General features: G+C 41.1%; 1 protein-coding gene across 1 annotated transcript; it reads right to left on the bottom strand.

Annotated features, from left to right (window-relative positions):
• Window positions 1-15926: 15926 nt before the first annotated feature.
• ARIH1 (ariadne RBR E3 ubiquitin protein ligase 1) lies at window positions 15927-89709 on the bottom strand. Its single transcript, XM_056128824.1, has 14 exons — window positions 89263-89709; window positions 68555-68622; window positions 53309-53453; window positions 43006-43098; window positions 42312-42367; window positions 40460-40526; window positions 39229-39335; window positions 36656-36698; window positions 36172-36243; window positions 32530-32660; window positions 28727-28784; window positions 20681-20941; window positions 18882-18994; window positions 15927-16735 (listed from the first exon to the last, which is right to left on the bottom strand). Exons 1-14 carry the CDS (start codon window positions 89650-89652, stop codon window positions 16651-16653), a joined length of 1689 nt encoding a protein of 562 aa, XP_055984799.1. The 5' UTR covers window positions 89653-89709; the 3' UTR covers window positions 15927-16650.
• Window positions 89710-118270: the final 28561 nt, after the last annotated feature.

Consider the following 118270-nt stretch of genomic DNA (forward strand, 5'->3'; position numbering starts at 1 on the left):
ATTATTTACAGACAATATAGAAGAATTGCCAACGTGCATTATTAACGAAGTATATGTGTACATACATGTGTGTGTGCGTGCACCAACTGTGGAACCTTGAGCCTCACATATGCAAGTGCTTTACTGCTTTATCTACATTCTGGCCAAAGTGGATGGAAATGTGAATTGAGGAGTATTATGTATATAATTGCCTTTAACTCACAAATATCCTGTAGGGATATTCAAAATGCTGCTATTATTAACAGGAGAACTCGGTAGCAGAAGAACAAGGAAATACCTGTCTTATGTGCAATTTAAATATTGTATTACGTAGAAGTATTACTAATTCTAATAATAAAGAAAAATAAGCACACAATAGTAAGAACAAATAATGGGGACATCCTACCTAGGCTTATTTGCCCAGGGAAATTTTCCTAGGTAAGAGATCATTAAACTGAGGCCTAGTGACCAGAGAGATGCAAGGTGCTTGCCTTATATGCACCTGACCCAGGTTTGATCAATCCCTGCATCTCATATGGCCCTTTGAGCACTTCCAAGAGTGATCACTTAGCACAAAGCTAGGAGGAAGCCCTAAAAACTGCTGGATGTGATTCAAACCCAATCCCTAATTGATGACTGAAGGAGGTAATTCAAAGGTCTGGATAGGTCCTGCATGCAGGATCCCATGCCTGACTCCCACCAATACACCTCTCTAGCCTCTATTTTTGACTTTAAAAACCAGCTAAGGAGGCGCTAGCCTTGGCATGTGGCTGACCTGGATTCGATCCCCAGAACCCCACAGGGTGCCCCAAGCCCTGCCAGGAGTGACCTCTGAGCACGGAGCCAGGAATTAATCCTGAGCACTGGCAGATATGCCCCCTCCCCACCAAAAAACTAAAACAGTTAAGGATTGGGGATACCAAATGATGCAAAGCATGTACAAGGCCCTGAGTTTTATCTTCAACAGCATATGGCTGTCCAGCACTATTTGAGTGGCCTCTTGCAGTGCCCAGTATGGCCCCCAAATCAATCAAAAAACCAATGAGGGGCTAAAGAGATAGTACAGTGGGTAGGGCATTTGCCTTGCCAGTGGCCAACTCTGGTTTGATCCCCAGCATCCCATATGGTCCACCAGGCACCACCAGGAGTAATTTCTTAGCACAGTTAGAAGTAACCCCTGAACATCACTATATGTGTCCCCAAAAGAAAAATGAATAAAATTTTGAAAATGAAATCACTTTTAAAATTTCCATTCCTGAGTGTTTTTTTTTTCTTTCTGCTTTTTGGGTCACACCCAGCAATGCTCAGGGATTACTCCTGGCTCTGCACTCAGGAATTATTCCTGGCGGTGCTCGAGGGACCATATGGGAATTGCCAGGATTGAACCCGGGTTGGCCACATGCAAGGCAAACACTGTACTATGGCTCCAACCTCCTTACTTTTGTTTTGAAGGTGGAAAATCATGAAAGAACCTAATTGCTATGCTAGCAAATAAAAAGTCCCAATTATCTAGAAAGTCAAGAGCTGGAGAGATAATTCAGTAGGTAAGTTACTTGCCTTGCATAAGGCTGACCCCGGTTTGAGTCCTGGCACCCAATATGGTTCCCTGAGCCCAACCAGGTTATACTACCAGGTGTGACCCAAAAACAAAAACCCAGAAAATCAAAACTACTTTTAAGTCATCATAAATCTGAGAGGCCAGAGAGAGAATACAGAGCCAGGAGTAAACCCTAAGCACAGCCAGGATTTAGAGCTAAGTTTTTTGTTTTGTTTCTGGGTGTAGTTAAAAAACTAAAAACAAAAAATAGAAGAGATAAGAGGTCAGGGAGGGGGCTGGAGCGATGGCACAGCGGGTAGGGCATTTGCCTTGCACACGGCCAACATCCCAGCATCCCATATGGTCCCCCGAGCACCATCAAGAGTAATTCCTGAGTTATGAGCCGGGTGTGACCCAAAAAGAAAAAAAAAAAAGAGGCCAGGGAGATAGCAGTAAGAGAATGCTGAGAAATCCTTTAGAGAGATACTTGAAGGCTAAGAGTAGGGCATTGTGAGTTTAAAGACTCGCAGTCTCAGTTTCTGTGGGCATCCTCAAAGGAGTAAAGAGTAGGGTGGGCACACATAAGAACCCATAGAAATGTTTCCCATCCTCCTATGCCAGTGATTGAAAAACAAATAAAATGGGCAGAGCCATAGTACAGTGGGTGAGGTGCTTGCTTTGCTAATCCAGATTTGAGTTCTGGCACCCCATGTTCCGGGTCCTGCCAAGCAGGAGTAACCCCATGAGCACAGAGCCAGGAGGAAGCCCGGTGCACTTCCGGGCCTGGCCCCAGAATTAAACTAAGAAAATAAAAGTGCAAATAAGACTACAAAGCAAGGAGAAATCACCCACATTTCCTGAAGCTCCATTACTTGGCTATGAAGCAATATTCAATTCTTAAACTCTTGTCAATAGCCCAAATCAGACCCTAATAAAAATAAAGTTCTAATTCTTCCTTCAAAATACTTGGAGTAGTGAACCAAATCAAAAAAGTTGTGAGATATATATATATATATATATATATATATATATATATATAGCACAGAGGTAAGGCCTTGCGCACAGCCAGCCCAGCTGACCCGGGTTCGATTACTCCGCCCCTCTCCGAGAGCCCAGCAAGCTACCAAGAGTATCTCACCTGCACAGCAAAGCCTGGCAAGCTACCCGTGACGTATTCAATATGCCAAACACAGTAACAAGTCTCAAAATGGAGACGTTACTGAGCTCGCTCGAGCAAAATCGATGAACAACGGGAGGACAGTGTTCATTCATATATATGCATATATGTGTATGTGTGCAATAAGGTCAAATACATATATATATATAATAATAATAAAGACGAATATGCATCTGATTTACTGAGCCACTTCCCAAATTCTGGAAAGAAAAATGAACACGTCACATTTTGTTCTTTTACATTCTGGGTGCATATTTGTTGTTTCTTTCTTCCATAACTTTATTTGACAATCAGCGATTAGTTCTCATCCACATTAACTGTTTACTTTTTAAAAGTGGTAACAGGTACATAGGTTACCAGAGTATAAAACTTGTTTGATAAATCTTCATCCTTGTTACATTTTCTGGACACATAGATACAGTATGAGATAATCTTTATTTCTTTGACCTAGATAGAGTTCTTGAGTACACATTTTCAGTGCTCATCACCTCCGCAAAGCATGCCCCACTTTGATGACAGATAATATTTATTCTTAGCATCTCCTATTCTTTTGTACAAAATGTCCAGTATATCTCCAAATATATAAAATATGTGCAAATGCAACATAATTAGATTCATGATAGCAGAGGAAGGCATCAATAGAAGCAGAACAAGAGATGACCTAGATGTTGAAATATCAATTGGAATCTTCAACTGATTTAAATGATAATTAAAAATACTGGAAGCCAAAATGCTGAAATACACAAGTGTTTGAGTTAACTATGATGAATATCTAAAAAACAGTCCGGATGAAATTTGTGGACTAGTACATAAAGAAACGGAAAAATTTTAACAGACTTGTGGTGACTATATGATCATAATAAGAGGCTGCAAATGAAAAACACTTTATATGAAATTAAGAATTCAGTATCTGGCTTTAACAAAAACAACGTGTCAGGAAATTTAAGGAAAGCTAAATGGGAAGTACTTAAAAAATAAGGGTTAGGGAAAGTCACTCAAAGGGCTGAAGCACATGTTTTCTTTGTTTTCTTGTTTGTGATTTGAGGACCACACCAGCTGTGTCCTGGCTCTGTGCTCAGGGATCACTTCTGGCAGGGGTGCAGGGCAACCATATGGGGTGCCAGAGAGAACCTGGTCAGCCTTGTGTAAGGCAAGTGGTGTACTATCTCACTGCACCTGGAATATAGATTTTGCATGCAGGAGCTGCAGGTTCTATCCCTGGCACTTTATGCTTACCACCACCACATAGAGTAGTGCCTGCACATCTCCCGGTGTGGTCCATCTCCAAACAATTTTTAAAAACCTTAAAAATGAAAAGAATGGAGAGAATTCACCTGAAACCTATAGGTAAGAAGTCAAAACATCTAAATACATATAACTGGAGTCTCAGAAGAAGAGGAGAAGCAAGAAAATAAGAACAAAAGAAATACTTGGAGAATGTTCAAGAAGGATTAGTGAAACACATCTACAGGGATCCAAAAATTCAGCAAACCCAAAGATTCAGTAAACACTAAAGAACAAACCTAGACATATCCTAGCCAATTTGCTGAAAACAGCAAATGTAACCATAGAGGTGGGGGAGAAAGACATCATAGAACTGAAAACAAATGGAAATCATGGATGATTTCTTACGCAAAGTAAACGAGACCTGAGAACAAACAAGAAACTGAGCAAGAAATAAAAAATCAAGCTAGAATTTCATATCCAACAATGAAATACTCCTCCATACCCCTCAAATGTGACAGATTAAAAAAAAAAAACCCTTTCAAACATGACAGATAAAAGCTGAATTAATCTGTAGAAAAACTGCAGTAAAAAAGATGGCAAAGGAAGTTCAGGTTTTGAAAAGAATGTTCTGGGGCTAGAGAGAGAGTGCAAAGGTTAAGACTTGCCTGCCATATGGTTGCAGCCACAATTCTGGTTTAAATCCTATCATCATTTAAATCCCTGACCACAGCCAATTGTGGCCCCTGAGTGCAGAGCTGGGTATTGTCCCTGAGTACCGCCAATTGTGGCCCAAAACAAAACATAACTTTAGATTAAGCATTCATGAGACAAACTGGGCTGGAGTGATAGCACAGCGGTAGGGCGTTTGCCTTGCACGCAGCCAACATGGCCCTTCCAAGTTCGATTCCTCCGCCCCTCTCTGAGAGCCCAGCAAGCTACCGAGAGGATCTCGCCCACACGGCAGAACCTGGCAAGCTCCCCGTGACGTATTCGATATGCCAAACACAGTAACAACAAAGTCTCCAATGGAGACGTTACTGGGCCTGCTCGAGCAAATCGATGAACAGCGGGAGGATAGTGACAGTGAGACAGAAACTGAAAATCTGTTGTAAAATATAAAAAGCATTAAAAGGGCTGGAGAAATACTATAGTGAGTAAAGTGCTTGCCTTTTATGCAGCTGATCGGGATTCAACTCCCAGCATTCCCATAGAATCCACTAAACTCTGACAGGAGTGATCCCTGAGGGCAAAGCCAGGGAGAATTGTAAGTGTGGCCCCCATAACACACAAAACTAGAAGAGATCCTGTAAGAAAGTGAATAGACCAGTTACAATCACCTCCTTAAACTACAATATTCATCTGTTGGAGGATTTGCTTTTTGTTTATGTTGGTAGGTTTGGGGGCTGCAGTAGGCAATGCTCAGGACGTATTCCTGGCTATGTGCTCAAGATCATTCCTGGAGGTGCTTGGGGACCATATAGGGTGCCAGGGATTGAACCCTATCAGTCACGTTCAAAGCAAGCACACTACCTACTGTACTATCACTCCAGTCCCTATTGGAGGACTTGAATCTAGAATTCACAGAATAATAACCACAATTTAAAGCCCAATTTTAAAAAAATTCAATTTTAAAATGGAGAAAGAATTGGAAGACACATCGTAAAAGATACACAAGCATACAAAAAGTGCAACATTGTTAATTGTCATTGATTTGATTATTAATAATCAGTTATGGAATCATTTCATAGTCACTGAAATGGCAAACATAATAAATATTAAAAACAGTAAACTTTGGTAAATATATAGAGCAACTGGAACTCTTTTGTTAAGGGAGTTAGAGATGTAAGACCACTTCAGAGAACAAGAAGACATATTTTCCCCTTTTCATTTTTTTTTTTTCTTTCTGTGAGGGAAGCATACCCAGCAGTGCTCAAGGGCTCCCAGCATGATGCTTGGGGCATGTGTGGTGGCAGGGATCCAAACGTGGTCAGCCCTTTGAGATAGGATGCCAGCCCCAGAAGACACACACACACACACACACACACACTCACACAAAATAAACCAGCAATTTGCTAATCCAAGGGAATAATAACACATATCCAGGGAACTAAAGCGATAGTATAGCAGGTTAACCTGGGTTCAATCTCAGGCACCCCATCTAGTCCCCAGAGCCCTGGCAGTAGTGATTCCTGAGTGCAGAGCCTGGAGTAACCCCTGGGCATCACAGGGTGTGGCCCAAAAACCAACCAACCAACCAACCAAAAATAGAACAAAGCAAAAACTCTTGCACAAAACATACACAGCAGCCTTATTCATAATTGCCACAAACTGGTAATAAACTAAAAGTTCATCATAGGAGAATGAGTAAGACAATTGTGATATTTATAGAAATATTATTCAGCAATAAGAACTAAATAATATGTACATGATATGAGTCTCTTTCAAGCATTGTAGGTGGAAAGAAGCAAGATGCCAAAAAGTTTATTAGTGCATTATAAAACTCAAAAGCAGGGGAAAAAATTTTGACAGCAAATAATTATTGGAGTGGGAAGGGTAGCAGGAAAGATTTGAAAGTTTCAAAAGAACTTTCTGAATTAGTGAGCTGAAAAGATAGCACAGGGGTTAAGGTGCTTGCCTTGCATGCGGCTGATCTGTTTGGATGCCAATTCAATTTCCAGGACCACATATGGTTCCCAGGAGTGATTCTGAGCACAGAGCCAGGAGGAAATACTGAGCACAGCCAGGTATGGCTCCCAAGGCAAAATCAAATCAAAACCAAAACAAGCCAAGAACTCTTGAGCTAATGTGAGTTTATGGTAGTGTATAGTTTTTAAATTGTACAATTGCCAAAACTTCAAATGTAATATGTATGCAGTATTTAATAATGTTAATTTCTGTAACTCAATTTTAAGGTGAGTGGAGAGATCCTATGCAGGAGACCTGGGTCCCCAGCCCTTTATACTGTATCTATGCTCCTTAGAGATACTTGGGTTCTAAAATTATGGGCTCTTGGTATGGAATTTATCTTCAAGGACACACAATCCAGTTTCCCCAAATTATCTTCTAGGATGTGACGCAGTCTAGTTCATTTACATTGGTTACCGAGGAAGGCAACAGCTTGTACTAATGTGATTTTTTACTGGGGTTTTGGGATCACACCAGTGGTGTTCGGGGTCTATTTCTGACTCTGAGCTCAGGAATGACATCTGGCAATACTCGGGACCGTATGCGGTGCCAGAGATTGGGCTGTAGTAAGCAAAGACAAGGCAAATGCATTTGCTCCTGCTAACCATGATTTCACTTTTTTTTTGGGGGGGGCCACACCTAGCTTACTCCTGGCTCTGCACTCAGGTGTCGGTCATTCCTGGCGGTGCTCAGGGGACATACGGTGTGCCGGGGATTGAATCTGGGTCAGCTGCATGCAAGGCAAGTGGCCTGTCTGCTGTACTATCTCTTTGGCCCCTGCTAATAGTGATTTTTAACATAAATAGTTGGTACAACACTTAATCTACTTTATATAAGCTTGCCAGTTTAGTGGAGGAGCAGTTGATTTTTCAAAGGCATCTAGTATACTATAACTCAATAAGCACCTTCCCTGGATTTTGTTGCCATGGTGACTACAAAACTCCAAAGCAGCTGCAAAAATTGGGGATATAAAACAATTTCCTACCCAGAGTAGGTGAACACTGGTCATGCTTCCTCCCTTGTTAGAAAATGCTCTAGTTATATAGAAATAAACCACAAGTTAGGGTCATATGGTAGGAATTTATTAACAAGCAAACAATTCTGTTCATACCAGGAAGACTTGTGATTAGGTTATAAATAACGAGAGCAAGTGCAAGAACTTACAATTCTTTAAACATTCCATTAGAATGTCTACTGTCCAAGTAGGCCCACAAAAGATGCTCCAAAAATACTGCTTATGCAGCTCTTCCTCTGAAAAAATGATGTGCAGAGGAGGGAGTCTGACAGAGCACTTGGAAATTCAGCATGTAGTGGTTGTTTCTAAATAGAATTCCCAAGAACACAAGATGAAACCCCTCTGTTTGCACCCTCCTCTGGAACTTCAATATGGCCAGTTGATTCTAGAACGCATACCAGACATTTACCGTTCAACAAGGCAACTGCCAGGCTACTAGCAGCATATAGAGAAGAACTGAGCATACAGAAACCAAAATTTCAGTCATCAGAACTAAATTTAAAATCTAGAGAGGCCAATTTCCAGCCGAGAGAGCTTTCTGGAGAATGTTATCGTTTTGTACTTCTATAAGCACTTTCCAAATTCCCTTATCTGGTTAGAACACTCCATGGCAAAGGCAAGTAGCTTGGAAAGTAAATGCCTGAGTTCTCAGGCATTGTCAGTGAAGGAACACGAAGATGAAAAGTAAGATACTAAGTCAGACACCAGTTACTTAGTGACTAGGAGGTCATCATTTTAATAAGGTAATGACCTTGGAGATCATTGGATTTGCTGATTGTGGGGGAGAGGATGGGGATTTCTCAGAGGTCCTTCCTGAGTCTGAGCTCAGGAGTGACCCTTGACAGTGCTGGGGGATCTTATGCAGAGCTGGAAACTTCAACCACACATGCAAGGCAAGGATCTTACCTCCCTCTCCCACCGTTTTTTTTTTTTCCTGGCAGAGGGTAGGAGGTGGGCTCACAGCAGCAGCCTCAGGACTGTTCTTGGCTCTGTGCTCAGCAGTCACTTCAATCAGTGCTCAGGGATAATATGTGGTGTTGGGGATTCAAACCAATCATGGCTACCATAGCTGCTTGCAAAACGAGGGTCTTACCTACTATACTATCTCTGCAGCTCTGGCACACCCCACCGTACTCAAGAGGCTCTTCCTGGCCCAGAGCTCGGGAATGACCCCGGGAAATTCTCTGGGGAACATATAGGGTGCTGGGAATTCAATGATGTCAACTGCATGCAAGGCAAGTGCTTTAACCCTGGAGTGCTCTGCCTGCCTGCTTTATAACTCTCATTAAAATGTTAGGGTACCTCCCAAGTGTAAAGGAGAAAAGTGTATTTTGGGATCTTTTTAGTAAAGGTTAACAACATGTTTTGGCCAAATAACACTGAACAAAGAACAATCAATGAAATAATAAAGTCAGTAAATCTTGAAGCCAATCTAAGGCCAATCTCCCCTAAGCAGGCTATGTAATTTTAGTAGGTGCCTTTGGCAAAGTTGCTTCAAAAACAACTAGTGTAATGATAATAGTGTAGTGGTCAAAATATAATTGGGGGGGAGGTGGCTTGGAGAGGGGAAAGCAACACCAGCTCTGTCACTGATTGGCTGAATGACCTTGGGCAATTCATTTTTGAATCTATGTGGATTCAGAAGCCAGAGCTTCAACTAACAGACTGTCCACTGCTGTAACTTCCAACATTAATAGATGCAAGACCTCATGGTTAATGACTGAAGATAGTTAAGTTCGACTCTTCATCCTGTCACAAAATGACACCAGGGACCAAGAGATAGTACAGTAGATAAGGTGCATTGCCTTGCATATGGCTGACTTGGGTTTAATCCTCAGCACCAATTAGGATCCCCTGATCATATGTGATTCCTGAACACAGAGCTAGTGGCCCTGAGTACCATCAGGTGCAACCCTCAGACTAAGCAAACAAAAATCAACAGTAACACTGAGGGTAATTTCCCACCTATTTTGAACATCTTACTTATAAGATGGAGACATGAAACACCTAGTAAACATTAAATTAGCCATAATTATAGTTTCTACATCTTACCAAAGGGGAGGGGGGAATTTCTTTGTCAATATCATCTGCACTGTGAAGCCAGAGAACCAGGATTTTCAAGATCTGCCTCATAAATCACAGGGCTAAGTGCCCAGGAGCTGCCATTTGTACTTATAATGCTGTCCCATGGCTGTTTGGATGTCTGTGTGTCTAGAGAGTGAAAATATGTAGCACCTGAAAGTATAGCAGATAGGAAAAGCAGCTGAAGAAGGCTGTGGATATATAGATGGTGGAAGATGCCAGGATGAGTCCCAAATGGTTTTCTGGCTCTTAGATCTAATCTCATAGTGCCTTTGGGAATCTGAGACAGCACCAAATCTTTTTTTTAAAATTAAGTCAGCATGCTTATAATTTGTAATTAGGCTTTGTTTTCATTAGTTTATTTTGATCCTCTATTTTCATAAAATGAATATAACATGATAGAATGGAGATCAGACACCCATGGCTCTGCTATGAAATCAGTATTCTTTTGGAGGAGGGCACACCTGCCCTGTGTGTGTGTGTGTGTGTGTGTGTGTGTGTGTGTGTGTGTGTCTCTGTTCACTCCTGGTGGGTTCGGGGGACCATATGGAGTGCGGGGGATCAAACCCATATGCAAAGCAAACGCCCTGTCTGTTATACTATCTCTCCTACCCCAAACTCATTGACTTTAGGATAAGATTCTGAGCCTCATTTACTTTGAAAACACTGCCTATTTTCAGGGTTGCTTAGAAAATAAAAATTAAGTAAGGCATCCATTCAGTACTCAATAAATTACAGCTTTTATTAGTAGACCCTTTTTTACAAAAGGTAAAACGTATGGCTGGGAAACTACTGATGCACTACTATACCACACTGAGTAAACAACAAAAGCTAGTGTCAACATACCAGATGGTTGGAAGAATGAAAGCGAGAAACTTGTAAACTCTGTGAGTGCACCCTAATAAGGGATGGGGATGGTGACAGAACTTTGAAACTTGAGCTCAGAGCACTACCCAAAGCAAATTTTTTTTAACCTATGAGGTGGAACCTTGAAGAATTTCTTCTTCAAGGCCAAGGAGTGAGGGCAAGGACTCTACAGCTGTACTGTTCCTCCCGGTCCCAATTTATTGTTCAGAAAGATGGTGGATTGAAGTAACCTACACTGGAAAATATGGCCCACATGCAGGTCTTCTGACTTAAATTTAGAAATAATGTGAACCAACTGTAGACACTTAAAAATTGAGAGGATTGTAATAAAGTGGACCTCACAATCTCAATAGTCAACCCAGTCCAGGGTGATGTATTAAAATATTTTACCTTAGACTTAACAATTATGACTGGTTATATATAGGCTCCTAAAACAAAACATGGTTTCATCAGTCTGAAAATTTCTCAAAAGAATTGTTTCCTACAAGCTGCTGCCTAGAAAAAATTAGAAAAAAAAAAGTTGTCTTACTGCTGCACCTACAGCAGACACCAATTATTTAAAATAAACCAAGATGGCCTTTATCCCCAGAGGGACCGAAAAATCTTTTGTTTTTTGAGGCTCACCCAGAAGTGTTCAGGAATCATTCCTGCTAGGGACTAAACCCAGGCCTACCGCATGCAATGCAAGCCCCCTACACACAGTTCTGTATCTATCCCCAGAAATCGAAGTTTTGAGCAGTCCACTTTTCTGTTTTTGAAGGAGTTACGATTCGTCCAAAATGCTCACTGCGTATCTTCTTAAAGCCCTAAAGTTCATTTTAGTTCTAGGAAGAACTGAGAACAAATGGTTTTCAACTCCTGTTTTACAGTTAGGACATATTCTCTGACACATTCCAGTAGATTACCCCATGTTGGAAATCCATTTGACTAACTAGACTGTCTGGGCACTGTTTCAAATGATGCTGAACCTTTTACTCTCACATAATAGGTATCATAGTTAGATCCCCACAATCCCATATGGTCCCCCATGCACCATCAGGTTCAATTCCTGAGTGCAGAACCAGAAGTAACCCATGAGCATTGCTGGGTGTAACTCAAAAAGCCAAAACAAAAAAACTGAAAACCATTAACCAGTGACCACGATTACTTTCCATTTGGGGTATATAATCCAGCAGTGCTCAGGAGCTACTCCTAGTGGTGCTCAAGGGACCATGCAGCACCAAGGGAAGGAATTCAGTCTTCCCACAGGCAAAGCCCCTACTGCAATTATTTTTAATTCCTAGTAAGAGGACCAGTGCTCAGATTAGTCCTCAGGTCCAAAAACGGCTGAAAAACTTCGACTTGCAGTATTCCTATCAAAACCGATACTTTTCAGTCTTTTTCTGACCATGGGTCCCTTTTCTGTCGTCCACTGTACTACTGGCTGGGTGGCTCTCTGCACCCCATGTATGCAATTTTCTCCTGTGGCTTCCTAACTTGAGGCCTACGAGATGCCTGGTTGAGTAACACTACTGTAAACTAGAGATGGGGTATTTTTTCGTTACATTAGTTTTTTGGCCACACCCAGGGGCACTCAGGAATCACTCCTGATGGGCTCAGAGCACCACATACGTTGCCAAGGATCAAAGCCAAGTCGGCTGCTTGCAAGGCAAGTGCCCTAACCGCTGTACTGTATCACTCCGGCCCATGGACATAGATAGTGCCACACCTGGCAGTGCTCGTGGGACCACTTGTTGTACCTGGGATTGAACTGGGTTTGGTCACATGCAAGGCAAGTACCATATCCCCTGTACTATTTCTCCAATCATGCCACAGTATATTTATAGCATCACTCTCAGGTCACACAATACAAGCAGAAGGGTCACAGGCAGCAGACCAGACCCATAGATGGTGTCGTTCCTGTCATGTTACCAGGGCCAGATCACAAGATTTCACTGTACATGACCCACAGGTGCACCATTCTTCACTTATTAGTCTTAAATAGTAGCAGTGAGAGACATTAATAGTCTTTGATGTGGTTTGAAGTACGTAAGTTTAAAGTTTCTAAGCCACCTCTCCTGGTATAAATGCTAGGTCATTCTGAGACCAGATTAAGAAAATACTAATACAAAGAGGTAGTACTATGTTGGTAGAGTTTCAGAAGTTAAATCCCATATAAAAGAAATGAAGGATCTAGAGCAAGTTACTTAACCTTGCTAAGCCTTGTCATTAGTAGAACAGAGCAATTTCTAAGACACTTATTTAGATGGAAACTTAAGTTAAAACGCTGAAAATTGTGATCAATGACTCCTTAAAACTATAGGTTCAAGAAAAGACTAAAGTATCTTAGAAAACCTGGACTTGCTTAGAAAATCACTAACAAAGATCTCAAACTTTAGGGCCTTCTTTAAGACAAATCTCATTCCATAAAAAATGGGAGATACAGGCGTCTGAGAGAGAGCTAAATGGAAATAATGTGAAGGAGCTTGGGAGACTTTTTAAATAGTTTTTAAAAACCTAGAATGATCTGAGGATCTATCACTGTTATAAGACAAAACAGCAATCTCAATTTAAAGCTCAAAACAGATATTGAAGAGCTTCAGAAAATGCCCTGAAGGCTTCATTAACCAAGTTAAGTGTTGGGAATGGTCTCATTCACAGTTCCCTGCAAAAAAAAAAAAAAAAAAAAAACCCCACAAAAAAAACTAAACCGAATCTTGACATTATATTAAATAGGAACAGTGAATAAGGCACAAAATATAGGTGACTGTTAGGCCACCAGTGTCATTTTTTTGTTTTTTTTTTTTGTTTTTAACTATAAAAATAAACTAAGTAACTAATGAAATAACAAAATAAAAGTTTATTTTATTAGAATTAGGAATGTTCTTTCCCTCTGGGCAACCTGAACAGTCCAGTTACAATGAAAATCTATGAACAGTTATTTCCACAGCACAGGGTGCTCTATGCACAAAATTACAGGGTTAGGAGCATTTAATCAATTACCAATCTGATTGTCTCACCAACCCACCCCCTCCCATCCCCAAGTGCTCTATAGCAGGATTTGTAGCTAAAAGAATTTGTTACATCAAGTTCTTTTTACCCCCTCTTTTGTACTAAATTCCAGTTCCTAACCAAGGCTGATCTACATTTTACACTGCAGAGTCAACCAATTCAAATCAAGTCAGTCAATTTTGGAACTGTTATATATGTGTGTATGTATACACATGTGCATTTAATATATTTATTTAAACACACATAAAACACATACAATCTGGGTTGCAGCAAATTATACAGAATTTAGTCTGATACTGTATGCTACTTAATTTTACCACTGTAGTATATCCTGAGCTTTGGATCAAAATTTTATTGTAAATCAGTGAAAGTCCCTCTACTGCTTAATGAATTGTTCAAATGAAGCATGCACTTTTCAAAAGACAATGTATCTGCCTTCAAGAAGACAGAATAGACCCCGGTGCTTACTGAGAAGAAAGCCCTCTGATAGAAAGACATAGGTAAGTGAAACAGGGAAGCTATGGTATGGCTTGCCAATACCAAGTTTGGGTCACTGAGACTTTTAACAAAGGAATTCAGTCAAATATGGAGATAGCTATTAAAAGCATAAAGAGGTCAGTTTACCTTAACTCGTTTGAATTAGGGAATGCACCTGCAATGGCAATCCATTCAGGTAATGTGCCAACACTAAAACTAAAAAGCACTAAAAAGCACTGTTTCTCTACAGGTAGGGCTGATACTATGAAATGCACACACTGTTTTTGGATATCTGTCACAAGGGGAGAGTGTAAAGAGGATCTGTGACACTCAAATCTAGATACGGCAAAGTTAACTGGTAAGGTATTTTAAAAACACCACACATACACGGAACATCTTAAGGGAGCCACATAATATAGAGATAGCAACTCTGGCTGTTTTCAAGATTACCAGGGAAAGGAACTTATTTATGCTTTCTTAAAAAAAAAAGTTTTATTAAATGTCTTTTAAGTTTGATACAATCACTTAAAATAAAGTCAAAAGGATGAAAAGGTTGGGAAGAGAAAAGAAAATGGAAGAAGCAGACACTGAGTTCAGATTTGCACCTGAGGTAAAAAGGGAAGGAAGAAAAGGTACAGATAAAAGTTGATCCTAAAGCAATAAGTGGTTTAAGGAAGCAGCATAATATACTCAGCAAACACTCACTGATTCCAGATGGGAAAAGTATAGTTGCAAGTACATCTCATGTAACAACCTTTTCTAAAAGGAAAAGTAGGGTTGATTCAGCAAAGCCTAACTTAGGCAAAAGGCCAGAGGAAAGTGAATCTACTTCCCAATGGAGTAATAAGATGTACAATGCAAGAGCAGACGAAGCTGCTTCATAAATGGTAAACACTTCCTAGGCACAAGACATTTAAAGGAAGACAAAGAGGTCCTCAGTCAAAGCCGGTATTGATTATTAAGAACTCAATCTAGTTGCCTAGTTCTTTTTTGCGCTCCTGTATAAAACTGACAGATTTAGGGATGCTGACCCGTTGAAAAATGCCACGACCAGAATGGCCTAAACAGACATATGATTAATAAAACCACCACCATCCTTTACTTTTAACATAGCTCTTAGTAGAAATTTCATAAAAATGGACATCACAGCTAAAATGCATTAACTCTATCTGCTGACAATATAAAAGAAGCAAACTCAGTGCTTTTACTTTAAATGCACTAGATGAGAATGTCGCGCTCTAGGGGTGTTTGCCTCCAAATTGAACCCACAGTAACACACACAAGCAATTTCAATAACCGCCATTTGAAACTCACAGTCTGGAACTAAGTGAATGGCTATTTATTTATAGTTAAAGCAAAAACATTCTATTGGACACCCTCACATAAAGAAGGGGTGAGAGAAGAGCCATAAACTAAAACCTCGAAGGCTCAAAAGCAGCAATTAAGGGGAGGGACAAAAACTGGGAAAGTTTTCGCTGATGTGATAGGGATCTTAGGATCCTTCTGTCCCTGCACATGACGTGGGAACAAAAAAACAAAAAGGCTTCAAGAGATTTGTGAGGCCATGGAGCGGGTGAGACTGGGGACTAGGTCGTTCTTGAACTGTATGTAGCAACCAAGCTCCCTGTTGCAGCAATTCCTATCAGGCCACGGGATTCAGCCAAAGCTTGTCCTCCTTGTCCCCGATTAAGAGCTGGGATTTCAAGGCATGAGGCTCATAGCCAACAACAAACATATCAAAACCAAAAAGGGCAAAATAATCTCAGGAAAGGGAAATCAAAGAGCTTGAATTAAGTCTTCCAGAGGTGCTAAACCAACACGCCTCTTATTCCAACCCTCAACCCTGGAAAGATAAAGCAAACTGAAAGAAAATGCACAGCAAATAGACATAATCTTGAAGATTTTTAAAGAATAAATATTTTTTTTGTAATTAAACATTATGCAAACACGTGCCACGCTTGCTTTGTCCATGCATATGCGCTATATACAATTTTGAAAAATACTGTGTTGTCTTCTTGTTTAAAAGTCATATACAAAGAATTTTTGTTTGTTTAATCCTCTTACTGTCTACCCCACTTCCCACCCCAAGAATTTTCTTTACAAGGAACTATCATCATTCACTCATGACCATGGGGTATGAGAGAAAGTGTCAGTTTGTATGTAGGGGTGGATTTGTATGTGTAGGGAAGGAAGGGGAAGAGATTTTTACCAAAGTACAACAAAATGGCTGGTTTGGACATGAAAAGCAGTGTCAAGGAGCTGTTTCAAATCTTAACTGTACTACATTCAGGAAACAGAAAAAGAAAAAAGGAGTCAGCTTTGAGAATGAAGCTACGTTACAAGTTAAAGTTGGAGGGCTTTTAAGTGTGTCTGTCACACTTCTGTTGGCGGCCTAGAATACTGTTGTACAATGGTTTATCTACCTTTTTTTTTTATTACAATATAATTTACTTAAACTTTCCGTTAACAAAACAGAATTCTGGTACTACAGACCAGCGGTGTCAGAATAGGCTTAGGGCCTCCTGTTTGTGTTTGTTTTGTTTTGTTTGCTTTAATTGCATGAGCACTCTAGATGGTAAAGGTTTCAGAGTTCATTTTATGCAGGGGCCATTCTCAGTCCTCAATGTACTCCCACAGATCTTTTTCATAGCCTTCATGCACATGCTGTAACAAAACCCTTCGTCGACTCTCACAGTATCTGTAAAAAGAGAGAGAGAGAGAAGAGAGAGAAAGGGATTCACTTATTTTTATTTATTTATTCTTTGGCATTTGGTGGGGGTCACACCTGGCTGTTACTCAGGATTATTCGTGGCTAGTTGCTGAGGGGTTACTCAGTGCTGGGGGGATCAAACCTGGGGACTTTGCATGGACTTATCTTCCTGTAATATCTAACCAACCTATCATTTATTTTCATTTTGAAAATTTAGAGAACCACATGTGATCAGGGGGACTGAACCAGAGTCAGCCACGTACACAGCAGTGCCTTAACCAGCATACTTTCTCTCTGGCTCCCGCCATCACTACTCTTTAAAGGCTTCCCTACAATCTCTTCATACTTGGAAAAAAGCACCTGCACTATTTCTGCAGGCTCCAAGCACTTGTTTTTTAATAAGAACCTTCTCTTATCTAAACAACATTCTAATTATATGTGAAAAATATGAAAGTCATCATTCCCAGTTTTGAGAATTCTAAGGCAATTAAGCATTAGTAATTTCTAAGGACCGTAGAAATCACCTGATTCAACCCTGTTATTTTACATATAGGCCAACAGTTTCAGAAAAAGGAAGTCTCAAGCAGGGGTCATTTATTCTGTAGCACTACAGCACTGTCCTCCCATGGTTCACTGATTTGCTCGAGCAATTAACGTCTCCACTGTGAGATTTGTTTTTACTGTTTTTGTCATACTGAATATGCCACGGGGAGCTTGCCAGGCTCTGCCGTACTAGAGGGATACTCTCAGTAGCTGGCTGGGTTCTCCAAGGAGAGAGGAATCGAACCCGGATCGGCCGCATGCAAGGCAAACGCACTACCCACTGTACTATCGCTCCAGCCCGATTTATTCTAATTTATAAAACATAAATACATAGGTATTTATCGTAAGTACAATTCGTTGGTGTCAATTGTCTAAGAGAAATGGAACTTCTTTTGATAAGTAAATCTTCTGGATTTTTAGATTCCTGAAATTTTTTAACTGTTAAAAAGATAACAGGATGAAATGGCATAGTGGGTAGGATGTTTGCCTTGCATATCACTGACCTGGGTTCAATGATCTGAATCCCATATGGTCCCATGAGCATGGTCAGGAGTGATCTCTGAGTGCAGAGGCAAGAATAAGCCCTGAGCATAGCTAGGTGTAGCCTCCAAACCAAAACAAGATAATAGCAGCTGACAAGAAAAAACTTTGGAGGAAAATGAGAACTCTTGAGTATTTGCTTTCGGTTCAGAAAACAATTATTTTGCATCCTTAGCTTAGGAGGTAAGGTGGATCTATAAATACATGAATCTTCATGACAGAGGAAATCTCTAACGAAAAAAAGTGGTGGTGGGGGGGGGGAGCAGCAGAGAGTAAAGCAGGCAGTCTTGTACATGGGTAACCTGGATTCTAATTTAGACACACATGATCCTCTAAGCACAGCAAGGAGTGATCCCACCCAAGAAGGGAGGGGGTAAGAGAGGGCATGGAGATATGGTTTATGAAGAGCATGCCATGGGGAATAGTCAAGTGGGTAAGAGTTTGCCTTGCAATGCATGCTACTGGGTTCGATCCCCATCACTGAAATATGGTCCCCTGAACCCTGTCAGGAGTGATCCCTGAGTGCAGCAAGAATTAAGTCCTGAGCACAGGCATGTATGACGCGCCCCCCCCCCCCCCCCCGCCAAAATAAAGTGTGTGCAATCTGAGATTGGCCTCTGACACCACTAAGAATAAAACAAAGTAAAAGAAAAGCTAACACAATCTGATTTCTACAAGTTTGGGGAGCTTACTTGACAATAGCCTTGATGCCAGGACAGGACCGGCATTCTATTCTCACCCTTATCCTAATGGTCACTTGTCCTTTTATGGCCCTTTTCATCTTGCAGGCAGCTAAAGCAAAATCAGCCAGTGGGATAAATGGCTGATTCCTTTGCTATGCATACTTAGGATACTTATCTGCAACTTTTTGCCCAAAAGAAGGAAGTAAACACATATGAAACATAGCAGACGTTCATTTACTGAACACACTAAACCCAAGGTTCTCTATCACCTAACTATACTCTCTGCTAGTACAGACTTGATCAGTACCAGAAGAAATTTTGTTCAGTTCCCTGTAAGGAAAACAACACAAAACCCCCAAAAAACTTACCTGTACTTATCTTGTACTTTCTGTTTTATATCCTGCAGAGAATCTTGGGATATATCTCGTTCAAGGTAGCCCGAAAGCACCTCTGTGGCATTCTCTAGATCTGCTTGGTTATTCTGCAAGAGGAAGAATACATAGTAAATTCTTGCTGCAAAGGAGAGAGAAAAGAAAAACCACCTCATCCATATGCTTGCTTCCAGAGATTGCCAAAATTGAGTCTGTAATTTTCACAAGTGGTGTAATTGTGCCAATTAAAAACTCTTCATTGCTTTCATTTCTAGCAACTTCCTCTCAAATATTAAGAATAACACAAATATTTACTCATTCCTCCAGGTCAGTTTTAGAGTACTTAAGACTTTAAAAATAAAGTATTTTGGAGTTGTCTTATTGAGACTTGCTATCTACTAAAGCTCAAAAGAAAATGAGGGGGAAAATACAATGCCATTCTAGTTTATATTTGTCATACTATTTCTTATAAGAAAATCCCATATGAAGTATTAAAATTTTCCTCTTTATTAATATGGCTAGTTCTGTTCATCTGAACAACCACCTGATACACTGTTACTATTTCATCACCTATGAAAATCAATGAAAGCATGGAAGCATTAATTCTATTTTCGTTTTTAAGAACTGGAGGTCAAATGCAGGGCCTCACATATGCAAGGCATGCACTCGACCATAAAGCTAAATCCCTCAGACAATGGAACAACTTCATTTATTTTCTGGATTCCTCACAGCAGTGTGAGTGCTGGGGATCAGAACTGGACCTCCTGCACAGAAAGCATAGCTTCAGCCCTCTGAGACATCTCCCTAACCCACCATGCATCAAATTTAAATGAACACCTTGAGAAACCTTTACTACTAAAATCCCCCTTTAGTCATTAATATTCTACTCTAGGAAACCATATTATTGTCTACAGGCTTTGTCTGGATAAAAGGTTTTACTGAGAATTTCAAATGTACCACATGCACGGTACATGGATACTCTCCCTTAAACCTAACATGCTCAAAAGATATTAACTTCATTTACAAAATGATACAAGGGCTGGAGCAATAGTACAAGCAGACAGGGTGCTCGCCTTGCACGTGGCCAACTAGGTTCAATCCCGAGTATCCTATATGGTCCTAAGCCCACGAGGACCTGAGCAAAGAGCCGGAAATAAGCCCTGAGCACCGGCAGGTATGGATTCCAAATATATAAAAATACATTTAATATAAAGTCTAAATATATAATATAAAGTTACAACAATATAAAGAAACAGAGGGCTGGAGCAATAGCACAGCTGGTAGGACGTTTGCCTTGTGCACGGCCAACCCGGGTTCGATTCCCAGCATCCTATATGGTCCCCTGAGCACCGCCAGGAGTGATTCCTGAGTGCAGAGCCAGGAGTAACCCCTGTGCATCGCCAGGTGTGACCGAAAAAGCCAAAAAATAAAAAAAAATTAAAAAAAAAAAGAAATAGATATACACTGCTACTACAGCAGACAGGGTGCTGGCGTGGGTTCAATCCTTGGCATCTCATATGATCCCCTGAACCCTACCAGGAGTGATCCCTGAGTACAACGGTAGGAATAAGCCCTGAGGCACCATGGGGTAGGATCCCCTCACCCCCCTCCACCTGCACAAAGAGAGAGAAAGAGAGAGAGCATGCGTATGCGCTAAATAATCTGCTAAAATCAACAGAGCTAAAAGAGATCAAGTCAAGATTCACATTCAAGGCTAACTCGGAGCCTTCAGTACATATTTACCAAAGACCTAGAAGTCCTACAATACAAAGGTAGCATCAGTCGACTATTCCTACCTCAAAGATAATGGACTGGTTATTCTTTTTGAGGTAGAAAGCGAAGACATAAGTGTACATGAGTGTGGCACGACACTGGCAGAGTACATCCACTGCTTTCTTCAGAAACTGCACCTCAATCCAGGACATGTTGTGCTGCTGCATCTCCTCCATTTTCTGCTTCACCTGAGCATACAGTTTGTGCTCAAAGCGTAGACTCTGCATGTGGTTCATATAGCGATTACAGTAGAACAGGTATCTCTGCAGGGCTGCCCTAGACCGCTGTCCATTGAGAAAAAGGAAGATCATAATATAAGAATGAATATACTATGTAAACACATTCTGAAGACAATCAGCTTAGCAACTCATCTCCCAACAATCAAGTGTTGTCAAATTCCCTATCAAAACTTGCCAAATTTCCACAAGAAGAAAAGTCAAAGTCATCACGATACTAAAAGGCTTGATTTAATATAAACAGCAATTTGGAAAAGTGTCTTATTAAAAGCACTCTCAAATTCAACATGAAATAAAACCCATTATCACCATCACTTTCTAATCAAATGCCAGAATCTGAACTGAGAAGTATGGACACACCCACTTTGAGGAAAGAAAAGTCTTAACCAAATCCGACTGCTAGGATAAAAACTCTGACCTGCAAGTCAAATCCAGCCTGTTTCAGTAAACAACTTTACTTGCAACACTCTTACTCATTTAAAGTGTATGGCTGATTTAACATTTTAAGAGGAAAGGCAGAATTGAGTGGCAGTAAGCTTAAAGTATGTAATAATTAGTCCTTCAGGGATAAAGTGCTAATTTCTAGTTTACAAAATAAAAAAAAAAATTCAAATGTTTCCCAACTGATATGCCTGAGATGGTTATCTCTCTGCATCATCATCTTTCCAAGGCTAAAAGTTAGTTTTTCTGGACTGTATGTCAATCTTGTAGTACTTTCAATTTAATTAATTTTTTGTTCTTCAGGCTACACACTGCAGAGCTCAGGAATTATTCCTGATGGGGCTCGGAGGAACATAGGTAGTTCTGGGGGTAGAACCTGGGTGAGCCGCATGCAAGGCAAGTACCCTCCCTGCTATACTATTGCTCCAGCCCCTCTTGTAGTACCTTTTAATATTGCAATTCCCTTCTTATGAAGGGTGTAGTATTGGAACACTATATGCATGAAATCCTATCATTAAGATAAATCATGGTACCTCAAACAAAAATTTTAAAGAGAATACCTACTTTGGTAAATGGTAAGCCAGAGTTAAAAAGTAGGAGAAATGAGAAAGAAAAAAGACACCAGAAGGAAATGTGAAGATGAGCCCCATTCTGTGAGGAATGACTCCCATCAACAAACTCAAGTGGGGATTTCAAACTGAGTTAATTAAACCACATTCTAGTGTGAACCATCAGTAGTACAATCCTGTGACAATATGTTACAAAAGAGAAATCTGTTCCTGTATACACGCACCCAGAGGCTTATAAGGCTAGTTTAATTAATTTTTTTTTCTCTTTTTGGGTCACACTCGGCAATGCACAGGGGGTTACTCCTGGCTCTGCACTCAGAAATTACTCCTGGCAGTGCTTGTGGGACCATATGGGATGCTGGGAATCGAACCTGGGAAGGCCGCATGCAAGGCAAACGCCCTACCCACTGTGCTATTGCTCCAGCCCTGCTAGTTTAATTACTTTTAAAAAAATACCATACCCAGCAGTGCTACTCAAGCATTACTTCTGACTCTGCACATAGGAATTACTCATGGTGCGCTCCAGGGAATTATATGGGATGCTGGAGATCAAATCCAGGTTAGCTGCACGCAAAGCAAGCACCCTATCTGCTGTACCAATATAGAGCAATGGTATACTATAGTGTTGTTGGAGATTGAAGAGTATACCAATGCCCTATCTCCAAGCCCATAAAACTAGTTTAGTGCAGTAGTTGTGGGCCACAAAATGATGTATTACAGGATCTCAACTCTAGATAGTAGAAACTGGCATAGAAGCTATATAAAATAACCCACCCCCGGCTGTGGATTCCAGAAAGTGATTCTACCAGCACCCAAACAATAAACAGGTGAGTCCAAGAATAACTAAAATAATTTATCTGGCTAGTCATAGCTGACTATTTCCCCCCATCCCCCAAACCCCCGGTCACTTTTTGTTCTTTACTTTTTTACTGAATCACTGAGACATACCCTTACAAAGCTGTTTATGATTGGACTGTAGTCATAGAATATTCCAACACCCATCATTCCACCCATGCACATTTCTCAGCACCAGTGTCTCCAGATTCCTCCTATCATCCCCTATCCCCCACTCCCTGCCTGCCTCTATGGCAGGCATGCTCATGGTCTCTTGCTCTCACTCTCTCTGCCTGCCCCTCACCCTTCCTCCCTCCGCTTTTGGGCATTGTGGTTTGCAATATTGATACTGACAGGTTAACAAGAATATCCCCTCACCTTTTAACACTCAGATCTTGTTCAGTGTGATCATGCTACTTTTAAAATTTTTATTTTTCATTCAGGATAAATGAAAATGTAAAATCCAGTGTAGAAGTTAGAAAAAAAACAATATAGCTTAAGAGGAAAAGGAATCTTTCTCTTTTGACTAAGAAACACGATCAAATAGTACAAAGGATAGTAACAGTACAGAGGATAGTACAAAGTCCAGCGTGCGACAGTGACCGATTCAAGTCCCTGGCACAATGTATGAACACAGTCAGGATTACTCCTGAGCATGGAGTCAGGATAGTACCTGAGCACTTCTGGGTTTGGCCCAAAAGTAAAATAACAAAAGAACCCCCCCCCCAAAAAAGAAAAGTTTCTGGGGAGTGGTGACACCAGCAAGTCAACCGGTACCCGCAGGGTGAGTACATCAGCAGCCTGAAGATGCCTTCAGGCTTCCTGAGATGGCAAAATTGCTGCTGTGCCTCTCACCAGACCCCAACAACTTGGGAACAAGTCAAAAGTACGTGGGAGTCATGCCCACAAACCACCTTCAGCTCAGCTTTACAAGCTCATTAATCGGCTTCAGAGTGCTTCAGAGACACATGAATAAATCTCAAAAAAGATCAAAAGCCGAGTTAATCTTGGACCCAAGCATGGCTGAACAGACCAGATCAGATGGGGACAGGTCAGCGTGGTGCCTGCCCAGTGAGATCCCCTGGCAGCCATTGCTCCCACAATCCAAAATCACTGCCATCGCCCTGGCCAGAATCCACTGACTCAGGTCGGATCTCATGGAGATATTATCTATTGAAAATTCAGATATGCAGGTTTTTTTGACTGAAAATCCCCAGGCTTTCTCGGAGTAGAAATGGGCTACTCCCCCCACTTCCCTATACTGGAACAATGGCAGTCTACCCCATGAACCAACCCCAGCGCCACCATGTAAGCTCCTCAACAGGCTTTGCTTCAGAGACCCATATATAAATCTCAAAAGAGATCAAAAGCTGCAGTTATTCTTGCACCTGTGCAAGGCTGAGGTAAATCAGAAGTAAATAAATCCCAGACTGAGGTAAATCAGAGGGGTGGTGGTGGGTGAGGGTCAGCCTGGTGCCTGCCCAAGCAGAGCCCCCTGAAGCGACTTGCTTCTACAATCCCAAATCGCTGCCACGCTCCTAAGCCAAACTCCATCTCTCAGGATGAATCTCACTGAGATATAATCTTATGATATAAACTGAAAATCTGGGTATGTGGGTTTTGTAACTGAAATCTCCAGGCTCTCTTGAGGGGGGAGGGGGGTGTCACGATGGGCTACCTTCCCACACCTCCCTGTACTTCTGGAAGCCTCAGCAGTCACGCTCACACCCCAAACATGCCACCCAGTTAAAAAGCTACTCCAGCCTTACTGTCCCGATAAACAGACTGGATGCCCTGAACAAACACCATGACCTCTTAGCGCCTGCAATGCGAACCATAATGTTCAAAAGGAGAGCAAGAAAGGGCAGCAGCTGCCACGGAGGCAAGCTGGGCCGGGAGCTGGCAGACGTGGGAGGAAAAAGGGAGATACTGGTGGTAGGAAATGTACAGTGGTGGAGGGATGGGTGTTGGACCATTGTATGACTGAAACCCAATCGTGAACGGCTTTGTAGTAGTCTATTGAATAAACAAACAAACAAAAACACCTCTTTTTTTTAAACATTTTCGGTTTTTGTTTTGGTCATACCTGGAGGTCTCTGTAGACCATGTGGTACTAGGGACTGTGGCCTGCAGCATGTGCAGAATGCTCTCAGACCTTTGAGTTAGCTCTCCCTGATCCCAAAAAAGTATAATGAATTTTTAAAAAATTATAGTTTCTCTTCAGTGGAATTTAAGACAATCATGACTGCTTAAAACAGAAGACGACCATAGAAAGAAAGGACAAAAATTAAAGAAACAATGGAAGGAGAGTCAGCGAGAAGCTAAGATAAATAAAAAAACCTGGTAGTACAGTCGAGTTCAAATGGGAAGTTGGAGAACACATGACTGTCACTGCAGAACTTCTAAAAGACAATCACATGATAGAGAGGGTATGCATGTGAAGATACAAGGGATACGGAACTTGTATGGCGTGGGGCCAACCCCAGCTTGAATCTTCAGTACCAAATAATGAGTCACTCCTATGAACTTACCAGGAACATTGCCGATACCTCAAAAGCAAACAGAGGGCATCTGAATGCCAGGCATGTGCTCTGGTTCTTTGAGCTATCTCCTGGTTTTAGATCACAAAATTTTAAAGCATTTAAATATAGTAGGAAAATCTAGAGGGAAAAAAGTGAAGTCTGGATTGCCAGAAAGCAACTTAACTAAAAACTGAATTCTTATTTTAGGTACTTCATTTTTGAAATGGCACCAAGCAATATTTAACTATGCCAATATAACTGGAAAAACAAATGATCAAAACATACTAATAATAAATTTCAGTCAAACTAAGATGTATAGTAGAAATGATAGAAAATTGATGGGAAAACGTGGCATGATGTATCTGTAAAATTCCAACTTTGAGTTTCAGTGATTCTGTACTTTTCTTGCCTTGGTCATTTGGTTGTTAAAGCGTTTACAGTTTACAATGAGAGAGACTGTACAGAGGGTAGGGTGCTTGCTTGCACGTGGTCAACATGGATTTGATCCCTGTCATCCCTTATTTGAACCCCAAGCCCACTAGGAGTAATTCTTTAGTGCAGAACTAGGAGTAACCTCTAAGTACTATGGAGTGTGAAACCTCCCCAGAAAAATATTTTAAAAAGGAAAAAACAGAGTTTAGTTAGCACTGCACTGTCTTCCCGTTGTTTATCGATTTGCTCAAGCAGGCACCAGTGAAACTTGTTACTGATTTTGGCATACAGAATATGTCACGGGGAGCTTGCCAGGCTTTTGCTGTGTGGGTGAGATACTCTCGATAGCTTGCCGGCCTCTCCAAGAGGGGCTGAGCAATCAAACCCAGGTCAGCCGTGTGCAAGACATGCCCTACCCGCTGTGCTATCTTTCCAGCCCTTAGCTTTATCATTTATATATTTGTTACACTGCAGTTAATGCAACTTATTTACTTCTAAGTCACACTGAGCTATCTGTTCTCAGGATTCATGTGCTTGGTGCTCTATCTACAGTGCCAAGTATTGAACCAGGGTCAGCCACAGGTCAGGCAAATGCATTCTCCTCTGTGCTATCTTTCTGGTTTAAAACTAATGTAAAATTCACATTAATAATTTGTTCTTTCCCTTAAAAAAAACAATCCCCAAAAATGGAAAGTTTGTAAAATATCATGTATCATTTAAAACAACAAAATATAAGATTCAATTTTTAATAATAATTTAAAAAACAATAAAACATTAAATTATGTAGTATTTTGTTGATGGCTATTTCTTTTTAAAATTTGTCTGGGGACCACACCTGGTGGTTGGTGATCAGGGGACCACATGGGGTGCCAGGGATCTATAGCCTGGCTTGGCCATGCATGAGGCACAAGCACCCTACCCACTGTACTGTCGTTCTGGCCCTGTATATAGTTATTTCTAATTAGTAGCAATTCTATAAAGTATGCTTAAATAAATGAAGTGCATTTTATAAAGTAAGCTCAAGTGGATGGAGCTCATGCTTTGCATGGGGAATACCAGATTGCCTTTTTTTCCTTTTTGGGGGGGTTTTGTATCAAACTCTGGCATAGCACACCAAGACTGATTCCTGGCAACAAATGGACCCTAGTACATCTCCCCCAACCAGGCACAAGCATGCCCACGCACAAGGGCATACACAAAGAAACAAGTTTCAAAGGTGTTAACAATACCTCAGTATCATGGATGGCCCAGGGCCACAGGGCCCAAACAACACTGCATCCTCAGATGCCTGAAAGTGCAGTTTGGCCCCCAGGAAGGCATACCTTAAAAAACAGGTATGTCCCTAGCAAGAACATCTAAAAAGATGTGGGAGAACTATGACTAGAAGCATCATTGTAACCCCTGGGCAAGCACGAGACCAAAAATGCATGTACGCAACACAACTAAAATGAGTATGGGGCCTGCAGAGACCTCACGGTCAACGTTGCACTCCTGGGACCCTGAGTTCAATCCTGGCACTGTAAGGCCCACACCAGTTCACTTCCAGGACTCTAGGGGTCCGTGTTGATTCTGCGCAATGATGTATCAGTGGTCCCTAGCATTGGGCTGTCAAGCACGGTAAGCTGAGATTTGCCCTGAAAGCTGCCCCCAGAGCTTCTAAGCAATGCTTAGTAAGTAATCACCCTCTACAAAAACCAAAACCCAAACCCCCAAATGAGAATAATCCTGAGTAAATTTTGTATAAGCACCACAACCGAGAATGTGTGACTCCTGGTTATCACCGTAGCAGAAAGGAAGAAAAGAGAAAAAGCGTTTAAGTATCAAAGAAACTTGACTGCAACCTGGGAAGCAAAAATATTCAAAAAGTATTTGGGGGGTAAGATTAACAGAAGTTAAGGCATTTAGCTTGCATGCAGCTGACTCCAGTTTGAACTCTGACACCACATACGATCCTCTGAGCACTAACAAGAGTGAGTGCAGAGATTCAGGAATAGCCCTTGGGCATCCATGGGGATGGCCCCAAAGACAAAAGGCAAAAATAGTGGAAGAAAGAAGATTTCTGGGATAAAACTGGAGGATTTCAGTACAGGATTACTGAATGTAAGATATCTTTAGATTACAGAGTTACAGGCTGAAAGTGTTGATGGGTATAATCCAAACCTACAGTTTAAATACCCACTAGATAAATGAGTTACTTTCCTAGCCAGCAACAGTGAATTCCCCTCCTCCTGAAACAAATCCATTTAAAATCAGCTTATCTGTACTTATCAGAGCTTCCCAATGAACAATGACATAAAAAAGTTAAATTTTTAAAAATATTACACTACCATGGGGCTGGAGTGATAGCACGGAGGGTAGGGCGTTTGCCTTGGATGCAGCCGACCTGGGTTCGATTCCCAGCATCCCATATGGTCCCCTGAGCATCGCCAGGAGTAATTCCTGAGCGCAGAGCCAGGAGTAACCCCTGTGCATTGCCAGGTGTGACCCAAAAAGGGAAAAAAAAACAAACTACACTACCAATAAATTCCAATAGAGTTACCTATTTAATAAATACCACTTACCAAACACAGTAACAACAAAGTCTCCAATGGAGACGTTACTGGGCCCGCTCGGCAAATACTTAACAAACGCTATTCTTTCCTGGGGAGAGAAAATCTTGACCAAGACTAGCAAAATCTGTAATTGTTGTGTTCAGTGATTAGATTTTATTTATTCTTGGTTTGGGGGTCACAACAGCAGGCTGAGGGACCATGTGGGGTGCCGAGGATCAAACACAACACAGTTTGGCCACATGCAGGGCAAGGATCCTATCCATTGCACTCTCTCTGGCACCGAAGTGATCAGATTTTAAAAAACAAACTTACATTAGGAAAGCTCCTGGCAGGCATTTTCAACGAATCCCTTCATACATGTAGTATGTAGATATCCAGCACAGACTGAAAAGCTTTTCTACGAACCTCTTAGAATTGAAAACGTCAGCTAAGTCTTCCCCTAAGGATCACATGCGGCGCCTCCCTGAAAATCAATGTACATACCTCTTGTGCATCTCGTGCTGCCTTTGCATCATCCTCATTATAGCGATTACAGTTGTACCTTAAAGCAAATGAAAAGAATTCCATAAAGCCATAAACAAGAGCAAAAACCAAAACCAAACCACAAGTGGAGATTTTTGCCTGGTTTTAGAGAGTTATCCAGACTAATTTTCTCCTTTACAGAGATAAATTAAGATGTTAAAATACCCAGAGTTTTACCACTGAAAGGACAGAATTACCACCCTGAAAGGAACCAAAATTGTTATTGAACCACCTATAATAACCAGTTTTCTATTCAAGAATTCCCCTCCTTCTGAGGCATTCTATCCCAAATCAGTCCACCTATAATCACTGAGAAACAGTCATTCTAGAACATGTATTCACTGACTACAGTGTGAGTTTGTAACCCAATTTATGAAGAAAGATGTTATCTCATCTAGTAGGCTACGTGTGACCGAGTGGGTCAAAGTAGTGTTTTGTTGTTATTGTTGCTGCTGTTGTTACACTTCAGCTCTGTGCTTGGAGGTCACTCCCAGCAGTGCTGCGGAACCATATGGTGTTGAGAATTCAACGCAGACCTGCTGCATGGGAAGCAGGAGCTCAGTCTGCTGAGCCCTCTCTCCAGCCACAAAATATCGCCAATTTTTCCAATATTACTCACCTTCTCTTATTATAAACCAAAGGGACAATCATAACAGTATGCAGGAAATGCTGTGTGCTTTACATGCTTATGTTTTATGAGACTCACTGTAAATTGAATATGTAAACAGAAGAAGGAAGGGGGAAATCTACTCAGTGAAGTCAACTCAGAGTAAACATGAATTAGTTTTTCCTTTCCAAATTATTCTATCTCTTCGTTTATGTCAACGTACAATGATGTTAATATATAATAAAGGAATCGTTAATAATTGTTGAGTGATCTTTTACAAACCCATCCACTTAGTAGGGACTTAAAACTTTATTATTGAAATTTGACCTCCTAATATCCCCAAGAAATATGTATTATTCTCACTTAGCAGATGAGGAATTAGGTTCAGAGAAGATAAGCAATATAATATTATGGTCACATAAATAGTTTTAGAGCTAAAAATTAAATATATGCTTATCTGTCAAGTGGCCCCTGTGCCCTTTAACCAGTGAATAAATAATTCACATGTGTCATCATGTCTTCAACGTCTTTAGCCATCCTTTTAGAAAAATAAACTGAATTTAATTTTAATCTTGCTAAATTACCCATTTTTTATTCCAGTCAAGTTATTCATTCACGATTTACACTATCTATATATTCAATTTCCTCCCCCTTTGGTGTTATTCTAAAACATATACAAAATTCTTAGTTCACAAGTAAGTCATTGATGAAACTGGTCAGAAAGCAGTATATACCACTGTCCCTGTGGTGTCAGGGATCAAGCTTGGTCTCATGCATGAAAGTCATACACTTTACCAAAGAGCCACATCCCTGGTCTTTAACAGAAGCATACACTTTACATGAATAAACAAACCAAAAACGGTAAGGACAAAACCTTTCAGCAAATCTTTAATGCATTCCAGTAGGAAGACTCTTCTCTCATATTCCAAGAAACAGTCAATTAACTCTTCTCTACATTTAAAGACTAGGCCTCAAACTTCTATACTGACAACCTTAATAAAATGTATAAAAACATTTTATAAACTGTCACCCTAATGATATATCATTTGGTTCTGTGATTTCACATAGTTATGTGTTTCGTATCATTGGTAGACTCAATCACACATTCTGGAAAATCAGGGATCACATTTAATCTCTCTTCAATCTTGGTACCTCTCTATTAGCTAAAATTACTCAGATAAAAACAATGGCTCACAGGCTTCTTCTTTTACCAGTGCTGATTAGACTGAATTTAATTCAAAGAATGCCTTCCTCCCCTCTACTGGTTCACTATAAAAAAAGCACCTATCTTTTCCATACAATCCCTAAAAACTTTCCTCCTTTTGATATAGGTATTTATAGTCATATATTAAACAATATTATCAAGGATTTTATAGACGAAAAAGCAAACAGGATACCTTTGTTGTGGTTTTGGGCCTCATGCAGATGTGCTTAGGGGTTACTCTTAGCTTTGTGTGCAGGGATCACTCCTGGTGGTACTTGCTGGACTATATGGGATGCTGAGAATCATACCTGGGTTGGCCCGTGCAAAACACCCTACTGGCTGTACTATTTCTTTGGCTCCAAGATTTATGTATATTTCTAACTCAAATGGAACAATTAGTGCTTCTTGGAATGCTATTTTGGGATCAGAACATAAAACGTTTCTTCCCATTTGTAATGTCCACCATTAGTAACGGTAGGACAAAGACAACACTATGTCATTCCTGCCTTGGACAATTAGTCATTCTTCTATATTAATTTATTTTATATCCTTTACAGTTTCTAATATTGTTCATTTAAAAGGTAAATTGAGATCAAGGATATTTATCATGTACATACACATGTATGTACACACACACACACACACACACACACACGTGCTCACATGCCACAAACATACATCATCTTCAGTAACTCCTCTATTGTACTGCTGCTCCTCTTCATTAGTCTTGTTTAAATTCACCATGGTGAACTTCAATTATGAGAACACATTAATCTTCCGTGTCACTCCTTATAATACAGAACTAATAAACTCAAATCCATTATTCGACTGACAGTGCTAAGTCATGTCTTATTTTTACTTTCACTTAACCAATTAATCTTTACCTGGCTCAGAATTTCAGCACAATAACACTTCTTTTTATTCCTTCAGTGAATCTAATAAAAATTTAATAAACCTAAAAAGACCTGTCTTTTAAAAAGTTTAGATTCTTTTTTTATCTAATTTCTTCCTGTCCTATTCACTCTACAAAGCAACTATTAGTAATGTATATGAAACACATAATACAAGGCTTTATAATTATAGCTCTAGCCTTATCACTGACTCAAAAGCTTTCTGATAATGCAAACAGAGGTCCAGTCTACTTCCTCTTTTCCTATTCCATATCATTTAGGAAGAGTCACAAACTTAAATGCCAAAAGGAGAAAAGCAGGTAACACAAATTAGTGAAATGGTACATATATGTATCATTACACCAGATATTTTCTATTTTGGTGCGAGATGTGTTAAGTTCCAATTTTCTCAACATTCAAGGCAGCCACAATCTAAAATTTACTTGAAGGAACATGTGATTTTAGGAATTGAATCCAGTGCACATACAAAGCAAATACTCTGCTATTTTATCCCTGGCCCCAATTTGATTTTTGAAGCCAAAAAACAGGTATATGTTTCAAAAAGAAACCAAAAATCTCAACGTTATGTTAAGCAATTTTCTACCTTTTTTAAGTTTTGAACAAGTTTTTTTTCCCCAAGGCTGTATAGTAAGTAAAATATATGCATGCGGAGTTTTTCTCAAGTTTCTTGGTTGAGACAAATTAGACAATACACCCCTTTCACATCACTTTACCCTTATGATGTTCCTTTTAGGCTACATGTTTTTCCTACTACTTTAATTCTATCACTTATCTACAGATTCCTGAACCTTTCCTAACACTGTTTCAACTCTTGGTCCTTCTTTAAGATCTATCCTAATTGTTAGGCCCCCTGTGAAATATGCCTAATGAATCCTCCTTTCTGTAGATATTCATATACCTCTTATAACACTAACCACACCCTGCGTTCATTTATTTAGGTCCCAAGTTACGTGATTTCCATGAGGTAGAACCTTAATCGTAATACGCGGCACATATCACATACTTATGTGAACATAATCTTCCCTTCATTTCCCCAACCTACCAGGCAGATCCATGTGGTTCCCAAGGGCCAAGACACACCCAGCAAAACTCTGCTTTACAGTTCTGGTTACGACAGACCATGTGATTACAACCGCCATCCTTCTCAATTGTGACATGGCATTTGGGACATTCCTATGAAGAGAAACTATAAAGTTGGTGTCAATGCTACACTAGGTTGTATTACTACCACTGAGGAGAAGCCAATTCTAGATTTGGTTTATTTTAAATATCATCTTTACTGTGATTAATACATGCAAAGCACTTAGAACAGTGTTAAACACTTATATTCCATTGGAAACAAGCTTATCATTATTATTGGCTTTTATAATGCGCAGTAATTTAAGGATTTAGTGGGGTTGGCAGAAAAAAATCATTTAAGTACTTTAACCATGCATATAGTACAGAAACCTTTTATGGGAGATAAAACTTTTGATTTGGGGCCATACCTGGCAGTACCTGGGGGGAAGGATCATGTGATGACAGGGTTCAAATACCCAGAACTCCCGCATGCAAAGCATGCTCTCCAGCTCTTTGAGATATCTCTCCGAGGCCAAGGGAAAACTTTTTAAATGTAAATACACCCTCTAATATAATCTAGAAATCATCGAGAACTTCCTGTACCCCACACACTGTTCTCAGTGTTTTACAAGCATTAACTCATAATCCTTGTCATAGTGCTATTCCTATTTCAATGTGTCAAATGAATAAACTAAGGGAGAGGGAAATAATGAAGAAAGCTCGTCCAAGGTGACACAGGCAGCAAATAACAGAGCCAGGAGGCAAACCCAAGCGATGTGGCCTTGAGAGTTAGGAAAGGGGGATAAGATTAGTGAATCCTTTGGAGGTCACTGAACTCTGTTGTCACCACTACTTTTTTGGGTCAAATACAATGTCTTATTTCTTTTTTACTGTGATCTGTTTACAACTATTCTATAGTGGACAGATTCCCCCCACCCCCTTCACTTTATCTTCTACTTGGTTGCTAGGGAATTAAAGTCACTGCCCTACAAACTTACTGTTTTTTCCCGTTCAGAAATTAAAAAAGAAAACATACTCATTCTTAACATAACTGTGTAAGAAATTAAAGCTTGCATTTGACGTTGGAAACTCCTACAGGAAGCACAATCACTATCATTACATTATATGCATAATTCAGCCTTTATGAAGCAGAATATTAATTTTATTACCAGTTTTTGGCTTGAGGGCTCAGCACTGATTCGTGGCTCTGCACTCAGGGATCACCCTTAGTGCTGCCAGGAACCAGTTGCAATGAGGAAGCTCAAACTGAGGTCTCGTGTGTAAGGCAAACACTTTAACTTCTGTATTATCTCTCCATATCTAAATAACAGTAATTTTAAATAATCCAAAGAGAGACACCACAACACTCTCCAATTTTTTTTTTTAAAGCAAAGCCTGCAAAGAAGTTCTCAGGGGGCACTCTGATAACTGGCCAACTGGGCCTATGACATCAACACTTGGGTCCAACAATGTGTACTGCCTGGGTCTGCAAGGAGGCCCTGGTTGGTGTCAGGGTGATGTTTTAGGACAGGAGAAGACCACTAGTGGTGCGTGGGGCCACCAGGCTAAACCCTGCTGTTCTGGGGAGGTGGGCCATAAAGTGCCGGAAATTCAGCTCAGGTCCTATCCCCTCTGACCACTGAGTCATCTCCCTGGGCCTGACAACGTCCAACTATATATTTTTAATAAAAAATTTAAATTACTCATAAGAAATTTTACATTTTTCCAAATTCAAAGCCTCAAGTACATTTTATTTTATGTTTGTTATAATTAATCACATAATACTATTATAATTAACCACATGACATTAATCTCTAAATAAGTTAGGATACCACTAAAAATCTTAAGGCAGTAATAGTAATAAAACTTTTAAATCTCTAAGGAGAATAAACTTTCAGTTTTGCTCAGAACTACCAAGTTGATAAATTTCTTACTACCAATTACCATTTTTCCTGTATAATTTAAATTAAGTCTACCATATTCAGTCCTGTACTTCCTATTTTATGCATTCTGGAAATTTAAAGTATTTGGAAATTTCTCTAACTGTAGAATTAGAGCAACAGTCTAATCACTCTTCTCAGTGAAAATATAACTCTCACATATTCTATTGTTTTCAAAAAACATCCAAAGATTTGGGGACTTTAATGAATATATGTATTATTTTTATATATGTATATGCAATATGTTTTCTATATATATCCTCTATTTTCAATAGAACAATGGTTGGCTAGAAAACAGGTTTTGTTTTTTGTTTTTGGCTAAGCTCAGGACTTACACCTGGCTCTGCACTAAGGAATTGCTCCTGATAGTGTTTGGGGGACCATATGGGATGTTAGGACTTGAACCTGGGTGAGCAATATGCAAAGGAAACACCCTCCCCATTATTATACTATCTATACTATCATTCTGGCCCCAGGAAAATTTTACAATTACAAGAGTAATTGTTATTTTCTGGCATTACACAATGTATTTTATAATGTTTGCTTGTGTGACATTATTTATCATAACAGTTTTAGAGAGCACACAAATATTTAAATTATACATTCCTCAAAGATGTGGCTTTTTTTTAATATGAAAGAACTTACTGCTGCACTGCTAATGCTTTCTAGAAGATCAAAATATATACTTAAGTGATCATTTTTTGGGGTAGCAGATATATAATGGTATGAAATTTGATTCATTAATTTTATAATTTAAGCACTCCTTCCTACTGTTGTCCTGTGACTGAGTGATGAAATAGTGCAAACCCATACTTAATACTGGTCAAACAATTCAGTATTCTTTAAAGCATTATCTTCAAAGGTGGGAAACAATCGTATATAAAAATGAACAGTACATGAATACCCTTATCATGAATACCCAAGTAATTTCCTATAAAGACAGAATGAATATTCAATTAAAGATTATATACTTATAAACTTTTCTTATTGAGAATTTGGGCACACAGTTGTGATTCAAATTTTTGGCTATTATTTGGTGATAGAAAAGAAGAAGAGTAATTGCATTTTTGAGACATTTTAGAGGTCTGAAAGAAGTTCAACGTATCAGAAAACAAGAAGTAAAAAACAAAAAAACCAAAGGACAGTTACTGAAAAATTTGTTTTTCAGGAGAAATCTCTTAATAAATCATATTTAGTACATTGAACATGAAATAGATTAGTTAAGGTCAGTTCCGTTGCATAATAAAAGTTTACTCCTGTTTTAAAGAATGATTCCTTCAAGATTAAAGAATGGAAATTTTTGTAAGCATAAATGTAACAGAAAAAGAAACAAATTAATAAAACTGAGTTAATACCAATCCATTTCTACTAACAGGAAGCCAAGAACAATATGAGAAGGCATTATAAAAGCCCTAGATGAAAGAAAGTGTCGCTTTGTTGTTTAAAAAATAAAATTATTTTCCAATTAAAATCCTCTAAAGCAAAGCACTACACTTACAAGCATTACAGAATTCAAACCCAAAAACTTAACACTCAAAAAACTAAATAAAATTAATCAAGGGGAGTATAAGTGAGATAAATATAAATCAAGACTAATGACTAGGAGTCTTATTGATTCCGCTATAATTTAATCTAATCATTATCAGGTTCATTAGTGGCAGAATTTAATAAAGAAAAATACCAACCTTTGTGTTGGCTGCAATCCAATTGGAGGTTTCACTGTCATCATCACACTTTTTAATCCACTTCTTCAACCACTGTGTAAAAACAACAACTGTTATGGCACAACAAAAGACTTAGGCTGAAGATTTAAAAAAAATCACCTTAACAAATAACACTTCAAACATAAAATCCAAACTGATTACCTATAAGTTTATTTCCATTTACTTATTTATTTTGGTGTTCTGGGCTTACTCCTGGCTCTATATTTAGAGATCACTCTTAGTGGACTCAGGGCAGCAAATGTGGTCCTAGGGATCAACCCCAGGGTGACTGCATGCAAAACAAGCGCCTTATCCACAGTACAACTGCTCAGGTCCAAGAAATGATCAACTTAAGTAAAGACCACAAAATAAAATTTATCTGCTACTGTGTAAGTAACAAATTGTGAGCAATTTGTCGAAGCATCACATGTGTTATGCTGCTTAAAAACGAAAACGCAAAACTCACCTTACATTTAACAGGATCATGCCAATTTTCTCCACAGTTAAAGCTGTTAAGTAACACAAGAGTTAAAATAATTAAGTCCCACCTACTAAGGAAGGTAAACATACTATGTCATGATTTATAGTTCCCTAGTAACTAAGCAAAACAAGGAGAGGAACCATGTCTGCTTTATTTCACAGTAAGTTGTTTAGAATTTAGTGCGAGGACAAGTATGTACTGAGTACTCAATACATGTATAAGAATGATTAAAGTATGAAGGGATATTTTGTTATAATTCTATCTTAATTAAAAGCTACCAAACTGATAAGACAAAAATCGGTTTAGTTAGATCTGTACTTTCCTGAGTTTTTTAATATAGTTTCTTGCTGCAACCATTCTTTAACTGAAACTGAACAAATAATTTTTATTAATTTGAGTTTAATTTCAACAAATCAGTATACATTATCTTTTTTCTAAAGCTTTGAAATGACTTTACATGTCTTAGTATGAATTACTACTTACTTGGATATAATTTATTATGCCTAATACACAGTAAACAATATGTGGTACGCAAACAAGCCACATCTTTGCACAATCCAAACAAATGAATCTCAACATAATCGATAACTGTACTGAACAAGGTGCAAAACAAGAAAACGCAGGGCTGTAGAGATACACCCTGAGTTGAGTGCTTGCCTTATACAATGTTGACCTAGATTTGATCCCTGGCATGCCACAAGGTCCAGGAATGATTCCTGAGTGCAGAGGCAGGCGAAAACCCTGAGCGCTGCTAGGTGTGGCCAAAACAACCTCTCAAAAAAAAAAAAAAAACACAAAACAAAAACAAACCACCTTCAACAACATTTCAGTTACTAAGTACTCTTAATTATTCTGTCTTAAATCTAAGATTCAAATGCTTTAAATTTAAATTATATTAAAAAGTAGGTTAAGACTCTGCTGTATAACTGAATGAACTTTCAATGCATATTTTATACATACTTTGAATTAATTTGCCTGCTTTTTGGAGAAGTTTTTGGTTTGGGGGCCACACCCAGTAGTACTCAGGGCTTACTCCTGGATCTGTGCTCAGAGATCACTCCTGGCAGTGCTCAGAGGGGACCATATGGAATATCTGGGATCAAACCTGGGTTGGCCATGTGCAATGCAAGTGCCCTACTGGCTGTATTACTTATTGCATTGGCCCCTGGAGTATGAAGGAAATGAATATCAAATTCTATAGATGTCTGGAGAAAAAAATAGAATGGTATGAGATACTAATTAAGTGCCTATATGCTAGCTCCAGAGCCCCATAGATTGGCTTCTTATTCTTGGTTTTTGGTTCCTACCCAGAGATGCTCAGGGGTTGCTCCAACAGTGCTGGTACCCAATGTCATAACTGAATCTGAGGCACCAGGATAAGCAAAATATGAGCACTGGCACTTTCAGCCAACTCCTGACTGGACCTCTCTTTTGTTGTTGGTGGTGGTGTTCAGGAGCTACACCCAACGTGGTGCTCTTGGGATTGCTTCTGGCAGTGCTTGAGGGACAATGTGATGCCAGGAATTGAACCTGGACTTTCTGCAAGCAAAATTACATTCTCAACCTGTTAAGCTTTTCTCTACTGTATCTTTTTTGTGTGCTTTGTTTTGGGGTCAAACCCAGTGGTCATCAGAAGTTATCCCTGGTGGACTTGGGGGATTGTGTAGGATGCTAGGAACAAATCTGGGTGGACCCTATGCAAGGCAAGTGCCCTGCCTACTGTCTTATTGCTCCAGCACCCTATGATACTGCATTCTTCAAAGACTCACAAAAAAGGTCATGACACAGTTATGACACAGTTTTGTGAATTTCTGGTAAGTCAAATCTAGAATTCGAGTTGAAGAGTTTTCGAAAAACCCAGGTTACTATGAAAGTCAGGGCCAACGGAGCCAGAGAAGAACATATTTTACTTTAAAAAAACACAACTAAATCAGTTTCATCTTTTCAAATTTAACTACATATATAATTTTAGAAGCATTATTAAACTTTTAAAAATAATTTTATTCATTTATTTTTGCATTTGGGGTCAGAGGTTAGTCCTGGCTTTGCACTCAGGAATCACTCCTGGCGGTGCTCGGGGGACCGCATGGGATGCCGAGGATTGAACCCAAGTCGGCCACGTGAAGGCAAAGGCCCTCCCCACTGTACTATCGCTCCGGTCCCATGATTAAACTTTTAGAGAAAACATCATTTGACAGAATAATCAACCAGAAAGGAGAACTGAGTTCTTGTCTTGTCCCAGGTCTGTAAGCTATTTCACTACCATACACGTTCTAAAGAAGCATACAAAAAATTTATTATAGTTGTATTTTCCCCATTAGAAAAATACAGAACTCGAACAACAACCAAAAAAAAAACTCACTTAAGACTTAGCTTTCTATGTGTATTTTAAAAGGATGAGGCATTTTAATCTAATTCATACCACCCCCAACAAAATTAAAAAGTAAAGAGTAACATCACCCACCTGAAGTAAACAAATTTTCTACTGTTTTCTACAGAGAACAGAGAGAGCAGAAAACTTAAGGGCACCATTTCGACTTAGGAAATCACCTGCTTACCAAAACTGACGCCCACATTTGCAGCGAACAGGTTTAGCATCAGGGTATTGGACTTTAACAACATGGTGGCAATCTGGGGCAGGACACCACTTTAACAGTCGATTGCACTGAAATACAAGTTACACAGTTAAAAACTGACAGTAAATTAAGCCACAATGAAAGATATCCTAGCACAACAAAGAGTTATTTTTACGGTTTCCCTAATGCAAGGGGTAAAGGACATGGTGACAAATACTGTTCCTACATCTGGTCCTATGCTTCTGGATGCACATTTTCAGATTACAGATCCTTTGAACTCTTTCATAAAATAGCTTCTGTTTCATCCTAAAAATTCCTCTGAGAACAAAAGTAAACAAAACCAATTCCTAACCACAGCCAAGATAGAATTTAATATTCTCAAAAGGTTTTAAGTTGTCTTTTGTGGAATGCCTAGTGGTGTTCGGGTGCTACTCCCAGCTCTGTGCTCAGAACTTATTCCTAACTCTGTGTTCAGGGATCACTCCTGGCAGGGATCCGGGGACTATATGGGAAGCTGAAGAATGAAGCCAGATTGGCTGTTTGCAAGGCATTCATCATGCCATAACCCACCATACATCCCTCTGACACATAATTAGTTTTACAAACGAAAAACAAGAATTTCCATGATTAAACAAAATTCCTTTTACTGAAAGCAGGAAGGCCTTGAGAAACAGCACAGAGGTCATGAGTTAAAATCCACAGTATCCCATGCGACAAACATAATCCTGACAATTTTGCTATTTTAGCCAGTAGCTCTGTTGTGTGTGACTGCCAGTATTATAAGCAATTTCTTTCTTTTCTTTTGTTTTTGGGGCCATTTCTGGCAGTGCTCAGGGGTCACTCCTGCCCCTACACTTTGGAAATACTCCTGATGGTTCTCAGTAGACCACAGACCACATGGGATGCCAGATCAAACCTGGATCATCGCTGTGTAAGGCAAGCCCTCTGCAACTGATTTCTGAGCACACCAGTGCCAGCATCACAACAAAAAAGTGGAGACCCCAGTGAACATTGGTGGCTGTTCAGCTTGGTGTAGACCCCAACCAAATAAAATTAAAATTTTTAAAAATAATAAAATTAAAATGTGCAAGCAACACAGCCAAGCATGTAGAGCAAAACTTCAGTCTTTAAAGCAATAATATCTACAATGAAGGGGGAGGAGAATTGGAAAAGAAAGAAAATAAAAAAAAAAAGAAAAACCTAAACCACTTACCTCTACAAAGCTATTTGTTATTAAGTGTTGATACTTTAACTTAACTTTTGAATCTGTGATCAGGCGCCTGAAAAAACAACAAAAAGATTTATTTTTAGTTAAGGGCTTAAATATTTCAACAAAACAAAACAAAACAAACAATAACAACAACAACAAAAAAAAAACTGCCACAATTTGAAATTTCTACTGGGGGGCATGGCATGAAGGCTGATGATATTTGGTGGCTACCACCAGTGGTGCTCTGGGTACCATGTGCAACCAGGGATAAAAGCAGGCCTCAAACCCACAAAACATGCATTCCTGGCTTCTCTCGTCAATCTAGACGATTCTGTAATTCACAACAATTTCGAGGCATCAATGAAAACAATGAATCTTGAAATTTAAGTTTCAATAGTATAAATGGTAAACATTTCTGCCAGTTTTAAGAATACTATTAAAGAGAAAGAGCAACCACTGACAAAGTCAGAAAAAAATACATCGGAATCCAACCTCATTAAAACCTTTAATAAAGGCTATGTTTTGCACACTCTGACCTCTTCTAATACCTGATTTAATTCTTTTGCTCTCCTTCCTCAAGAGTTCATGTCCTATGACACTTTTAGTTTACTCCTGTTACATATATATTCTTTAAAAAAAAAAAAATGTGGAAGGGGGGGTGTTTGAGCCAGACCCCGTGGTACCAGGGGTGTTACTCCTGTCTCTGTACATAGGAATCACTCCTGATTTGGTTTGGGGGACCATATGGGATGCTGGGGATCAACCCCAGGGGATTATGTGGTGTTGGGGATCAAATCTGGGCTTCTTTTGAATAAAGTATGTGCTTCAATTTGTTGAACTTGCCCTCTAACCTGTATAACTGTAAGAATTCATAAGTTATGTTACTGTCAGGAAAATAAAAGTATCTAAGTGCTGATGTATATAATAGACTATGAAAAGAGTTCTGAAAGCACCTTGGATGACAACAAACCTTGGAAAAAGACAACGAGTTAAGTATTAAAACTATGAATTTATGTAGGAGTGACCATAAGACAGGCAGATCACAGCATACAAGAACCAGGACATACCTGGATAATACAAACTCTACTAAAAGACCATGGTCCCTGTTTTTTATTCAAAATAACCAGGGTTCACATACAGATTCGGTGGCTATGCACCCACAATTGAGTTTCAGTGTCCAATAGCGACACCCCCTTGTTTTGCTCACATACATTCTAGCTTTAGTATTCATCTCTAGGGGCACATTCCAGGCCCCTGATGCTTGCATGTTCAAGTAGTGTTTAGGATCTGAAGCAATGTTCCAATTAAGGCCACATTTCTGCCGCATAGCTCACAGCTAATGACTGAGAAGGTTGAGGATATTGAGGCTTGGGCATTTCTACTTTTTAAGGCATTCCTCTGTGGGCAGTCTACGTACTGGGGTCATCCACGAGACTGTGAGAGATGGCTGCAAATCCATCCCTACTGAATTCTCCTTCCTTCTTTCTCTTAATGGTTTCAGATGTACAACAAGATCTGGTGTACTTATCATTCTTTTTACCTGTTTCAAAGCTGTCAAGAGACAATCTCCTTATCTTATTTTAATACTACGCAGCATGATTCCCTGAGAACTTCAACAGACTAAGCTCCAATTTCAAGGTTTATGGAAACTATTATGTATTGCCAGGTTTACCAGAGTAGTCACAGGGAATTTAACCAATTACAAATAGACTTTAGATCACACAAATGAGAATCTGCAAAGACTCCAGACTAAAATTTTCACTCCTTTGAGATAAAAAACATTTTTAAAGTTCTAAGTAAAAATTAGTCTGGCTTAACTAATATTCAACAGGCAGAAGATAAAAGAAATACTTACATAACTGTGTTGTCATCCACTAAGATATCACAACCATGAGCAGGGCATGAGATAGTCTGAAAGAGAAATTTAAACTGTCTTCATTCAACAAACACTCACTGAACCTTTACCATTGTTACACTGAAGGAAAGCAGCAATACTGGCAGGTTCTTGACAACTTTGTATTAAAGGAAATATATGGGCTATTTATGTGAAATTATTTATAACCACAAGATTCCAGCATTATTGACCTGATTAACTGGTTTCTGGCAAAAGCAAGTAACCTGACGAAACTGTTGAAATATACAAAAGTAGATGTTTGCTGAGAATTACTGGAATGGATCTTAATACTAAAATGCCCCATATCAAATAGAAAAAAAGACCTCATTTATTTATTTATCTTTGCTTTTTGGGTCACACCCATCGATGCTCAGAGGTTACTCCTATCACTGCACTCAGGAATTACTCCTGGCAGTGCTTGGGGGACCATATGGGATGCTGGGAATTGTACCTGGGTCGGCCGTGTGCAAGGCAAACGCCCTACCCACTGTGCTATTACTCCAGCCCCTCAACTATATTTTAGTTATCTTAATCTTTAAAAAATAAGCTCCCCTATGTAATTCATAATCCATTAAAACTTACCTGTTTATATTTATGCAACGACCCAGACACCGTAGAAGTTGAATACAAACTAAAATCAAATTGGCATCTTTACCTGTCCCATGCCTTCCTCCATAATTTTGGTAGTTAAATATTCGCTCCAGCACTGCATACAAAACTTATGTCCACATTCAAGGCCAGTGAAATACTGCAACAAAAATAAAACAAAGACTTAAAAAAAAAAACAACAACAACAAATAAAAATGTTGCATTACCAGAAAAATCACCGTAAGGTTATTTTAGGTCACATTCTTCATGGTACCTACAATACCTATTTGATAACAGATGGTTAATAAAATTAAGTTCTAGGTAGTGAAATCTAGACGGACATATGCAGTGAACAGAAAACACCAATGAGAATGAAAAGTGAATCTATAGGATTATTAATTTTAGGAATGGCAGACATTATTAACTGTATAAATTTTGTTCTGGGCTACATCCAGTTACACTGAGGGGATACTCCTAGCTCTGCACTCAGAGGAACTGCTCCAAGTGGTGCTGACGGTACCATATGCTATACCAGGGATTGAACCAGGGTCAGCTGCCTGCAGGGCCACCACCCTACCCACTGCACTATCTCTTCAGACCCTGTATTAAATTAGAAATGTTATATACCAATAAGCATATGACAGATGTGAATCTCTGAGCTCAATCCCAAGCATTATATATATAAAAAAAAAGCTCAAACAAAATAGGGGGTTAAAAGATATTTTAGGAGATAAGACACTTTCCCTGCACATAGCTAACTCTAGTTTGGTTCCAAGCACCACAAGGAATCACTCCCGAGCAGAGAGCTTGCCTGAGCAGGAGAGTGTGATCTAAACTGCCCTCACCCCCATCATCCCCCAGAAGGAAGCCTTTGTTTGTTTTACTTTGTAATTATGCACTACACCCAGCAGTGCTCAGGGTTTTCTCCTGGTCTGCACTCTAGCATTATTCCGGATGGAGCTTGGGAAACCATAAGGAGTGCCAACAATTGAAGCCAGCAGGGTGAGTGTAAGGCAAATACCTTTGCCCATTGTACTCTCTCTCCAGTCAAAATAGCCTTAAAATCACAATGACATTTTAAAAGAATAGTACTGGAAATCACTTGCATTGCAAGGAGCCAAACCTAGTTTGATCCCTGGCACTGCCAGGAGAAGTAATTCTTGAGTAAGGACCAAGTGTGGCCCAACACACACCCATCACCCCCTCCCACCCAAACCACACAAGATGATTCCACCTACACCTACTTTTTTTTTAATTGAAGCACCTAAAGATATAGTTACAAAGCTGTTCATGATTGAGTCTCAGTCATACAACGCTCCAACACCCATTCCTTCACCAGTGCACATTTTCCACTACCAACGCACCCACTTACTTAAAAAAAAAAAACTAACAAAAGTGTTGGTAAGATGTGGAGAAACTAGGATGCTCATACTATGCAGGTGAGAATGCAAACGCGTAAAAACTTTGAAGATACTCTGGCATTTTTTTCAAAAGATTAAATAAGAACATGCAATCCAGCAATTCCACTCCTTGGTATATATGCAAAAAATGAAAACACATTCACACAGAAACTGTTACAATAATGGTTCACAGCAACTAGTATCTGTAATTGTCAAAAGTGGAAAGAATTTAAATGATCCACAGCTGGTAAGTAGAAAAATAAAACATGTAATATCCATAAAATATTATTCAGCCACAAAATGGGAGTACTGATACAAGTTATAACATGACTAAAACTTGAAAATATGTTAAGTAAAAGCAGAGAGTCATTAAAGACAACCCAGTGTCCAATTAGGAAGTTCATAATAGGCAAATTAAGGTGGAAGTTGTGATCGGTAGTTGCCAAGGGCTGGAGTACAGGGAGATACTGGAAACTGACCATACAAGAGTACAAGGTGTCTTTTGGTTATAAATATCCTCTGCAACAAAATGTGCCACTGCCTACTAAACAGTATATTAAAAAAAAAATTAACAGATATAGACATAGATAGGGGGCAGAGAGATACTACAGCAGGTAAGGGGCCTGACTTGCATGCTGCCAACCTGGCACTTCATATGCTTGTCCTACATCACCAGAAGTGATCCCTGAGCAAAGCTGTGTGGCTCAAATCCAGCCGCCACAATTATATACAGGTGAATTGTAGGTAGCATTATATTTGCTATATACCAATATATAATTGAATAGCACCAATAAAGCTGTTATAAAAAACATGACACAGGGGCAAGGACACGTGCCCAGTTCAATTCCAAAAGCACAAGGCCTTCCACACTTTGCTGGGCTACTCTACAGGCCCTAAGCACAGCAGGTCCTGCCGGCCCCACCCGCTGAGTGTCATGTGGAGGGGATACAAACTGAGAGGCACTAGATCGCCTGTTCCCCACACGGGCAAAGGTCACACAAAAGACTGCAACTGTGTGGAATAATAACCTAGAAAACCAAATATTTTGGAAACCCAAAGATTATTCAGATAATTAAATAACAGGAACATTTTGGTAAAGTTCTATATTATATGATTTGAAATGCCATTTGAGAGATGGCCAAAGGAAGTAAATTCTGCTATGGGATGTTACGCAAGTACTTCAGTACTAGAGAGTCTAGCGTTGTATTTCTCAGCCCTTTTCTGACTTTTATTTCTGTCCTGCGGCATTTCTTCCCACCCACCCCCCGCCATTCTACTGGCTGGTCCCTTTTTTGTGTGTTGTGGCCTTCCCTGATTTGCGCGATTTCTAGCAGTAGCCCCACAAATAAATGCTAATGAAACTTTTTTCTTTTCTTTTTGAATCACACCCGGCGATGCGCAGGAGTTACTCCTGGATCATGCACTCAGGGAATTACTCCTGGCAGTGCTCGGGGTACCATATGGGATGCTGGGAATCGACCCCGGGTCGGTCACGTGCAAGGCTAATGCCCTACCCGCTGTGCTATTGCTCCAGCCCCAAGAAGAAACATTATTTTTAAAAAACTCAATTTTCCCTACTTTAGTTCAAAAATATTTTGCAATATTATTAAATTATTTTAAGTTAATAAGTAACAAGAGTGGTGGGAAAAAAGCCATCCTCATTCTCATACCTTCCCTTTACTATTTTTTACCTAAAAGCAATCACTAATTCCAATACCTTATGTATCTTTACAGAAAAGGTTACACACACACAGGAACACACACACATAAAAGGTTACACACACACACACACACAAACATAAGAGGAACACATAATCTCTTCTAAATATACTTTCGAAATTAAAATAGATTGTTTGATGGGGTACTAATATTAGTATAGTGGGTTCACTGTTTCTTTATAGTATGTTTGGAAGCACCACAAGTCATTTATATAAACTACATGAATGGATATTTAAGCTGCCAAATTTCTTCCCTATGCTGCTCCATTAACTGCACTGACGACATATGTGACTGACACATACTGTGGTCCTACAGATGTCTCAAAAGACAAAATTGTACCAGTGGAAACAAAAAAGGCACCCAGTTACAATATGACACATCAGCAAGTTTCATCCATAGAGGCTATGGCAGTTTATATGGTAGTCTGTATAAGATAAATTGCTTTAAACAGATCTAAGTCTACAAGGTATGTTATCCAACCACTTTTTATTTACCAGTCTACTTGGTAGATGAGCAAACTTTATTAGATTTGATTTTAATTCCTTTTATTATGAGTAAAGTTTAAATATTTGAAAAAAGTTTTAGAATTATATGGTTCTTTTTCTGTATACTACCTTCAACTATTTTTGTTCATTAATAGAGTGAAAAATTTTATTTAGGTTATAGAAGTAAAAGTTTCTTTTAGTTTTAGCCTTTATTATACTTATGTTGTTGCTATGTAGCAGCTTTTTATTTAGATGCAACAAAATGTAATCCTTTAAAATTTAAACCTCTGGGCGGAGTGATACTACACTTGATCTTAGCCAAGGTGTTTGCCTTGCACGCAGCCAGCCCAGCTGAGCTGGGTTCGATTCCTCCGCCCCTCTCGGAGAACCCGGCAAGCTACCGAGAGGATGTCACCCGTACGGCAAAGCCTGGCAAGCTCCCCATGATGTATCCAATATGCCAGACACAGTAACAACAAAGTCTCACAATGGAGACGTTACTGGGCTCGCTCAAGCAAATTGATGAACAATGGGAGGACAGTGCTAAGGGCGGAGTGATAGTACAGCAGGGAGGGCATTTGCCGTGCACGTAGCCAACCCAGGTTCAATCCCAGGCATCCCATATGGTCCTCCAAGCACCGCCAGGAAGAATTCCTGAGAGCAGAACCAGATACCTGAGTATCACTGGATGTGACCCAAAAAGCAAATAAAATAAAATAAAAAAATAAAGCCTTAAAATCAATTCATTTTGATATGGGGCTATATAGACATGAGTTTTCATCTCATTTGGAAATCATGTTTAAAAATAATTCCCCCTTAGAGAACAAAAGGGAATGCTCTGCCACGGAGGCAGGGGGGGGATGGGGGGGATGGGGGTGGGAGGGATACTGGGATCCGTGGTGGTGGGAAATGGGCACTGGTGGAGAGATGGGTATTTGATCATTGTATAATTGAAACACAAGCACAAAAATTTGTAAGTCTACAACTGTACCTCATGATGTCTCACTAATAAAAATTTTTTAAAAAATTCTCCCTTATAATCATCCTTTCAATACGGAAGTAATCAGAACTGTTCCAGACACACCAATTAAATAACCCATGTGATGACAGAGATAGTAAAACAGGTTAAGATGCTAGTGTAACATGCAGCAAACTCAGGTTCAATTCAGTATCTGGCATCCCATATGGTCCTCCACTCCCTGCCAGGAGTTATTCCTGAGTATCACCAGATGTGCTCCCCCACCCCCCCCCCCCAAAAAAAAACCCAAAACAAGGCCAGAAACCTTATTCTTTTGAGATCAGAGTGATAGCACAGCAGGCAGGGTGATTGCCTTGCACACAGCTAACACAGGTTTGAACCTCAGCATTCCATAAGGTTCCCCAAACCTGCCAGGAGTTAATTCCTGAGTATAGAGCCCGGTGTAACCCCTGAGTATCACTGGGGGCAGCCTCCCTCAAATAAACAAAGTTACGTTCTTTTTTGGTGGGATGGGGCAGGGACCACAATTGTTGGTCAGTGATCCAGGATGTTCTCAGATATTGAACTAGGTTGAACATGTGCAAGACAAGGAAACCTCTCAATGAACTCCATGGAACCTGAAATGTATCCTTTATATAGTAAACTCTCCTAATACTACTGTATCACCTTTTCTAAGAATGAGTAGCTTCCACCTAGCCAGGCACCAATTATTTTAAAAACATTTTTAAAATTTTTCTTTTAAAATACTCATTATCCTTTATTCATTAGTGTTTAAAGTTTCTTCTTAGAAATGTATTTTTTAACTTAAAAGATATAGCAGACGGCAGGGCGCTTGCCTCGAATGGAGCCGACCCAGGTTTGATCCCTGGCATCCCATAAGGTCTCCAAAGCCCACTAGGAGTGACTCCTAAGTGCAGACCTAGGAGTAAACTCTGAGTACTGATGAGCGTCGGCCCCAAAATAAAAAACAAAGTTTTTTTTTAGAGACTTTCTACATTCTTGCCAAATTTATTCCTACTTCCCTTTGTTCTGAGTGTGCTGTGAACATGTGCACACTACTGGGATCAAGCCTGGTCCTCACACATAAAAAGCACGTACTGTGCCACGAAGACACATCCCCATTCTGCTTCCGTTGCTCTGTGTGTGTGTGTTGGGGGCAGCTAGGAGAAGAGGAAAGCCTGGGACACACCAGTGGTGCTCAGGAGTCATTTTTAAACAGTACTCACAAAACATACTCGGGTCAAACTGGAGTCAGCCACATGTAAGGGCAGAGCCAGTGCCTTGCCTCCCGTAATATCTCTTCAACCCTTTGCGGCTTTTGTTGCTGCTATTGTTTGTGTTTTCTACAAACACAATGTAGTGTTCTGCATTTAATTCCTGGCACCACATGGTCCCCACAGCATTACTGCAAACAGGTTATACTTCTATAGTGGGGGACCAAAGAGAGTGCCATGGGCCGAGTATGCACTTGACAGGCCAGAGGCCTGGGCCCCATCTCTGACACTGAATCATTCTCAGAGCACGGCTGAGAGAACAGAGAAACAAAATATGATACTATTCAGATTGCCAATGATTTTAACCTAATTCACAGAACAGGTGAAGATAAACATTAGGAAAATCAAAGCTTATGTCTATTAAAAAAAAAAAGGCAGGGAGAAGCCAGAGTGATAATATACAGGGTACGGCACTTGTTGCTGCACACGGCCGAACCGGGTTCAATCCCAGGAACCCCATTTCCTGAGTACTGCCAGGAGTGTTCCCTAAGTGAAAAGTTAGGAGTAAGCCCTAAACACCTCCAGGTGTGAGGAGGAGGAGGGATGTAGGGAGGGAGGGAGACGGGCAGGGGCAATCTTGGAAACAAAGATATTCCCCACCAGTGAAGGACAACTGGGCTAACTTGTTGCCAGATCACCAGCTGACGTTCAAGGCTATAATGAGAAGGGCATTCTAGAAAGAAGAAATTATACTGAGACCAAAGAGATAGTACAGGGGTTAAGGCACTTGCCTTGCACTCAGCTGATCCTAAATTAGATCTTGGTACTGCAAAGTTTCCTGCTGTCCACATAATTTCTAAATGTGAAGCCATTTTTAAATAATACTGGAAAAAATAATCAGGGAAGTAATTCCCTCAGCAAGTGGAATGAGTTAAAAATTAAAAAGGAAAAGAGAGGTGGGAAGTCCTACCAATTTGGGGGTGGAGGGAGAACAGACTACCTATATTCAATTGTTCAGTACACTGAACAATCTTCAATGTATTTTTTTCTTATAGCAATTACTTCTTAAAAATACAATAGCCCAGGAGTAAAAATTATAGGTACAACAAAAAGGGGGTGGAGGACATAAAAAGTCTCAAGAAACTCCTTTTTTTAAAAAAAGTTATTTACCTAGGATACTTAATTCCAACATTTTTTAACTTAAACTAAGCTAAAAGCCCATTTTTGTGTGGAACCACATAAAGCTTTGAGGCTTTTGAGAAGGAAAGTGCATAATAAAAGCAAGTATAGAGCTAAGGATGCATTTTAGAGTCAAGTTCTTGTCTTGCATTATGTGAGGCCCTTGGTTCAATTCTTGGCACCAAAAAAAGGTCAAGTACTTAAAAAAAAAAAGAAAACTGAAATGCAGGATTTTCACAGTAGAAGAAACCAGTTATTCAATAATAAAGCTTGAATGAAACTGCTTTATTTCTAAAACGGAATACATGGAAATTAACCGGTTGTGAAAAAAGTCCTAGTTTTTTCATAATTAGATATTTCATAACACCCACTATAGTTTCCATAACTCTTCAAATTTACTTTCCAACCCACGTTGCTGTTTTCTGTGCTTTACTGAAAATCCAGATTTCCTAACTTCTTTATACTGCCTTCCACTTCCTTTCCTACCTTCAAGTTAATCACCTTTCAGTGCAAGCAGTTTTTTTCTCACCTTATCACCTACTTAAAGTAACTTTCCAAGGTCATTACATTTCTCATTGTTAATTCTAAGTTCACTTTTCAATTATTTTCTCTGACACTTTTTAACACTAATCATTCTAGCTTTTCCTAGGTCACTTGGCCATCTTCTGTACAAGCCCTCCCAGATCCCAAATGGACACAGATGTCTAACACGTCCCCACAGCATTACACCCTATCAAAATTAGTTTCATTCTTTCTGAATATATCACTTTGTCTGCCAGGTATTACAAATTACCTGAAGCAGGATTTTATCTTTACCTATTATTATGGGGTTCAGCTTATGGGTATCCCAAACAATACTCAGGGGAAGCTGGGGCTGGGGTCAGTAGGTTCACCCTGGTGGTGTGTGGAGGCCCATAAAACACAGGGACTCGGGGCTGGAGCGATTAGCACAGCGGGTAGGGCAATTGACTTGCACACGGTCGACCCGGGTTCAATTTCCAGCATCTCATATGGTCCCCTGAGCACGCCCAGGAATGATTCCTGAGTGCAGAGCCAGGAGTGACCCCTGAGCATCGCCAGGTATGACCCAAAAAGAAGAAGACAAAAACAAAAACAAAAACCCACAGGGACTCAAACCTGGGGCCTTCACAGACCAGTCTTTGAATATCCCCAGTCCCAGGCGTTATGCTTTTCTCATTTTCTATTATGTTTCTAACATGTAGGACAGTGCCTGCTGTGTTGAAACAATGCATTCTTCATTATCAGTTAGAACTGCAAGCAAACTTTACACTGCAAATCTCATGATTTTTAATTCTAATTTGTTGACTGTGTTACACTATACCAAGGTCACTGAGAAAGTTACGGATTTGCAAACAGCTTTCAGTATTCAAATTCTATTTAAGATTTAAATTATGGAAGGGCTGAAAGAGCAGTGGAAGACCAAAGAAAAGAAAAACTTTGTATGACCTACAACACATTAAATTCCAGTAATATTCTACAGAGATATTTATAATTAATACAAAATGAAGGCCAACTGGCAAAGAATATATTAATGAATAAAAATGGTCCAAAAAATGGGGCCAGACAACAGAGTACAGGCACTTGCCAACCTGGGTTCAATCCCCAGCACCATAAATGCCACCCCTCCCCCCCCCCACCGCCTAAAGTGATCCATGAGTACAAAGACCTGAGCACTACTTGCGGTGGCTCTAAAACAAAACACAACAAAACAAAACAAAAAGGCCAAAACATTCGTTTACTTCATAGCAACAGTCATACTGACTGACTCTTTAAACACTCAAGATTATGATTTCTCATTACACTCTTGAAAAATCAAACAAAAACAATTCTTAAGCTGGAAGAGAATTTAAAAGAACACCATGTGTACGTGGAGGGAGGTGGGAGCAGGGCTTGCTGGGGATCAAATGATGGCTTTACGTATGCAACATAAGCGCTCTACTTCTGGGTCACATGCCCAGCCCTTTTTTAATGGTCATATTCAACTCATTTGAAAGATAAAACTGAGGCCTAGGTAAGAGTAATCTACTGCCCAAAATCAAAAAGCTATTTTTTTCCCCCTATTTGAGTCACACCCCGCAATGCAAAGGGGTTACTCCTGGCTCATGAACTCAAGAATTACTTCCAGTGGTGCTCGAGGAACCATATGGGATGCTGGGAATCGAACCCTGGTCGGGTACGTGCAAGGCAAACGCCCTAACCGCTATGCTATCACTCCAGCCCTCAAATAGCTATTAAGAGCTATAAGCAAAACTTGAGAATTTGAAAATTAAATTTAGAATCTTATCTAAATAATTTTTACTTAAAAATTTCTTTTCTAAGTGGACTTATTTAATTTTTTCTTAATCCTTTTTGCTAAACTCTTGTACATGTGAAACTAGTTTCCGTCAAATCGGTCTCTTAGAGAAACACATAAAACTCAGATAACAAAAACCTTCAGTGCATTAAAATACTACAATTCACTACATAGTCATTTAAGATGTTATGCCAAATTAAGTGTGCTGAGACCATTAATGAAGTCTTCTATTTTTTTTTTAAATGTGCTGGTATTACTTAAAAACAGGATATGACAATTATGAGGTGATGATGATGTGTGGTGAAATATAGCATATAATTCTGCTGGTCATTACTAAAAAGTCCTGCTTAATAAGGCAAATACTAAAGATATCTATAATTACCATAAGATTAAATTATTGCTGAGGTATCTTGAAACACATTAAAAGGTGAATTCCAAGGTGTTAAAAACGTTTATACTACCAAAAACGAGTTTAACATAGTTCATAATAGTTTTTTTTAAAAAAAACACCATTCTTAAGCCTAAAATTTCTTTTTACTACAAGTTAATAATCTAAATTAAACAAGTTTTAAGGATATCTTTACTTCAGAGAAACATCAACTACTTTGGTCTTAGTATCTGTCCAAATGTCACCACTGTATTTAAGCACATTGGAACCGATCTGTACAAGTGCAATTTTTATTATGAAATCTTGAAAACTCCCCTAAATAACTATAAAAAGACATTAATATTTTGGAGATTTAAATAACTTGAATTTAAAAAATTTAATTTTAATAAAAATAATTCTACTCAAGGCAGCCTACCTACTAAATAATACCTGTTGATGGTAAAGAAATTTTGAAAGATCTGGGTGTATATAATCACAAGCTGCTGCTTAAGAAAATAAATAAAAATAAAAAATAAAAACCAAAGGGGAGTGGCAGGGAGAACAAATTTTTATTATTTCTCTTCCTCTGCTTATCCTTAACATACTGATATGCTGCTGCTTTCCCAGACACCCAGACCCTTCCATTGTCTAATAATAAAAATGTATTTAACCCTCTAAGAGTCAGTGCTAGCCTTTCACTACCAGATACTCACCGAGTTAGGGTAGTTCAAGTAGCAGATCTGACAAGGCATATCCTGTGCTGATGACCTTGTATTCATCTGGCGTGTTCGAGACTTTTTACTTGGATTAATTACATGACATTCAGCAAAGAGCTTCTCCAGGTTTCCATCAAAGTACCTGCATCATTTAAACAGAAAGGATGAGAGCCCAGCAATATCACACTATGAGAGCTCTCCAAAATCTGATTTTCTATAGGGGAAAGTAATGAACTTAAATCATTTACTCAGAGGTTTAGAAACATGAAAGTTGGCATAAGTTTCTGTGCTATTTTGCTCTCTAATTTGCTTTTATTCGTAAGTTATGCTGTTATTTTTATAGTCTTATAATAACTACAATTTAAAGCTGCAAGTTTTCCTATCTCTAATACCTAAAGAAGAGTAATGGTGCTTTTACTGTATGTGTGCGGTATTGTTGACTGAACCCTAGAAATCACACAGGTGAGAAAAGTACTCTCTGAACCACTGAACTATGTTCAGAATATATCAATAAACTTTGTTAAGAAGTCTAGTTGGGATGGGAAGGTAACAGAGGGTCTTGCATGTGCCGTAAGCAGGTTTGGTCCCTAGCATCGCAAGGTTTACTAAGCACTGCCTATGGTATCCCAGGGACTCCAGAGCATCCCTGTATCCTCAGGCTTCAATCATGGGGCCAAGAATCTCTGGGTGGGGACTACGGGCTCCTCACTACTGACTGACTGGGAGACTGCCAAAAAATAAAATTAAAATCCATGAAATGAAATAAATTACATGTGTTGCATTTAATGAATCTGTTTCCTCTCTATTCTTGTGAAATAATTTTAAAATTTAAAACTTAGATGTCTCACTATAAAAATAAATAAATCTCCCCGCAAAAAAATAAATAAAATTTAAAGCTTAAAATTTATCACCATGCTGATACCACTCTCCACACGCATGAAGGTACCAGCAGAGAAACAAAGGCATGCGGGTCCCAGGGCTGAGATCTCCAAGCCTGCTCAGATCGGGGCTGAGCATCCTCCACCCAGATCCTCCATATTCCAGTAAGCAGGGGTCACACCCACCAACTGGCCCCCTGGCGCCGTGTAATCCCATCAACGGCCAAGACTCAGAGACTATAAAACCCAGCTCCCGGAAGTACACGGCCCATCTTATTATCTCATTCTTACTTTAGACAAACTGGCAGGCTACCAAATGTAACCTGCCCACACAGCAGAGTCTGGCAAACTCCCCGTGGCGTACCCAATATGCCAAATACCAGTAACAATGATGGGTCTCATTCTCCTAACCCTGAAAGAGCCTTGAATATGGCACTTTTTTAAAAATTCTCAGGGCTAGGACGAAGGAGACGTTACTGGGGCCTGCTCAAGGCAATCGACGAATTTTAAAATTTATTAAGCAAGGAAATAAGAAAACAAGTACTTGAAAACATTTTTATATTATCTAGACTAAAAGTATATAATATACTGAATATTAAAACAGTGGTTGAACATGAAGATAACAACATAGTATAATCAAATCTAGAAAGTTTAATGAAGCCGCAAACTTCTTGACAGATATATTATGCAGCTTAACTTTCTATGACCCCATGTCTTCTGAAATCTCATAAGTCTTAAAAGAATCTATAAGTAAACGTATCCAGTAAAACTATCAGAGGTTGGTTAATTACTTTTTTGGGGTTGTTAATGGGAGTCACAGCAAGCAGTGCTTGGGGATTACGCCTGGCTCTGCAGTCAGGGAACAATGTGGGGTACCGGAGATTGAACATAGGTTGCTGTGTGCAAGGCAAGCCCCTAACCTGCACTATTATCTCTCCAGCCCCCACCAATTTCTTTTCCCCCCCTGCTTTGGGGGTCACACTTCTTTGTACTCAGAGATAACATATGGTGCTGGAGACTCTCCAAGAACTATGCTGTAAAGCTGAGGTTTCAACAACAACCTGGACTGGAGCAATAATACAGTGGAGGAGGGCATTTTCCTTGCCCGCAGCAGACCTGGGTTTGATCCCTGACATCCCATATGGTCCCCTGAGCACCGCGAGGAATAATTCCTGAGTGCACAACCAGGAGTAGCCCCTTAAAATCTCCGGGTGTGATCCAAAAAGCTAAACTCCCCCCTCCCAAAAAAAAACCAACTTTAACATTTTTTTTTTAAAAAAAAGGATACTGGAAGAGATTTCCAAAGCACTTACTTTTGAGCAATATACAGAAAATCACTAAAATGAGTGTTAAGAAACAGCTCTAAGAGTAAGTATCTGTTTAATAAATATTTTTTCACAGTACACTTTAATAATCAAATTATCCAAGCAAAATGCCAACACAATGTAAAAGGCATGTTTATATAAAGTAATCCATCCCTAATGATTCAAATAATCAAAATATTAAACATACAAATGCCTTCCTACAAATTTCATCTGAGAACCAATGTTTATCTGAAAGGCAGACATCATATGAAGCCAAAACACAATACTAGATAAAAAAAAAAAAATTAAACACCATTTTGCTGTAGATTTTACAGTGTAAGAGATTGAATCCAGGGTATTAAACATGCAAGGCAAGTCTTCCACTGCATCCTTGACCATAACCTGTTTTCATTTACAAAAAACAAAAGGGAGAGGGGAGAGCAGAGCAACAGTGCAGGGGTAAAGGCAATTTGCCCCTGCACAGGGTGGGCCTCAGATCAATGCCTGGCCTACATATGGTCCCCAGGCACTGGCAGGTTTGATCCCAGCACATCTCTGGGTGCGAGCTCTGGAGGCCCAAGAGCACCCAGAGGTAGCCCTCTGGGCTTGAGCAGCACCACATCCAAGGTCCCAACACTGAGCGGCTGCCTTGATGGCTACCTCCAGGAATGCCCAACCTTCCCATCCCCACCAGGGCCCCCCTAAACCCAACGCCAAAGCATGGGAATTTTTGTGTATTAAAATTAGTTCTCAATATTAGTGTTTCTCGTGTATTTTTCATGAATTTTAATGATCATTTATCTTTGAGATTTTTAAGATTTTCCTAAGGTGGGGCATGTGGCTCAAGTGAAGGAGCACATGGCACACATGTACAAGATTCTGCATTTTAACACTGGTGCTAAATGGTATCCCCACCCCAGCACAAGCAGGAGAGACCCCATGCTCTTCCCAGCACAGGCGGTGTGGCCCCATCACAACTAAAAAGGACTTCCCACCTGTCAAGTGGACCCGGAGTCTATTCTTTTTGCTTCCCTCAGTTTTCGGGTCACATGCCGTAGAGTTCAGGGTTTGCTCCTGGCGGGGCTCAGGTGACTACAGGGAGTGCTGGGGACTGAATCTGGGTGGGCACGGGCAAAGCAAGCGTCTTACCTGCTGTACTGCCTCTCTGGCCCCTGTGAATTTACAAATTTATCCCTACCCCCTCCCCATCAGGAAGTCGTTCCATACCAGGAAGTTCTTAAAAATTTTAAGATTATTATCCTCCCTCCAATGAGAAGAACTAGTAATACTTTTAAAACTATTTCACATTTAAAAGAAAACTATAAATTATGTGTTCTCTATACAAAACTACAGTGTCTTATTCATCGTCAAAAAAACCCTTTTGTGCCTGTTTTTGCTAATGACTTCCTTTAAAAATTATAAATTATTTTGATTTTTAGCTACTGGTCCTCTTGAAAGGTTTTCCTCATTAATTTGTCCAGGCAAGCTATCACATTTAACTGTTCCAGGTTAAACCAATGTAGAACTCATGGTATAAGTCTGAGTTGGTCATGTTGGACACTCTTTTTTGTGTACTGCTGAATGTAAATTGAAAATATTTGGGACTTTTTTTTTCTTGGTGTTTGCATGTACTTACAAAAGATGGGAACATGGAAATTATTGGGCTTTTAAAATCTGGCATTTTTGTCTTTCATCAGTCTGGAAAATTATCAATTACTGTACCTTCAACTATTGCCTCTGTCCCATTTTCTCTTCTCTAAGATTCACTAAAACTGATTCACAAAAATCTAAGAAACTTATCTTTGTATCTTCTATTATTTAACTTCCCTCTAAGTTCTTTCCAGTTTTTCATTTACCAACTTTATCTTTGTTGAATCACTATCGAACTAATTTCTCTGTTGGAGTATTGAATGTCTGTAACTATACTGATGAATAAAGTAAAAAGAAAAAAATCTATTGATTTAATTTGGCTTAGTTTGTTTATAGAAATTCTTCCCCCTCCTCCCCTGCCATAATCTGTGTGACTAGTCATACTTTCAGGTACCCTAGAGACACTATTCCACTTTACAGTAACATTTTAGTATGGAGTCCTAAGCTGGTATGCTTTAATTAGAAAATTAAATTGAAAAAAGAAGTTTGAGAGTTTATCATTCTTTTCCTGAAAAAGACTTAAATTTGCTTCCATGTTAAATGCCTTGAGATTATCTGCCCTACTCCTGTATGCTTGCCTTAGCCCCTCCCTGATGTTCTTGGCATTAAAAAGAAAATGCGATGTTTTAATATTGGTGCCAGAAAGAGTACAGCAGAACCTTGTCATGCATGAAGCAGACCCGATAGTAATTCCCAGCACCGCATATGGTCCCCCGAGCCATGAGAAAAGACCACTGAGAGCACAGACAGGAATAAACATTAGCTGACACACTAAATTACACCAACATTTTTTAATATATCTGGATTATTGTATGTTTAGCTGCTGGGGGTGGGAGATTAATGTTTAGGATTCCCTTTTCCTCCCTTTTAAGTAGGGGTTGGGGGTAGAAAAACTTGCGTCCCTGGGTGGGCTAGTACCACCAACCTTTCAGTTAACAGCCGAACGCACTAGCAAGCAAAAAAAAAAAAAAAAAAACACCCTCTTCCAAGATGATAAAGAGAAAGCACAAAAGTTAAGTTGCATGTCTTGCATGCAACCAATCCAAGTTTGGTCCCTGGCAATAATCAGTTCCCTGAATAACACCACATCCTCAGGCACTCGTATTAAACCACTGACCAAGTTGTTTGAGAATAGAGGGGAGGGGGTATGGATCCTGAGCACCACTTGAAATGTCCCATACTGCCTATAAAATTTTACATTAGTCTTCAGATCTCTTATCATATCACGTTACATTTCTCCCAAGATAATAATGCTCTGACATCAAATGTCAACATTAAAGTGCTCTCTAAAAGTAAAAACGTTCAAATATAGTTGTGCAGATTTCAAACTTTCTTTTTTTTTTTTATTAGCGAAACACCATGAGGTACAGTTGTAGATTTACAAATTTTTGTGCTTGGATCTCGGTCATACCACGATCAAATACCCATCCCTCCACCAGTGCCCATTTTCCACCACCAGGATAATATCCCTGCCCCCCCATCCCCCCATCCCCCCTGCCACTGTGGCAGGGCATTCCCTTTTGTTCTCTCTCTCCTTTTGGGTGTTGTGATCAGCAAAAGAGGCATTGAGTGGCTAACATGTTCAGTCCAGTCTACTTTCAACCTGCATCTCCCCTCCTGGGAGGATCCTCCAAACACCCTCCACTTGGTGTTCCCCTTTCTATCTGAATTGTCCTTTCCCCTAGAATACCCGGCTGGCCTCTAAGTTATGGAGTAATTCTCCTGGTGTCAAACTCTTTCATAATATGCTATTAAACATGTTTAATCATTTCATATCCATTTTTTTTATGCTTTTTGGGTCACACCCGGCAATGCACAGGGGTTATTCCTGGCTCTGCACTCAGGAATTACTCCTGGCAGTGCTCAGGGGACCATATGGGATGCTGGGAATGGAACTCAGGTTGGCCGCGTGCAAGGCAAACGTCCTACCCGCTGTGCTATTGTTCCAGCCCCCATTATTTTTTAATGTATGACAACCAATGTAAAAAGTATTTCCTTTCTACATCTTATTCACATCACTGGTGTGCTCTCCAAACCCTTTTTTTTCAACTCCCACAAAGCACTTGTTTCCTGCACCTGAAATTTCCAGCTTCTACATAACCCACCCCCTATTAAACTCAATCAAATGCCACATCATCAACAACTCCTTTCAGAAAGTTATATATTCAAAAAGTATTATTTCTGTCTAGTCACCTTAGTAAAACTGTGTATCTGGAACATGCTAAGACCAAAGCCCTGTGCAATCTTCCACAAAGCTGATGTTCAAAAGCATTCTGGGGTGGCCAGAATAAACGAGTTAAATGGATAAAACGCTTTCGCAGCACATGGCAGATCTGAGTTTGATTCCCTGGCACCCCATATTGCTCCCAGTGCTCTGCCAGGAGTGATCTCTCAGAGTAGAGCCAGGAGTCAACCCTACGCACCACCCCTGTCATCAAAAAACCAGAACAGTCTTGGAATTTATTTATTATTCATGTAGCAAAAATATTAAGGATAACAAAATGGGTAAGAAATGAAAGTTCACATATGGTGAGAGAGAAATGGCTCCAAGTTCCTAACAGTCAATGGCAAGAGCTCCCTTGTTTGTGACCACTTTAACATAAGAGGACACATTTCCCCCTCTACACAAACTGCTTACCAACATTAACTGAGTGCTGAAGCATTCAAAGATGAAAAACCTTTATACTGGGTCAGAGAAATAGAGCAGGGGGAGTGGGAAGGGGTATCAAGACACTTGCCTGGCATATGGTCAGTACCAGAGGAGCCCCTGAGCACCACTGGGTGTGGCCCCAAAATCCAAACCCCCCTCCCCTGCAAAAAGAAAAAAACCCATTATACAAGAATAATAAATCCCATTACAACAGCCAGATTTCTAGCAAATTATATTGTGTAACTTACAGCTTTACTGTCACACAATATATTACCACTAATGTAGCTAACAAAGTTCCAAATGATCTGGGGCCAGAGTGATAGTACAGCTAGGGTGCTTGCCTTGCACACGGCTGACGTGGGTTCAATCTTGACACCCCATGATTCCCCAAGAACTTCTAGGTGTAATCCCTGAGGGTTGAGCCAGGAGTAAGCCCTGAGCACCACTGGCTGTGATCCCAAAATAAAAAACCAAACTTTTTGTTATAACAGGTCAAATACTGAATGCAAGTATTTGGATCTCAAATATTTTTAATAGAAACTGGTAGTTCTTAGAAGGTTTACTAGACAGAACTTGTCCACAAAATGATCTACAGACAGCCTGGGGAGACAGCACAGAAGTTAGAACACAGGCAAGGACGAGCCCTGTTTCATTTCCAGATAACAGGGACAAGCGGCTTCACATCTTCAAGGGCCCTAGCACTGGAATGGCAGCCGTAGTCCCCTAAGCATCACTTGGGATCCATCCCGGCGCCTAAATCTTACATTGTTGAGCCACACACTTAGTAGCAGAGTACTTGCATGTGCGTGCCCTGGGTTCAATCCCTGGTAAAAAGACAGACACAGGCACATATACATGTACCCCATCTACTGCTTTTGAGGGAGAGACGGCGATTTTGTTTCTTAGTATATTTACTATGTCTTTTCATGGTTATACTTCTTGCTGATGTTCTAGACTGTTTCCAAACTGACAAACGTAGTGACATGACTCAACCATAAGTGTTTCATACAGTGCAATTTTACTGCCCCAAGAATTCTTTTTGCTTCTTTCTCCTCCCCTGCAATTCCACCAATAATAATTTTGTTGTTTCCATGATTCTTCCTTAAAGAAATTTTTACAGCTGTAGTCCTATCATATGTAGTTCTTTCAGACCAGCTTTCTCTTATACGAGTGCACAATTAAAACTTCTCCATTTCTTTTCATGGCTTGATCTTTTTGTTTAATTGCTAAAAATACACACACATACACACACCATTATCTAAATGGTATGAATATACCATTGTTTGAAAGTACCAGGGTTTGTTCATCCATTCCCTGATTGAAGAATGCCTTCATTGCATTCAAGTTTTTGGTAATTATGAACAAAGCTGTTATGAGCATCTGTGTGCATGGTTTTCTGTGATTTTAAGTTTTCGACTCATTTGGATCAATATGAAGAAATGTGACTCTAGACTGTGTAACAGAATGTGAGGAATTACAGTCTTTTCAAGTGGCCAGACCATTTTGTATCCCCACCAACAGTTATCAATTCCTTTGCTTCATGCCATGTTAGTGTTTGGTGCTGCTGATGCTCTAGACTGTTTCCAAGCTGTAAGTATATGCTGGTGTCTTGCTTCATTCTAATGAGGGCCAGAGGGGCAGTACAGCAGGTAGGACATTTATTTATTTGCCCTGCACACAGCTGACCTGGGCTCAATTCCCAGCAACCCATATGGTTCCCCCAAGCACTACCAGGAATAATTCCTGAGTGCAGAGTTAGGGATAACCACTTAGCAACACCGGGTATGACCCCACAAACTTTTTTTTAAAAAAAGAAAGAAATGTCCTAAATGATACATTATATTGAATGGGGGGAGAGGGCAGTTGAAGAAGGTGTTCAGGTCCCGAAGAACCAGTAGTTGGGTCCACTTCGGGGCTGGAGTGATAGCATAACGGGGAGGGCATTTGCCTTGCACACAGCCGACCCGGGTTCGATTCTCAGCATCCCATATGGTCCCTTGAGCACTGTCAGGAGTGATTCCTGAGTGCAAAGCCAGGAGTAACCTCTGAGCATCGCCAGGTGTGACCCAAAAAGCAAAAAAAAAAAGAAAAGATGGGCCACACCCTGGGGTACTGAGGCCTACAGTGCCAGGGATCAAATTCATCATTTTCACTCAAATCTGTTCAAAAACTGTCTATTTTCTTTGGTAAGGTGTCTAATCAGATTTTTACTCATTTTTAAATTGAAGCTTTGCTGTTGTAGAGTTTTATTTATTTTGGGGGTTTTAAGCCATAGCTGTAGTACTCAGGAATCATTGTTGATGGTTCAGGAAATTTAAACTGGAGCTGGCTGTGCACAATACAAGTGCCTTCCCCCTGTACGCTCTCTCTCTCTCCAGCCCAGAAATTTATTATTATTTTTTGCCAGTTTATTAACATTCCTTTTAGGGGGAGTTTTTATTTATTTTTTGGCTTTTTGGGTCACACCCGGCAATGCACAGGGGTTACTCCTGGCTCTGCACTCAGAATTACTCCTGGCGGTGCTTGGGGGATCATATGGGATGCTGGGAATCGAACCCAGGCCCGCCACATGCAAGGCAAATACCCTACCCGCTGTGCTATTGCTTCAGCCCTAGGGTAAGAAATCTTAAATGGTGCTCAGGAGTCTGGGGGTGGGGGGCTCTCCTTGAGATTCCTAGCCAGTGTAAGAGCCCTAGCCAGTGTAAGAGCCCAAGGATATACTGTAGCAAGTGTTGGGGATGACCTACTCCACACCAGTGACAGTGCACCGCAGGACTGCATCACAGATATTCAGGAGTTCCGATGGTGCTGGAGATGAAACCTGGACCAGCTGCATGCCAAGTCATGTCACTTAACCTATGTACCATCTCTCTAGCCAATCACTAATGTTAATTTTTCTTATTCTATTCTTTTGGGGTTTACTTTGTAACATTTTTCTGCTGCAAAAGGTCTAGTATTTTTTTCTGATGAAAATACTAAGTTTATAAATTTCCCCTCTTAGTCCCATCTAACATGTGTATTCTCAATTTTTAGTTCTATTTTAGTGATTCCACTTTTAGAATCTAAGGTATTTATATAGAATCAAAGTATTAATATAGAATATATATTTCCTTAGACTTTATTACAGCCTAGAATGTGACTAATTTATTTGCAGGGGGGGCGGGGAAGGGGAGAGGTTTTGTGGGTCACACCCGGAGATACTCAAGGGTTAACCCTGGCTCTGCACTCAGGAATTGCTCCTGAAATGCCCAGGGAGCCATATGGGATGCCAAGACTTAAACCCGGGTCGGCTGCATGCAAGCCAAATAATGCCCTATTGGTTGTACTATCGCTCTGGCCCTGAAAACAATATAAGGGTACCAAAATATTTTAAATTCTCATTGCTTAATGATAAAGAATCTAGAAGAAAACAATAGTCAGATATCAGGACAAGAGACAGCAACTTACAAAATAAAGATGATTAAAATAAAGAAGTTGGATATAGTTTAAATAATTTATTTTGTTTAATAAAAGTTTACTAGATAATTAAAGGTAAAATTAAAGACTGGCTGGGAAATGGTTTAGAGGTTTAAATCACTTTGCCCTGTCATTAAATAAATAAAAAAATCACTTTATCCTGAAGTGAGGTGGCTATAAGCATGGAGAGAAAAGGTAAGGGCTGAAGAAATAGTACAGGGTTTAAGGCTTTTGTCATGCATGTGGTCAACCCCAGTTTGATCTGAGGCCGTAAGTAATCCATGACCATCTCTTGATGTGGCCAATACTATTCCCAAAAAATGTAAAAGAAAAGGTAAATGAGAAGTTTCCATAAACCAGAGCAGAAAAACAAAAAGATAACTGGGGCCAGAGTGATTGAGGAGAGGGAAGTCCACTTGCTTTGCAAGAGGATGACCCAGGTTGGATCCCTGTCACTGCATATGAACCGTTACTCCTGCAGAAGTAATCCAAAACCAAACAAACAATATACATATATACCCGAGTTCGATTCCTCCGCCCCTCTCGGAGAGCCCGGCAAGCTACCGAGAGTATCTCGCCCGCACGGCAGAGCCTGGCAAGCTCCCCGTGACGTATTCGATATGCCAAACACAGTAACAACAAGGTCTCCAATGGAGACGTTACTGGGCCTGCTCGAGCAAATCGATGATCAACGGGAGGGCCTTTACTTTACTTACTTTACTTATATATAAAATATATAATGATGCAAGAGTTAGAAGAGAGCAATTTCAACTCTAATAGGACACTAACAGGAATTCCAGAAATAATCATAAGAATGGAGAAAAGTTAATGAAGAAAAAACAACTATGAATTTTCTTGAACTAAAAACCAAACTGCATCCTCATCTCAACTGGCTATGTTTTCACTATCCATTCCAACTCTCAGAATATTAAGGATTTCTCATCCAAATGGCTAAAAGGCACATGAGAAAATGCTCTACATCATTAATCATCAGGGAGATGCAGATCAAAACAACAATGAGATATCATCTCACACCACAGAGACTGGCCCACATCCAAAAGAACAAAAGCAACCAGTGCTGGTGAGGATGTGGCGAGAAAGGGACCCTCCTTCACTGCTGATGGGAATGCCAAATAGTTCAGCCCTTTTGGAAAACAGTATGGACAATTCTCAAAAAATTAGAAATTGAGCTCCCATTTGACCCAGCAACACCACTCCTGGGAATATATCCCAGAGAGGCAAAGAAGTATAGTCGAAGTGACATCTGCACTTGTTTGTTCATTGCAGCACTGTTTACAATAGCTAGAATCTGGAAAAAATCTGAATGCCCGAGAACAGATGATTGGTTAAAGAAACTTTGGTACATCTACACAATGTGGATTACTATGTAGCTGTTAGAAAAGATGAAGCCATGAAATTTACATACAAGTGGTACCACATGGAAAGTATCATGCTAAGCCAAATGAGTCAGAAAGAGAGAGACAGTCATAGAAAGATTGCATTCATCTGGGGAACATAAAGTAAACAGGAGACTAATACCCAAGAATAGCCAAGATAAGTACCAGGAGGTTTGCTCCATGGCTTGGAGGCCAGCCGCACATGCTGGGGGGAAAGGGAGCTCAGATAGAGAAGGGAGCACAAAACAAAGGGTGTTGGGAGGATCCCAAGATGGGAGATGCATGCTGAAAGTAGACTATAGACTGAACACGAATTATCACTCAATTCTTCTTTTGCAAACCGCAGCACCCAAAAGGAGAGAGAGAGAACAAAAGGGAATGCCCTGTCACAGAGGCAGGGTAGGATGAGGGGGGATGGGGGAATGGAGGGATACTGGGATCAGTGGTGGTAGAGAATGGGCACTGGTGGAGGGATGGGGGCTCGATCATTGTATAACTGAAACCCAAGCACAAAAATTTTTAAGTCTACAACTGAACCTCATGGTGTTTCATGAATAAAAATTTTTAAAAAAAAATTTAAAAAAAGGATATTAAGGATTTCTCTAAAATACTCAGTAATTTTCCCGACATGAAACTCGAATGATTAAAAGACATATTATACAGGAAAAGTGGTCAATCTACAGAATGGCAGGAATAGTGAATGGCAACTAAAAAAAAAAATTATTAAAACAGTTAAATGTAGGGGCTGGAGCAACAGCACAGCTGGTAGGGTGTTTGCCTTGCATGCGGCCAACCCGGGTTCGATTCCCAGCATCCCATATGGTCCCCTAAGCACCACCAGGACTGATTCCTGAGTGCAGAGCCAGGAGTAACCCCTGTGCATTATTAGGTGTGACCCAAAAAGAAAAAAGAAAAAAAAAACCAGTTAAATGTACAAAAATTCAAATCTTACTAACCTATCAAGCTGTGAATAGAAATATGCCACCACTTTTATCCCGTACAGGGCATGAATAATAAACACCATTTTATGAAAGTACAGGTTTTAAGTATGCATATACAAAATGTAAGGGTGATCATTAAAAAAGTTTATTTAACTGGGAAATTGAGGATGGGTGGAGTATACCTGACTGCAAAGCAACAAAATAACCAAAGAGAAAACATTATAAATGTAAAGGACAATTTACATTTATATGTAAACTTAGAATTATATGTAAACATATACTATGGCACATATCAAGCAACAGGATATTAAAACCCGCTAAAACAGACAAAAAGATATTGCATGTTAATTTATAAAACACTAAAGATTTCTATATACCAAAAAATTTACCTTCAGAATAAGTATATAAAAACTGAAATGAAAAATTATACACTAGGAGCTGGTGAGATAGTACAGGGGGCAGGGTGCTCGCCTTACACATAGCTGACCTGGGTTTGATTCTGGGCACCTCCTATGGTCCCCCAAGCCTGCCAGATATATCACTGAGCGCAGAGCCAGGAGTAAACACTGAGGAACACTGTGTGTCCTCAAACCACACACACACAAACACACACACACACACACACACACGTATGTACACAATCAAAAGTTTGTGCTCTCAATTTCTTAGAAGCTATCTGCCTTTTAATTTTGCCTTTTCACTCCTAGGTTAAATATAAACCTAGCAGTTAAAAATGCTTTCACAGCAATGTCAGTGTGATAGAACAAAGTTCTAAAGAATGCCTTTGGACAAGTGCATTAAACTTGTTTAAGTGATTAAACTGAGTAAGTCTACTACACGAGAAGAGAATTAGATGTAAACAATGAAACTCCTTTTCCTAACAGAGGTTCCGTAGAATAAGCCATGTTACCAAAATTAAGGAATGCCATGATTTCTAAAGAGATGATCAAACCCACAGGTGACAGAGAATGTCAAGAGGGAAGAATCACAACAACCAATGAGCAGTTTAATCATCACTAACCCAAGGAAAGCTGTGTAGTATGTAATAATACAAATCTAAACTTGACTGCCATCTCCTTATTATTACAAAACTGAGTTAAATATATTAAGCTTTAGACCTTAATTTTCACAAACCAATTAAAGAATAGTTTCTAACCCCCCCAAATCTATAAGAATGTGAAATAATGCCTAGCACAGAGGGCTCAATAATCAGAAATTTTAAAGAAAAATAATTTTATTGAAAAAATTTACATAAGAGAAATATGAGGGGGGAGTGGGGGAGAGAGAGAGAGAGAGAGAGAACTATTTAACAAATAGTTCTCTGGAGGGGAATCACACTCAACAAGCTCAGGGATCACTCCTTAAGAGACCATATGGGATGCAGGAGATGAAACCTAGGCAGGCTTCAGGAAAGGTAAGTGCCCTACCTGCTGTACTTTCGCTCTGGCCCCTTAACTAATAAGATTATTAAACTGTAATTAGGGTATGAGACTATTATTACAAAGTACTATCAATTTTGCTCGAGCCCTCCCGTTGATCGTCGATTTGCTCGAGCGGGCCCAGTAACGTCTCCATTGGAGACTTTGTTGTTACTGTGTCTGGCATATCGAATACTCTCGGTAGCTTGCCGGGCATTTTGGGCTGGAGCGATAGCACAGCGGTAGGGCGTTCGCCTTACAAGCGGCCAACATGGCCGACCCGAGTTCGATTCCTCCGCCCCTCTCGGAGAGCCCGGCAAGCTACCGAGAGTATTCGATATGCCAGACACAGTAACAACAAAATCTCCAATGGAGACGTTACTGGGCCCGCTCGAGCAAATCGACGATCAACGGGAGGGCTTTTACTATCAATTTTAAAATCAGAAGAAAAATGTTTACTATTTATTTCTCCCAATATTTGAGTCTTCAGTTTCCAACCAGCTAATTTTTAAATTAAAATTGGAACTGGGAGCTGGAGAGACAGCACAGTGGGAAAACCACTTGCCTTGCACAAGGTGCGCTCTGACTCAGTCTCCCAGGACCACACACAGTCTCCCAAGCACTGAGCAGAGCCAGGAGTGAGCCCCAAGCACAGAAAAGTATGATCAAATACTCCCTACCTACAAATTAGGATTGATGATTTTAAATGAGGCTAACAGAATAAATACAGACTGCCATACTACTTTAAAACATTTCCAATCTAAGAGAAAAAATTAGTAGTAGCATCAACAGTACCATTTTCTAGTCACAGTAATATTTCCCCCTTTCGGTAATTTTTCAGAAAGAGAAAACAAAAACAAGAGAAAAAAAAAAAACTAAAAAAATCCCTCAATGAAATGTATAATCCCACACTGAAACCAGAGAATTAGTGTCAACATCTGTTTTGGTGGCCAGGATACTTGAGCAACTTCTTTTATTTTGTTTTTACTGAATATATGTCATTAGTATGCCTCACACAAATTTAAGGGCTTATAAACCAGAAACTTTTGTTTGTTTTCTGGCCGTACCCAGCAGTGCTCAGAGCTTACTCTTGACTCTGTGCTCAGGAGTCACTCCTGGTGGGCTCCGGCTTGCAAGACAAGCACCCTACCCACTTTTACATTGCTCCAAACAACAAACCAGAAACTTTTAATTAAAAGATCTTATTCATGTGGTCCAAGCAAGAATGTAACAAGTACTATCTAAATCTTTTTATTCTTGGTACTTGAGGTCACATGTAGACGATAATGAAGCACAGCCCCACCTCTGTTCTAGAAAAACAAACAAACAAAAACAAAAACAAAAACTTCTGGGTTTCCTTAACCTTATACTTTAAAGTACTACTTAACAAGAGGTGATGGAAAAACTTAAAGCAAATGCCACTTGCACACTGGTTTATTGTTCGTATGTTTTTCACACATACACATATAAGGTCAATGCCTTCATGCGAATTCATTTCAAAGGATTTCTGTGTTACTTTTAAGCCAAGGCTGACAATATAGTTCCTTACCTTTCCATTAGCTTCTCTTTATCCCAATTGAAGTGGCTAAGGAGTATTCTTGTAATAGTTGCTGGATTCTAAAGAAGGGGGGAAAAAAAAAGTCATTTTAAGGTAATAGCAATATAATGATATATGCAGTGAACTTTTTGATAGCATTTAACTGTATAACTTAACCAAGTAAGATTCTTTTATCCCCCCTAAAAATCCACAAAACTTAAAAATCAACTCACTTTAAAAGTTTGCCACACTATGTCAGAATGTTATGGTATAATTCAAAATAAGTGAAAAACAAATCAGGTGGGAAATTACTGTATGAAATCAAGCACTGGGTAAAATAAAAAATTTCAATTAAGATTTAACACTGACACATTAATATATTTCCAATAAAATTTCCTCACATCCTATATACTGAATAGTTCACTAGTTCAACTTTTATTTTGGGCGGGGGGAGGGGGGGGTTGTGGCCACACCTAACAGTGATCAGGGGTTTACTCCTGGCTCTATACTCAGTGATCACTTCTGGTGGTGCTCGGGGGAACTTATGGGATGCTAGGGATCAAACCCAGTCAGCCACATCCAAGACAAAAACCTTACCCACTGTACTATCACTCTGGCCCCCCATAAACAATTTTTTAAGTCAAAATGCTTCAGAGCTATTTGATTTCAATGACAAAGTATGTAGCACTGTCCTCCCATTGTTCATCTATTTGCTCAAGCAGGCACCAGTAACATCTCCATTGTGAGACGGCGTTACTGGTGTTTGACATTCCGAATAGCCACGGGGAGCTTGCCAGGCTCCCCCAAGCAGGCAGGATACTCTCAGTAGCTTGCTGGGGTCTCCAAGAAGGACAGAGGAATCGAACCCAGGTTGGCTGCGTACAAGGCAAATGCCCTACCTGCTGTGCTATCGCTCCATATGTATTGTAGTTATTATGAATTATAAAGTATAATCTTAGGTTGCTATTTCATTTCTAGAATGAAAAGCAAATGCCATGAAAAAGATTCAAAGTTTACTGCTCTATACGTAGAAATCATCTGTCTCACAGGCATCGGGAGGGGTGGGAAGGAGGTATATTGGGGTTCTTGATGGTGAAAAATAAGTACTGGTGAAGGGAAGGGTGTTTGATCACTGTATGACCGAGACTTAAACCTGAAAGCTTTGTAACTTTTCCCACAGTGATTCAATAAATAAATATAACCAAAAAAAAAAAGTTTACTGCTCTCTCAATGCTTTCACAGATAATTTTTGTTTCCCGCAAAGCTAGTGAGCTTACTTAGCATGGGTTAAAAATAAACAATCACTTAAAATGCAGGTCCTCAAAAGGAGAGAACAAAAGGGAATGCCCTGCCACAGAGGCAGGGTGGGATGGGGGGAAAGGAGGGTGGGAGGGATACTGGGATCCGTGGTGGTGGGAAATGGGCACTGGTGGAGGGATGGGTACTCGATCATTGTATAACTGAAACCCAAGCACAAAAATGTGTAAGTCTATACAACTGTACCTCATGATGTTTCACTAATAAAAATTTTTTTAAAAATGCAGGTCCTGGGGCTGGAGAGATAGTATAGCCAGTAGGGTGCTCACCTTCCATGTGACTGATCCTGGCATCCCTGGCACCCTGTGAGTCACACCTAAGACCCCAAGGGCAGAGCCAGGAAGTAAGCCCTAAGCATAGCTAGGTGTAGTCCAAAAGCAAAAATAAAATGAAGATCCTACAAGATGGGGAAAACCTGACCCATTCAGGGAGGGGGAGGGGGGGAGAGCGCACAGTGATAATGTTAAAGATGGAACTCAAATCTGGGACTAGGACTATATTTCATAATTTTATTATATCAGCATCAAATAGTATTTTTAAAAGTTTCGTTACACAAACTACTCTTATTTCACCAGTAGGAGCACAGAATTCATCAATATACTAATTTAGTTTTAAAGTGATCCTATACGAAAAAGTCATAAAAAATAGATTACTCTCAATTCAATCTGTCAGGCAGAATAGGTAGTACAGACGCTAAGGTGCTTGTCTTGCATGTGGCCAACCCAAGTTTGATCCACAGCTGTAGTCTCCCAAGAATCACTCAGGAGTGGTTCCTGAGCACAAAACCAAGAGTAACCAGAGTACTGCCAGCAGTGGCCCCAAAACAAAGCAAAACCCGAAGAGAAAGAGCTATTGAGCTATGTTTATATCAAATTTTACATTGTCATGTCTCTTAGAAACATTATTTAAAATTTAAAAAGGAGGGGCTCTCACTCTAGATGGGAGATGCAGGCTGAGGCTACAGTAGAGTACAGACCGAACATGAGGGCCACTCAATACCTCTATTGCAAACTACAACACCCAAAAGGAGAGAGCGCAAAAGGGAATGCCCTGCCACAGAGGCGGGGCAGGGTTGGGGTAGTGGGAGAGATGCTGGTGGTAGAAAATGGGCACTGGTGGAGGAATGGGTACTTGACCATTGTATGACTGAAATGCAAACACAAAAGTTTGTAAGTCTGTAACTGTACCTCACAGTGATTCACTAATAAAAAATTTAAGAAATAAAAAAAGGGGGCTGGAGCAATAGCACAGTGGGTAAGGAGTTAGCCTTGCATGCGGCTGACCCGGGTTCAATTCCCAGCATCCCATGTGGTCCACCAGCACTGCCAGGAGTAATTCCTGAGTGCATGAGCAAGGGGAAACCCTTTGCATCGGTGGGCGTGACCCAAAAAGCAATAAATAAATAAGAAAAAACAAAAAAAAAACTCCAATACCCCACAGCCTACTAGCCTGACAAAGATTTTAGATAACAGAATGAGTACAAATGTGCTCACTCCCAAGAGGACCCAGACGATTGTTCCTCTGCAGCAATGAAGAACACAGGATACCAATGGTACATCCTTCGAGAACTTGCATGATACATGGCATGTTTGGTAATATGCATGGCCATACCGGCCTAAGTTTTTCCCAACAGGGTATTTCTCAAGGGAAAAACATTAGGGGGCTGGGGAGTGGGGGGAGTTTGGGGCCACACTCAGATGTGCTCAGGGATCACTCATGGCAGTGCTAGGGGGCCCTAAGTTATGCCAGTGATTAAACAAGGGTTGGAAGCATGTCAACCAAGCACCTTACCTGCTAAACTATCTAGTACTGGAAAAAATTCTAAACTAGAATAGCATAATAATGTCAAACTACTATATTCTACCAGCACTGTATGAGTGGGGAAAGGGGATTTTAGAATACAAATAAAATACATTCACATCACTATTTATATATCACCAAAATATATTCACATCACCATTTCAGTGCAGTTAAACTCCAATGATTTATGTACACTGCAATATAGAAAAGGTGCCAGGAAAATAAAGCCTATGTGCATCTAATAATTTTCCTAAGACCCCTAAACTTTAGAAATCATTTAATTCTTCAAAGATAAAAGTAAAGGGCTGATGAGAGAGCTCAATGGGCTGTATCTCTGGAGCATGCTGGAGGCCTAAATTTGATCCTCAGCACGTGGTCTCCCAAGCATTACCAGGCGCAATCCCAAGTACCAGGTCAGGATTAGTCCCTAAGCACGGCTGGATGTGATGACCACTGCCCCCCCAACACACAGCTACAAGACTAAGGTCTTAAATAAGCTATATGACTAGTCTCCAAAATGTTGCAGAAGTATCCAATATAACAGAGAATACTTGTGAATTCCAGCCCTAGGAAAATCTGGACTAATATTCCTTCTATTATTATGGCAAAATTTATTTTTAATCTCACCTAGCAGTACCCAGGGTACTAGAGGTGAATACATGATGTGCCATGGATTGAACCTAGGCCCTCTTACATGCAAAGCACATGCCACAACTCTGGGTGGCCAGCTTTCCACCCACAGGACGGAAAGGATATGGCAAAATGCTGAAAGCCCTTTCTCTTGATTTCAGCTATCTCTGAGGACAGCCAGCCATGAAATTACAACGCACAGTATGCTCAAGAGAACTACAAAAGAGGCCAAAGAGACACTCAAAGGGCTGGAACACATCAATTACTAATTACGATCAATTACAATTACTAACCAAATGTCATATACTACTTTTTAGAAAAGCAAACTTAAAAACTAAACCCCAAAAGAAGGAAATAAATGATAGTGGAGATTAATGGACTTGTAAACCGAAAGCAAACAAAATCAAGAGCTACTACTACAATTTCGAGTAAATCTCCTTAGGGGCCAGTGCACAGTACAGCAGGTAGGGTGTTTGCCTTGATTGATTACCAGAAGTCCCTATGATCCCTTGATCACAGCCAGGAGCAATCCCTGCGTGAAAAGCCAGGAGTAAGCCTTAAGCACTGCGGGGTGTGGCCTAAAAAACAAACCAAAACAAAATCGATTTCCTTAAAACCACTATTAAAATCTGCTGAAAAACTTATTATCAATGTTGCTTCATTTATGAAACAAACTGAACAAGTTAGATAAGACCTTTCTCCAAAGAAAACACAATATTCAATGGTCTCACTAGTAAATTCTACAACGTAAGGTAACAACAAATAACCTTATACAATCTTGCCCAGAAAACAGAACAACAGGAAACCATCTCAATTTTCATTTCAAGATCAGCTTTACCCTAATATCAAAACCAGTCAGACATTCCAAGAAATTACTTTAGAGCTGGAGAGATCATACATGGAGCACGCAACTTGCCCCCACGCAGCTGACCTGGGATTCAACCCCAACATTCCAGATGGTCCCCCAACCAGAGAGAGGGAGGAGAAAAAGAGCAAGAAATTTAAAAGCAAAGATATAAGAATCTTCAACAAATTATTAAAAAGTAAATCCTAGCAATACATTAGGAAAGATGTGAAGAAAATCACAAGATTATACAATAGAGGACTTGGATTCAGAAAGGGCATAAAACATTCAGTATTCAAAAGAATCCCTGCAAGTTACAACAAAAAGTGCATTTATAAAAGTCAGTAATATACAAAAATATTTTAGTCAGGGGCCAAGGAAACCCCTCAGGTCCAGGTCTTGATATGGCAACCAGAGCTTGATCCCCAGTATACCTCAAGGTCTCCAAGCAGATCATGCTTAAGCCTCGTGGTCTCATGCAACAATAGGTGGGGTCCTGGTAGATCCACCATGCCTAAAGAACTCTGGGGAGCAGGGAGTGGAAGAAAGAGGAGGGGGAGGGAGAGACGGAGGAAGGAATCCTATAAACCCATGAAGAATTGGTAAAAGAATACGCAGATCAATTGAAAGGTTTTATTTTTACAAAGATAGCACAACAGGTAAGGCGTTTGCCTTGCACACGGTCAACCCGGGTTCAATTCCTCCACCCCGCTCAGAGAGTCCGGCAAGCTCCCCGTGACGTATTCAATATGCCAAAACCAGTAACAAGTCTCACAATTTGTTGTGAGACGTTACTGGTGCCCGCTCGAGCAAATCGATGAACAATGGGAGGACAGTGCTACAGACAGTGCTAAAACAATTCAATAGGGACTGAAAATATTCATTACTTCTGTAATAAGTCAGATATACATGGGGGGAGGGGCGTATTTTGATGCTATACCTAGCAGTAGTTAGGGGCTACTAGTTCCTACAGGTTGCGCAGGGTTTGTTCCTGATGATGCTCAGGCGACTTTGAGAGCCAGAGTAAATGCTCCCGCATGCAAAGCAAGTACTTAAGACTACTATAGTCCTAGCTCAAGGCACACGTATATGTATTTTAAATCAACTTTAACCTGCATCTCAGATTTTACAGACTTTACACAATAATGGATGAAACAAATGTCAAATATGAAACACTAACTTTCAGAGGAAAATCTTAGTAGCCATAAATCAGGCAAACAGTTATGAGAAATGATAATAAAAGTAGAATCCTTAGGGCCAAAGTAAGAGTACAGTGGGCAGCATGTTTGCCTTGCACATGGGCTGACCCAGGTTTGATCCCTGTCACCACACTTGGTCCCCTGAGCTCACAGGATTGGTACCTGGGCGCAGGGTCAGGAATTAAGTCTGAGGAGCACTGCTAGGTGTGGCCCAAAACACAAACAAATAGGTAAAAAATAGGTCTGACTACTGAAAACTGTAATTCATCAAAATATAAAAGGCACTATTACATAAAAGTATGCCAGAGACAAGAAATATTTGCATAACACCGCATCTGACAAAGGGCTTGTACCTAGTTTAAAAAAAAAAAAGCTTTTGGCTCTTACCCAGATAAGCTCAGGGGCTGGTCCTGGCTCTGCACTCAGGAACTACTCCTGGTGGTCTTCAGGGATGATGAAGAGCAAATCCAGGTAAGGCAAGTGCCTTATTCAGTATATTCTCTCTGGCCTCTGGGGATTTCCATTTGTCATTTAAAGTTTTCATCTCAAGTTCCCCAGAAAAGCTCCCCTAGCACCACTAGAAGTGAGCCCTGAGTGGCAGAGTCAGGAATAAGCCTTTGAGCATCACTGGGTGTGGCCCAACACTGCCCCCAAAGAATCAATGTAACAGACCACCAAAATATAGGGATTTGTGTATACTGGGGATAGAATCCAGGGACCGAGGCAAATGAGGTGTAGTTATTCTACCAAGCCACAGCCGAGCCCATAAAACACATTAACATTTTGGATCAGAATTTAAACTGAAAAAGACCTTTTAAGGTCATTCTGAAAAGCTAGCATCCTCACAGTGTCTTTCTGCCTCTTAGTTTGAAAAGACTTGAGAAACACTTATTTACAAGAAACATTTATAAAAATGTAACACCTTCCTTTTAGAAACCTAACAGCAAAATAATAAAAATATCTTGTTTTTGCTAAATCCCTAAAGTAATTTACTTCACATCTAATACCAAAGCAATATATAAGTAAACAATCTAGCACTTAAAACTTACATTTTTCTTCAAAATACATTGTATCTATATCCTTTAACACCTGCCTATGGTTTAGATCTTAGCATTTATCTTAGATAAAGGATGATGCGCATGGATTAGGGCCTTTCGCCCCAACTGGTTCAAGTGGTCGAGCACCTGCCTTGCACATAACGTGGCCCTAGTTGGAGGCCTGGTGGCTCCAGAAAAGCTGTGAGTCAGCTCCACAACAAATAAAAAAAAAAAAAAAAAAAAAAAAGCTATTGCTCTCTCATTCTAAGCCAGTTTTTAGAAAAAGAAACCAGGAATTCCTATTACAATTGCTATCAAGTAGCAAGTAAATGGATACAAGTATCTAAGAAAATGGTACAAATATTTAAATAGAAAGTCCTAATCTTCTTCGGTGAAGTTAAAGAGCAAGATAGATTTCTTCCCCATCAAAATATTTTAAATCTGGAGCTATAAATATTAAAAACACGTCCAGATCAACCTTCTATGTTTCTGCTCACTTTTACCATAAAATTCTTTGTCACCAGTTTTGAAAATGAGCCAAATTTATGTATTGAGCAAACACCATTAATACCCCCACTTATTAACTTCTCCTACTATTTAGCTTCTTTAGAAAAATGATTGTGGCAAGCACGGCCAGGACTCCAGAACACAGAAACCAATTTCTTAACTATCTGACTTTCAGTAGAAATACTTCCAGGGTCAATAGGTAAAAGAGCAGAAATCCAAAACCAACATTTAATTCTTGAACCCAGCCGTAGAAAGCAAATCACTTCACAATGCTTTTTCAGCATGTCTGATTTGGGGGGGGGGGGGGGTAAACTCTAAATAATAGTGGTGAATCTTTTATTGAAACAATGAATCTAATCAAAGCAGATAGAGTGTTAACTAGAATTCATCTGCTTCACAGGGACGGGGAGGGGTGGGGGGTGGGGTTTTATTGGGGTTTTTCATGGTAAAAAATAAGTATTGGTAAAGGGAAATGTGATTGATATTTGCATGACTGAGACATAAACCTGAAAGCTTTGTAACCTTTCCCACAGTGATTCAATAAATAAATTAAAAAAAAAAAAAAAAAAAAAGAGAAAAATGATTGTGGCAAATGCAAAATTCTGCTTTAGCAACTGGCAAAACTGGGCCTTTTATAAAAAAAGACATCAAATTTTTCATGTAAGAACAAGTTCTCAAAAAATACAGAATAAAAAAACTACGTGCCCTTTAAATAATGAGGTACTGCCACCAATATGTGCGTGCAAATATATGTGGTTAATGGTCCTTTAATGACTTGTCTTTGGGACGATTCTGTCCTACCTTTGCTGCTGCAGCCCGCCTGTCCTTTGCATCACTGAATTCATACTTCTGGAAGTACCCAATATGCACTGTAACAGACAGATGGACAGATCAATGGGCCACAGCGGCAAAGGCCAGATAGACAGACTTGATAAAAAACTAAAATCAAGGTACATAAAAGGGAGGGGGAAACAGAATAAAAGATATCTACCTATAATCTATAATAAAATATCTGAAATCGATACTTGCAACTCTCCCATTCACGTACCCAAATAAACTGTTGATCTATTTTCAAGCAGAAATAGTGCCAATGCAATAGATAAAATAACCGGTATTTTAACACCATCTGTTAATTTACAAAAGGCGCTTCTATAACCATGCCACACAATTTCTCCAAATAGGTGTGTGAAAGGGGGGCGGGCGAGGCAGGGAAGGCTGAGATGGGGTTAACTGGCCACACCCAATGGTGCTAAAGCTACCCTACTCAGTAGGGAGAGTGGGTGGGGGGTGTGAAAGGACACTGAGAACCCAGGCAGGCCACTTGCAAACCAAGTGCTTTAGACCCTGTATTATCTTTCAAGCCCTCTCCTTTTTGGCAGGTGGAGCTCACCTGACAGTGTTCAAGGATATTTCTGCCTCTGTTCTCAGAGCTGACCCCTGACAATGCTCAGAGAACCATATGTGGTGCCAGGGATTTGAACTGCAGTTGGCCAGATGCAAGACAAGTGCCTTAACACCTGTGTTATCTCCGCTACACACAGGTAACACTGGGTTTTTTTATGCACAAAGTATACACAAGAAACTCACTTTAAAAATGTGTTGGCTTTGGATTACACCCAGCTGTGCTCAGGGGTTACTCCTGGTGGTGCTCAGAATCAAACTCAGTTTGGCCGTGTGCAAGACAAACACCCTACCTGATATACTATGGCTTCAGTCCAAGAAACTCAGATTCCAGAACAACTTTCAATGATACAAAATTAAAATGGTCATAGTCATATGCAGAAAATTTCTACTGTAATGCCACAGTCTATGTGATTGGTATATGTTCGAAATCACTGAACAAAAGTTGTACTTCACCATTTCATCTTTCTTTCTACAAATTAATATTTTATCCTACCATTATCCTACAATATTCTTTGTTACAATGGTTGTTAGTACCACAAGCAGATAGCTCTCAGGGTTTAAAAAAAAAATGTATAGGGTGAGGGATGTGGTTCAAATGGTACAGATTCAAACATACAAGCCTGCTATGTATGAGGCATTCAGTTTTGTTTCCCAACTCCACATGCCCCCAAGCCTGCACCACAGAATGTGGCCCTGGTGTTCTGGTCTCTATTAAAGCACTGCCGGTCTCTATTAAAATACATGTGTAAACAGTGCCATTTAGACTATTAACATATGACAAAACAGCATGTTTAGAAAAGCTACGATTCCCCTTATCTTAAATCCATTCAAACAAGTATTCACAGATCATAAAGTTCTCAAATTAAGTGGATAAGGTACATGCCTTGCACATGGCAGATCCAGATTCAACTGCCAGTACCCTATATAGTCTGCTGAGCAGAGAGCTAGGAGAAAGTCCTCAGCACTGTCAGATGTGCTTCCCCGGCCTGCCCCATAAGTAACTGGAAAAGGTGGAACTGAAAGCTGTTTTACCAAAGACAAGCTATTTCTGTCTCCCTAAAAAAAAAATGCACCAATTTTCACTGACTAGATCTTCCACTATATCTTGAATGCCTCTGGGCAGCAGTCTTGCTAACTTATTTCTTTTTCATATTACTATAATAGACTTCTCGCTACTCATTCTGCTTCCTAATCTTATCCTATTCTCATTTATTCCCTATACTACCAACACAGTGGACTTTCAACTGGTCCTTTACATGTGATACCAAGGTAAAGCAGTCTTAATACACCAATCCCAAAGATTATAGTTGTTTCACCTGGCCTGAGGGGAATAAATCCATCTCATTTAGCACTAAGCTAGTCTTTTTTTTTTCCCTTTATTTTATTTTATTTTTTTTTAAATTGTAGATTTACAATTTTTTGTGCTTTGGTTTCAATTATACAATGATCAGATACCCATCCCTCCACCAGTGCCCATTTTCCACCACCATGGATAATATCCCTCCCACCCCCATCCCCCCATCCCCCCTGTCTCTGTGGCAGGGCAATCCCCTGTGTTCTCTCTCTCCTTTTGGGTGTTGTGGTCTGCAAAAGAGGCATTGAGTGGCAAACATGTTCAGTCCATAGTCTACTTTCGACACGCATCTCCCCTCCTGGGAGGATCCTCCAAACATCCTTTATTTGGTGCTCCCTTCTCTATCTGAACTGCCCTTTCCTCTAGGATACCCGGCTGGCCTCTAAGTTATGGAGTAATCCTCCTGGTGCTGATCTCAGCTATTCTTGGGTATTAATCTCATACTTTGTTACTTTATATCCCCCAGATGAATGCAATCTTTCTATGTCTATCCCTCTCTTTCTGACTCATTTCGCTTAGCATGATACTTTCCATATTGTACCACTTGTATGTAAATTTCATGACTTCATCTTTTCTAAGAACTAAGCTAAAGTCTTCCCATAAAGGGAAGACAGCTCCTACTTTCCAACAATTTTAATATTCAACATACCAGGACATTAGTAGATTCTGTATATGTACAAGCCTATTCCTCCCAACCAATGCCTTCTCCACCATATCTGCCTCTTCAGCTACTTATTTCTTTTTTCAAAATTCCATTTCACGCCTATTTCCACCTTAAGGGATGTGTAAGAAGCTCCAGAAAATAGCATTACACACTCCTTCTTTGACCTTGTAATGCTGCCGTTACATGTATCATTATCATTTTCTTATACATGCCTTCTTCAAGAGCTGCTCAGTATCTCTATTCCTCCAATATAATACAGCAGCTAAACAAATACCATATGGTAAAAATCATGGGGTGCTGAGATGTTGCTAAGTAGTAAAGTGCATACTTTGCACTCATAAGACACGGGGTTCAATCTCAAGCACCCCTCCCTGCCAACATTGATTTTATGAAGTTCCCAATTTATATGCTGACTCAACTAAACAAAAACATTATTTTTAGGGATGCACTAACCACAGATAAAATCATAATATATAGAATACTAAAGGGAGAACAAAAAAGGGTTAGATAAAGGACGGTTGTTCTACCTTTAATTTTTATTTGTAGTTGGGAGTCCACGGGGGAGGGAGGCAGATACACTCGTGATAGGTGGAGTGTTAAAACTGGGATCCATCATTTACAATACATGAGGTTCTGTATACTGTAAATCACAGAACCTCAATTTAAAAATTCTTTTTAAGTATTTCTTACGGAGGAAACAAGGTAACATACTTGATGGTGGGAAATTTCTTACTTTGATTTTTGAGTTAAAGAAACAGAAGCACTGGGTCTGGATAGTACAATGGGTAAGGTGCCTGCCTTCCATGCAGCTGACCCGGCTTTGATACACAGCACTACTCCACATGGCCCTCCAAAGCCCAGCCCGGGAGAGATCCCTAGCACAGAGCCAAGAGTAAGTCCAGAGCCAGGAGTAAGCACTGAACACCTCCAGATGTGGTCCAAAATCAAAACAGAAAAAATTTAATTTAAAAATAGTTTATTTGTACTCAAGATATGGAGATCAGTTATAACGGCAGCAGCATATAACTTAATTTCACAAAAGTATGCACTGCACTTAAACTACCCAGAGATCAAAAAGGAAGCAGAAAACATTTTATTCAGAGCTAACTAGTTAATACTGGCCCCAAACAAAAGAAAGATAGTTATTAATGCCATATTAAGCAACCAGGACTAAACATAATAAAGGGGGGTAAGTATGGGATACAAAGAAAAGTCTTTCTAGCAGGAAAAGACTTTTTTTGTCTTATTTGATACCATGAGAAATGAAAGCATAGAGAGATGAGTCAAAATAAAGAAGTCCTATTAAGATTAGTAAAAAGAACAACAGGGAGGCTGTTAAGAAAAATTTTAGGATAGGATAATTTTATCAGGGATAACTGGATGTGGAAAATGCTGAAAAATTAGTCAATTAATTATAGAAATCAGTTAATTTCAATAATGGTAAACTGGTAAATCAATAAAAGAAATGAGAGCCTTGAAACAAGGCAGGGCATGTGAGTTTTCTAAGGAGTTTCAAAGAAATGCCCATCTAAAATATCAGAAAACATAATGTATCCACATAAGGGATTTTATTAATAAATACCTGTTGAAAATAAGAAAGCACTTGTCTTAATCCTTAAGAGAGAGAGAGAGAGAGAGAGAGAGAGAGAGGTGCTACAGAACCAAAGAGATAGTTCAGTGGGTAAGGCATTTGCCTTACATGTTGCTGACCTGGGGTTCAATCCCCGGCATCCTATGGTCCCCAAGCACTACCAGGAGTGATTCCTGAGTGCAGAGCCAGGAGTAACCCCTAAGCGTTGCTAGGTATGGCCCAAAAGTGGGGGAGGGAGGAGAGAAGGCGGGAGGGAGAGGGAGACAGAAAGGGAGACATAGAAAGGGATATATTATCAAATGACTGGAGTCCGTTCATATTTGAATTAAGGACAGTAAAAGAGAAAGGCATTTGCCTTACACACACACACACACACACACACATATATATGTGTGTGTGTGTGTATATACATATGGGTGTATATATATGTATACACACACACACACACACACACATAGCTGATCCAGGTTTGATCCTGGCACCCATCCCATAGGGCCTCTGAGCCCACCGGGGAGTGATCTTTGAAAGGAGTCAGGAATAATCTCAGAGCACAGCCTGATGTGGCCCCAAAACAAGAACAAAATGAAACTGAATTAAACGCAGTTTCAACAAAGCAAAGTCAACCTGGGGAGAGTGTACGGGAGCATAGCTATTCTTAGCACTAAGTAAACAAGTATCTTAGTAATAAAAAAATGTTATCTAACACACCATTATCTGCTGCACTTTTTGCCAAAATGTATCAAGTATCACATCACTTGTGATATTTCATTTAAATGCAACACAGCACACGGAAAAAATGCTACTGACCATTTATATGTGGGAGGGAAGAAACTGTCATGGGAAAGTCCCACTGCCCTGGGGTTAAGCCACAGTACAGCAGGTAGAATGCTTGCCTTGCACACATCTGACCTGGGTTTGATACCCAGAGCACAGAGCCAGAAGTAAGCCCCGAGGACAGCCAAGAGGGGCCCAAAAACCAAAAAAAGAAAAAGAAAAGTCCCATCACACTATTTGGCATTTCTCATTTAAGTTTACAACTTTTTAACCTTAAAAATAGTATTTTCATTTCTTAATGAAATAAATCAGTATAATTCTACTACTACTACTACTACTACTAATAATAATAATAATTTGCCAGAGCTTAACAAATTTCAGTAAGAAATGTGTTTTTTGGAGGGGGGTTATTTATTTTTGTTTTGGGGCGACACACGATTCTTAGGGCTTAGTCCTGTCTCTGTACTCAGGGATCATTCCTGTCAGGCTCAGGGGACCTTACCAGGTTTCCTGGGATCAGCCATGTACAAGGTTAGCACCCTAGTAGCTATACTATTTGTTCCAGTCCCTCAGTAACTTTATAAGCTGTCTTCTGATATCCCAAACTACCATCAATCTAATTCAAATACCAACTGGACATATATTATACACCATGTTTAATGACTTGAGAAAACAAGACAATATTTAAGTCTCCCCACCCCAGCCCCTGCCAGTCTCAAAGATAAAACCAGAGGGCCATCTCCAAGTGAATAAAAATTTAGAAAGAAAAAGTAGGAAGAAACAATTTTATGATTGCAGGGATGGAGAGATGGGTAGGGCACTTGCCTTGCAGAAGTTAGATCCACTGGATACGGCCCAGAAACCAAAGCAAAACCAAGCAAAACCCTAGGAATAATGAATAGGAATAATCCTACTTCAGAGGATTTGAATTTCATTTCGAAAAAAAATCCCAGACAAAACACTGAGGAGCCAGAGGCAAGAAGCTTAACTACAAGCTTTGTTAACTTAACTACAAGAAGTCTTGCAAACTTCTGACCCAGGTTTGATCCAGCGTCAAGAAAGCACTAAGCACAGAACCAGGAGTAGCCTCTAAGAATTCCTGGGTGTGGCCCCAACATCAACAAAACAAACTAAGCCTTCCTTAAAACTCCCGAAGGTGGGAAAATCTGTCTTTTATATGTAGCTAGGTAGAGACCTAAAAGTTACAGTGCAGATTCTTAGAGGACCAAACAAAAAAGCATCTCAGCCCTGGCTCTGTATTAAAATAATAGAGACTTGCTGACAATACCTGATCCAAACTCCTGGGATTCATTTAGTGGGGGTGGGACAGGTGTGAAGGGAGCCTTCATGCCTACATGACTGGAAAAAGCCCCGTGCAAACCAAGCGTAGCACCTCCCAAAACAAACATTCTCAACGTTAAAAATAAATAAATTAGAGACCAGGCTTCAAGTCAATACTTAAGGTTGTGGAGCTGGAGTGACGAAACAGGGGATAAAGCTCCTGTCTACCCGGCGTGCGGCAGATCCCAGATCCCAATTTGATTCCCTAACACCCCATATAGTTCCCCACACACTGTAAGGAATAACCTCTGAGCACAGCCAGGAGTAAGCCCTGTGCACAGCCAGATGTGGCACAAAAATTAAAAAAAAAAATTTAGTGATTTCCCCTCTTTCTCTACATCTCCCTCTCTCTCATTCTTCCGGCCCACCCCCATCCTTAAGACAAATAAGTCATGGTGGGAAAAAAAAGAGAAGAATAACCCAAACACTCTAGGGACCAGAGTGACAGAACAGAGGGTTGCCTTGCTTGTGGTCAAACCGGTTCAATCCCAGGCACCCCAGACGGTCCTCCAACTCTGCCAGGAGTGCTCCCTAAGTACAGAGCCAGAAATCAGTCCTGAGCACTGCAGGGTATATCTCCCCCTACCCCCATCAAGTGCTCCAATCTAATGTGAGGTGTTTTAACATTTTAAATAAAGACTGCTTTAAGATAAACCAATTAATATAAGGACAGCAGCAAACCTGACAAGTCTCCAACCATTCAACATATAAGTTTGTCCACGCTCTTGAAATTTTCTTGTATTAGTTTCTTAAATAACATATCTTCCATTATTTAACCTAGCTCTGTAATAATCTATCACTAGCCCTCCATGTGAAGCACTGCTGTTAAACTTCAGGGGATCAGGGGCTCTCAAATTTAGCTTGATTCGCACCACCCTATTTAAACTGCTGGATCCCATTTCCGGGACTCCTAACCCATAAAGGCCTTTTGCCATAAGCAAGAACAAAAACTAATGTAATTTAAAACTTACAGCCCAAGATCAACTGGGAAAGGATAAAAAAATTACAAGAGGAATCAACTACAGAAAATGCCTCTACCTTCCCCACCTACCCAAAGCAGTTTTCACAGTCAATTTAAGTCGATCTTGAGATACATACTTGAATCCTTTTCTTTTTTTGGTGGGTGAGGGGAGCCTACCTAGCGATACTCAGGGCTTACTTCCTGGTTCTGCCCTCAGAGATCACTCCTGGCAGGGCTCAGGGGACGAACCGTACATGGAGTGGGGATACAAACCTGGTCAGCCATGTGCAAAGCAAGTGCCTTACCCTCTGTACTATCAGGCCTCTTGCACCATTTTCTTTCCGTACCACCCTGCCACCACCACCCCCCCCCCCCACCACCAGAATTCCCAAGCAGTGCTCAGGCTGGGCAGTTCATTAGGGCCACACCCAGCAGTGTTCAGAGGACTCTAGGTGCTAGGGGATCAAATTTGGGGCCTCTACATGCAAAACATGAATTCCACTTTTATAACTTGTCATTTCCCAGCCCCTGAACTCAATTCCTTAATAATAACAACAATAATAAAAGCATCAAGCAATTGAGGTTATGAAGGACATTAAATGAACTCTAATTGACCTAAAAAGACCAATATAGTAAATTCTAGATTTTTAACTACCCAGACGCAAAATTTAAGGTCTCGAAACTGCCAGGAAAAGACAAAAACCATATCCTCTGCTCTTTAACAGGACTGGCACATGCATTTAACAACCAGCATTTATTAAACATCATGGAAGGAACAGAAATTAGATGTTTATACATTCCACAAAAGTGTAGTACGCAGTATAGAACTGTAGTGTTAACTTAAGCATTTGTCCATCGTTGGTATAGTCTAAAATCAAAAATAATAATCTGGGTCTACAGAGGTAGTACAATGGGTAGGACACTTGACTTGCACAGGACCTACCTGGATTCAATCCCTAGGATCCCATATGGTCCCCCAAGCCCTGCCAGAAGTAATCCTGAATGCAGAGCTAGGAGTAACCCCTGAGCATCTCCACGTGTGGCCCCTAAACAAAAAATAGTATTAAATGTAAAATTAATAATCCTGGGCTGAAGAGAGTACAGAAGTCAAGGTACTTGACTTGCATACAGTTGTAGTCATGACCCTGGTTCAAAACCCTGTTACCACATGTGGCCTCCCAACACCACCAGTTGAGGTCTCTGACCATCAGCGGCATGGCAATGTGTGTGAATGTGTATGTGCAGATTAGAACTTGCAAATAATCTGTTGAGGCCCATAAACACTCTTCAAGAAAAAAAAAAGCAATTAAATTCCAAGAAAAACTCGAAATAATTTTTTTTTTTTTGGCTTTTTAGGTCACACCTGGCGATGCACAGGGGTTACTTCTGGCTCTGCACTCAGGAATTACTCCTGGTGGTGCTCAGGGGACCAAATGGGATGCTGGGATTCGAATCCGGGTTGGCCGCATGCAAGAGAGATGCCCTACCCGCGGTGCTATTGCTCCAGCCCCAAAACTCAAAATAATCTGGCAATTTACATTTCAATCTTTTTCTCCTGAAAACTTATTTAAGTTTACTAGTAACATATATCTGATTTCATGTAGAAAGGTGATGTTCAAGGGCTAATAATAAACAGAAATAAACGGCAAAAATAATAACTAATCAAGGTTTCAACTTGATAATCTTAAAGCCTGTCACATTAAAACCAACATTAATTGGGGGAGGGGGCCATACCCCAAGGTATTCAAGCTTACTCCTGGCTGTGCTCAGGAATCACAACTGGCAGGGCTCTCAGGGGACCGTAAGTTGTGCTGGGATCGAACCTGGATCAAGTGCCTTACCTGCTATACTATCTCTCTAGCTCTAGGATTACTTTATTTTTAATCAAAAATCCTAGACATGGGACCAGAACAACAGTACAGCGGGTAGGGTGTTTGCCTTGCATATAGCTGACCCGGGTCCAATTCCCGGCATCCCATATGGTCCCCTAAGCAACACCAGGAGTGATGCCTGAGTGCAGAGCCAGGGGTAACCCCTGGGCATCACCTGGTGTGACCCAAAAAGCGAAAGGGAGAAGAGGTGAGAGAGAGAGAGGGAGGGAGGGAGGGAGGGAGAGAGAGAGAGAGAGAGAGAGAGAGAGAGAGAAGGAGGGAGAGAGGGAGAAAGACCTAGACAAATGACATTTGAAGTGCCATAAGATTTCATAAGGGCTAGGGATATATGGCTTCGTGGTAGAGCACTTGCCTAGCATCTAAGAGACTCTGGGAATCTCCTCAATCTCCAGTAGCATAAGGATGGGACATTGGTAACGTAATCATGAAAAGAGAAATATCCCAATGTAGGATATATAATGAGCAAAAGCAACAGGCAACTTATAAAAGAAATACCCATACACATAAACATATTGAAACTTTGATCTTACTATCAGTATGGAAAGAAAATAATCACTACTAACTGTTATATCCAATCAAGCATTAATGATGAAACAAACACGGGTATTTTTCTGAAAGCATTGTGTGATACTTAAATAATACCACAAAAATAAGAAAATCCTTTGGTTCAGCAACCTTTACTTTAAGGAAATGTTAGGAGCTGGAGAGACAGTATAGCAGGTAGAACAGCTGCCTTGCAACATGTTTTAGATCCCTGCAGACCTGGGTTGGATCCCAGGCAAGTCATATGGTCCCCAGAGATTCACCAGGAGTAATCAATCCCTAAGCAGAGAGTAAGGAGTTAAGCTCTGAGCACCTCCGGGTATAGCCCAAAAACGAACAAATAAAGAAATATATACGTATATATTAAACTATTCAAAGACTTATCTGTGAGGGTATTCTTACACTAAATTTATAAAAGCCAGAAACTAGAAAGAAAGAAAAAAAAAAAAGGGAAGCCCAACGACAGACTGATTTAAGACAAGTTTTGTATGCACACAGAGTATTTGAGGAAAAGTTACTAAGATTCACTGTTTTTGCTACCTGTCTCTATTGAAAACAAATTACGCACACAATAATTCTGTTAGTAAAAATCTATTAAGGCTAATTTTAGGGATATCTCTCCGGTTGGCAGGAATTTTTTTCCCCTCTTACAATATTTGTGCTGCATAACTTTTAAAGTTTAAATCTACCATCATAACCTATAACACAGTCAACAGTTTAAAGCTAGTAAGGGTATAATTTGGAGAAAAGGCCTCTGAGGTAAGAGATACAACCTATACTTTACTAATATTCTGAGATATGAACATTTGGGGGACCAGTACAGTAGGTAGGGTGCGTCATACAGCTGACCTGGGGTTCTGTCTCCAGCACCCTATCTGATCACCAGAGCCCCACCAGGAATGATCCCTGAATGCAGAGCCAGAAGTCAATCCTGAGCACCAATGGGTGTTACCAAAAAATAAAAATGAAAAAATACATAAAACAAACAAAAAAATAACTGTATCCAGAGCATCCTTAACATAAAATAACATACTAGAAAACTTTTCAAAAAGCAGGCATGGAAACATGGGGAAAGCAGGACACTAAAAAAAAAAAATCCTTATTGAATATATGTTCTTTTCATCTAACTTTATTCTTTCTCCTAAACTAACAAAGAAAGAATACTATCATGTGCAGTAGCCACACCTGTGAAGTGACAAATCTAAGATGCCAACAAACAAATGCATTTGAAAACATAACATTTTTATGTAGTAGTAAATAAAAACAATTCAAGGTTTTAAAAGTTTTTGTCTCAAAAAGAAAGCGCTCAATTCAGTGACCACAGAACCCAACCATTTCTAAATATTTCTGAATCATTTCTAAATTCAGAAAGAGCAGTAAAATCTACCTTCCACAACTGTCTCATTCCCTAAAACTGCATTATCTCCTAAAACTTATCTACGAAAGCTTGAACTTTGCAGTTTGGTTTATAAACACGGTGCCATGGGGCCAGAGACACACAGTTCAGCACAGGCAGGGCCCTTGCCTTTCCTGGCAGACCAGGGGCTTGATTCCCAGCATCCCATAAGATCTCGAGAGCCCTGCCACAAGTAATCCCGTAAGTTCAGAGCCAGAAGCAAGCCCTAGCATCGCCCGATGCGGCCCCCAGATGAAAAACAAGCGAAAATCAAAAAAAACAAAAACCCAAGAATATCAGGAAAAAAAAAAATCAAGCAACTAATTTCAGATAGGTCTCTTAAAGAGACGGGTCAATATTCAAAATAGAGCGCCACTTACTAAGAATCTGTCAATCGTAACGAGCTCAACGCAAAAGCAATGAAATGACTTACTGCCAATTCACCAGTCGCCGACCAATATCAAGCGAAGAAAAAAAGTAACCGCCATGGAAGTCACTGACAAGTATGCAAGGGTAACTAACTTGCTCCTTCCATGTAACTACTGCAATGCTTCCCGAAAAATCGCGGCGAATCAGGACGGCAGTTTCATTGCTCAACTGCTGCCCGGACCTCTGGCCCTCTTCTCCTCCTCCTCCTCCCCCCAAACGAATGAAGACCTTTGATTTCCCAAAGTCCCGAAAGGCAACACTCGGTGCCGCTAGGCTAAAAGAGCTGAAGTCGCCAACCGCCACCGGGCCTGACCTGCGGACCACGAACCAGAAGCGACCGGAGAGAAAGGGGAAAAGCCGTCCAGAACGAGCAGAGAAAGCCCCCTCCGCCTTGCGAACACACAAAACGCGCGTCCCTGGGCTGCAAGGCCGGGCTCGCAACGGCACGACCCGCTCCACGGCGGCCCGCAAGACGGCTCCAACGCCTTCCAGCGAGTCCGCGGGCACCGCCGGGAGGAGGAGCGGCGAGGTCCCGAGGCGACCGGCAGAGACGTAAGCGGAGGCCGGCGAGCCCATCGGCACCGCTTCCGAGAAGCCGCTCCCTTCCCCCCACCCGCAGGCGGGCACTTAGGCCTGCCAAGCGGATCCATTTCGGCCCTAGCCGGTGCCCGCCGGGGGCAACCCAACACCGGGCCGCTCCGGGGCCTCGCGGCCCTGCCCCGAGCGCCGGCGGCGAGGCGCCCCCCGCTTCCGGCCCGCTCGGCCCTCCGCCCTCCGTCCGCGGCGGGAAGGACGCCGGGCCCGGGCAGCGGCCGCGATCGCCCGCCCGCCCGCCAGCCGCGGCCCGGGCGGCCCGGGCGGCCTCCGCCATCGCCGCGCCCGGGAAGCGCCGCCCCCGAGCACCTCCCCGCGCCCGCCCGCCCGGCCGCCCGGCCAACGTCGCCCGCCGCCGCCCTCCGTGCCCACCGGCGCGCCGCCAGCCGGGGCGCCGCCAGGCCCGGGGCGGCCGGGGCGGCGGGCGCGGCGGCCAGCCTCACCTGGATGACCTCGTTGACCTCCCGGATGCATTCCACCATGTGCTGCAGGATCTGCTCGGCCGTGAGCACCTCGTAGCGGTAGTCCTCGTCCTGCTCGTGGCCCGGCCCGCCGCCGCCGCCGCCAACGCCGCCAACGCCAACGCCGCCGCCGCCGCCGCCGGGCCCCAGCGCGCTGCCGCCGCCGCCGCCGCCCGTCTCCCCGCACAGCAGCCCGTCCCGCTCGCCGCCGACGCCCAGCCCGGGCTCCACCAGCTCCACCTCGCCCAGGTCCAGGTTGTCGTCGTCCGGCTCGTCGTCGTCGTCGTCCTCCTCCTCCTCGGCGCCGCTGTCCTCCTCGCTGCACTCCTCGTCCTCGTCGAACTCGTAGTTGTAGCCCTCGTCCGAGTCCATGGTGCGACGCGCGCGGGGCCGCCCCGCCGGCCGGCGCGGGCCCCGGAGACGGCGACGGCGGCGGCGGCGGCGAGGGCGGCGGCGAGGGCGGCGGCGGCGAGGGCGGCGGCGGCGGCGAGGGCGGGGACGGCCGGGCCCGGCTCTCGCTCCCGCGGCGCCCGCCGGCGGGAGGTCCCGGCGCGGGCCTGGCTGCGGGCCCCGCGGGCCGCGGCTCCCCCCGGGCGCGGCGGTTGGCGGTTGGCGGCGGGCGGCGGCGGCGGGGAGGGCGGCGGAGGCGGGAGGGACGGAGGGCGCGAGGGGGCCGCTCGCCGCCCGCCTCACTCAGACGCGGCTCCGCTCCGGCCTCCGAGAGAAAACAGTCCCCGGCGCCACCTCCTCGGCCGCTGCTGCCGCTACTGAGCCAACAAAGGGGCGTGCGTCACCGCGCCGCGCTGCGTCGGCGCGTCACTCTGACGTCACCGCGCCCCGCCCGCCGCCCCTGCGCGCGGCGCCCGGAGACCCCGGCGGCCCGGCCCCGCGGCCCAGCCCGGGCGGCCGAGCCGGGCGGGCGTCGCCCCGGGGCGCGGGGCCGCCCGCCGTGACGCTGCGGAGTCGCGCCGGGGGAGGCCGGGGGAGGCCGGGCCGTGACTCCGCAGCCATCGGCTCGCGCCCTCGGCGCTCCCGTGGGGAAGGGACCGGGCCACCCCCGGAGGCTCCCGCCCCGGAGCCACCCCGGGGAGTTCTCCGCTGTGCGGCCGAGATTCCCGTTGCCGGGGCGACTGCGTGGAAGTCTGGTTCCTGTGGAACCTCCGATGTGCAGGGGGTGGGGGTGGGGGGCAAGGGGCCCGCATGTTAGGCAGGTGGTCGGTTTGCTTCTGGGCCCTGGGACACGTGGCTCGTGGGTTTCAAGTTTTAGTGACGTCATTGCTGGGGGGTGGGGGGGAAGCATCTCTTGAACCCGGCTCTTGAGCACTTGCTTAGAGCTTGATCATGTTTGCAGGCCCAGTTTTCCCTAACGGAGCACGGCAGGAGAGCTTCGTGCGTGACCCCCATCCCGGTGGAGACACAGGACCCGCTTTGTGCCTAGGCCACAGAACGACTTGGCCCAATGTTTTTGCGAAACTCGCGGCCGCTGGGTCGGCTAGGACAGCGATCACAGCCGTGCTTCATAAGGCGTGATCTGGGGCAGAGAGAGCAGGAGGGGCGCTGGCCCTTCGTGCGGGGGAAGCTGCACGCATAGGAATCCTGACGCATCGCCAGGAGTGATCCCTGAGCACTGCCCTGTGTGCTTGTCCCCCAGTCTCCTACCCCCACCCCACACACACACACATACACAAGAAAATTAGCATGCAGAGTTGGAGAGATAGTAGAGGAGTTAAGGCGCTTGCCTTGCACGTGGCAAACCCCACTTGGAATCTCCAGCTCCCACAGATCATTACCTGAGCACAGAGCTAGGAACAGCCCCTGGACCCCCCAGGCTATGCCGCCCCTCTCCAAAAAAAAAAACAAAAAAACCCTCAGGATTTTCAAACTAAACCTTTTACCATCCTTGCTTGGTCCTTTGATTATTTCCATTTAGCAATTCTACTATTACCCCGGAGCTTGAGCGGTAGCATAGCAAATAGGGCGTTTGCCTTGCACGCAGCTGACCCCAACCAGGGTTTGATTCCTCCCCCTGCTCTCGGGGAGCCGGGTAAGCTACCGAGAGTATCTCCCTCGCAGGGCAGAGCCTGGCAAGCTACCCGTGATGTATTCGATACAAAAACAGTAACAAGTCTCACAATGGAGACGTTACTGGTGCCTGCTCAAGCAAGTCGATCAACAACGGGAGGACAGTGCTACAGCGCTACTTACTACTCTACTGGGGTAACTAAGACCTTGTCATCCCTCTTCCCTCCCCTCTATCCATAATGTTATGTGCCTGTTGGGAAAACTCAGTAGCACTTGCCTCTACCCTAACCTCGTTTGCCCTGTCTTTTCATCCTACCCCTACCTCTAATGAACTCTATTTTTTATATCTTGCCCTCAATTAGTGGAGCAGTTGGCCACTATTGGAGAAATTTGTATAACCCTTAGCATTGTTACTTATTTACCATCACTAAGCACGCTGAACCCTTCAAACCATTAAGCAATCCCGTTACATTTTTCTAAGTTGTTCTTTTCACTCTAGGAAACTCTTTGAAATATTCACCAATTGTCTCAAAACCCCAAGTCTGTCCATTCCTGTCAAAGTAGATGTCATTTTACATCATTTAGAAGTCACAAGGACCTATGTTCCTAAAGCATGCCGAGCAAAGAAGACAATGTTAAGGAAAAAGTTTGTGTGCGTGTGTGTGTGTGTGTGTGTGCGCGCGCGCATGCGTGCGCGCGCGTGTGTGGTGGGCGGGGGTGGGGGTTGAAAAGGAAAATGGGCAGGAGAGATAGTACAGCAGGTAAGGTGCTTGCTTGCACACAGCCAACACAAGTTTGATCCCCAGTATGCCACCATATGGTCCCCAAAGCACCACCAGTAGTGATTCCTCTGTGCAGAGTCAGGAATAACCTCCGAGTATCATTGAATGTGCTCCCCCAAAGATGATAAATTTAAAAAGGTAAATCAAGTCAGGAGGCAGTATTTAGCCATCTTAAGTTTATATCATTGCAATGAAAAAACCTTAAAGTCTTAAGCAGGTAAATGAGATGAAGAATGGACTGTGAAGATAAAAATCTCAATAGTTCAGGGGAGTTGAATGATAGTGACAGGTTGAAATTGTAATGATAATCAGGAATACTCAGAATCAAGTACAGTTGAAAGCAAAACCAAAAAACACTTGTTTAGGGCTTAATAAGTTCATAGAGGAATCAAGAATACCTACTAGATTGGGGGCTTAAACAATTCTGAATGGTCATTTATTTTGTTTGATGTGCTTGGTACATATTAAGATAAAGGTCTCATATGCTTGTTACGTATATTGAGGGCAGGCAATTCTATATACTTATGCAGAAAAATGAAGTTCATGAGAAATTAGGGCTGGAGACAGAATTTTACCAGAGGTGAAAAAGTATTGAGAAGGAAAGGCTAAAGGTTAAACTTTTGGATTTTTGGAGGCATTGATATTTTGGAAACTCTCTTAGAATCAGGTTAGATTTAGTGCTATTTAAAGGAACCAGTATAACAACTTCTTACTGGTCCCAAATTGGCCAAGGGATGACCCACATACAATGTTTTTTTTAAGTGACTTGATCTTAAAGGCATTGCCTGTGTTACTGCTTTCTCAGCTATGGTGATTACTGGGTATGGTGATTATAATAGTCTGTAAACAACAACAGGAAAAGGTCCTTGAAAAGGGGGATGAACTTGCTACTTTTCCATTAGTGCCAAAAATTGTTGGTGGCAATCCAGTGCTCCCACTGTCCTCATGTCCTAGTAAGATGAAAGTACATGCATTTGTACACATGTAACTTAGCCATAAGCCAAACCATACATATGTATGTATGCAGCAAAGATCATGGATGTAGTACTAACAGGAAGGATATGTATGCAGGGGAGCCGAGGAGGAAGGGACCCCAGTGGTGCTCAGTGGTGCTCCTGGCTCAGTTCTTAGGTATCACTCCTTGCAAGGTTCAGAGGACCATATGGGGGTGGTAGGAATAGAACCTAGGTCAGATACTTGAAGTACAAGTGGCCCACGTGCTGTACTGTCTCTCCAGCTCCTGTATGCTCTCTTAAATAAGTACCTCTCCTTTCCTCCCCCCTTACATTTCTCTAAGTAAATTTCTTTAAACAAAATTCTTTGCTTCATCAGGACTGAAGTGATCCAAACACAAAAAAGAAAGAGATGGAGGGGGGAGAAGGAACTATTTGCCTCACTAAATAATAAAGAGAAAGAAAGAATGAAGGAAGGAAGAGAGAAAGAAAGAAAATTATGGGGGCTGGAACAATAGCACAGCAGGTAGGGCGTTTGCCTTGCATGCGGCCAACCTGGGTTCAATTCCCAGCATCCCATATGGTCCCCTGAGCACCGCCAGGAGTAATTCCTGAGTGTAGAGCCAAGAGTAACCCCTGAGCATCGCTGGGTGTGACCCAAAAAGAAAAAAAAAAAAGAAAGAAAGTTAAATGACATTAGAATTTTTCTAAGGAAAGATAAGACCTACTAAAAATTCTTATATGTGTATAACTGAAATACTATTTATAAAACTTAATGTAAAATTATTTTTTGTAATTTTGTTTATAAACTTCTAAAACAGCACATTTTCCTTTGTTTATATTTTAAGATATTTTCATTGTTGTTATGTTTATCAAGCAGGAAAGTAAGATAATTTGTAATTAAATATAAATTTAATTTAAAATTAAGCAAAGGTGCAAAGTACTTTGCTTTTATTTATATCAGAGTATTTCAAAATTTGTTTTGAACAACCTTAAAATATCATATGATTTTGGAGAATTAAATCTTATCATACAAGTTTTTGTGGTAAATAATAACAAGACCTAGAGAAATAAGATTGCAGGCCTCACTAGAAGTCTGGTAGAGATAGAAATAACCAAAAAATAGACCCTGAAATTCCTTTTGCTAAGATAAGCCTCTGTCTTATCTTTCTTCTGGACAACCAGGCCTAAGACTTTATTATTGAGCATGAGTCTTTGTACAAATAATTATCTACAACATGGCAAAATGATGTTGAGACTAAAACTAGAGTACATGTCATCATACAATTAGACAAATGTGCAAAACCATGATGTCTTGTGTTCCTTGTAATTGCAAGACACATTTACTTGGCTTAATTGTGTGCATATTATCCAGCAAAAGTAGCTGAACAGTCATTCCCATCCCCAACTAAACATGTGGCTGTCCCCAAGACAAAATTTCTTGAAGAAACAGTCAGTATCCTTGAACAAACTTTCCCAATGGTTCACAATATCTCTATAAAAAAAAAAGTTTCCCAATGGTTCACAATATCTCTATAGTATCACATATGTATTTGATGAATGGGGGGGAAGTAGGTAATATTGACTCACCACAATTAGTAGATTCACTCTTTATGATTTCGTGAAATTCTAAGTTTTTGTTTGTTTTGGGGCCATGACCAGCGGTGCTTAGGGGTTGCTCCTAGCTCTGTGCTTAGGGAACCCTGTTGGCAGACACTAAGGACCGTATGTGGTACCAGGAATTGAACCTGAGTCAACCACATGCCCAACAAGTGCCTTGCCCACTATTTCCTCACTCTGGCTCTGAAATTGAAGTTCTTAACTTCATTTCATAGATGAGGATAAAGGTGCCAAAGATTTGATTCAAATCTAAGTTTTTCAAATTCAAGGCCACCATTTTTACCATATAATTCTCAATAATTATAAGTTTTTATTCCTGTTTTTATTCCTGTTAATGTGTTTTGGTAGTTTTTATAATGGAGCGGGCTGGAGTGATAGCACAGCGGTAGGGCAATTGCCTTGCGCGCAGCCAGCCTGGCCAAGTCAGGTTCAATTCCTCTGCCCCTCTCAGAGAGCCTGGCAAGCTACTGAGAGTATTCAATATGCCAAACACAGTAACAAGAAGTCTCACAATGGAGACGTTACTGGGTCTGCTCGAGCAAATCGATGAACAACGGGAGGACAGTGTTTGTGATAATGGAGTAATTGCTATCAGGCATATCCTTGTCCAGATTGGCAGTGTAAACATTGACTGTATGTAATGTTTCTTCCTTCTGGAAACTAGGAAATAAAGATAAAATAGAAGTGTCAGCCTTTACTTACAAGATTCTACTCTATTCTCGTTTTTTTTTTTTCATTTGTTTCATAGTCTTGGGCCACACCCAATGGTGCTCAGGGGTTACTCCTGGATCTTCACTCAGGTATCACTCTTGGCAGTGCTCTGAGGGCCATATGGGATATCAGAAATTGAACTTGGGTCGGCAGCATGCAATGCAAACTCCCTACCAACTATACTATTGTTCTGACCCTCTAAGCCATTTGAAACTTGGCCCCTTATTTCTAAAACTTGAATCATCTATGTATATGACATTTCTAACTTTCAAGCTTTGGATAGTCTTAATTATCTTGATTTAGACAGTCTTGATTGACAGATCAACATAAATCTAAAGCTGTAAACCAATAGGTAATGGCTTCATCCTTCAATGTGTATTGAATCTAGTAGCTATCCTATGAACACTGGTGATCTTACTAGTTATTCTCCCAGTCACCATGAAAACTTGAATGGTATATGGCCAAGGAGAAGGTATGATGCTATGTCCTCCACGTTTTCCATGCTCAGTTCTTTTTTTTTGGGGGGAAGGGCATAATTGCACATCTCACTTCTCCCACCCTCAGGGGTAGTTGGGCATTTTATATTTCAGACAAAACAGGATTAGTGCTAGAATTCAACAGATTGGACACAACTGATATAATCTGGTAATGAATGAGCAAAAACTCAAGTAGGAAGCAAAAAAAAAAAATGCCTTAAGGACTTAGAGTAGTCTAGCCAAGGGAAACCAAAAACCAGCAGAACCTGGCAAATCCGCCTCCCCGTGCAGCTTCCAGAAATAAAATCTTTGCACATTCTTTTTGGTTTTCTATTTTCTACTTTGATTTCTATCTTGGTTTGTTTTTTTATTTAGTTTGAGACAATGCCATGATTAAAAAGGCATAGTCACCTCTGCCCCCTCCAGGAACCAGACGCCACTCCTTGTCGTTGTTTTGCAATGTGGCAAGAACCGGTTTTTCTCTTCTGCCAACTATACCCTCAGACATCATCTGTAAGGTAATAAGGGAGGACTTGTGATACATGGTTCCTTGTCCAGGACTCTTTATGAGCTGTTTCACATTTTGTTTTCATGAAAGGATAATTCACCTTGTTGGATGCATGGTTTGACACCCTAGAAAGCCTAGCAACAATGGACAGACTTCCTTTTTAAAGAGTTTGAAAGGTCAATAAAATAATTAAAGTCATTACATGGTACCTAAATATTATTTAAAAGGAGTCCTCCTAAAGAGTTATAACATAGTTTTGTTTTCCTTGGTCTGATTTTAGGATTTGGGGCCTGCTGTGCTCAGGGCTTCCTCCTGCCTCTGCACTGAGGGATCACTCCTGGCTATCTTGAGGAAACAGAGAATGTGCCAGGGACCGAACCTGTACCAGCCACGTGCATAGGAAATGGCCAACCCATTCTCTGGTCCTAAAATATTTTAAATCGGCACAAATATTTGCAGATATTTTTTTCAACCATAACACTTTTTGTCAACCACAGCAAACTGTATGTATGAAATCTGTTTTCTTTTAGGTGGTATATGTACAATGTATATGGACAAGTGGACGTTTTGTACAAAGTAAATATTCTTTCTTGGCTGGCTTTAAGAGGCACTGTAGTGTGACAGCCCCATGGTCTCTAGGACTAGAAGTCCCTCCTATTTTGTTTTGTTTAGATTTTTGTTTCTGGGTCACACTTAGTAAGCTTCAGACCCTGTGCTCATTGATCCCTCCTGGCACTGGGGAAAATTTGAACTGGACTCAGCCTCAAACAAAGGTAAGCACCTTACCTCCTGTAGTATCTTTCTGGCCCTGCAGAAGTCTCACTTGTGATATGACTTTAGTAAAGTTGCTTACTCCCTTCAGGGCCAGGTTTTCTTCTTTAAAAATGCTAACTGAAATAGAATCTTCTGTATTGGATTGTACCAATTACCTGAGCAATGCATAGGACTGAAATTAGCACATTGTGGTACAGAGAGCACAGCACTTGGTTATTGACCTGAATTTTTGCCAAGGTGATTATTTACACTAAAGCATGGCCTTTTTTAGAATATAGACCCTTACTCATTTCTCAATGTGCTATAAAACATGTCTGTGCTCTTCTTTGTGCTTTTTTTTATTAGATAATTCAGGAAGTTAATTATGTACCAATAGTATGTCAGACCCTGTTGATAAGAGGATAAAGCTATTTTTTTTATTCTCATTGTTATTATTTTGGTTTTTGAGCCACACCCAGCTGTTCTCAAGGCTTATTCCTGGTTCTGTGCTCATGGATCACTGCTGGTGGGGCTCAGGGGACCATAATGGGTGACGAGATCAGACCCAGGTCTGCAGCATGCAAGGCAAACACCTTACCTGCTGTATTATCTCTCCATCCCCAGGTAAAACTATTTTTAGTTTTCAAAACACTAGCAGACTAATGAGGGAAATAGACATGTGAACCATTCATTACATTGTACCATGGCAAGTACTATGAGGAAGTATGGTCTAAATGTTCTGGGAAGCAAGAAGATAGGCATTTCAGTGTGGGAGGCAGACAGGGTGCTGTGGAAGGCTTCCTGACATGTGACCAGGTGTGACCTGCACTGGATATTAGAGAGGAATATATATGATGTTGTGGATATGAAGTGTGTAGGGATATGTAAATAAGATGTACAAAAGTATATCAATGGGACTGGAGCGATAGTACAGCAGGTAAGGACCTTGCCTTACACGGAGCCAACCTGAATTTGATCCCAAATGATCCCTGGAGCTCTCTAGGTAAAGGTAAAGGTAAAGGCCCTCCCGTTGATCGTCGATTTGCTCGAGTGGGCCCAGTAACGTCTCCAATGGAGACTATGTTGTTACTGTGTCTGGCATATCGAATACTCTCGGTAGCTTGCCGGGCTCTCCGAGAGGGGCGGAGGAATCGAACTGGGGTCGGCCATGTTGGCCGCTTGTAAGGGGAACGCCCTACCCACTGTGCTATCGCTCCAGCCCTCTCTCTCTAGGAGTCAGCCCTAAATGCAGAGCCAGGAGTAAACCCTGACCACCACTGCTGGTATGACCCAAAGAACAAGCCAAAAAATGTATCTGGGAAACTTAAACATGACCTATTTGGAAAACTTCTTGAAATGTGGAGGTACAGAGAAAACAATAACAAATGTCCTTGTCCCTTCTCTTTACCCTCCCACATTCTTTCCCTCTGCCCATTCATTTTTTTCCTCTCCTTCCCCTTTCTCCTCAAATAACTTGACTAAAGGTTACACAACTTACAACAGTAGAGGTAAAAACATTCTTTTTTTTCCTCATTCCTCTTCCTCCTCAAATAACTTGACTAAAGGTTCTACAGTTTATAACGGTAGAGGTGGAAATCCAAGTCCTAACTTATCTGTTTCCAAAGGTTAGCGTACGTTGAAGATTTTGTAGTCTTCTAATCAGGTTTTTCATTATTTTCCTATAATTGTTGTGAGGGACACTGTCACATTAATTTCTTTGTTAATTTCCATTATTACATTTAGATTATGTGGGGCAATAGGATGCGATTAAAAAGAAGTTATGTTCCATATTAATTCAATGAATTATTCAATTCATACACTTAGAGAGTACAATGATAGTTAAACAATTGCATTGAAAATACAAGAAAGATATATTTTCTGCCCTTAAAAATCTTACATTCCGTTGGAGAGATCGTACAGGGGTTAAGACATTTGCTTAACATGCTGTTGACCCTGGCTAAATCTCCAGTACCACATATGTTTCCCTGGGCCCTGCCAGGAATGATTCCAGAACACAGAGCCAGGAGTCTATCCAGAGCACCTCCAGGTGTGACCCCAAAACCCCTCTCCAAATATAAATAAAAAAGAAAAATAAGAGCTGGAGAGATAGCACAGGGGACTAGGCACTAGCCTTTCATGTGACTGACCCAGATTCAATCCCTGCATATGGTTCCCTGAGCACCTCCAAGAGCGATTCCTCAACACAGAGCCAGAAGTGAGCCCTGAGTACTACTGGGAGTGGACCAAAAACAAACCAAAAAATGTAGCCACTTCCCAAATTGTATAAAAGTTTCATTCTAATATAGAAAATGATTAGACAACAAAGAATGCAAGAGAGCTCTTTTAACTACTGGCAAGCTTAGCACTAGGGCAGTGTCTGATTCTTTTTTTTATTTCTGGGGGGGCTTTACAATCAGGTGTCCTTAGGTATCACTCCTGATTCTGTGCTCAGTAATTACTCCTGGCACGAATCCAGGAACCATGTGTGGTATCAGGGATCAAACTGATGTTGGCCACATGCAAAGCAAATATCTTAACCCCTGTACCATCTATCCAGACCTCACTTTTCCCTCCTTTATTAGCAATCTCCATGGAACATCTTTAGACTTTTCTACCCAGATCATCATGAAAATCTAATATGATAGATATAATGTACATTTATTTGGGACTTGCATATCTCTGCTTTACATGTAAAAATCCCATGTCTTTACTTACCCTTCAAAGAAGCTTTTGCTGTCTTGGGGAGGGGATGGCAATACTATATATGTTAAGAAAGTAAAATTATTAGGCTAAGGCTTAATAATTTTCTAAGTCTGGGTTTTAAGTTTTGGGCTACAGCTAGCAGTGCCCAGGTTTTGTGCTCAGGGATCACTCCAGGCCAGGCTCAGGGGACCGTATAGGGTGCCTCCAAATTGAAATTTTGGTAAATTTTTGTCAAAGATCACATACAATTAGAAATTGAATCCCTTGAGTTAAAAATAAAACACAGCATTAGACAAAAAAATAATTATGTGGATGTAGAGGCAGAGCTAGATATACTTACGGTTGAGCTCAGAGCTGCTGCAATTAGTTTGGATGAAGGGGAGGGAAAAAGAGAATAGGAAATAATTTGAAGCTATAACCATAATGTGATTGTTGCAAGAGAAATTCAAATTCATAGATTATTTCAACATTAGCCCGCAGTCATCATCTCAAACTTCTCTGCCATTATTATCTGTTATCGAGTTGTTGTCCTCTCCATAATATAATTCTCTATTAATATTATTCATTCATTTGTTCGCATTATTAATTGACACACAGGCCAGAATGTATTCCAGTCAGAAAGTTCACAGTGTATACTCTCATTTTAGTCCCCATTATAGAATTAGGAATTTAAATGTTATGTTAATTTTTACACTGTACAAACCCTTTTTTATGGGGGACACACCCAGCTGTACTCAGGGCTTATACCTCATAATTTTGGGGATTGAAACTAGGTCTGCCATGTGCTGTGCAATTTCCCTGCCCATTGAGCCATCTCTTCAGCCACAATATTCTTTATAAATCACTTTTCAAAATTCAAGTACCCAATTTCAGGACAAAATTTAATTTGCCTGGTCTGTGAGTCAAGGAGCTGAGGTATATCCTGCTAACTGCATGGAAGGGAATGAATCCTTAAGCATCAGGATCTGAAAGTCTTGGTTCCAAAACCTCTGAGTATAATCGATCACATGAGCAAATTTGAAAGTCAAGCATTAGCTGAAGGATATTTTTCCTTTTTATTTATTTATTTATTTGCGGTAGGGGTTGACTGGATTGGCTTTGTACTGTTGCTCTGGCCACCAATACTTCTGATGATAGTCCTGGCCAACATCTGTTTTATTTACTTGTGAAAAGACTGGGGATAAGGTTGAGCCACAACCAAATTCTGACCCACAGATAATAGTTGCTCTTTATAAATATGGTGAGAACCAGGGTATAGTGAGGGACCTGGGTTTGATCCCCAGCATCCCATGTGGTTCCCTAAAAACGCCCAGGAGTGATCCTTGAGTACAGAGCTAGGAATAAGTTCTGAGCATCTCCAGGTGTGGCCCAAGACAACCAATGAAAAAAAGGCTGACAGAATAAAAGGCGCCGTGTAATGAAAAAAAAAAAAAGAGCAATTCCTCATACCAGCCTGAGTCCATGGTTTCCTGAGAACAAGTGTTGTGGGGACCAGTTTTTATGCTGTGCAAACCCAGTAGGCTTCAGGGGTTACTCCTAACTCTGCACTCAGGAGTTAACTCCTGGCAGTGTTCAAAGGACCCACTGGGATACTGGAGATCGCTGTACTATCTCTCCAGCCCTCTGGCCCTCCGTTTTAATTCATGAAAGTAAATGAAGTTAGACTTGATAAACAGAAGGAAATCTATCATTGAATATATCATTTAGAAATGTGTAGAGAAGCAAGCAATTTATTATAAAAGCTATTGACTATTATAAATAGCATAGGAATGTAACTTAATTTCAGAATTAATTTCCCCTTCTCCTTCCTAGTAATCTTGTTTTTGTTCAATTACCCTTAATTCCCTCATGAAGTCTATATGATTCTTTGAAGCTAACCTAATCCATAGCCTAAGGAGCTTTATTTTAACTAGTGCAAACACAGTAATCCCCTCTCCCTTCCCACATGTATATATACACACTATGCCTGTTAGCTCATGCTCTGTCAGGCTAAAGCAGTCAGCATACAGTAGTCTCATAATGACTCTTTGTTTTTATTTACGGATTTTGCCCCCCCCCACCCCCCAGAATGACACCCTGGGGTGCTTGGGAGGGCAAGTAGTTCCAGGGTTAAACCCCGGACACTGAATGCCAGGCAAGTGCTCCAGCCCTTTGTCATTTCCCTGCCCGCCCCACTACACTGCCCACTCCCTACTTCATGGGGACCTTTCTAGGTAGAGTAAATTGCCATGTGAAATTTGCAATCAGCTCATGCATTTGTTATAAAGAAAAAGAAGTTGGTGTTTTGATAAGGATTGTGTTGAACCTGGACGAAAATTGATTTGGCAAAGATTTCTGTTTACACATTGTTTTTCCATATATGGATAAAGGAGATCTTTCCTTTATTTAGATCTTTCGTTTCCTTCAATGTTTTATAGTTTTGTCAGGTTTTTGGTTTGTTTTTGGAACACACTGCTCCCACCACGCTCGCCCCCTGTGCTCAGGTCTTACTCCTGACTCTGAGCTCAGGGATCACTCCTGGCCGACTGAGGAGACTGGATGGGGTGCCAGGTATTGAACCTTGGGTCTCACGCATACAAGACAAGCACCATCCCTGTTAGTACTATCTCTCCATCCCAAGGTAACATGTACATTTCCAATAAGAAAATTACCGTACCTTGCCAAAAAGTTATCAGTGTTCTTTCTATTCCTGTTGGTTCATTTTGCTTACTCCACACAGTGATTATTTAGATATAACTTTTGCATCTGTATTTGTTGCTCAACATAGCATCTGTGCTATTCATTCATGTTGTTGTATCAGTGTTTCTTTGAAATTACTTTGTAGTGTTCCATTTGTATGAAAATACCAAATAGATTTATCCATTATTCTCTCATGGACATTTTGAGAATTTTTTTTTGTTTGTGGCTAATACAATACTGCTACCAACATTTTGTGTGTGTGTGTGTGTGTGTGTGTGTGTGTGTGTGTGGCGGGGCGGGTATGGTGGGAGTGGGCAGGGAGTGTCACACCCCAGCAGTGTTCGAGTCTTTCCTTTATTTCTGTGCTAAGGGGTCAGTTCTGGTGGGATCAGGGGACCATATATGGTTCCAGGGATTGAATCCAAGTTAAACACCTTATCAGCTATATTATGTTTTTGCTCCAACATTTTTGTATAGAATAGGATTGCTCAGTAATAGAATAACAAGTGATTTTTCTAAAAAAAGGAAAAGTACAAGCTAATCTCCTCCATAAATTCAAGTCCCTTGTCAGATACCTTCTCCCAGTTGACTTGGTTTCTCTGCCAATTTTTTTTCTGTTGTGTACTAGGGATCCAACTCTAGGCCTCATGCATTCAAAACATGCTACAGAGTCATATCCTTAGTTCCATTTCCCCTTCTTAATGTTACTTTTTGATGAACATAAAGTTTTGAATTTTACTGAAATCCAGTATGTGTGGTTTTATTTTATGGTGGTGGTATGAGAGACTTTGCTTAAAAGTCCTTGCTCAGCCTGATGTCACAGAGCTATTCTCTTGCGTTTTATTCTGTCAGCCATATTGTATTTGGTTTTATGCAGTCTAGTCACCAGTTTGGCATAGCCACCACAGACTAGAGAGAACAGGGTTTATAAGGGTCCCTTCAATTGTTCTTTAATAACTGTAACTGCCTTTCATCCTACTGCCACTACGTAACTCATTAAGAAATCATTTTCTGGGATCTGGAGTGATAGTACAGTGGGTAGGGCATTTGCCTTACATGCAGCCAACTAGGGTTCAATCCCTGGCATCCCATATGGTCCCCCAAGCACTACCCAGGGTAATTCTTGAGTGCAGAGCAAGGGATAACCCCTGAGCATTACTGGGTATGACCAAAAAAGCCCTCCCAAATCATTTTCCTCACCTTGGAGTAACATCCCAGACAGCACTTAGGAGTCACTCCTGGAAGTACGTGGGCACCATGTCATCCCAGGGATCCAACCCAGACCTGCACACAAAACATGCATGCATGCCAGTCCGTTAAGTCCTCTACATGGTCCACATTTTCTCCTTCTCTTTGATCCATCATTTGAAGAATGTTATAAAATATGGGGGCCAGAGCAATAAGTACAGTGGGTAGGGCATTTTCCTTTTAAGTGGCTGACCCGGGTTCAATCCCTGGCACCCCATACAGCCCCCTGAGCCTGCCAGGAGTGATCCCTAAGCACAGAGACAGAAGTAAGCCCTGAGCACTGCTGAGTATGACCAAGGGAAAAAATACAAAAAGTGTTATATGAATAGAATCATTCATTATGGGGGTGTGGAATTTTTTCATAATTCCTTTAGATCCATCCAAATTGGGTTACCATTGACTTGTTCCTTTTTATTGGCAATATTCCTTGGTATTTATGGAACACAGTTTAGCCTCTCAATCTCTGAAGTGCACTTAGGTTTTGATTTGAGCTATTATGAATAAAACCTCTACAATCATTCATGTTTATATTTTTACATGGATGTTTTCCTTTTCTAGGATGAATGCCTTAGAGTGTGTTTGCTGCATCATATAATAATTACATGCTTATTTTTATTGATTTTTGTTTGAGAAGGACCATGCCCAGTTGTGCTTAGGGAACTCTCCTGACATTACTTGGGGGACCGTATGCAGTGCCAGGGATTGAACTGGGGCTGGCTGTGAGCAAGGCAAGCAACTTACCAGCTGTTCTTCCCCTCCTGCCACAGTGCTCAGGGGAAGCAACCTCTACAATTTCTGCCTTAAGCTTTGTATTACCTCCCAGACCCTGCAAAGGTTTTCTTCATTCGCTACTCTCTGCTTTCAACACATCAACTTTGTGGTATTTGACTATGTATAATTGATCAATTTAAGTGGTCTAAATTAAGGTATGATTAATATTTTAACTAATTTCTTTAGAGAATATATACTATCAAATAAGCATCCGCTAATTATGTATAGGGGGAATAGTATCTTGGAATACTTCCTGCCCTGTCTGTCATTTACTCGTTCTTAGTACTTTCTCCAATGGTTCATGAAATAAAGCGTATGGAAAGGGATGAATCACTTGATAAAGCTATTCATAAAAAATGTTGGGGCCATGAATCTGGAGCAATAGTATAGTGGGTAGGGCATTTGTTTTGCATATCTATCACTCCATATGGTCTCCAGAGCACTGCCAGAAGTAATTCCTGAGCACAGGCCCAGGAGTAAGCCCTGGGCATCTCTGGGTGTGTCCCCAAAATAAAACAAACAAGAAAAACAAAAACAAAAGCTACTAAAAGAAATGACATACAATTTAAGGCTAGAAAAATCTGACCATTAGGAGATGTAGGCAGTGTTAGAGTGATAGTATAGCGGTAAGGCACTTGCTTTGCATGCAGCCGACCCAGATTTGAACCCTGGCAACCCATATAGTCCCTTGAGCCATCCAGAAGAAATCTCTGAGCACAGACCCAGAAGTACGCCCTGAGCACAGCCTGGTGTGGCCCTTAAAACACACACACACACACACACACACACACACACGAAGCGGCAGTAGGAGAAAGATAGGAGTAGATTTTCCTGGTAAATTGCTAATATTTCTGACCAAAAGACAACTTTTTTTTCTTTTTGGGTCACACCCGGCAATGCACAGGGGTTACTCCTGGCTCTGTGCTCAGGAATTACTACTCCTGGCATTGCTAGGGGAACTATATGAAATGCTGGGAATCAAACCCGGCTCGGCTGCATACAAGGCAAACACCCTACCGCTGTGCTATTGCTCCAGTCTCTAAAAGACTGCCTTTGGGTTTCAAGGGCACAATCTCTTGAGAAAGCATTGAAGGACTCACTCAAATTCCAGGTGTAGATGATACAGTCTGTTTCAGACAGTCTGGGTCTTTTTTGTTTGGACACCATACTAGGAGGTCCTCAGATATCAGTCATGGGGATCATAATGGAATAGTAGGCATCAAACTCAGCTTGGCCACGTGCAAGGCAACTCACTGTACTATCTCTTTGGACCCCTGTATGCGTCTTTTTGCCCTTTTCTAGTTACTGCAAATAGTTGAACATAGTGGAAATCGTCTATGAATTTATAGTTTAAAAAAACTCTGCTTTTGTAAGTTGCCAAAAGTAAGTTCAGAGGTACAGTATTGAATTTCATTACTGACTAGACTAAATTGCCCATTAAAATAACCTGGGAATGTGTGGGTTAACAAGAATAACTTCTCTATTGTTGATCATTACGAGCATAAAAAGGTACGAGAGAATTATCAGTTGTCTCACTGGTCAATGAAGGATCTTAAGCTCAAAAAGTCCAACTTTTTCCAAAAGTCCATCTAAATAATTACGAGAGAGAAGACTGAAATTGAGACTTTGAATTTCCAAACAGAATATCCTTTCCACTCTGCTAAGATGGCCTGCTGCAGGGTCATGGAAATCTGACAAGACTTACTGGCACGAGCACCTAATAATTGCCAGCCTTCCTTCTCCAGTCACAGCACACATTCCAACATCAAATGTTCTTTAATGAGCATTTCATCACTTTCATTAGGATTCTTAGTTGTTGATGCCTTTGACCTATACCAATGATGCTCATGCATCCATTGTATCAACATGTTCAGTGATGACGTATACACTAAAGAGGTTTCCACAGAGTGGTTATGTGGTTGTCTTAGAATTACTTCTAATACTCCTCTTCTCTTCAGGCAGGCCAACTAAATTTCAACTCCAAAAAGATTATTTATCTGGTAGTTTTTCTTTTTTTTTCTTTTTTTTTGTTTGTTTTGGGGCCACACCGGGCAGTGCTCAGGGGTTACTCCTGGCTCTGTACTCAGAAATTACTCCTCATGGTGCTTAGGGGACTATATGGGAAGCCAGGGATCAAACCTGGGTCAGCCATATCAAAGACAAATGCCCTATCCACTATAATATTGCTCCTGCCCCATTTATTTTTATTTTAACATATTTCTTCTCTCTATTAACTTCTATTAAGGATATTTGTCTTATTATTCTTTTTCTTCATTCTATTTTTTTGGGGATTTTATAGTCTCTGAGTCTCTGAGTCTTGGCCGTTGATGGGATAAAATCCAGCATTCGCGGCCACGCGACATCTTATCAGGACATCTTTTATGACATCTTATTATCTCATTCCTACTTTGGACAAACTTGCAGGCTATCGAATGTAGCCTGCCCACAGGGCAGAGTCTGGCAAACTCCCCGTGGCGTACCCAATATGCCAAATACCAGTAACAATGATGGATCTCATTCTCCTAAAGAGCCTTGAATATAATCTCAGGGCTAGGTTGAAGGAGACGTTACTGGGGCCTGCTCGAGGCAATCGACGAATAACAGGATGATGAAAAAATGAAAATGAAATTTTGGGGGGGGGGGGTTTGAGCCATATCCTATGGTGCTCAGGGCTTACTCCTGGCTCTGCACTCAGGAATTACTTGTGACAATGGTCAGGGTTAGTAGGATCAGGGTGCCGAGATCCAATCCAGATAGGCCACATGCAAGGCAAATGCCCTACCCACTGTACTATCACTTCAACCACAAGTCATCATTTTCCTGAATGGAGTCTCTATGGTTGTTACCCCAGTTTTCAGTCATGTTCCTTTTATTACTACTCAATGCTACTACCTGTCTCAACCTCTAATACTATCTCTATCTCAGACATTAACTCTGCAATGTCAGCTGGCTTTATCTCAGTAGTTAACCTTGCATTAGCTGTTAATCTGATTCTGATGACTAATTTGTACTCTACCACTGACTCCGCCTGGGTCCTTGATGTAGCTTGTGCTGCTGATTGGTCCTGACTTTCTAGTACTTTGGAGTTCTCTGACCCTGTCTAGGTCACTGCCTTTGCTTGGCTCTTAGCTGTGCCATTTTGGTGAACCATCTTTCAGTTTTAGCAGACTCACCGACATTTATCTTAGTTATTTCCACTTCTTTGAGGTGCATTTCCCTTCGTCATTCTTGTCATAGGGAATTGGTTTGGATTTGAAGGAGAAATCAGAATTTAGGTGATTGAATCCGGGAAGAAATCCTAGAGAAAAAAAGGAAACTATCTGCTTAATAGATAAAATCCCAAGGTATTAAACACCCCAGAAGAGTAGCACTTGCTTAATTACAATGGGATTTAATTAAAATATTTTAATATCCTGTTCTTTATCTTCAGGGGTCTTGGGGATCAAAACATTTATCCTACTTCATCTGTAATTCAGTGTTTTTCAGGGAACATGAAACTCATTTTATTGGGGCATAAGAAAGAAGTTTCTTTTTGTATTTTTTTTTGTGCTTTTTGGGTCACACCCGGCGATGCACAGGGGTTACTTCTGGCTTTGCACTCGAAATTACTCCTGGCGGTGCTCAGGGAACCAAATGGGATGCTGTGAATCCAATCCGGGTCGGCTGCGTGCAAGGCAAATGCCTTACCCACTGTACTAACTCTCCAGCCCCTCTTTTTGTATTTTTTAACAAATCATGTCTTAAATGTTATATTTGAGGTTTTTTTTTTTGCTTTTTGGGTCACACCCAGCGATGCACAAGGGTTACTCCTGGCTCTGCACTCAGGAATCACCCCTGGCGGTGCTCAGGGGACCATATGGGATGCTGCGAATTGAACCCGGGTTGGCCGCGTGCAAGGCAAACACCCTACTTGCCATGCTATTGCTCCAGCCCCTATATTTGAATATTTTTATGGGTATATAAGTAATAAGTAGTGTAATACATAGAATTTTAAAATAATCATGTATTTTGGGGGATGCTAACTAAAAGTCTACTAATAGAATCTGTTTTATAGTGTGTGTGTGTGCATGTGTGTGTGTATGTGTGTGTGATATAACGGCTTGGAGACTACTGAAGTAAGTAGCTAATTAGTTAAATGAAATAGGCATGTGGGAGCGGAAAAGACAGAACAGGAGAGCAGGCTCTTGCCTTGCATGTGGCAGTGGAGACCACAACCCCCGACAACACATACGGTTCCAGAAGTACTACCTAGGGTCACACCTGAACGTCCTGAACATCACTGGGTAAGACTCTACCCACCCCTCAAAAAATGTATATGGTTTAATCAAAGGGGAACTGTTATACCTGCTAAATACCTTTGCTATTGTTTTTGCATTTATTGGTATTATTAAAGAGAATCATACGTTGACACTTTATCTTAGATATTCATATAGACAGGTTATAGAGATGAAAAATATGTAGGGGACTTAGGTGCTATATTCTGGAAGTGAAGAACTTTGAACAGCTCAGTCATCTTCGCCTTCCTCTACTTTTTAAAAAAAATTTTAATTAAACATTTTTTTATTTTATAAAGTAGTTCACAATATTTGGTTACATTTTAACATTCAAACACCAATTCCATCACCATTACACCTTCCTGCCACCAGATCTCAGATGTTTCCATCCCAAACCCAAACCCCTGCCCCAAAGCAGAACCAAAATCATTTATTTTGTATTGTTATGAAAAACTGCTGAAAATGCTCCCAAAAAAGTTTCCTTAGAGGAAAGAGTGTGAAGATTGTTGTATTTCACCCAGGGGCGATTAAGCCCTTCACAAAGATCACTAACATGTAGTTAAAGGTTGAGCCTTGTGTTTTTATATGTGTGTGTACATATATATGTATGTATTGTAAAAGAAAATTTCCCTCTAAAATTGATTGCCTCCTACTTTAAACCCCATCAGATGTGGTGTGTTACTCTTGGAGTATAGGTGGTATGAGGTGTGAGTTGTCGCGCAGCTGCAAATGCAGCCATGCAGTCCCAAAATACATTGACTTCTGGGTGAGGCATGACCCGAGTGTGTGGAGAGCGGCTATGAGCATGGCAGCGGTTGAGTTCTGGAGGTTTTTGGCTGCTGAGGCTAGGTCCCTTGGGGTGGGGCGGGGTCTCACCCACCGACCTCCTCCAGGGCGCCCCAAATGAAACAGCCTGGCACGGGGTCTGGCGGCATGGTTATGGCGTGTGTCATGTTATGCTCCCTTCTGGGAGAGAAGGATTACACGACTCTGGATCTGTGGCCGATGACAAAATTACTTCCTCTACTTCTTGAATCTTGTCCTGTACCCGCAGGGTCAGGTGTCACATCAGAAATGCATGTGCTAGGTAGGTAGCACTTTCTATTAAGTATTGCAACATAGACATGACACCTCCAGTTTCAAGTGATGACTTACCAGTAGGCCCAGAGAGAGGAGAGAAAGAGAACAACCAAGGTTTACCTTTTCTGTACTTTCATTTAACAAGAATATTAGCTGCATTTACCAAGAATATTAACTCACCAATTATCAAGCAGAAGACACTGCCCCACCAGTTGAGGCAGTAGGTTCATTCATAATGGGCTTGCAATAAGTTCTTGGTAAATAACTTTACTTGATCTTGAACAAAATGAGGCAGAGTTTTAGGAGGGTAACTGTGGTCAGAATGAGAGCTATCACAGTTCATCATCACTCCCTCACCCCTGCCCCACCTCCTGCCTCTGTTCTCCTTCCCATTGCATCCTCCTCCCTGCCTTTGTTCCTCCTTGTCATTCTTAGTCCTCTTAACTATGCCACGGAGGTCTGTTGTGGCAGTGTTCCTGGGAAAACCTACTTGGCAATCCACCAACATGGGAGAGAAAAGGGCTTCTTCTTTGACTAGAACAAGATTGTCAAGGTGGAGAGGTTGCTACATGGCAATTCTGTGGAAGCCAGTAGGTCCTCCAGTCTCAATACTTCCCCATATTAGTTCATTAGGTACAGCTCCTAGAGATGTTTCAACTAGGTTAAGCATCACCTCCTTGGTGCCTCCATTTTAAAAGGCAATAGCTCAATGAGGAGTCCAAGTTGATCCAAAAGATTTCCTCCCTTTGGGAAGAAACAGGTGTCTCATAGTAGCAGAATTTCTGTGTCTGAGATGGGGACATTGAGCGGGAAGGGAACGTAATACAAGGTCTTGGAGAACAAAATTTTCCAATCTAGCTATGCACTACCTGCAACAAAACTGGAGATGGATGTGCCAAGATCTAGGTGGGTTTTGTCTCTTGGTTTTATGGTGAGAGAGGATCTGACCCACACAACAGTAAAGAGGATGGTAACACTGCAGAAGATGAAGAAGGACCTGGACCAGTAGAGGTAGTCTATCAGGGGGAAAGGAGGAAGAGAGGTGACTGGCCTTAAAGAGGACTGAATAGAGTCTAGGAAAGAGAATGAGGGACCATGGATGGAGTCAGGGCTTATCCTACATGTAATGTGCTCAGCAGACAAAGCCACCAAGTGGACAGCCTTCCCAGCACCAGTAAGAACCCTTTCTCTACCTCTTCAGTGATGCCTGGAATTCTTTTCACAAGCAAAGAAATCTTTGCCTCCATAGTGAGAAAAAAGTTGAAACTGCGAGTATAATATTGACAAGTCTGAGGCAACTTTCAAAAAGAAAAAAAGTGAAAAGAACTCTTGGAGGGAAGATGCGAGAGCGAAAATAAGAGAAATCCGAAGGCCTCTATTCATCCAGAGGGTATGGTGGCTTTTCAATCATGGAGGTGAAAGGGGGGCCATTTAATAAAAACAAAGTTGGTCAAAGGCACCCAGCTTATAGGAACAGTCCTCAAGTGCAAGTGAATCCAAAGGGGGGAATGGGCAGGTTTGGGGAAGGGAGGGAGGCAAGCTGTGGAGCCAGGTTTGGAAAGAGCTCACTGAGTGTTTCTAGGGTTTGACTCCAGCACAGAACACTGTCACATATGGTCCAGAGCCCGCCATCAGTTGCTGCTTCTTTTCTGGACCTCTAAATGTATATACGTTGTGAAGGAGTGCAGCAGAATTGTGCTGAAGCCCAGGAATAAAGACAGAAGCTGTGGGTAAAGGTTCAGGGGAACTCTAGATGGTGCTGGCGGTGGGGAGGAACTGACTGTGGTGGGGAAGGGAGAACATTCAAAAAGGAATTCCATCTGGCCATCTCTTCACTCTCAGAAACACACGCTCTTGGTCCTCTGCTCCAGGGGACTCTTTCCTCCATATTGCAGGGTCTTATTCTACTCCAGCTCGAGAGTCTTCCCCAGTTAAAAAAATAAACAAACAATTTTGGGGCCAGAGAGATAGTACAGTCATGTGGCCAACCCAAATTCAATCTCTGGCACCCCATGTGGTTCCCACAAGGAGTGATACCAAAGCAGAGAGTCAGGAGTAAGCCTGAGCACTGAGTTGGACACATATGAGACATGTGTCCTCATCACTGTATTTTTCCTGGCCCCACAAAATATTCTTTATTATTTGCCCTCCAATGTAAGAAAGGAGGTGTAAACTTTGTGGGTCCTACCTTGACATTTCTCCCCAGACCACATACAAGCTACTTCCTCCAAAGGACCCCAGCATAACCCCAGCAAAAGGCTTCCTCACCCAGTTTGCACTGTCCAAGGAAGATATGGAGTATGCTTTCTTGCTTTCCAGCCTAGCTCTGACTCATGGCTGATCTCAACTGCCATAGAATCTAACCCACAGGACCCTGCACCCTCCCTTCCCCTCCCCCCATGCAGGGAGGCGATAGAACACATAATATAAGCACCGTGTCTTTGCCTCATTTGCCAATCACTTTGGGTCATTTTCTTCCACCCAGATCTAGGCTGAGGCCCAGATACCCACAGAAAACTGCTAAGGCTTGGGTTTTCAGATACAGTACAACTAAGCAGTCTTTAAGAAATGAAATCACTGAGTCAAGGAGCTAGTTCAATGGGTAGGGTGCTTGCTTTGCTCACAGCAGGATTTGATCTCTGGTACCCTCACTCAATATACTCCATCAAGCCCTGCCAAGAGTGACCCCTGAGCACAGAGCCAGGGATAAGTCCTGAGCACTGTTGAGTGTGGCCAAAAAAAAAAAAAACCCAATAAAATAAAAGGCAAACTTAATGTCCTCTGCTTTAAATACTAATTCTCCACTTAAACATGAGATTAGGTTTGAGCTAAAATATGAGCATGAGTTAGTAAACTCGCAAGATTGAATATCTGGGGGCTGGAGCAATAGCACAGCGGGTAAGGCATTTGCTTTGCACGGCCGACCCGGGTTCAATTCCCAGCATTCCACATGGTCCCCTGAGCACCTCCAGGAGTAATTTCTGAGTGCATGAGCCAGGAGTAACCCCTGTGCAATGCCAGGTGTGACCCAAAAAGAAAAAAAAAGATTGAATATCTGTGGCTCTCCATCCTCCTTCAATACTTCCTCTATGCCAAAACCTTCCTCGGGTTGGTTTCAGCAGTGAAGTCTTGGCCATCTTCCCTGTCTCATCTACATTTGTTCTTCTTCCTTAGTTAGGGATGCTGGCTGATAAGGACTAAGGTTACTGTTTCCCTGCAGCCTCTAATTCAGTTTGATCAATGACAGCTAAAGACAGAAGATGAAAGGTCCAGTGATCAATGTGTTTATGCGCTGGTTCTTTCCTTATCCAATTACTGAGAGTTTTTGCATCCCTTTACCTAAGGAAGAGATCCCGGAAAAACCACCATCTCCACGGAATTACCCTTTTCTGTTAGGTTACTTATTCCCTTAAGAGATCAGATTTAGGAATGGTAATGATTCTTCCCCCAAATTCTTTTTAATTCAAAAGAGACTTGTAGTAATCCTTTAACTCTCCCAGATTACCTTCTCAGAGTAAACCATCTGTTTCCTGCTGGGCTGGCTCCTTATCTTCATGGATCAGAAGCCCTAGTTACTTGAAGGTGTTTTCTCTCCTTTAGTGGCTGGAATTACAAAGGGTTGTTTTTTCCTTGCAGTTTCCCAAATCAAACATATGTCTTCCTTTGCACAGGATACAAATGGTATCATCTTCTCCATGGGCTTATTATGCTTCCCACCTGATTTTGTCTGAAAATAGCATACTAGGATAGGTTTTAGGAGCGTGAGAGATGGTGCAACAAGTTGGAGAGTCTGTTCCACATGCAGGAGGCCTGGGTGAGATCCCAGTTAGTGCATGATTCCCCCCAAGCCTGAGCTGGGAGTAGCCTTGAAACTCTGCTGAGTGTACCCCCGAGTCAAAAAGTAAACAAAAACAACAACAACAAAACAAACAAACAAAAAAAACACAACTAAAAAGAGGCAGTTAGTTTGTCTTTTTTTGTTGTTTGTTTTTTGGGTCACACCCGGCAATGCACAGGGGTTCCTCCTGTCTCTGCACTCAGGAATTACTCCTGGCGGTGCTCAGTGGACCACATGGGATGCTGGGAATCGAACCCGGGTCGGCCACGTGCAAGGCAAATGCCCTACCTGCTGTACTATCACTCTAGCCCCACAGTTAATTTAGTGTTAACTTTTCCAGGAAGATCTCACTGAACCCAACCCTCAATCCTAGATCTTATGCAGATAAAGCACTCTGTGCTTACCCCTTTTATAATCCTTATTACTTAGTACTGCAATTTGTCTGCCTGTATATGTGGTATATTCCTAGTCAGCTGATAGATTCCTTAACATCTATCACAAAGCTTGTAACCTCTTGATCCAGGAGACATTTCAGGACGAAACAAAAATAAAGATGTTCAAAGAGAATGAAAGGGTTTCTGGTTTCTAGTACGGTGCACAAAGAGCTTAAACACTGTCACTCAATTATAATTAACAGTAAACAGATGAACTGGGGGGGAAATCAGTTTTCCTTAGATTCATTAGAGATTGCGGTATCACAAAGCAAATCGTAGTTCCCCAAATCAGAAAAAAGAGAAAACACAAAGATCACATCTTACGAGAACAGAGCCCCCAGTATGAAACGTCTGCAAGAATGAATCAGTGCCAAGGAAGGAAAAGCAGAACCAAAAGCAGGCTGTTCCATGGGGACAAGCCTGAGACATAAAAATTTCTGAAAATCCAAAGGCTGGAGTGATAGTACATCTGGCAGATTGCTTAGCTTGCCCATGGCCTATCCAAATTCCATCCCTGGTACCACATACAGTCCTCCAAACCCCACCAGAAGTGATGCCTGAGTGCAAAGCTAGGAGTAATTCCTGAGCAAGGCTGGTGTGACCCCCCAAAGCCAAAATATCCTTGAGAATCCAGTCATAAGGAAGTCTCCCGTCCTGTCCCTCCCCCACCACACACACAAATACACATACACACACACACACACACACACACACACACACACACACATGCTTTGGTGAATTTTACTTCTAGGAACTTGACCAGCTGCTCAGGATTTAGGTTGGAGACAGATAGGGAGTGGAGGGTGCTAGTGATGAGTTTGGGGATAATAAAACTGAGAAGAAATTACCTAGCCCTGAATCATGAGGACAATAAGTCTTTGAACAAATCCTGAGCCCTTTGGAGATGAAGAGAGGCAGAAACTGAAGCAACTGAAGAATCACCCAGAGAAGGCTGGACCACCTCAGTAAAGAGATACTACAGGAGAATCTAATAGTCATACGAATATGAAAGAAGCATTTAGAGCCCAAGACTTTTTCCCTGGGACAATACCCAGACTAATCAAAGAACTCTAGGTCAAGAAAATCTGGAGACATTGTTTAAAACCTTCTCCATTAGCCATTCTCTGCTGTTCCCCTTCTAATGAAACCAGTTTTTTCTCTGGAACATGTGTCTGTCTCTCTCTCCCTTCACATTTCACTGAGTAAATTTCTTTCAATAAAATGGTTCGCTTCACTATTTTGTCTCCTGAAATTCTCCTGTGCAAGGGAAGGCAACCATCTGGAATGGCTCCGCTGAGGTAAGGACTGAATTTCCTCTTCCCTCAAAGAGCAATTTCTTGCTTCAGCTTGAGGCCACGGCTCCCTGAGAACTCTAGTGGAGGAGGGGACAAGTTTTCATGTGGAGAACATGTGGGCTTCAGATACTGCTTGACAGTTGCTTGTGAGGTTGGTGGGATGCTGGCATTCTTGGTTTCCAGGTGTGTTCAGAGCTGATGTTACCAGTTCGAATCCCCGTAGGAGAAGCAGAAACTCTGTTTTTTTTTCCAGGTTACCTCCTTCCCTCCCCAGTGAAGTTACCTCTAATGACATGATGATACAATAACAGAATCAAAGGACATTTGATGGGCTTATTAATAAATGACATGAATGAGGAAGAAATCTCTATCTTATGAATGAACCAATAGAAACTTCTAAAATGGGAATGCAGAAAAGAACATTGAAAATGATGGACAGAGGGACACCTACAAAAGGTGACAGACTTGTATTGGGAATAGCAGAAGAAAAAGAAACAGAAGAAATAGTTAAGGCAATAATGACTGAGAATGTTCCCCAGGCTCAAGATCACAGAGCTGGCAAAAGCACAGAACACCTAACAGGGTAAATGCCCCCAGACAAAATGAAACATACAACATCAGCTTTTGAAATATCAAAGATAAAGAAAAATCTTGAAGGAAGCCAAAGAAATAAAAACTGTTTGAATTTTTAAAAAATCATTTTTATTTCATTTGGGGGGATGTTACCCTGTGCTCACAGGTTCTGTGCTCCTGAGATCACTCCTAGCAGGTTTAGGGGACCATATGGGGTGTCTGGGATAGAACCTGAGTCAGAAGTATGCAAGAGAATCACCTTAACTGCTGTACTACCTCTCCAGCACAACCAATGCAATATTCAAGGAGAACAACAAAGTTGGACGAATGATATTACCTAACCTCAAGGTTCATCATAAAGCTACAGCAATTAAGAAAATATTGACTATATTGAAGGAAGAATAAACCAATAGAAATGGAAGCAAACAGAACCTAGAAATAGACCCACAGAGAACAAAGTATTTGCGAGGGATAGAAGATAGTATTTTCAGGCCTGGAGCGATAGCACAGCGGGTAGGGTGTTTGCCTTGCACGCGGCCAACCGGGGTTTGATTCCCAGCATCCCATATGGTCCCCCAGCACCGCCAGCAGTCATTCATGAGTGCAGAGCCAGGATAAACCCCTGTGCATTGCCGGGTGTGACCCAAAAAGAAAAGAAAAAAAAAAGAAGATAGTATTTTCAACAAACGGTACTGGGGAGTGAAGCTATAGCATAGCAGGAAGGGCACTTGCCTGGGTTTGAAGCCCAGCCAGGAGTGATCCCTGAACACAGAGCCAGGAGTGTAAGCCCTACGCATAATCAGGTGTGGCACAAGAACTAAAAATAAATTAAAATTAAAAAGAAAACAAATGGTGCTGAAATACCTGGGCATATACACAGGCTGGAAAAATGTTTTTAAATGGGGAACTAATACTCTTCACAGAAATTAACTCAAAGTGAACTATAGATCTAAGTGTAATAAAAAGCTACCAAACTAGAAGATGACATAGAAAATTGGTGACATGCAGATATGATGACTATTGGCGGGGGGGGGGGTCGTGGGAAACCACCTCTGGGGGTCAGGGGTTACTCCTGGCTCGGATATGGTGTTTTTATGTAATAAATATCCAGTTTATGAAATAAATAATTGATAAAATAGTGAGCATGAGGCCCTTCCCCTGGACTGATCTCTGAGTGTAGAGCCACAGGTTTGGAGAAGATGTTTACAAGCACCTTACCTGCTATACTATACCTCCAGCCCCAAACTTGTCAAACTTTAATATACACATTCAAAAAGTCTCCTTTGCTGCAAATGTCCTTTAGATGACTCTCTATGGCCAGTCACTTTGACAGATAGTATGGAAAATTGTGTCTGTCTTATTGTTTCAACAAAACATAAGACAAGTAGCTAGCAGTATGGGTTAATAGAGGATATAAACTCTAATCATTCCCTCCCATTCCCACCCCCCAAAAAAGAGGCCAGAGAGATTGTACAGCAGGTAGGCTGCTTACCCTGCTTATAGCTGACCTGGGTTCAATGCCCAGGACCCCGTATGGACCCTCTAACCCCACTAGGAGTAATCCCTGAGTGCAGAGCCAGAAGTAGGCCTTTAGCAGTGCCAGGAGTAACCCCTCCCCAAAAGATAGTGAAAAATCATCAAACTGCAGGCATATGTGTACATTGCTAGGACCAGAAGTGGTCACACACAGAGGAAGGTGGTTTATAGAACAGTTATATCTGATGATTTTTTAAGAGATATGGCTCCATTTCTGCTTTAACAAGATGACAGAGTGATGAACCAAGAGAAAAATCATATAACTACAGTCATTTAAAAAATTTTATTAGTGAAGCACCATGAGGTACAGTTGTAGACTTACAAATTTTTGTGCTTGGGTTTCAGTTATACAATGATCGAGTACTCATCCCTCCATCAGTGCCCATTCTCCACACCACTAATCATAACTACAGTCTTGAGTGAGTTTGCAGAGCCTGACTGAAATTCTGTCCCAACAATCTGTGGAAGGAAAAGTGTAACTTGCTTGTGGAGCATATGATAATAAAGTTCCAGATCCTGTGGTGAATTTTAATGAGATTTCCCAGAATAAAACAAACTGAATTGTGTCAGCTTCTGAAAAAAAAAACTTGAAAAAGTTACTGGAACTGCTCTTTTCTAATATGATGTGCTGGATCTTGAATTTTTCTTTTTCTTTTTGATTTTAGGGCCATATCCTGCGGTATTTCTGATTGTTTGGGGGGCCATATCTGATTCCAGGGATCAAACCAGGGTCA

Source organism: Sorex fumeus, unplaced genomic scaffold (genome assembly GCF_029834395.1).
Source record: "Sorex fumeus unplaced genomic scaffold, SorFum_2.1 ptg000067l, whole genome shotgun sequence".
NCBI classification, from domain to species: Eukaryota; Metazoa; Chordata; class Mammalia; order Eulipotyphla; family Soricidae; genus Sorex; species Sorex fumeus.

Bases quoted from the DNA above. Each gene is read 5' to 3' on its own strand.
- ARIH1 (XM_056128824.1), bottom strand. From the start codon at position 89,652: ATGGACTCGGACGAGGGCTACAACTACGAGTTCGACGAGGACGAGGAG. The intron at 68,623-89,262 runs GTGAGGCTGGCC...CCCCTTCTTTAG, and splicing joins AGGTCAACGAGGTCATCCAG to AATCCAGCAACTATTACAAG. The intron at 18,995-20,680 runs GTAGGAATAGTC...TTCCTCTTGCAG, and splicing joins ACCAGTCCATTATCTTTGAG to AATAACCAAGCAGATCTAGA.